Genomic DNA, 121,896 nt, shown 5'->3' with positions numbered 1-121,896 from the left:
AGATACAGAACAGAGACTAGGACCCAGGTGTCTTAGGGGCTCCCATGGTAAGTGTCACCCGCATCCTATACCCTGTGCCCCCAGCACTATCTCAGGAAGAGGAAAAACATCTCATTAGGCAAACAGACTCGGCCTCGCTGGCCCTCAGGAGGCGGGGAGGAGAGAAACTGTAAAGGTTATGCACACTCCTTTGCCAGTGCCCTTTTTAATTTCCTGCTTGGAATGTTAGGCTGCTCTGTGTCTCCTCCTCAGCCAAAACCCTCCCGGTGGGATGCTGGGACTGCCAGGAAGGAGCCAGTGTAGACTCGGGCATCCTCTGACTTTATTTCCCACAGTAAAAAAGTGGAGTTTCCTGGGAGTGAGAATTCAAGGGCAAGAAACTCAAGCGCTAAAAATTAGGTTCAATCCACATGTCTACAAGTGTTTACTGAAAATATAATGCTAGTCCCATAAAGGGGATTATGATTATTATACTAACATAAGGGGCTATTACAAAAATGTGATCATCAAAGCATAATATAAAATATTATCAGACACTCTGCGGTCAGAATGCCTGGGTTAAAATAGGACTCCATCACTCACTAGCATTGGGACCTTGGGCAATTTGCTTAACCCTCTCTGTCTCAATTTCCTCACTGAAAAATGAGTATAATAATACTATCTATCTTGTGGGATTGCAGTGGAGATAAAAGGAGATGATATGTGTAAGGTGCTTTGAATAGTCCCTGATACAGTGATAACTTAGCTAGTATGTTTATTATGACAATCTGATTGCTGGAATAGAAATCAAATTATTCCACATTATTGTTCCTTGATGTCTTTCCCTTGTCTGCTGTGGGGAAGAAGTTTAGGAATAAGGGGACAAGAATTCCAAATCAGCTCAATTTGGCTCATTCCCCGAGGTAATACCCCACTTTTCTTTGCTGAGTATGCTCAGTCATTGTGACCTATCAGCCATACCTAGCCTTTACTGGGAAAGGGTTCTTTTGTTCATATCCTCCAGTAACAGTCTCCTTTCCCATTTCTTAACTCCTGTTAATATGTCCCCTAGAATTGGGCTAAAGTTTTCCAGGAGATCTGTTAAGTTCTACATTCCATAATTGCATCCCCACTCTTGGTAAACTGCCTCAAAGGAGAAGTGAAAAGCCAGGGGGTACCAGGCATGGTGTGACTGCCTGTAATCCTAACAACTCAGAAAGCTGAGGCAGGAGGATCACAAGTTCAAAGCCAGCCTCAGCAATTTATTGAGGCCCTAAGCAACTTAGTGAGACCCTATCTTAAAATAAAAAATAAAAAGGGCTGGGAATGTTACTCAGGGGTTAAACACCTTTTGGTTCCATCCCTGGTCCACCCCCCACACACACACAAAAAAAAAAAAAAAAAAAAAAAGAGAGAGAGAGAGAGAGAAAGAGAGAGAAAGGCCTGGGGGAGCTATGAGAAGGAAGGGGACTTGAGTGTTTGTCATAATTACCAGGTCAACACTGGGGAATCTGTTGTGTCACCCCTGGCATAAGAAGATTCAAGGAAAAATATAGAATGATCATTTCAGCAAGCCCCAAAAAGCATTTGATAAAATTCAACACTCATATCTGCACCCCTAATGGGCAGTAGAGGGTGGGCAACTAAATAAAGAAAAATAGAACATAAAAATAGAACATCACTGTCATTATTTGCAAACTATATTATCATTTAATTGAAAGGCCTAAGAGAATCAATGGCAATCTATTAGAACTAATAAGGGAGTCCAGCATTGTGACCAGACACCTGATCTGCATACTGATCTGAAGCTTTGCCGTAGTCTGGTAAAAAGTGAATTTGAAAATGTAATTTTAAAAGGAGCCTATTCACAATATAACAAAGACTGTGTAATAACCAGTAATAAACCTATCAAGAAATATATATTACTCATGTGAGGAAAATTATAAATTTTTTCTGAAAGATTATAAAATTGTAAATAAATAGGAATAGATACCAGGTCCTAGATGGGAAGACTCGATAACATAAAGGTTTCTTCTCATATTAATCTACAAATTCAAAATAATCCAAATTAAAGTCTCAGCAAGATTTTTCATAGAACTTCAGAACCACCAGTTTGCAGCTACACATGCTTGCAATCCCATCTACTCAGGAGGCCTCAGCAGGAAGATAACAAGTTTGAGGTGAGCCTGGGCAACTTAGTAAGACCCTGCCTCAAAAAGTTCAGTGGCAGAGTGGCCCTAAATTCTATTTCCATAAAAATCTAAATGTAAGAGAAGAAAAAAGCATTAGATTATATGAAAAGTGTTTATTACCTTAGAGAAGGAATGTCTTCTTAAATATGACATAGAAGCCACAAAAGAAAAGACTGGCATATTTGACTATTTAAATATTAAAAGTATCACTTTAGCCCAGGGTAGGGATTTTTTTCCCAGAATATATGGTTGGATTGATATCAGCAATAATGTACCACAAGGACCAAAGACATGTAATGTATCAGTAGATGCCAAAAGAGTATTGAATAAAATTCTAGACTTTCCTAATAATAACTCTATATAAAATAAGAATAAGAGAAATAATTAATATGATAAAGACTCTTTATCCCAAATTCATTTCTAAAGAATGAGGCAATAAGGCCATTTTCTATTAGATCAGAAGCAAAACAGCATGTCTGTTATCATCAGTTATTCAAAATCATTTTTTATAAGTTCTAGAGATTGTAATATATAAGAAATAAAATAGGCATAAATATGGAAAAGAAAAGGTCAAACATTTTTTTATTTACTGGCACATAATTATATACTTGGAGAATAAAAAAAATCCTAATAAGCAAATTGGAATTAAGAAAGTTTGAGGGTGGTAGATATAAGGTGAATATCTAAAAGATCAGTTGTTTCTCCATTTTAGCAATTACCAGCTGGAAACGGGAGAGTTTTCCATTCAAATAAATGTATAAAACACTTAGGAATCATATTTAAAGAATAACAAAATAAATATGTAAATGCAGATGTTTTGAGTGGAGAAGGGGATCTGGTTGTGAGCAGAACTGATAAAGTTTTATGTGTAGGGTTTTTTGTTGGTTTGTTTGTTTGTTTGAGACCAGTCCTTACTAAGTTGCTGAGGCTGGACTTGAACTTTGTGATCCTCTTGCCTTAGTCTCCTGAGTTGGCATTATAAGTGTGCACCATCACTTCTAGCAGTAAAATTTTCTTAAAGACATTAAATACCTGGGAATAGCGAAGACAATTATGAAAAAGACTTGTGAGGGGCTCTTGCCTTACTAGATAAAATCACAGTAAAGTAACATAGTAGGAAGAGTGTGATGTTGGCATGGAGTAGATAAATAGCTCAGTGGAACAAAATAGAAAGTTAATACACCTATGGAAAAAGAGTCATTTAAATATGGCAAAGGCGTATTTCAAGTGAGAAAGAGATATGTATAAATAATTGACACTGGTGCCAACATGGGAAGGGAGAAGGAGGAGGCCCCTGGGTGTTGAAGGGCACCTGGCTAGGTCTGGGTTGGTTTGGTCCTCATCTCCATCATCTCTCTGCTCAGGTGTTGCCATGGTGATGGCTGTGGAGGACAGCATGGTGCAGGTGATGGTGCGGGTGCGACCCCCCACCCCTCGGGAGTTGGAGAGTCAGCGGTGGCCTGTGGTTCAAGTCGTGGATGAGCGGGTGCTGGTGTTTGACCCTGAGGAACCTGATGGGAGCCTCAAATGGGGTGTTACCCATGACGGCCCCAAGAAGAAGGGCAAGGGCCTGACATTTGTCTTTGACCGGGTCTTTGGTGAGAAGGCCACCCAACAGGACGTGTTTCAGCACACCACAAGCAGAATCCTGGACAGCTTCCTCCAGGGCTACAACTGCTCAGGTAAGAACCTGAATCCTGCTTGGTAGCAGCCTTGCTTCCTTCTAAGGGGGGGTTTCCCCTGTCTCCTGACATAGGTCTGCCTGTCCCTCAGCTGGCATGACCTGTTGAGGGGAGCTCTGGCCTTTTCATCCTGTCTGGAGGGGCCCCATTCATTCACTGTACTGTGCGAGGCACTATAAATATAGACACTAGAGCCTAGCATACAGTAGGCAGTCAGACAGACGCAGCTCCTGGACTCTTGATGCTGACAGTCTAAAGAGGAGAAGACACTGATCACAAAAACACAGCTGCATTTGTGTTTATGAACCACAGTGAATGCTAGTGAGGGAAACAGTGGTGGGCCTTTATTGGAGGAAGCTCCCTAGACTGGAGGAGCTGGTGATAACACCCACCCACAGTGCAGCTCCCTGGAGTCCACAGACTTGTGGGAGCCACGACAGATGTGTGGAGGACCAAGAGGCTGAGCATGAGTGCTGGGTAGGGTACAAGAGGTAGGAGCAGTGGAATGGCAGACTGGTGGACATGGATGAAAAAGGAAAGGGGCTTGGGAGAAAGGCAGGGCTGAGCTGGGTGGAATATGCTGGTAGCAACCCTGGGGGAGGCAGGCCTGGCCTTGCTGACACCCTTCTCCCTACTCTGTCCTCTGCAGTGTTTGCCTATGGGGCTACTGGGGCTGGGAAGACACACACCATGCTGGGAAAGGAGGGGGACCCTGGCATCATGTACCTGACCACCATGGAACTATACAGGCGTTTTGAGGCCTTCCAGGAGGAGAAGCAATTCGAGGTGCTCATCAGCTACCTGGAGGTAGGACTGCTGCCTCTCTCCCACCCTCCGCCCTGGGGCTCCATCGCTCATTCATCTTCACCCTGCAAAGTGCCTTGTGTCTGGTGCCTCAAATACACACCTGTTTCTTGCTTCCCTGTCCAGCAACTGTGCCCATTCCAGCCTGCACTGAGTCGAGAGTCCTCTCCCTCTTGTCCTTTCTCCTCAGGTGTACAATGAACAGATCCATGACCTCCTGGAGCCCAAGGGACCCCTAATCATCCGCGAGGACCCTGACAAGGGGGTGATGGTGCAAGGACTTTCTTTCCACCAGGTATAGGATTGGGCACAGGTGGGAACAGCAGCCCCACTTGTTCTCCAGGGTTTCCTCATAAGGCAATTTGGGGATATCCTGGATGTTGGGGTAGTGGCAGTAGCAAGAGAGGGGTGACATTGGCTCTGAAGATCAGCCCTTCCTGTTAGGGGAAAAGCCCTGGTGGGAGACCACAGCCCCCTCCCTGCCGTCTCCTCTGCAGCCGGCCTCAGCTGAGCAGCTACTGAAGATGCTGACCAGGGGGAACCACAACCGCACCCAGCACCCCACAGATGCCAATGCTACTTCCTCCCGCTCCCATGCCATCTTCCAGGTGAGCAGGGTCATGGACTGAGCATGATACCTGGGCTCCTGGTGCCCACGTCCCCCTCACTCCTATCCTTCCCCTCCAGATCTTTGTGAAGCAGCAGGACCGAGTCCCAGGACTAACTCAGGCCCTACAGGTGGCCAAGATGAGCCTGATTGACCTGGCTGGCTCAGAGCGGGCATCCAGCACCCATGCCAAGGGGGAGCGCCTGCGGGAGGGGGCCAACATCAACCGTTCTCTGCTGGCCCTCATCAATGTCCTCAATGCCCTGGTAGATGCAAAGGTAAAACAGTGCAGGCCCAGCACCCAGGACAGCAACTGAGGCCTAAACCCAGTGGTCCTTGTCTTCAGCCCTGGGCGGGAGGCCACCAGACCCTGACCAGGTTAGTCTAATACAGCTGTGTCTCCCCTAATCCACTGACTGCCCCAGGGCCGCAAGTCTCATGTGCCCTACCGAGACAGCAAACTGACCCGCCTGCTGAAGGACTCCATTGGGGGCAACTGCCGCACAGTGATGATTGCTGCCATCAGCCCCTCTAGCCTGTCCTACGAGGACACTTACAACACCCTCAAATATGCTGACCGGGCCAAAGAGATCAAACTCACGGTGTGTACCAGTTAGGGATGGCCAACCTGAGTGTGGAGGGATCTCCTAACCTGGTAGGAGGATGGGACAGGACCAAGACAGCTTCCTCAGATCCCTGTCCAATGTCCCCAAGCAGAGGAAAGAAGTTCCCTGGGCTCTGATAGGAACAACACTGTCCCTGCCTTTGGGAAGATTCCAGTTGGACCAAGGCAGACAGTCTACTCTGAGGGAGACAGGGAACAGGGGGCCCAGTGGGCCAGTAGCCTGGTTCTGACTTGTTTTAAGCAGTAGGACCATAGTTTTAGCAAAATGACATAAACACCCATGTATGTTAACAAAAGCAGAGGTGCTTTGGCCTCCGCCATACTTGCTGGGTCTTCCCTTATGGGCCTCCCCTCCCTACCTCCTCGGGAGCCCTGGCTCACCTGGAACTGCTGCAGATCAGCCCCCATCTAGCAAGAATGTCTTGTCCAGAGAGTCAGGCATCAGATTCATAGGCAGGCACTCCTCTGTCCTTTGCTGTGGTCCCAGGCACATTACTGACCTTCTCTGGTCTGTTTTTCTACCTGTAAGAGGGAGTCCTTGGTACTGTAAGTGAGGTTCCTGTGTGATGCCTGGTCACCAGAGGTGGTTGATAACAACTGCTTTGTATGAACAAACCAATCTTTTCCCTGTGTCTCCGTCTCAGCTGAAGAGCAACGTGATCAGTCTGGACAGTCACATCAGCCAGTATGTCACCATCTGCCAACAGCTCCAGGCTGAGGTGAGGAGCTTACCTGGGGAACAGACTTGGGGCAAGGAGTGAGAGACAGGAGCTGAGGTGCAGCAGGGCTCTCTGCCCATTCCTCACCTCTTGGGCTCAGCTGAGTTTAAGACTGCTGTCATTGCAGGTGGCCTCCCTAAGGAAGAAGCTTCAAGCATATGAGGCAGGAGCTCAGGTCCCACAGCAGGGTCTCCCACAGTCCCCCAAGTTGAGCCCTCAACAGCAACAGTGAGTTCTACTGCCCATATACGTCCCACCCTTCAGCTCAGCTGGGACAGGGAACTGGGCCCCTTCTCTGTCTTTCAGATGTTCCATACTTAGGGTTGGGGATTCCTACCAAGGGCCAGCAACTGATTATCTCCTAGAATGTCTTGTTTTGTCAAATGAGCATATAAGCAAGTGGAATCTACTCATTGAGAGAAAGTGAACTTAGAGTTTGGGTGTTATTGTTTCTTAAAGCAGAAAATCCTAGAAACCTTCTTCTACCCTTAACCATAGCCCATCTGACACTCAAGCATTGTTTCTGGGCTCTGCCACCTGGTGCTGCAGAGGTCCCCCTCCCTGCTCACCCTTTCTGCCCCCACATCATATCTTTCAAACTCTTATTTCCCCCTTAGCCTTCCTAGCTCCCCTTTAGTGTCCCGTCCCCGCAGCCAGCCCTGGACCCCAGAACTCCACGTGAGATCTGGAGATCTTCAAGAGGGGAGCCTGGGGACAGAGGCCCATGAACAGAGGGTCATAGAAGAAAGCTCTTCAGACCAGGAGCAGACCCCAGAGGACAAGGACGAAGACCCTACTGAGGTAGGGCTTAGGGGCAGGAGGCCTGGGCCTCCGGGGGGCTTGGGGCTGGTAGAATATTTGAATAAATGTGTCTCTTTAACTCAGCGTCCCTTTAATCCCAGTTCTCCTCCTGGGTTTCTTACGTCTGTCAGATCCTTGTATGTTTGGAAGTGACTGGGAGAAAGCAAGCTTCTCCCAGGGCATGACCATTCTGCGGGGAGCTGCCATCCTGCCCCTGCGGGAGGGAAGGGTTTTAGAGTTTTAGGAGGTCATCCTGGCTCCTCTACCCCCTTTTTCTTTAGGTTCCAACCCAGACACTGGAGCAGAACCTCAGACCCTCACTGTCAGAGTCTGCTGGTCTGACCCCGCAGCCTAAGCCGGTGGCCAGCCACCTATCACCACAGAACCTGGATGGGGACCGTTCTAAGCAGTGAGTGGCTTTTGCTTCTACTCTGGCCTCCAGGGTGGGAAGTGAGGGGCTTATCCTCCTGGGGGTGGGACCTGGTTCTAATTAAGAGTCAAGTTTCTTTTCATCGACGTCATCCCTTATCTGCTTTCAACTGCTAGATACGATCACCTAACTATTTACTTAGCATCATCTCTATTTATTCCTCCATGTAACTGGCAGCCCAACAGGCGAGAGAAGCAAAACACCAAATTCCATCCGGACAGCCAGCAAGTGCTGAGCTAGGGCAGGCTGCTAGGGCTAGCACTTGGCCTGGCAATTTGAGGGCAGAGCTGCTGTCAGAGTGAGGAGGGTGCAGCTGGGAGGAGCTGGGTGTCAGGCGGAGGAGGGGTCAACCTTCCTGAGTCAGTTGCTTCTCATGCATCTTCATCAACAGATCGACTGTGGCTATTTTTTTCTCAGAAATAAATACAAACTTCCAACTTGAGCCAGAGAGGAAGGGTTTGGGGACCTTCCTTCTGTGCTTCACTGAAGGGCGCTGCTGTATTTTTCCCTTGGCCCCAGGTCCATAAATCCCCTGCCGCTTAGTGGTGCTACTGCCAGCCCTGCTCCCCCCTCCCCAGCATGCTTCACACTAGGCAGTGTATTTAAAGCTTCCGGACAGAAGGGCCTGTTTAATTTTATTTCTTGTTGGGGAGTGTCTGTTCCCGACTCAGCAAAAAATGCTGTGGCCTGAATAATCAGCGGCTCATTATCTGTCTCTTGCTGCCAATTCCCTGGGGCCTGGAGAGGCAGGGATGCACGGGTGGGTTGTCCCGTTGGCCTCCCAGGGAACAACCACAGGTTCCCACAGATGACTCATGGTCTCTCTGCTTGGTGTCCCCTCTTATGAGGAGAGAGGACCAATGTCCTCATTTCTGCTCTGCCTCTGGTTTTGTGGTTTCCGGCAAGTTTTTTCAATCTTGGCTATGATTTGGGGATCATAATCTTTATTCTCCCTAGTTCTTGGAGAATACTAATGCAATATTAATGAAGTACTAATACAATATGATAGGAGACCCCCCCTAGATTAAGGAGTGGCAGAACATTCTAGATCATTTCCATGTTTGGAAACACTCTGACAAGCAGATAATCGAAAATCATTTCTATTTGGCTTTCGAATTGAGAATCTTGGATCATCAGGACATTGAACAGAGCTGAGATTTTCCGGTTCAGTGGTTTCATAGGATTTTTTTTTTTTTTTCAGTTGCAGAGTCCTCTCTTTACATGGAATCTCACGCTGAGTTCTAATAGATATGACAGACAGCAGAGTTGCTTGCTGTCTAATAGGCGTTTGAAACTTAATTTGAAAATTCCTGATTTAGACCAATTCCCCAATTGTTGGCTGGAGGGGGGGGTGGGGGCTGAGGCTTCTGTGCAGGGTCAGACCTGGGTCATCTGACTTCCAGGCCCATTCATTTCCCTCCAAAACCCCCTCTTCTCAGTAGTCTAATAGGCCTCAAAGCTGCTTTACCAAATGAGTGTAAGTTCCCTGAGCACACGTGACCAAGGGCAGTGGGGGTTCAGAGGTATCCAGACAGGTAGTGTTCCCTGAAGGTAAATCACTTGCTGTGAATAATCCTACTGAGGTAATTCTGTTTATTCTTTTATCATAGGTGTGCCTTACAGAAAGAAAATTTGCTTCATGAGAATCTAAATTTACAACATTAATAATCTCAATACCCTCAGAATTTCCTTTAAATAATTCCCAGAGCATGTAAAATATGTGTTGATTCACACATACTTTTTCAGGATCCCATACACTAAATAGAGGACACAGACCAAATGCCTTTTTGAGGGTCTTCTCAGAGCCAAGGTCAATTTAACCTATCTCAGTTTGTCTCCTTTTAACCTAATGAGTAGTAGATGGTATTATTACCATTTTGCATAATATAATAAACTCACAGTGTTTACCATATGTGAGATATTCTTTAAACATTCTGTAAACAAAATAACTTTTTGTTTTTGGTGCTGGTGATTAAAACCAGGGTACTTTACTGTTGAGCTATATCCCTAGCTCTTTTTTCCTTTTTTTTTTTTTTTTTTTTGAATTTTATTTTGAGACAAGAGTCTCACTAAGTTGCTTAGGGCCTCTCTAAGTTGTTGAGACTGACTTCAAACTTGGAATCCTCCTGCTTTAGCTTCCTGAGTCACTGAGATTATAGGTATACACCACCATGCTTGGCTAAAATAACTCAATCTCTCCAACAATCCTGTGAAGTGGGTGCATTTGTTATCCTTTTCTTAAATTTATGGACCGGTGCATCCAAGATCACACAGCTGAGAAGGGTTGAGCTGAGAGTTGAGCAGGTATCTGGCAGTCTGACTTGAGCTGGGTTTTTTTTTTTTTTTTTTTTGTACCTGGGATTGAACTCGGGGGCACTCATCCACTGAGCCGCATCCCCAGCCCTATTTTGTATTTTATGTAGAGACAGGGTCTCACTGAGTTACTTAGTGCCTTGCTTTTTGCTGAGGCTGGCTTTGAACTCATGATCCTCCTGCCTCAGCCTCCCAAGCCACTGGGATTACAGAAGTCCATCCAGTTTAAGCTGGGTTCTTAACAGCTACCTTATATTGCCCGCAAGGTAAATGAGTTTATGATCACAATGCTAATAAGTGGCAGGGCTTAGAGGAAACTAAGACCTTCCAAGTCCAAAGTCACTTAGCATGTTTCCCTACTTTCCATGTCACTGTCCTTGTCATGGGGCAGGTATAATGGGTGATACTTATTACCCTTGCCTATGACCATCTTGGCCTTTTGCAAGGATATGACAGAGTTGGAACCCTGGGTGAGAGGCCAGCCAGCTAGTGTGGGGCAAGGCAGGAGAAAACTAGGGGACCAGCTCAGGTATGTTCCTCAACCACAGCGAGTGATGGGGACAATGCCTGGCATAAAGGACCCTGGTCAGGCTGTATCTAAGTAGAGCTCCCTGTCCTTCTATTCCAGGTTGGCCCTGCAGGTGCTGTGCCTGGCCCAGAAGCAGTATTCCCTGCTCCAGGCAGCCAACCTCCTGACCCCTGACATGATTACTGAGTTCGAGACCCTGCGGCAGCTGGTGCAAGAGGAGAAAGCCGAGCCTGGGAACAAGACCTCCAGGACTCTTGGCCTGGCTGGGAGGGCCCCTCTGACCCAGGAGCTGTGTTCAGCCTCAAGTGAGTTTCACCCCTGCTCTGCCTGCCTATGGGTGCCCAGCTGGTTATACTGAATCATGCTGTGGTTAGGAGGCTGGACCCCAAGGATCGTGTACTTCTGCAAACAAAGAGGCCCCAGGAAACCTGAGGAGTTAAGGGTTCCTTCATGTCCCCAGTGTCTGGCTTCCCAAGTTCTTCACATTCTCTTTCCTCTTGTCTAGTCCCTGGTCTCTCCTCAGCACCCTCCTCTCTCTGCCCAGAATCTCCAGGGTACTGTGGCCCTGTGACCCGAACAATGGCAAGAAGATTGAGTGGCCTCATGCACCCTCTGGGGATCCCATCTGAGCCTGATTGCACCCTAGCCTCAGCATCCCAACAGCCCACAGAGGAGAAGAAGAAGAAGAAGAAGAAGAGAAAGAGCACAAGCCTCACAGAGCCAGACAGTCCCCTGGCCCCAAAGCTGGCGACCAAGCGCCAGCGCCAGTCTTTCCTACCCTGTCTGAGGAGAGGGTCTCTGCCTAAGGCTCAGCCTTCATGTGGGCCCAGCACCCCCAAAGGGGCAAGGGCCTCCTCCCCCTGCCATTCCCCTCGCTTCTGCCCAGCTACAGTCATCAAAAGCCGGGTGCCCCTGGGCCCTTCTGCTATGCAGAACTGCTCCACCCCTCTACCTGCTCGTGACCTGAACACCACTTTTGATCTCTCTGAGGAACCCCCCTCAAAACTCAATTTCCATGAATTTGTTGGCTGGGAGAATGTCCCCCAGGAACTGAACCGGCTGGACCAGCCCTTCATTCCCAGGTGAGTCTCCCTCCCAACCTCCCAGCATAGGTCAGGAGTCAGCAAGGGTGCTGCCAACAAGAATGGAAGACACTGGATTTAGGAGACAGGATATTTGCCATCTTTTTCCCTTTGGTCATGGTCAGCTTTGCCACCCAGTCCCAGGAGAGCAGAGTGCACAGAGGACAGGAGGCATGGCTTAATCAGGGGCCGTCCTGTCACATCGGGGCCTTCATGCTCATATCCACCAGCTCTATGCTGGTTTGTGGCTTGCGCATGCATAGCTAATAGAACCCCCACTTGGGAAGAGTCAGCAGGGAACCAGGAATTAATGAGCCCAGCCCTGTCTGTTCCTCTGCCTTGCTTGGGCACTATGTCCTGATCTGAGTTTTGTCCCACTGAAACAAAAACTATTTCTGCCACTTTCCCCCCCCAGATTTTTCCCCTCCAGCCCAGCATCTGGAATAGAGAAATAAAACTTTCTTCAGTATTTTCCAGTGAGAAGGTCCAGCTGTTACCCTTGCCCTCCACCCACATGTCCAGAGAGAGGAATAACAACCAGCTCAGGACAGTCCAAGGCCAAGAACAAGTGGCAGGCTGACCGGGACCTGTGAGGCAGAGGCCACAGGCTGCCCACCTGCACTCCTGCACCTTCCATGGCCCCTGAACCTGCTCTCGGTAACAAGCTCAGAGCTGGGCAGGTGGAAGGGTGAAATTGTTTGAACTCCAGTTCCCAGAACGCACCAGAAACTGACATCTGGATGTTCTCCCAGAACAGGGCTGTCACTCAGCTGTCAGCCCAGGCCTGGTGAGGCAGGGAGAGAATCCACCTCTTAGCAGGAAGAAACTTCAGGTCATCTTGTCCAACCTCCCCGTCCTCGCAAGCTGGGAGTTAGAGGGAATAAGAGTAGCCACTGTCACTTCTGGTTCCTTCCTTATCTGCTTCTCTCCCTCTGCCCACTCCCCAGTGAACCTGTGCTCCTGCTCACCATGAAAGGCCCCAAACCAACATCTTCCCTCCCTGGAAACTCGGCCTGTAAGAAGAAGCACACTATGAGGTAAGGTCTGGAAGCTGTTGAGGTGAGGGCATGGAGAAAGAGCCCTCATTGGGGTGTTAGGCACCTAGGCTGACCACAGACCCCTTCCTGATGTGTCTCTGGACTCCTTGGAGCAAGCAGCCAAGGTCCTGTGAGCAGAGCCAGCATCTAATTCTCTGATTGGAATTTCTTTGGCCTTTGATTGCTATTATAGGATCATCCCAGAGTGATCATCTAAGGTCCCCTATCCACAGGGAGATATTCAGCATTTATTGGTTAATCCAAATGATTGGACTATCCCCTTCTTTATTCTATGTCCCAAACTCCACAAGCCTCTCCAGCTCCCGCATCTGGCCTTGGAAACTCTTCCTGGTTCTCAGCTCCCCTGCCCTCAAGGCTTGGCGGATAGTGCTGTCTCCCTCCACCTACCCACAGTCAAGGGCATGGCTGTAACCTTCCTTGCTTCCCTTCCTCTCTCAGTTCCTCAGTCTCCCAGGGCCGCAGCCGCATCGCCCGCCTCCCCAGCAGCACCTTGAAGAGGCCAACTGGGCCCCTTGCAATCCCAGGTGACTGATTGAGGGGAGGGGTGACTGGTCCACAGTGATAGTTGAAATAGGATGCAGGAGGGGACAGAGTGGGGTTTGGATCCAGGTGAGAGGAGAGCTCTCAGGGACCATGAAGAAGGAGGTGGAAGATGGGACAAGAGGCAGGGGAGCTGTGGGGCACAGCCTCACCTTCTTCCTGTACCCACCTGCAGAGCCATCCTTGAGTCCCCGCTGCCTCAGTGATCAAAGGACCCAGAAGGAACTGATTGGGACTGGAGGTGTACTGTCAGCTGGAAACTGCATTGCCAAGGTGTCCTGATCTCCAAGCTGTCCAGCTCCTCCAGCCCCTCTAGGCTCAATGCCTTCACTTTGTCCCTGGAGCCTCGGACACCAGGAACCCTGACCTTCTTTCCTTACCTTGGAAAAATTCATGCCGATGCACATTTCCTTTATTTAACACCCGCCCCAACAATTCATTCTGCTACTCGTCCTCTTCATTTTATTTTTTTTTTTAAGACAGAGTCTCACTATGTTGTCCAGGCTGGTCTTGAACTCACAGTCCTGCCTTTAGCCCCCGGCAGCTGGGATTACAGGCATGCGCCACCACGCCCTCCTCCCGTCCTCTTTATTAATCTCTGTAACACTCAGCTTCTCAGCATGTACATATTCATTTGTGAGTGTTAATGTGTTGATATTTAAAGGTTGCTGCCTGTTTCCCCCTCATTTCCAAAGCCCACTATCAGGCCAGGGGCTCTTTTGGGCTCTGTTGGCTACCCATGTCTAACACAGAGCTCTGTGCGGGGATAGCTGTTGCCTCAGTGGAGGGATGAGGCCAGTGGGGGTGTTCGAGGGAGTCACATCTTGGCTCTTCATGTTTTCTGAGAGGGGAATCTAGCCTCACCCTGGCCCCTGTCCTGGTTATGATGAAGCTAATGATGGTGCCTTGATTTACAGAGGAAGCCAACTTTATTAATCTTTACGCATTATACATAGACACACATGAGAATAAGAAGAAAGGAGAATGAATGCAGCCTTAATGTTACCACCCAGGTATAAATTATAAGTGCTAGTGATTCCAGGGTTTACACCCTCCTGCTTCTTGATTTATGCATATATATGTATATATATATGTGTGTGTGTGTGTGTGTGTGTGTGTGTGTATGTATATATATATATATATATATACATATATATATATATACACACACACACACATACCCACATTTACACATATATATGATGTATTTTTTTACTATAATGATTAATAAACCATTTCCATCCTTGGTGTGTGTTTTTCCTCTGTACACCTACGTGGGATGGCAACACTTTCTCTTTCTCACCTTCTCATTCTTCGAAATTTCTGAGTATAGAAAACAACACCCACCCAGCCTCCTGCTGCAGGAGGTCTGGGGCTAGGACTGAGCCCAGCTCCTCACTCCAGTTCCCAGTCCTCCTCCCTAATGGGTCTTTATTTCTGGGGGAGCAGGGGTCAAAAAGCAACCTCATCTGGGGGTCTGGTCCATGCTACCACCTCAGGGGTGGGTTGCCTGGAGTCCTGCAGTCAGGGAGAGGTTGTTTTTTTGTTTTGTTTTTTAAGAGGGAGAGAGAGAGAGAGAGAATTTTTTTAATATCTTTGTTTGTATGAGGTGCTGAGGATCGAACCTGGGCCGTATGCATGCCAGGCGAGTGCGCTGCTGCTTGAACCACATCCCCAGCCCCAGGGAGAGTTTTTTGTTATTGTTTTGGTACTAGGAGTTGAATCCACTGAGCCATATCCCCAGCCCTTTTTTATTTTTGAGACAGGGTCCCACTAAGTTGTCCAGGATGGCCTCAGATTTGCAAATCTGCCTCTGCCTCCTGAATCACTGGGATTTCAGGCACTCTGTGCCACTGTGCCTGACTGGAGAGTTTTTGGTTTTTTTTTTTTTTCAGTGGTTCAAGGTCCCACTGCTGGAACCCAGTGCAAGGGGGCTGGGGGCCTGCCTTCCTTTCCACTCAGTGGATTGTGTAGAACATAGTTATCTCTCTCCTCTCCATGAAGACATGGTTGACTGAATGAATTAATAGTGTAAATAAAATTACAGGAATCTGTTTAACTTGCTTCTGAAAACAAACATGTTAGGGGTATTTAGCACATTGTGAGTAGTGTGTAAATAACACTGCTAAGTTCAAGGCAGTCCTAGCTTCTCTGGGGGACCAGCCTCCCTGTCTACTTGGTGTACCCCTCCTGCTCAGTCCCAGTCCCTTTTTGGAGGTGTGGGGAAGAATACTCCTGCAGCTGCTGGCTTCTTGGAGCTTCACAGCCTTACAAGGTGGATAATGGAAAACGGACCCAAAAAAGGGTTCACCAAACCTGCCCACAGTTAAACAGCATGTGCTTCGGATCCAAGCCTAGGGTCTAGTTCTTAATGTTGGGCTGCTTCCCTTTGGAAGTTAACAGACATCATTTCTTTTCACATGCCTGGGGTTCCCGCCTCTCCAATTAGCCTTAATGAGTTTTTCCCCCTTGTGTACTGTGATTCCCTTGGAATCAGTCAGTTTCACATCTGTAGCCTCTGGCAGCCTGGCATGGTGCCTTGACCTCGGGAGGCCTCACTGAATGTTGGCTGGATTCAAATTGAATAACTTCCCCATTTCCTGGGGCCCTCACATATATTATCTCATTTGATCATCACCGTCACCCTGGAAGGGCAGAGGCAGCAGGCACAGGGCAAGGCGGCTGGTGACTAGGGCCAGGAGGGCAACCTCCAAACAATAGGGTCCTTTCACGAGGCAGAATTTGCCTGGGATGGGGGCAGTCCTAGAGTGGGAGAGGTCACACTTGACAAGGATGTCCGGCAGCCAGCCATCCTCTTGGCAAACATTTGTGGCTCTGTGGTGCAAAATATGCTCTCGGGTGACCCATTAAATGCACAAAGACTGTGCTGATGGAGTTAAGCACGTGCAGCTCCTGCCCTCAATCATGGGAGGTCGGGCTGAGAGCGCTCGCTGTGTGGTGTCCCTCATGCCAGAGGCAGCCTGGCTTTGCAGGGAGCAGGCAGGGACTGAGTGGGGCAGCAAGCTGAGAGCCAGCCCTCAGCTGACCTTAGTGGGCGGTGAGGCTCTGGATTGTTCTCTGGATTGGATTGTTCTTACATAAAGAGAATCGTCCATGAGACATGGCAATCGATGGTTTCCCATTCATTGCAGGCCCAGCTTGGCCTAACACCCCCTCACCTCTGCCTCATTCTAGCTCTCACTCCATTTCCGTGGGTTTAGGAGCCCCTCTCCCCAAGCCCCTCCACTCACCTCCTTTCTCATCCTGAAACTCATGCCTGGCCCTTCCTGGGGTACAAAATTTGCCCAGTTCATAGAACCAGGCTCAGTGCCAAAAGCTGCCAACGCAGAATAAGACATGATCCCGCCATGCAGGGAGTCAGGATGGCACCTGTCCCTGACACTTGAGTGTAAGCCAAATCCTCCAGTGGTGTTGGTACCTGTCAAAGGGAAAGAACCGGGCTTTCTCTTTGAGTCCAGCCTCCACTCAGCTTCCGCTTGGCCCTCACAGGGGACATCACCACCTGGGGAGCCTCCTTGACAGCAGCTAACTCAGGAGTCCTGTCCCAGAGCCCTGCTTGTCAGTCCCCAGATTCCCCCAGGAATGGGCCTCTCCCTCTTGGCTGCATGTAGGGGATCCTGGTTCCCAGCCAGAATCTAGTTTGTAGTTGTCTTCTTCTCCTGCATAGTTCTTCTGTGAAGAGGGGCCCAGGAAGACTTGAGACAAAGGTCATGGGGGAAGAAAGGAACCAGAGTCACCCCAGGGGCTTCTGGCCATGGCTATGCTTTCCAGCACCCCTCCCTCAACTAAGTACTCCCCTCAGTCAGGTGCATCCCTCCTGCCCTGTTCATCTGGTCCATTTGGAGAACTGCTGGTTTGGAAATAAAAGACTACCCACCCCCCACCCCTCTCCTCCCACCAGGGCCACATCTGGTCCCCCGCCTCTTTCCCTCCCAGAAGGACCTAATCAGGCAGGGACAGGAGGGGAGGGGAGCAGGGAGCAGAACAGATCCGAGAAAGCAATTAAAAAGCCTATCTCAGGGTTAGAGGCTGGGGGTGAGGGGCAGGCTGGAGCCAGCCCTTGCTGGGGTGAGGAGAAGCAGGGAGAAAGGGCCTCAGCTTATTAACCCTGGGGTCTGTGAAGGTGAGTGAGCTTATGCCTCTAAGAACATGCTGAGAGGGGCCAGTGAAGAGGAGGGGATGGAGTCTGGGGTTCAGCCTGGAACCGTCCTGTAGCCACAGAGGTCATTTCTAAACAGAAAAGCCTGACTGGGCATGGGCTGAGCAGGGGGAGAAGGAATCGTCCCTGCTCTGAGATTGCCCCCCTTCAAATGAAGGGGGAGACAAACCCTGCCTCCAGGAGCCCCATTGGACATTGAACCATGGGGTCCAGTGGTAGGGAGCTCTGGTCCAAGATGCCTTAGTCTAGGCAGAGGAAGATTCTATATTCTTAGGCAAATCTGGATCTGAGGGTCCCAGGATCAGGAAGTCCCCATCTGTGGGGGGAGACATGGACCCTGTCCTTGGGAGTCCTCAGGCTGAGGTGCAGACAAGATCCACACCCATGAGAAGTGTCAACATATCCAGAGCTTCTGGAACTGAATGGAGTCGTGGGCCTCAAGTCTGGGGATGAGGAAAGGCAGATGTCAGGGAGGAGAGAATGCAAGTTAGGAAACAACTCTGCTAACCTCTGCTCCAAGTTTGCAGAGCTGACAGAAGGAACTTGCATGCATTCCCTGGAGAACCTAAAGCCACCAATGACTGGTTGTTTGAGGGCAAATTGTGCTGATTCCCTCCCTCTTCACTAGCAGCTGCCCCTCTGCTGTCCACCCTGCCAGGGTGGTGCCCACATAGTCCCAATGCAGCCAGTAGGACATGGCCACCCCCACTCAGCTCCCACTTCTCCCAGCCAAACCCATCCCAGATGCACTAGCATTAGACAGGTAAAGCACGCGGTAGGTGTTATTAAACGGAATGGTTTGTCAAAGGCACCTGCCCTGTCCAATTTTCACTGATTTTTTGTTTTGTTTTCTGGGTTTTTTTGGTAACAGAAACTGAACTCAGGGGTACTCCACTTGAGTTCAGTTTCTGTTACCAAAAGAACAGAGCCACATCCCCAGCCCTCTATTGTATTTTATTTAGAGACAGGGTCTCTGAGTTGCTTAGTGCCTCGCAGTTGCTGAGGCTGACTTTGAACTCGCAATTCTCCTGTCTCAGTCTCTCAAGCTGCTGGGATTACAGGTGTGCGCCACCGTGCCCGGCTAATTTTCACTGATTTTATCCTCACAATTATCTTGGAGAAATAGGTATGGCAAATCCCCATTTTACAGATGTGGAAATGGAGACTCAGAGAAGGTTCCTCAAGTCGTCTGACTTTACAGCTATTGAGGAGCAAAGGCTTTGCGCTGTAGAGGACACAATCATAGCAGTCAGAGGCAAGTCTAGAGAATAAAGGGGTTGATCTTTCTTGGTGATACAAACGTGGGTTTTAGAAAACCCACAGCAGGTTTTAGAAACGTGGGTTTTAGAAAACCCACAGCGACTTTTCCCTTCCTGCGCACTGCTGTGGCCAGACGTGGGCAGCTGAGCACTGCCATCTAGTGGCATTGGGACTCAGCTCTCTTCCTCTGGTGGGGACTAAGGGATCAACCAGAGGGACTTTAAGGCTCTTTATCCATCCTACCCAGCTTGTTCACCACATGATGGGCAGGCATTGGGTGAGAGGTGGGGGCACAAGCACAAGCAGAGCCACTAGGAGGCAGCTAAGTGGGAAAATGGTCACTTGAGTAAGAGACTGGCATATTTGGAAATCATCAGAACCTCATGTTGTGTGGGTTGAGGCCTGAGAGGGGTTGATTTGTCTCAGGAGGACTTTGGGCTTTGCCCTTTATGCAGGAGTTCATCTAAAAGATTCTGGTTCAGGGAGAGGAGCACAGAGAGGTCATCTTGTCCCCACATCAGCTTGAGGCAGGGCATAGCTTGGCTGCAGACTCTGTGAAGACACACCTGATTCCAGCAGCTCAGGAGCCTGAGGCAGGAGGATCACAAGTTCAACTTAGTGAGGCCCTAAGTAACTCAGCAAGACCCTGCCTTGAAATAAAATATTTAAAAGGGTTGGGGATGTGGCTCAGTGGTTAAGCATTCCAGGATTCAATCCCCAGTACACGCCCTTCACCAATATATATATATCTCCCCATGCATCTATCTACCAGTCAGCTTAGGCTTTGGCCTGAGGCTTTGGATGTTGGGGCCTTCCTGTTGGAGAAGCACCAGAGGAGGCACCTCAGAGAATGAGCCCTAAACCAGACTGGGAGGATGGGTGTCCCATTAGAGGCTGGGAGGGCTGAGGGCTGCCTTGCTCCCGTGGCTGTGTCTGCCTGGGGCAGATGGGCATGAGGACAGTTTAGGAGAGAGAGAAAGGCAAACGTAACTGTCTAACAACAGGGCTTGGTTAAATGAACACAGATAGTAGAAAACCATGCAGCTGTTAAAATGATGATGTAGATAAATATTTATTGATATGGAAAGATGTTCACAACATATTGTTGAGTAAGAAAAGCAAATTACAAAATAATTTGTGCAGCATGAGCCTATTTTGGAAAATTGAGTTATATGTGTAGAAAAAAGCTGGTATCTATCTCCATGTGGTAAAATTATGGCTAATTAAATTCTTTTGTATTGCTTATCTGTATTTTCCGATTTTTCTACAATAATTATGTCACAAAAAAATAATGGTTATGAAAGTTTGCAAAACAACCATGACTGACTTTTGTCTCTGGTGAGATTCCTGAGAGGGTTTGGGGCTGATTGTGGAAGGGGTCTCAGGATCCTGTGGGAGTTGAGGATGGAACTGGGCTATAACAGGGCACAAGGAGAAGGCCTAGGGTGGGGAGTCTGGGTGACCTTTGTGCTGGTGCTAAAACAAACTCATGTCTGCATGCACAGGAGCAAGTCTCTAAGCTCCAGTGATGAGCATCTTCTGTTCTTATTGTATCTTTTCCCTCCAGGACCTCTTTGCCCATATTTCCCTTCGATTTGCCTTAAAGAAGGCAAGACTACATACTATTTCCTGTTGGGCAGCTAGGAAGGGTAGGCCACCCCAGAGATGAGGCTGGGGACAAAGTCTCCTGCCTTGTCTTGCTCTTTCTTTAAAGTACCTTGTCCTTCTCCAGCCTCCCAACCACATCAGGATGGAAGGTCACCAGGACCCCCTCCTCAGGATTTCCCTCATCATGACACTACTCAGGCCAGGGGCAGATGTCATTGGAGTCCAAGGGCTCTCACCTCCCTCTCTGCACTGGGACTCATTGAGGGAAAACTTAGTAGCCAGCTCATCAGATGTCCAATTGAAAAACATGTCCCCTGGTGTGGAGTTGGGGGTGTTGCTTTTACTGGAGCTTGGGGGCCTAAGCTGGCTTGAGAGTTGGGGCTGGGGCAAGCAGCCAGGCCTTGTCTGCAAGTGGGAGACCTGGCGGTGCTGGGCTGGCTACCCCCAGAGTCTCCTCCTTGGGCCTGCTGAGTGACTCACCTTGGCACAGACACAATAGTCAGGGTGGGCACACAGCCTGCTTCCCGCTGCACCCTAGCCCTTTTCAGATGCTTTCCGAGAAGCCCATTGAGCAAGGGGGCTTGCACTGTACCCCAGCCTGACATCCTGGAATCCTGGGATAAAAGCTGTACAGCCCCCTGGGGACTGCCCTTGCTGTATGGCGCCCATGCTGGCGGTGGAGAACAAAGCTCCATTCAGCAAGTGCCCTGGAGTAGAGATCAGAAGCTCAAGCCTGGGCAGTGAGGGCAGAGTACTGGGGGAACAGCACTATCTGGGCTCAGAAGGCTTTGGCGCCTGGGTGGGACCAGACTGGACAGGATGGATGGACCTAAAGTCTCAAGGGGCAACAGGACCAAGGACCTATGTTCCCAATTAAATCCCGTGGTTCCTGAATTCCCAAACCCACCCATTCCCAGAGGCCTTTCCCATCTCAGCCTGATGTGTGGGAACTTAAAAGACATAAATCTTCAGGGGGAGAGTGAGGGGTGACCAGGGAAACAGGGTGTAACAGGAACAAAGATTCGAGCCGGCACTGCCAGCTCATTCGTAACTGCTTTGTGGAGCTGTCAAGGACCAGGCTCTGGGAGCCTGTGCAGGGAGGCCAGGCAAACACAGGGCTAAAGAGAGGCTCAGGGAGAAGGCCTGTCCCTCCTGCCCTATCAGGATCTCCACGTCTCTTTCCCATAGCTATATAGAAACCTTAGTTGCCCCTCTAGGCATTCCAGGGAATGGGGAGAAAGCAGAAAAGCAGGACCTCTGTGCTTAGAGGGCATGACTCTGGATACCTGTTGGAATAGTGCTCAACAGAAAACTGTAGCATAGGCTGTTCTTTGCAGTATGGCATAGGTTCATTCTTCACCTAATTCCCTGCATTTAGCAGGCACAGGAAGAGGGAATGTGGAGTAAGGGAAGGCCTGGAAGCAGGTCAGAGGTCACCTGGCACAGCTCTTGTGTGCATGTGCGTGCACACATGCATGCATATGTATGGTCCTAAGGATTGAACCCAAGGCCTCCTGCATGCTAGACAGCTCTCTCTGACTGAACTACACCTCCAGTCCAGGCCCAGTCCTTTCTTGACTCCTTCCTAGAGAGAGGGTCTCCTTGCTCATTGATCAGGGCTCCAGCCCCAGCATCCAGCCCTAGGTACCAGGAAATCCTGCCTCTGGGTATAGTGACCTTGGTGGGGTGAGAGAACTCTCCCGTGGCTGGGCTGCAGCCCAGCCCCACCCCCTCAGGCTATGCCAGGGGGCGTCACCAGGGCAGCCCAGGCAGGGCCAGGCTGGTCCACTCTCCCATAAAGCCCTCACATCCCAGGAGTCAGCAGAGGCAAAGCAGGATGGAGCGGCGACGAGTCACTTCTGCTCGCCGGTCCTACACCTCCTCCGAGATGTTGGTTCGGAGCCTGGGTCCCAGCCACCTCCTAGGTCCTGGCTCCCGCTTTACCCTGGCTCGAATGCACCCTCCAATCCCAGCCCGGGTGGACTTCTCCCTGGCTGGGGCACTCAATGCCGGCTTCAAGGAGACCCGGGCCAGTGAGCGGGCAGAGATGATGGAGCTCAACGACCGCTTTGCCAGCTACATCGAGAAGGTTCGCTTCCTGGAACAGCAAAACAAGGCGCTGGCTGCTGAGCTGAACCAGCTTCGGGCCAAGGAGCCCACTAAGCTGGCTGATGTCTACCAAGCTGAGCTTCGGGAGCTGCGGCTGCGGCTTGATCAGCTCACTGCCAACAGCGCACGGCTTGAGGTGGAGAGGGACAATCTGGCACAGGACCTGGGCACCCTGAGGCAGAAGTGAGGAGCGGGGGGTAGGGAAAGGGGGCTGGTGAGCAAAGAGGATGGAGCCTCTGAGAGGGCAAGGCTGCAGGGCTGCAGTCTCGGACAAGAGCTCAGCCTCTTTGCTCCCTGGGTTTCCCCACTTCTGGAAAAGTGGGGGCTATCATGTCCTGGGAGGGACCAGGTAGCAGTCTAAGACCTCAGGAATCTGATTCCCAAAGGACTTCTTCCAGGGAGCCAGACACTCTGGGTACATCCCCACAGGGGAGGCTATGCCAGGCAGCCAAGGGCCCCACTAGACAAAGGTTTTGCATTTGATTCTCTGGGCATTGAGAAGTGTGTGTGTGTGTGTGTGTGTGTGTGTGTGTGTGTGTGTGTGTGTATGTGTGTGATGGGAGGGAGTTGTCACCTATTCTGGGTCTGGGTCTATACAAAGGAGGAGTGACAAGAGGAGAAGGTGAGTGTCCACAAAGAGGGTTGGGCTCCAGGCTAAAGGAAGTAGGGGAAAGAGCAGGCAGGTCTGGGTGCAGAACAGAGGTGACTACATATCACTGGCCTCTGATCATATTCAAATCACTTTGACTTGCATGGCTATCAAGCAGAGATCACAGTAAAATTCATCTCAGAAGGTAGTACCTGGTGTCAGAGGAAACCCCAGAGGCATGGTGATTTGCTGAACAGTGGGCATGTATGTGCACCCTCCAATGCGGGAGGATGTGTGTCAAGCATGCAGCAGCAAGTGCACACTGGTGGATGCGCCTGTGTGAGCAGAATCAGGTGCACCACCCTGACAAGGCATCTTAGTGATGAGTTAAGGCAAAAGCCTTTGTCTGCTCATGATCCCAGTCAAGGCTTCTGTCTAGGACCCCTCTCTGACCCTCACTCCTCCTGCTACTCTACTGGTCCTGTGGGGGGGGGAGGGGCTCTGTGGTAGCCATCTCCTGGGAGATAGGGGCAAGATCCAAGAATCCTACAAGATCCTGGATCCAGGAATTTGTTCCCCATCCTAGGCTCCAGGATGAAACCAACCTGAGGCTGGAGGCTGAGAACAATCTGGCTGCCTATAGACAGGTCAGAAAGGTGGAGGGGAGGGTCAGGGAGGGGGAAGTATTGATGGCAAACACAGCCCCCAAGCCTAGCCCTTCAGAACAGTGTGCTGCTTCCCAACACCCCAGAAGGAGGGGTAAGACAAGGCTGGGGAATGGAGAGGAGGAGCCTGGAGTCAGAGTGGCCCAATGCCCCATCCCCACTCCAGGAGGCAGATGAAGCCACCCTGGCCCGTCTGGATCTGGAGAGGAAGATTGAGTCATTGGAGGAGGAGATCCGGTTCTTGAGGAAGATCCATGAGGAGGTGAGGCCAGGGCAGAGGGAGGGAAGCCCAACACACAGAGAGATACACACACTGAGAGAGACAGAGACAGAGATACTCTGAGACAGAGGAAGCAGATTGGCAGCAGAAAGAAAATGAGAGAGAGAGACAGAGACAGAAAGTGAAGGCAGAGACAGAGAGCATCCCCACCACCTGGTGAAAGGCACAAACATGCCCTCTGAACTGACAAGTGCAAGGCCTTGCTGCCTGGGTTTTTCTTCACATCATCCCTAAGAGATAGGAGCTCTTCCAGCTACCTTCTTTTCACAGAGAAAGACACTGAAGTCTATAAAAGTTAAAAAGTGTCCTAGCCGGGCATGGTGGCACACGCCTGTAATCCCAGGAGTTGGAGAGGCTGAGGCAGGAGGATCGCAAGTTCAAAACTATCCTTAGCAAAAGTGAGGTGCTAAGCAACTCAGTGAGACCCTTTCTCTAAATAAAATACAAAACAGGGCTGGGGACTTGGCTCAGTGGTCAAGTGCCCCCGAGTTCAATCCCCAGTACAAAAAAAAAAAAAAAAAAAAGATCTAAGGCTGAGGGAGCTTGGGTAACTTAGTAAGACCCTGTTTCAAAATTTTTAAAAAAGCTTTTTAAAAGTCCTAAGGTCACATAGTTAGTCTCTGATTCCCCACTTCCCTCTCTCCACTAAAATGAGAGCCATTCTTTTTCTCTCTGTTTTTGTTTTTTGTTTTGCACATGCCAGTTAAATGCTTTACTGCTGAGCTACATCCCCAGCCAAAACGAGAGCCATTCTTAAAAAAAAAAAAACAAAAAAACAAACAAAAAAAAAACCCACTAATCTCTGACCTCCAATTCTGGATTCACAATCCATGGCCCCATGGAACCTGGAAACCCACAGGCACATGCTCAGCACCTGCCTCCTATCTATCCAGCCCAGGAAGGACAATGACGAACTCTCTTTCCTACTTCTCTTAGTCTTGGCCATGCCACTTACTCCAACAAGGGCTGTCTCATCTCCCTTTGCCAATGCTCCTGGCCCAGGGGCAGGTAGAAGAGGGTGTGATGCTGTGAGAACCCCAGCTGAAGCCTACACCTGGAGCCCTGAGCCCTGGTACCCCTTCTCTCACCCTGGCCAGGAGGTGCGGGAACTCCAGGAACAGCTAGCCCGACAGCAGGTCCACGTGGAGATGGACATGGCCAAGCCAGACCTCACAGCAGCCCTGAGGGAGATCCGCACGCAGTACGAGGCAGTGGCGTCCAGCAACATGCAGGAGGCAGAGGAGTGGTACCGGTCCAAGGTAGCCTTGCCTGTGGGGCTCCTCAGTCAGCCCTCCTTGCTCCATACAAGAGGACAGGGGAAGGAGGGAGGAGGAAGCTAGAGGAATATCCTCTCAGTGACCAACCTCCCCAGAGAAGTGAGATAACCTGCCCAGGTCACACCAGCACTACTACTTCCAAAAGGACTCATTAATATTATTCCTGCTATTACTACTATTGTGTTACTAACATTGTTGTAATGCCAGGCCCTGTGCTTTGAGTGGATTATCTTACCATGAAGCACTATTCTTCGAGAGATGCGAGAACTGAAACCCAGAGAGGTTAACCAACTTGCCCAAAGCCACAAAACTCCTATGTGGTAAAGTAGGATTTCCAACCCTATCCCATTTCACTTGGGAGCCTGCATTCTTGATGCCTCTGCCAGTCTGCGTGCTGGGTTATGGAGCATTTACTGCATGCCGGGTTATTTGCTGGGATACAGAGAGGCATCTGAGCAGGGAGATGTGATAATGGACCTAAATAGGGCTGCATAGAGAAACACCACAGGGCAGTTTATTTGCAGCGTTGGAACTAGGGAAGTCCGGTGGGGGCATTTGAGCTAGAAAGAACAGGTGGGTTACCTATATAAAGAGAAGAGGAACAGCAGAGCTTGTTAGGAGGCTAGGAGGTGGAACACAGAGAGTTAGTACTTGGAGGTGCTGATCCAGGATGCCAAGGCTGAGGGGTGTGAGCAGCAAAAGCCTGTGACAGTCTGAGTAGGGTCAAGGCCTGCTGGAATGCTGAGTGCAAGCTGGGGGAAAGGGCTATTAGCACCCAGGGCTTTGCTGGCCAGGACCTATTATCCAAGGTGGGGCGGGTTTCAGGCCCATAGATAGGGCAGCCAGCACAGAGGTTCAAGATCCTTTGGCACTGGTCATTCTTTCCCCGGCTGAACAGGTACTGTGCTAGAGGCTGAGGCACAGCAGAGACTACTGTGCCTCCAATCCAGGGGTCACTGTCACTGGGAATAATCCCTGCCAGGGCCAGTGTCCTGGGGGTGACCTGGGTCATGCCCATCTCCGTGATTTCCCAGCAGTCTCCACGGGCCCACGCGGATCCCCTGGATATATGTGTCGGGGGCCCACCCCTCAGTTAGGGCTCTTTCCCCTTCTAGTTTGCTGACCTCACAGATGCTGCTGCCCGCAATGCCGAGCTGCTCCGCCAAGCCAAGCACGAGGCCAATGACTACCGGCGCCAGCTGCAGGCCTTGACCTGCGACCTGGAGTCCTTGCGTGGAACGGTGAGCAGTGGGGGTCACCACCACGTTAGGAGATGCTAAAAGAAAAGGGCTTGGGTAGGGACCTGGCAGAGGGCGGGGCTCCGATGTTACTCCGGGCTGGAGGCCAGGCTCGAAGCCTCTCAGAGTCGCGCAGAGGTCCCAGCGCTGTGCAGCATGCCGGGGGCCCCCGAGGGACAGGCCGGCTACATCCCACAGAACGAGTCCCTGGAGAGACAGATGCGCGAGCAGGAGGAGCGCCACGCGCGGGAGGCGGCGAGTTACCAGGAGACCCTGGCCCGTCTGGAGGAAGAGGGACAGAGCCTCAAAGACGAGATGGCCCGCCACCTGCAGGAGTACCAGGACCTGCTTAATGTCAAGCTGGCCCTGGACATCGAGATCGCCACCTATAGGAAGTTACTGGAGGGCGAGGAAAACCGGTGAGCCCAGACCACAGCCCTCGGGAAATTCTCCCTGCTGCCTCCCTCTAGAGTCTGCCTTGCTCCCTTCAGGGCCTGAGAGTGATCCATCCTTGGGTCCAGTTATTCTCCCACCCAGTGCCCAGCACATTGCCTGACCAACACACAGTACTATTCAATAGATGTCTGATGAATGGCTCCAACCAATATTGATTAGGTCCCAGGGTGGGGGGTACCTGGGTCACCCTCCAAACTAAGGGTCTCACTCCTCAGCCTCTCAACAAAGACTGGACTTCTGTTCCCCTGACTGATCTCTTCCAATTCTTGGCACTTTCACCATTTTCTCCTCCCTCTCCTCTGCCATGCAAGTCTCCATTCTCCTTAGTGGAACATGTGCCTTGGCAGATAACACCCAAAACTCTGGCACACTTTTGGAGCTACGCAGAGAGCACTGGCTGCTGCAGAAAGCTTGGGAGACTCTCCTGGCATGGCAAATGGCCCTTTAGGTTGTCATGCCAACCCTTGTCCAGAACCTGGCCTGGGATGTCCTAGGGCAGCCTGGTCACCCCATCCCTTTGCTGTCTTTCAGTATCACCATTCCAGTGCAGACCTTCTCCAACCTGCAGATCCGAGGTCAGTAGAGTGGGCCTTGTAGGAAGGGTGTTGGATGCCCACCTCCTCCCCCAAGATCATGGGCGTTCTGGCCTGGGGCCAGAGACCAGGGGAAAGAGGTCTGGGCTCTCCCTGAGGGTCTTCATGATTCACTGCAGAGCTCCTAGCCAGAGCACAGCATCCCTGGGCACTCACAGGTGGGGCTTGCTGCTGCTCCTGTCCTGCTCTGCCTGTGTCCCTTCCTCCCCTCCCTACACCCCATTCCACAGCAGAACTGGATGAGGTCTCTGCCTCTGCCTGCTCTGCATGCCTTGGGCAAGGTCTGCCCTTTTGAGTGTTTCATATTTTTGTTTTTTTTTTCCAACTGCTTGTCACTACAGGGGGCAAAAGCACCAAAGAAGGGGAAGGTCACAAGGTCACAAGACATCTCAAAAGGCTCACAATACAAGTTATACCAATACAGGCTCACCAGATTGTAAATGGAGCCCCGTCGGCTCTCGGTTAGCTGCCTGCCTCTCAAATGAGAGCTTTTCTCAGCTTGACAGGGAGTAAGAAAGTCTCAGCAAGCCCATTTTCCTGGTCCTCTTGGGCTCACTCCTCCCAGGAGTCCTAAAGGACCAGAACTGTGTCACTTTCCCAGGAACCTCAGTGCCCAGCACATAGTAACTGTAGGTTAAACTAGCAGATCTGGCCAGTGTTAAAGGTGGCAAGTCCCTGGGTACTCAGATGAGATGCTCTCAATCAGATACCAGCCTCTGCCTCCCTCCTCTGTCACTGGGAAGTTCCCTTGGGTCTTGCTGTGCCTGGTGGCCAGGTTCTATGCTTGATCCATCTGTCCCCAAGGCTCTGTTGCTCTTCTCAGTGCAATGCAGCCCAGAGGATTATTTCCCTCAGGAGTGCTACTCTTGTAGTGAATGAGATTTTATGTTCTCTGCTCTTAATTTTAAATAATAGTGTGACATGTTATAGTTTTCTCTCTAAGGGGAGACTAAATTACTTTTTTGTTGATATGTGGCCATCAATGATTTGTAGATAAGGAAAGAAAATTCTCTTCTTCTGGGTGAGGATATTTAGGAACACCAGATGTGTTTCCAAGGCTTAATTCAGCATCAGAAAGTTAACCATGCTGACCAGGTAGTGAAAATCTGCTGAGTGCTAGACATTGAGGGATCACATAAGTGACAGACAAGAAAGGGGAAGGGACCTATACGTATCAATCACTAATATGTGCCAGATGCTTTACATACATTATTTTAGTTAATCACCTTTTTACTGCCACCTAGAGACCATCATCCCCATTCTGCAATACAGCTGAGGTCAATTGTTTTGTACATATGGCTGGTTAGTGGCTGAGCTAGGGCTCAAGCTCTGGTCCACCAGAGTTCAAAGCCCACGTGCTTCTTCTCTGATGCAGTACTGGATTGCCAGAAAGCCAGATAGGGATTTAAATGAAGCCAGGTCAGAGATGGCAGAGCACTGGATCATAGTGGGATGTGCCCAGCACCATGGGGACTTGGGAGGTCTCCAGCCCTTTTGGAAGAGCAGGGACTCTCCCTGCCTGGATGGATAGGCACTTGTGCCTGTGATTCGTGTGTGTGTGATGGGGAAGTTGGGTGTAGGAGAGGATGTGTAGTGTCCTGAGGACCCAGGGAGGCCTCTTCTCCCAACACCTGTAGAAACCAGCCTGGACACCAAGTCCGTGTCAGAAGGCCACCTCAAGAGGAACATTGTGGTGAAGACTGTGGAGATGCGTGATGGCGAGGTGAGGAGGGATTCTGGCTGTGTCCAGGGATACTTGGCAAGGCTCTGGAAGAAAGCCTGGGCCAGGCACTCAGGAGGTCCTTGGTGACTCCCAAGAGCTCCTGGAGGGCTATGGACTTTGGGGAGGAGCCTGAACATCACTCCTTTCTTCAGTCTCCATGGGCAGTGAAAGGACCTAGGCCACTGGATTGGGTCCCAACTCAGGCTCTCTCCCTTTCTCACCCTCCAGACTCAGGTGCTTCTGGAAACAGGACTGGGAGAGAGAGGAAGGAAAGCTAGTAGCTTTCACTCCCAACTCTGGCTGGGACAGTTGGGAAGAGGGAGGACTTTCAAATTTTATTCAAAGGAATCTGCCAGAAGGACAGGAGAAGGGATTTGGCATGCTGCTCCCTTGGCATTCCCAGTTGGAGTGGCAGCAGCAGTAAGGCTACTCTTATACCCTAAGCCCTGTGTGCCAGGCATGGTGCTAAGCACTGTACAAGTTCTCTTTTACTACCCACTCCGACCACTGCACAATGAAAGGCGGTCTTAAGAATTAAGAAAGTTCTAGGATGGTTGGGTACTTGCCTTACATAAGTTACATAGCTTAGCGTGGGGGACCTGGAGTCGGTGAGCTCCTAAGCTGTTGCACTGTGCACCTTCCCTGTCCCCTGCAGGTCATTAAGGAATCCAAGCAGGAGCACAAGGATGTGATGTGAGGTGGGCCACCAGGTGGCCCCACAACATGAGGGGCCTGTAGTGGGAGCAGTAGAGTTGCTTCTCCTTGGATAGCTCATTTCTCCAGACCTGATTCCTAACTGCTGCTCCCCTCCCTCCTCCATCTCTACACCAGTCTGCTGCCCTAGGCTCAGTCAGCATTCGGCCTGCCAGATGGCACCCACCCAGCACCTAGCAACTTCAACTAACAGGGAACTCACACTAAAGGGGCGGTCTAGAAATGTGGCCAGTAGCTTGGGTTAAAATTGGGAGCGAAGGAATAAGTTGGATAGGGCAGGGGGCACCTACAAATCACCCTGTTGTTATGGCAACTGTTGCCAAAGCTGGAGGTCTCTGGAGTCTCTGGGAACTGGGCTTTGAGTTTTCTTAGGCTGCTGGAAGGGGAAGTCCTCACAGGCAAGACAGCCCTGGGCAGAGGCTTGTTCTTCTAGAATGACCCTGACCAATGTAGGAGAAGTCCTGCTACCTAGACTACAGAGAAAGGTCCCAGGGGGCCTCCTGAGTGGTAATTCAAATGTCTTAATCCCATTGAGCTGCCATCCAGGGAACCAGTCTATAGGCAGGTAGGAGCTTGGTTCTCAGCTCTCCGGGAATCTATAGTTAAGTGGAGAGGGAAGGAGTATTAGAAGGGCAACGAGGGGGGCTTCCTGGCCCCTAGGTGTGGATACAGAGAGGTCAAACCCAGGACGACTCCCCCATCTGGGGTAGAAGGGACACTGGTAGTGAGGAGGCAGTGGGGATGATGCCAGACATCGGAGTGGGGGTTGTGAGTAACCAGTTACACTTGACCTCTGGGTCATGGGAATCCAGAAAATGACTCATCCTTTTGAAGATGCTGAAACAGGGGAGAGAGGGCTGCTTTCCATGGGGGCAGAGTACCACTGTCTCAGTTCTGAAGGCCTCTTATGTGCTGCAGAACCTTTGACCACCCAGGCCTCAGAGCCCTGTGACTGCTGCCTCCTGACCACAGTGAGGCCACTACCCTCCACCTAACCTTCTCCACCTGTAATGACTAGCTGCTGCTTTTCCCTACATTAAGGGCCCCTTGTGTCCCCTCTTACCTGCGTATAGAATGTACCCCACCTGTATTTTAGGCAGCACCCTATTTTATAGTTTGGGAAACTGAGGCATGAGCAGAGCAAAGATACTGGCTCATTCTCCTGCAGCCTGAAGCAGGAGCACTTGGGCACACTCTTCCACCCCAGAACACCTGCTCTACTCTCCCTGGGCAGGCTGGTGGGCAGGTGAGCTATTTGTGCCAAGAAATGGGGCTGGAAGGGCCCACTCCATGGTCCTACTCCCCTCTGAGGCCAAGAAGGAAGGGGGGTCCCTCAGGGGATCCCTCCCTCTTCCCAAGACTTGGTGCCCTCTCTTCACTCCTTGCTACCATCTGCTGCTGCTGTTGCTGCTAACCTTCAGGGAAGTGCCACCATCTTTACTCACTGAGGAGAAATAAAGATGCATACCATGGCCTTCCCCAGAGTGTACTCTCATCTCTTCATGGCAGGGGTGGGGAAGCTGGGGTCAAGATGTAGCACTGCACAAGACTCAACTTACTCTTTATCTCTTATTGTCTTGGGAGTCCAAGTCCCCATGGCAGTAGCCACATACCAAATCCCATTTCTGATCTGCTCTGCCACAGTAGGCATGGTACCCTGGCCTCTGCTCCCCACTCCATCTTCTCATCCCCAGCCTGAGTGCAGTGGCTCAGGAAAGCCCAGAATTTGATCTCTGCTCCCTTCACCATTCCCCATCCTAGTCTTCATCTTTACTCCCACACCTGCTATTCCTACCTGCCATTCCCAGTACGATGCTGGGGAGAAAGCCAAGGAAGACATATGCTAGCTCCCTTCACTCTTTTCTTCCTTCCTCCTGTGCCACCCACAGCTCAACCAGTGCCCCGTCAGCAATCCTCAAGGGCACCTCAAATGCGATCCAACAGCAACAGGTGATTTGGTGGGTATTAGTTCACTTCCTCCTCTGTCCTAAGTGTGAAGTCAGAAAACATGTGCCCCTGCCTACTTCCCTTCTCCTCAGTCCCCAAGCTATCACCTGCTTTAGGTTTCCCCACTTCCCAGATCAGGCCCCATACCTGCTCATGAAATTGGGAAGCAGATTGTAACTAATAGATTTGTCTGCATCTTCTTGCCACATGTCCCAGCCCAGGACGCCTACCCACAGGCATCTGGTATCATTTAACAAACACATTGAAGCACAACTGGTCTTCAGAGCTTGGGAAGAGAGAGCCTAGGGTGAGAACATGGGACGAAAGCGAAATGAGTAACAGCAGCAACGACAGAGGTGAACGGTGACAAAAATTGCCGTGATGAGAAGATAGCTTATCAGGGTGAGCTCCACAGCAGCACGAGTCTCAGGGTCAGACAGTGAGGCTGGGTAGTGCCCTCGGGATGTCACACTGAGTCGAAACCCAGCGATCTGCACCCCTTGCCGCCAACAATAGTAAATGCCCCGGTCACTTAGCTGGGTGAAGCGAATGTGGAGCTGGTTGCCATGGTCAATGAATACTCTCATGGATCTGTTGACACCTTTTAGGTATTGTGTGCGGTAGAGGTGCTGGTGGTCCTTGTCCCAAGCCACAGCATGCTCTGGCCGGGCCCCAGGACAGGAGATGATGAGTCCATGGCCCAGTCTCTGCTGGTGAAACTGAATGGGCACTTTGGGCACCCAAGGCTTGCTACCCACTTTGGACACGTAGTTATATATAGCCAGTACACTCTCCCGGAACCGGTTTTTCTTTTCGCAGGGCACCAGGCAGCTCTGAACCAGCAACTCAGGCATGTGGTCCCTGACTGTGGTGCGCAGTCTCCTAGGCACAGCCTGTGAACCACAGGACACCACATCAGACTGTGTCCTCAGGTACCGTGGGGAGAGGTCAGGGCTCCGCAGGTAGCAGAGGCCAATGCGCCATTGCTCCCCACGCACCCCACAGCGGTCACAAGGGGTCCACTCCCAGAAGGTGGTGAAGACATGGAGGTTCCCATAGTACTCATCAGCAAAGGGCTTCTGGCCCATGTCCTTGAAGGTCGCCACCATTCCCTCATTGCTCTGGATGTCCACATCGTAGGCATAAAAGTATTCCCCTTTGCGGGTGCCACAGAAGTATAGACCTGAGTCCTCAGGCTGGGCTCGGAAAACCAACAGGCTAAACATGCGGATGCTGAAACGGACTAGCATGTCACTGCCCACACGCACCTGGGCCGCCTCGGTCAGCACACGCCCATCAAAGTCTGTCAGCACTTTGGTGTGGCTGCTACCCACATGCTTTTGATAGTACCAGACTACAGCCGGCACCTCCTCAGGCTTGCAGTGACAGGGAAGCTCAAAGCTCATGTCAGCCAAGTAGGCAGCATTGTCAAACATAAGGAAAGCAGGGCAGGGGGTCTTCAGAAAAATGTTCTCCTTCTCCACTATTTCAAAGGCCTGGAGACTGCCCCAGGCCCATAGGAGCACAGTGGTGTGGGCCAGGCTCATATCTACAGGAGGGAGGGACAGAGGGGCAGGGAAAAAAAACAAGGCACTGAACACCTATGGGGTTTCTAGAAATCACTGCCAAGAAGAGGCCTCTATTTGAGGAAATAACTAAGCAGCCAGGAAAATAAGCAACAGTCTTCACAGGAAGCAGCCAAATGCAAGGCAATTTATTTCCAACTGATGTACTAGATGTCCTTGGAATGTTCCAGGCCTGATCTCAAGGGAAAATCATTCTAGAACTTGGCCTTCACTCACCTTTCTAGAACACTGGCACTCCCCTGCTCCAAGAATGGATCAAGGAAAACCAGATTGAGCCATAAGGCCCTTGTGCTTCACTGATCTAGGCCCTGCCCGACCTGCCCCATATAAAATATCTTCCCTTCCATCAGTCTGGAAGCCTTCCCTCCAATACACCTGGCCATCCAGGACATTGGACCTAAGTTAATGGCTTGGGGCTTCCCCAACCTGCACAAGAACTCAGCCCTTAGAGAAAAATTCTGCGCCTGAAATGAAGTAGCATTTGGTCACTGTTAGTTAAATGTCCATTCACTGACTTCGAGCTACAAATATTCTGATTAAAGAATTATGAGTATCAGTGTTTATTTGCCATGAAAGATTAACAAGTTTGCTTTTTTCTTTTTCTGAGTGGAGGCTGTACCTGGTATCACCCAAATTTGGTTGGAAACACATCCATCTCTCATGGCCAATGGGTTAGACTCAAAAAGGGTGGGAAGCAAAACTGATTTCAACCTCCTGGACCCTTTTCTGTCCTGTGGATTCACACAGTTCAAAAGATAGATACAGTGGCTGGAAAAGTTAGAGAGACTTGATTCAAGTTTTTTCTCTGAAAATTCCAAGCTGAGAAGAGAAGTAGATGTGGGTTTCTCATTATAGTCCTGCAGAAACCCCAAGACAACCACCAAAAAAATGTCTCTGATGATCATTGAAGCTCACATCAGCCAGGGAGGCAGCACTGTCAAACATCAGGAAAGCAGGTCAGGGTGGTCTTCTGAGCGGGACTCTGAGGGCAGCCAGTCCTATCAGTGAATCTGGTACAGCCCTAATAGCTCCTGCAGGAGCCCCTCCTCCTCCTGGAGCCCACCATCTTGCTCCTCCACAGCCTGTTTGTCTGGACAGCCCCCCTCCTGCAAAGATCTGGGGGTAGCCATGGCCTGCAGCTTCTGAAACAAGCCTCGGCAACCCTCTTGCTCAGCATGGCTCAGGAGGCTCAGGTTCAGGGTAAAGCGTCCCGTGCCGGCCAGGCTGCGAAGGACCCCCAGCACTGTCATCTTATCAGCTGGCCTCACATGATCATTCAGTACCATGAGCAGCTCCCCTAGAAGTCCAAACCCCACATCTGTCTGGAAGAGGTGACCCAGTTTGGGACCTCCAAGCTGCAGCAGGGCCTGGTAGCGCTCTGGTCCACTCTGCAAGTGTCGTCGCCAATCTCGGTAGAATTCTGCTGAGGTCTCAGGCTGGAAGGGGACTTTCTCCTAGATCACAAAGGAAGCAAAGGGGGTCCAGAGCTCTTCTGGTTGCTCTGTGACAGTGAGGTTAAGGGGAGCCTGTGGGTTTTCATCTTAACTCTGGGATTGCTCTCTAAGCACTGGGTAGGCTACTGTGCCTATGGGTCTCATTTTCAAAGGAGGGAACTGGGGATGTGAGAGAGAGGGAGGGCCCAAGGAATCCAGGCCATGATTTTGCTGGGATTTTCCTACTGATGAATGGGACGTAGCTCTGGTTTTCAATAGTAGATCAGTATTTATTCTGAGAAGGGTGAAGGATTTAATGGGAAATCTCAGGAAGAGAGAAAGGAACACAAAGTGAGTGTCAAGGACCTGACAGGCTGTGTCTCTCTCCCCAAACTGCCACAGGATTGTTGTGCTATCTATGATCTATCTCAGAAGCTGAGCTATCCAATTCTGATGTAGGAATGAAAGTCAAAAAACTGATGGAAGGAGACCTCCCTACCTTGCTTTCTGACTCATTCTGCTCAGTTCATCTCAGCCCTATCATCTCGTAGTTGCTTTTCTTTCTGTGACTAGAGGCAAAATCCTGTCTCTGTTGTCTTCCATGAGATAAAAGGAAGAAGTATGAGTTGTAAGAAGACACGGTTGGAGCTTTAGGACAGAGCATTCTGCTAGTCTAAAGAGGCTGGGCCTTACCTACCTGGGAGATTTCGGTGGCCACATCTTGGGAAGGCTGCCCTTGAGTAGAGTGACAATTCCAGGGCACAGTTCTCTTTCCTCCCATCTTGTCCTTCCGCTCCAGAGGCTTCAGATGTGATGCAAGGACAATACTCCTATAGATAAAGGACAGAGAATGGGTGGTGAACTTAGTGCTGTGTCTTGGGAGGGAGGCAGCTAGATTTTGCCTGATGTAAGGTTGAACCTGTTGACAGGATAATATGACAACTATGATAGCAGTATAGCTAAAAGTTTTCAAACTCTGCACATGAAGCCAGATACCGTGTTCAGAATCTTACATGCAATAGCTTATTTAATTATAACAAAAGTTATTCTCTTTACAGATGAAAAAATTGAGGCTCAGAGAGATTAAGGAACTTTCAGAAGATTACACCAATAGTAGAGGTTGAGGCCAGGAGCTCAGAATGATCTGATTCCAGAGCGCTTGCTGTTAACTACTGTAGCCCATCATAGCAGGACGGCCTGAGAAAAACGGCAGTGAGCCAACCTGAACTCCTCATAGGAAGGCACCCTCTGTTCCACTGCCCGTAGCTTGGCAGCATTCTCTCGTTTGTACTTCTCATCAGCAGTGAGCGCATCCTGCAGCTCTTTCTCCAAAGCTTTGAAGTCAATAACATCATTCCTTTCCATGGCCTGTTCCTGGGAAGGAAGGCATAGGGAATGAACATTAGTGGAGGGCCAATATTAGGAAAAGGAGGATGCCTCTGGATTATTTTTTCGTATTTATATTTTAGTTGTGGATGGACACAATATCTTTATTTTATTTATTTGTTTTTATGTGGTGCTAAGGATTGAAACCAGGGCCTTGCATGTGCTAAATAAGCACTCTACCAATGAGCCACAAACTCAGCCCCACCTCTGGATTCTTTACCAAAACACAAAATGACCCCAAAACATTATGACACTTATCTTAGCAAGCATTACAAAAACCTGGCTTTCTACTTTATACAAGTTAAGTTGCACAGGGAGGGCTTATATAAGACTTGTCACTGAAAATACAGAATTCTGACTTTCAATTTGGAGCCCTGTCTTGATTTTTTTTTTAAGAGAGAGTGAGAGAGAGAGGGGGACAGAGAGAGAGAGAGAGAGAATTTTAATATTTATTTATTTTTTCTTAGTTCTCGGCGGACACAACATCTTCTTTTGTATGTGGTGCTGAGGATCGAACCCGGGCCACACGCACGCTAGGCGAGCGCGCTACCGCTTGAGCCACATCCCCAGCCCACCCCCCCCCCCGCCCCCGTCTTGATTTTGTTCTGTACTCTAAAAATATTTATAGCTCAGTAGTAAAGCGCTTTCCTAGCATGTGCAAGGCCCTGGGTTTGATCCCCAGGTCCACAAAAATAATAATTTTGGTGCTTTAGCTGAAGAGGCATTTGGATCTCAATTCAGGCCATTCATTCTTCCACATAGGATCACTCCATGGCAATTTGTTCCATTGAGGATATCACACAAAAGCAGGAGTCTTGTTAGCTACCAGAGCCCAGAGATAGCATTGCATCCTTCCTGAAATGTCTTTAATGGGAAAAGATAGTTTTCACCCAAACCAGAAGCAATGAATGAACAGGAAACTGAAGTATTAGAAGAAGGAGCTCAATAATCTCCATCCCCAAATCTCTCTGTCCAACCCAAGGCTGGAGGCACAGATGTCTAAGTACATGGGAAAAGTCTTTAGTTCTGCCGTTGTACTTTTGTAGTCTCAAGGCAGAGTCTAACTGGCCTTTTCTACAAGAGAATCTTCCAGATGGGTTCCAGTCTGGGCTCTGGCATTTACTTGTGAGACCTTCCTGAGCTTCAGATTCCTGGTAAGTTGAGCTAGATTTTGTGGTTCACCCAGGAACAGCACTAGAGCAGGAAAGCAGGAGGTCTACAATCAACCCCATGACCACCCTGACCCCCACCTCGACGTGGAGAAGCTGAATGCTGAGAAGGGAGTTGGGTTGGTCAGCAACTGAATCTAGGTATCCCGTTCCTGTCCAGATTTTTGTTGCTGTTGTTGTTTGTTTTTTATCTTCCTGGTTTAGCCTCCTAAGTAGCTGAGACTATAAGCCCGACACCTTGTGTGGCTTTCTATCTAGTTCTGAGGCCTTTCCTGTCATCGAATGAATAGAACAGCTCTTCCTTTCCTATTACTCAGTCTCCAGTCCCTCACCCTCGCGACCCTGGCGTTGGTCCCCTTGTTTTCTTTGGGGATCCCTGATATGCTAGAACCGGAAGACAGCTCGCGCATTCTTCTCCCCACAACGGTGGTTGCCCGGCAACTACGCCAACCGCCTTCCCACATGACCGGTCCGAAGGCCCCCTTTCAGGGTGGCTCCGAGACGCCTGATCATATTTCTGCGTCCTCAGACCTCACTTTCTTTGGAGCAGCGCAGGCCTTGATTTGGAGACCCACAAGTCCACTTTGCCGGTTCCTGTCTTCGCGGTCAGCAGTCCTTGGAGCAAATTTACAGGCAGAGGTCAGTCCTCCGAGAAACGCAATCGTGGCGTCTGCGAGGTCCTTCCTGGCGGCCGGCGCAGACGTTGTCGCGGCGTGGGACGGAAGCGCGGTGTCCAGGGGCCGACTCGGAGCACTTGGCTGAGCGGGCGGGAGGTGAGCTGCCGCGGGGTAAGCACTCTGGAAGGTTTTTTTTTTTTTTTCTTTCGGGTGGAATGGGAAATTAAAGAATGTCATATCTGGAGAGGTGTTGTATACTCTCTGTCCCTTTCTCTTCACAAATGGGTAAATTGAGGCCTGGAGCGGGATCGACACATGCGCACCGGTTCCGGGCTTTCCTTGTTTCCTCAGTGGGTAACGTCCTGTCCCTGGGCACAGGCTAGGCTCTAACTATCCAGTCCCCTTTCTTCCTCCTCCATCTATGCCGACTTAATCCCTTCTTTGCCAAGTTCCCACCTTTGAGAGCCTGAAGTCTAGCGGACAAATGCAGATTTAGTACACAAGAGATCCGGGTTTGGGGTATCCTTGGGAAAGTCTGTATGTGCAGTGTTGGAGTCATTAATTCACTCAACAGATACTTATTGGGGACTGTTTTGTGCCAGGCACTGTTCAAAGTAAACAAAACAAAGTCCTTGCTTAAATTGTAGTTGGAGAAATGAACAGCAAACAAATGAGTTAGCGGTAAATGTTAACGAGACAGTAGAAGCGGAGGTTGGAAAGCATGTATGGAGGACTTCAAAAAGTGACAGAAAAGGTGACGTTTTAATAAAGTAACAAGGTATAAATATCCAAGGGGCAAAAGAGAATGACAAGTGCAATGGTTCTGAAACAGAAATTAACTTGATTTGTTCCGTAAACAGCCTTCTAGAAAAGTTTCTGCAGGCACTTAATGGGAGTCTTTTTTTTTTTTTTCTGTAATCTTCAAAAGTCATGTAAGTCCAGAAAGACTAAGAAACCGTTCTAGATTGAATGAGAATAAAAACACATCAGCTAAATGCAGTTGGTAATCTTGGATGGGATCCTTGGTTGTGCAGGACATTATTGGAACAATTTGTAAAACTTGAATGGAATATGTGTATTAGGTGGTAATTCTGTGCTAGTATACATTTTTCAATTATGGTGGTTGTGTTGTGATTATATAGGACAATGTTAGTAGTGTGGTAGAACACTTGCCTCACACTGTGAGGCACTGGGTTCAATCCTCAGTACCACATAAAATAAACAAAGGTATTGTGTCCATCTACAACTAAAAAAATATATTTGGAAAAAAAAGAAAGAAATGGAGGAGAGAGTATGGAAGTAGGACAATGAGTAGGGCATAGAGGTGGGGAAGGTACTGGGATTTGGAGGGAATTAGTCAGTAGGTTAATCAGTCATTAGTCACATCTGGAAAAGGGGCATGAGAGATATCTGACCAACCTTAAAAGTCGAAATACAAGTGTTTGCCATGGAGTCTTTGATTATCTTTCCAGAATCTAACTCTTCTCTCTTTGAATTTTAGCATCATGGATACTGACTTGTATGATGAATTTGGAAATTATATTGGACCAGAACTTGATTCTGATGAAGATGATGATGAATTGGGCAGAGAGACCAAAGATCTTGATGAGGTACAACAAACATATTGCTTTTTATCATCTCTCTTTTAAAAAGATCAGTAAAGTTCTGAATCCTCTGTATTTCCATAATGCCCTGTGTATATCTCTTAACATTGCCTTTTTTACAGCCTGACTTATACTGCCCCACAAAAACTCAGCTACTAAAGATCCAAAAGGGAATATAAGACAGTTTCACTGATGAGGTGTTTTTTTTTTTTTTTTTAATACCTTTATTTTATTTATTTATTTTTATGTGGTGTTGAGGATCGAACCTGGGGCCTTACGCGTGCTGGACGAGCGCTCTACTAGGAGCCACAACCCCAGCCCGATGAGGTGGTTTATATTCTGAGCTCTCGTTCATCTGAAAGTAGCTCTTCTTCCATTTGCCTGAAGTATCTTTTGACAATCATGTATAATTCCAGTTTAGAAAAGGTAATCAGCTTTTCTGGGCTGGGCATGTGGCTCAAGCGGTAGCGCGCTCACCTGGCATGCGTGCGGCCCGGGTTCGATCCTCAGCACCACATGCAAACAAAGATGTTGTGTCCTCCGAAAGCTAAAAAAAATAAATAAATAAATTCTCTGTCTCTCTTTAAAAAAGATTTTAAAAAATTTGAAAAAAAAGAAAAGGTAATCAGCTTTTCTAAGAACGTCTATACTGGGACCTCCCTCACAAGCTCAGGTCTCCCCCCCCCCCCCCCCCCCCGCATATTTTTTATTTTTTGTTTTTGGTACTGGAGATTGAACCTTGGGACACTCAACCACTGAGCCACATCCCCAGCCTGTTTTTGTATTTTATTTAGAGACAGGGTCTCAGTGAATTGCTTAGGGCCTTGCCAAGTTGCTGAGGCTGGCATTGAACTTACCATCCTCCTACCTCCGCCTCCCAAGCTGCTGGGATTATAGGCATGCACCACCACACACAGCCTCCCCCATATTTTTTAATTGATGCATTATAGTTGTATTTAATGATGGGATTTGTTACATATTCGTACATGCACACAATATAACAATATAATTTACAAGCTTAGGTTTAAAATATATATATATGGTTGTATTTCACTTATTTATTTTTATGTGGTGCTGAGGATCGAACCCAGGGTCTCACATGCACAAAGTAAGCACTCTACCACTGAGCCACGATCCCAGCCCTTCAAGCTTAGGTTTGTAAAAATGCACAAAAACAATAAAAGGGAGAGTATAGACTTCTTTGATTCCCCTTGAGGAAGGCTGTGGAAAATGTAGTCCATATGATCTGAGGCTTGCAAAAGACACCTAAGGTGGCTTTTTGTGTGTGTAGATGTTGTGACATAATATCTTTATTTATATAATTTTTTTATGTGGTGCTGAGGATCGAGCCCAGTGCCTCACATGTGCGAGGCGAGCATTCTACCACTAAGCTATGACCCCAGCCCACCTAAGGTGGCTTTTTTGTTTTACAATTATTCAGAACGTAATCTAGAGGTAGAAAGGCCTGTTGTTAACAGTGAATTAGTCTGGATTAGCAGTGCTTAGAGAGCTGTGATAGTCATGGGACAGCAAGAAAGTAGAACAGATATTCTGGCTCCATCTATCTTTTCAATTTGGAAAAATATTCATCAAACTAAAAAAGGATAGAATAAACTGGAAGAAAAAGAAAAGTTGAAGCCATATAGGTGATGTGACGTGAAAGGAGAACGTTTTGCAACCTTAGATGTGTGTTCAGATCTGTAGGGCCAGGTGATTTATATTTTGGCTGAGGTGTAGGGAAGACCTTGCAGAGATAAGCTCACTGTGGTCATCTTTAAACTGTAGGGAGTGACTGATGTACCAAAAAGTAAATTATACAGCTCATTCCGATTTTTAAAGATGGAGATAACGTGCCACATTTTAGATTAGTAAGTGTGATAGTGTGATATGCATCCATAATAATAAGTAATTCATGAATACATTCTCATTCAATCCCTGCAGAGAGAAAAGTTTTCTGTCCTCATTCCATTTTACCCCTTTTCCAAATTAAGCACTGTGGCTCATGCTGTCCTTGTGAAAAGATTTTGGCTATGTCAGAGTACAATTAGGGAATGCTGCAGCTGATTGAACAATGGAACCCAGAAAGTATTGCCACCAGAGCTCTTGTGACATGTTTTAGGCATCTGTGCTTGATTTGTCTTTTTCAACCTTATCATTAATGACTTGGGTGAAGATACAAAATGGAAGTTTATAAAACTTATTTGGGACATAAGCTAATATATTTGAATTCAAAGTGATCCCAATAAACCTGAATTCCAGACTAAAGCTCAATAAATTCATTTGTTAAATATTTATGAAGCTGTTTACTATGTTCAAGAAATCATGATGCAGAGAGAGCAGAGATACTGCCCCTGCCCACAGGAAACCTTCTACTAACTGGGGGAGATAAAAATACAAAAATATTTATAATACAAAGCAGGGGAAGAGGAGTATGCTGTTTAAGTTATATTAACTTCATGCTGTAGTAATAGTATGTGAGAAATAATTTCTGACTGGGATGACCAAGAAAGATATCTAAAGAAATAACTTTCATACTGGAGCCAAAGAATGGATAGGTGTCTGTAGAGATGGAAAGTGAACAATTAGTGGTAGTCTGGGTTGGGGATGGAATTGGGAGGTGATAACTTAAGAGTATGGAATTTCTTTTTTTGGGCTAATTAAAGTGATCTAAAATTGATTGTAGATATGGTTGCACAATTCTGTAAAGACACCAAAACCCATTGAATGATGCACTTGAAATGGATGGATTGTGGGCTGAAGATATGGAGTAGTATAGTGTCTGCCTTGCATGCACAGGGCCCTAGGTTGAAACCCCAGCATAAGAAGGAAAAAAAAAAAAAAAAAGGAGTGAAGGAGTGAATTGCATGTAGAAAGTGGGTCTTATCTCACTAAAGCTATTAATAAAAATATAGAGAAAAAAATGTAGAAATGATGATTGTGATGACTAGTGCATTTTAGGATCCATTCGTTTCTGTGAGTACATTTGGTCTGTGACATCTACTCAGTTCTTCCTCGTGTGCATCATTCTCTCAGTGATGGACACCCAGGTTACCTGGACCAAGCCTTTCCTCACTACAGATAACACTGCAGTGACCTTTCTTAGTTGTGTCCCTTAATGCATGATGTGAAAATTTTGAGGAGTGTTATATTCCTTTGAACAGAGTTGCTGATTTTGGAATTATACAAATTAAATGTGTTTCTAGGGGCTGGGGATGTAGCTCAGTGGTAGAGTGCTTGTCAAGCATTCTTGATGTCCTGAATTCAATCCCCAGTACCACCAAAGGAAAAAAAAAGAAATGTTTCTACTTAGGTAATATTTTGATACTAAATACTGTCAGATTACTATTCAGAATGGCTGAGCAAGTCTGTACTCTTCCAGCAGAATTAAGGTCTATAGCCTAATCCGCATGAGATGCATCGAATTATTTTTAAATTTTTTATTGTGTGTGGGGGCTGGGGTTGTGGCTCAGCGGTAGAGTGCTCGCCTAGCATATGTGGGGCCTTGGGTTCAATCCTCAGCACCACATAAAAATAAATAAATAAAATAAAGATATTATGTCCAACTACAACTAAAAAATAAATGTTAAAAAAATTTTATTGTGGTATAGAATTGTAAAGAGATACGTAAGATTTTAATAATGTAAATAGGAAAGAAGGGTGTCCGTTCTAGAGAGGAGTTCAGTGAGCTGGGGCCCAGGGGTAGGTAGTATATAAAGGCAGGACTACTTCTCCACATCACCATAGCACGGTTCCTGAAGGGCAGCTGTGGAAATGAAGCAGAGGACATGAGGCCAGAGGTTGAAGGATTTGAATGGAGAACTGAAAGTGAGAGATGACATGGTTCAAGCAAAATGCTGGACCCTTTTATTATAATTTAGATATTAAGTGTCCCCCCGAAGCTCATGACATGAGCAATGCATGAGAGGTTAGAGGTGAAATGATTGGGTTTTGGGACTCCTAACCTAATCAGTACATTAATCCCCTGATAGGAATTAACTGGTGGTAACTCTAAGCAGGTAGGGTGTGGCTGGAGGAGGTGAGTCCCTGCAGGGCTTATCTTTGGGGGTAGGGATTTTGTCCTTGTTGAGCAGAGCTCTCATATCCTGGTGCAGTGTTCTCAACTGCTTTCCTCTGGCACCATTCCACCATGATGTTCTACCTTATCTCAGACCCTGAGGAATGGAATCAGCCCTCTATAGACTGAAACTTCTGAAACCATGAGCCCCCAAATAAACTTTTTCTCCTCCTATTGTTTTTGCCAGGTCTTTTTGATCATAGTAATGAAAAAGCTACTAAAAGACCTTTCTTTACTGAAAGGAGAGTTGGGAGGACTGGAGATTAGCCAGGAATTCATCACAATAGTCTCAGCAAGCGCATGAAGTTGTGGAGTTGGGCCATTGTTTGCATGCAAGAAGAGAGAATGAGTGAAACTGGAGTGTCTAGAGGAAAACTGGTTATTAACAGACAAAAGGAAATGATAAAAGGATGCTTGTTTAGTTTTATTTTAGACTTGTTAAGTTTGAGCTGCTGTCAAGATCTCAGGTAGAAATGATTACAGGCAGTCAGAAATTATTACATAAAATCCTGCAGTTAGATTTATAATACATTCAGCAGCATGGAACAGGAGAAAACTGGCTTGACTGCTATTTTGGAGTTATTATCAGTAGGATATGTTCGGCTGCCAAAAGAGCTAGGGTAATCTCAGGCTACTTGAGTAGAAGTAGAGTGTGCAGGTGGTAGGAGGTAGCCAGTCAGCTCACCACTGGAGGGTTTTTTGTTCTTTTTAAGAAAGAGGTTGGCATGTAGAATTTGTGTGAAGGAAAACAAGAACCCACCATTATATCTACCTACCTCCCTGGTCTGTACCCATAAAGAATGCCTGCCTGCCTTTCTTGTGGATGATTCATTTATGTTTCTGTCTACTAGAAACTAGACCTGTCCCTTCTCATCACTCAAGACCTTCACTCAGCAATTCTCCCCTGCCTCTCCAGCATCATCAGTTTTCCTTCTCTACTGGATAATTCCTATCAGTATACAGTCATGTCATTTTATCCTAAAATCCTCCCTTGACTCTATAACCCCCTTCAGTTACCTCTCTATTTTTCTGCCTTCCAATACAGCACATTTCAAAAGAATTCTTTTTTTTTTTTAATTTATCATTTTAGTTGTAGGTGGACACAATACTTTTATTTTATTTTATTTTATATGGTGCTGAGGATGAAATCCAGGGCCTCCCACATGCTAGGCAAGCACTCCACCACTGAGCCACAACTGCAGCCCTCAAAAGAGTTGTTGAGGCTGGGCGGGGTGGCACACGCCTATAATCCCAATGGCTCTGTAGGCTGAGGCAGGAGGATTGCGAGTTCAAAGCCAGCCTCAGCAACAGTGAGGCACTTAGCAAATCAGTGAGACCCTGTCTCTAAATAAAATACAAAATAGGGCTGGGGATGTGGCTCAGTGGTTGAGTGCCCCTGAGTTCAAAAAAAAAAAAAAAGAGTTCTTGGTACTGGCTGTCTTTAAATTGATTTATCTTTCCATTTTCTCTCAAGCCCACTTCCTTCCTTTTGCTTCTCTGACTCCTCAGAAACTACTCTTATTGAGGTTACCAGTGATCTCTATCCTGACAGATTCAAAGGTCAGTTTCTAGTCTTCTTATTTGACAAGCCTGAAGCATCTGATTCAGCCAGCCATTCCCTCCTCCTTAAATACTCTCTTCCATTGGCTTCCAGAGAATCCTCTGGGTTTGTACCTCACTAGCTGTTTCTTATGTCTTTGCTACTTATTCTTCTTCATGTCCTTGACCTCCACATGTCAGTAGGATATTTCCTGTTCTCTGCATACACTCACTGTCCTGGTGATCTCATCAAGTCTTATCAGGTAGCTTCTGTGCACTGAGAACTCTCAGATTGATATTTCCAAACTGCATCTTTCTCTTGAACCTTAGGTTTATATATCCAATTTCCAACTTGGCTTCTCAACTTAAACTATAAGAGAATCTCAAACTTAGCATATCTAAAACTTATCTTCTGAGCTTCTGCCCCCAATCTGCTCTTACAGATTTCCTCAGCGTACTAAATACAATATCATCTCCAGTTGTTCAGGCCTCGCCTCTTCTCTTTTTTATCACATCTATTTTTATTCATTAGAAAACATTTTTGGGGGGCTGGGGTTGTGGCTCAGCGGTAGAGCACTTGCCTAGCATATGCGAGGCCCTGGGTTCAATTCTCAGTGCCACATAAAAATAAATAAATAAAATAAAGGTATTGTGTACAACTACAACTAAAGGAAAAAAAAATAGAAAACATTTTTCAGTTTGAGGCCAGCCTGGGCAGCTTAGTGAGACCCTGTCTCAAAATAAATTAAATGGACTGAGTGGTAGAGGTCAGTGGTAGAGCACCCGAGGGTTCAATCTCTGGTACTAAAAAAATAAACCAGCAAATTTAATTTCACAGTTGATGTGGTCAAAGCCACTACCACAATCATCTCTCCTAAATTACTGCAGTAACCTCTAACTAATCGCCTTCTTTCTAGTATATTCTCAGGATAGGGACTAGAGTGGTTCTTTTTTACTGTAGTGAGGATTCATTGAGCTACATGCCTCAGCCCCCAGATGGTTTCTTTTGAAGTAAAAATCAGAGCAAAACCCTTCTTTGCTCAAAACCCCTAGGGAAGGGTTTTTAAACCTCAGCACCATTGACATTGGGACTACTCCTTGGGGCCCGGTTATTTTATTCATGGGGACTGAATGCATTGAAGGCTGTTTAGCAGCATCCCTGGCCTCTCCCTTCCAAATCCCACATGTACATCCAGTCATACCAACCAAAAAATGTCTTTAGACATTGTCAAATGTTCCAAAGAAGGTGCAGTATTGCCCTGATTGAAAACTGCTGTCCAAGAAGCAGTAAAGTTAGAATGGCCAGGGGCTAGGGTTGTGGCTTAGATTTAGAGCGCTCGCCTAGCATGCGTGAGACACTGGGTTCGATCCTCAGCACCACATAAAAATAAAATAAAGGTATTGTGTCCACTTACAACTAAAAAATAAACATTAGGAAAAAAAAAAAAGCGGCCAGACACAGTGTCACACAACTTTATCTAGTTAACTCAGGAGGCTGACAGGAAGATCACAAGTTTGAGTTTTGAGACCCTGTCTAAAAAAAAAAAAAAGAAATGGGTTGGGGTTATAGCTCAATGGTAGAATATTTGCCTTGCATATACAAGGCTCTGGGTTCAATCCCTAGTATTGGCAAAAAAAAAATTGAATTCTTCAAAAGAGAAGACAGGCATAGTGGTGCATGCCTGTAATCCCAGCAAAATAAAAAGAAACTGATGTAGAGCACATTTATGGCATGTATGAGTATTTTATTTTCTTTCATTGCCAAATAATAGTCTCTTGTAGCAAGGCATGGTGGTGCATGCCTGTAATCCCAGCTACTTAGGAGGCTGAGGCAGAAGGATCAGTAAGTTTGAAGCCAACCTCAGCAACTTAGTGAGACTCTGTCTAAAAATAAAAAGGATTGGAGTTGTAGCTCAGTGTTAGAGTTCAATCGCCAGTATTGAAAAAAATATATATAGTATGAAAGCAACAGATTTCTTTTATCCATTCATCAGTTGATCAACATTTGGGTTGCTTCTATTTTATGGCTATTTGCTGCTGTGAGTATCCATGTAGAAATTTTTGTGTATCTATAAGTCTTCATTTGTCTTGGGTATGTACTTAAGAGTAAAATATATTGGGCCATAGTTAACTCTGTGTTTAAGATTTTGAGGAACTACCAAGCTGTTTACCAAAGCAGCTGCACCATTTTCCACTAGCAGTATATGAGGGTTTTCATATACTTGTTATTACCTGTAACCAACTTATTTATTTAAAAAAAAATACTTTTATTGTAGATGGACATGATACCTTTATTTTATGTTTTTATTTGGTGCTGAGGTTCGAACCTCACATGTGCTAGGCAGGCATTCTACCACTGAGCTACAACTCCAGCCCACCAATTTATTTCTTTTAGGTATTTCGGATTGAACCTGGGGATGTTTTACCACTGAGCTCATCCCCAGTCCTTATTTTGAAACTGGGTCTCACTAGCTTGCTTGAGGGCCTTTGTAAGTTGCTGAGGCTGGCCTTGAACTTGGAATCCTCCTGCCTCAGCCTCCTGAGTTGCTGGAATTATAGGCATGAACCACTGTACCTATTACCAACTTATTTTTCAGAACTAATTCTTTTTTTTTGGAGGGCTGGGGATTGAACCCAGGGTCTTGTGCATGCAAGGCAAGCACTCTAACAACTGAGCTATATCTCCAGCCCACTTTTCAGAAATAATTCTGTCTCAGGAGGCTGAGGCAAGAGGATTGCAAGTTTGAGAATAGCCTGAATAACTTAGACTATCTTAAAATAAAAGTTTGGGAGATGTCACTTGGTGGTAGAGCACTTGTGTAGCATGTGCTAAGTCCCGGGTCAATCTCAAATCCCTAATCCCGTAAACAAACAAACAAACAAATAAAAAATAAATAAATCTGTAGGGAATGGGGCTGTAGCTCATTTGTAAAGTGCTTGCCTCGCATGTGTGAGGCACTGGATTCGATCCTCAGCACCACATAAATATAAATAGAGATACTGTGTGTTCATCTACAACTCAATAAATATTACCCCCAAAAAAAATCTGAGTGAAAAATTTAAAGGTGTGGACTTGTTCTCAATTTCTTTATCTAGCTCCTCCTGGTTTTTTGTTTTGTTTTGGTTTGCTTTGGTTTGGGTTTTAATATTTTTTAAGTTGTAGATGGACACAATATCTTTATCTAATTAATTAATTAATTTTTAAATTATTTTGTTGTTAAAGAACTCAAAAAATTAGACAATAAGATAACAAATAACCCAATCAACAAATGGGCCAAGGACCTGAACAGACACTTCTCAGAGGAGGATATACAATCAGTCAACAAGTACATGAAAAAATGCTCACCATCTCTAGCAGTCAGAGAAATGCAAATCAAAACCACCCTAAGATACCATCTCACTCCAGTAAGATTGGCAGCCACTATGAAGTCAAACAACAACAAGTGCTGGCGAGGATGTGGAGAAAAGGGTACTCTTGTACATTGCTGGTGGGACTGCAAATTGGTGCGGCCAATTTGGAAAGCAGTTTGGAGATTCCTGGGAAAGCTGGGAATGGAACCACCATTTGACCCTGCTATTGCCCTTCTCGGACTATTCCCTGAAGACCTTAAAAGAGCATGCTACAGGGATGCTGCCACATCGATGTTCATAGCAGCACAATTCACAATAGCTAGACTGTGGAACCAACCCAGATGCCCTTCAATAGATGAATGGATAAAAAAAATGTGGCATCTATACACAATGGAGTACTATGCAGCAATAAAAAATGACAAAATCATAGAATTTGCAGGGAAATGGATGGCACTAGAGCAGATTATGCTTAGCGAAGCTAGTCAATCCCTAAAAAACAAATACCAAATGTCTTCTTTGATATAATGAGAGCAACTATGAACAGAGAGGGAGGAAGAGCAGGAAGAAAAGATTAACATTAAACAGAGACATGAGATGGGAGGGAAAGGGAGAGAAAAGGGAAATTGCATGGAAATGAAGGGAGACCCTCATTGCTATACAAAATTACATATAAGAGGTTGAGAGGGGAATGGGAAAATAAACAAGGAGAGAAATGAATTACAGTAGATGGGGTAGAGAGAGAAGATGGGAGGGGAGGGGAGGGGGGATAGTAGGGGATAGGAAAGGTAGCAGAATACAACAATCACTAATTGGGCATTATGTAAAATTGTGAATGTGTAACCGACGTGATTCTGCAATCTGCATTTGGGGTAAAATTGGGAGTTCATAACCCACTTCAATCTAATGTATGAAATATGATATGTCAAGAGCTTTGTAATGTTGTGAACAACCAATAAAATAAATAAATAAATAAATAAAATAAATAAATTATTTTGTTGTTGTTGATGGATCTTTATTTTATTTATTTATATGTGGTGCTGAGAATCAAACCTAGTGCCTCACACATGCTAGGCAAGTGTTCTACTACTGAGCCACAACCCCAGTCCTATTTAGTTATTTTTTATGTAGTGCTGAGGATTGAACCCAGTGCCTCATGCATGTGAGGCCAGCACTCAACCACTGAGCTACAACCCTACCCCTCCTCCTGGTTTTTGCTGGAGAAAGTGGAGTTTTTGGTTTTGTTTGTTTGTTTAAAAAGGTATGCTGTGATGAGCCATTTTTTTTTTTCCCTAATCTCAATCCACTTGTGGCCATTGGCCCACATTCAGGAAAGGGCAATTTTGAAACACGAGAGCTGGGCATAACCTTGGCTTATAGTGTTCTCTTTGTGAAAGATCTTGCAGGAGTGGAACCCTCCCCACTGGCAAAGAACTTGAAATAAAAAGATGACCAGCATGTGAAGTCAGTACCTTTATTTATGTGATGCAGTCAGTTTTTGTTTTTGTTTCATAGTGTTGTACATCAAATCCAGGGCCTCACACATGCTAGGCAAGAGGTCTACCTCTGAGCTCCATCCCCAACTGTAGTCAGTCATTGAGCAGGAAAAGATGTGCCTGTTCAATATATCCTCCTTTCCTCTCTTTCAGATGGATGATGACGAGGATGACGATGATATAGGAGAGCATGACGATGATCACCCTGGGATGGAGGTGGTGTTGCATGAGGATAAGAAGTATTACCCCACTGCGGAGGAGGTGTATGGTCCTGAGGTGGAGACCATCGTTCAGGAAGAGGACACCCAGCCTCTCACAGGTACAGCAGAGGGCGCTGGATGTGAGGGGGACATCCAAACATGAACATTTCATTTTGTAACCTTCAACAGATTTTAAAGTTCAGTGAATGAACTGATCAGTTTTTCTTTACTACTTTCAGGTACTGTTTCTGGATTAAGATTCAATTAACACTGAATAGTCATCAAAACTTTTGGCTGATTACTAAGCATATAAGCTTTATTTTTTTGTCTAATTCCTATTCAGATGCTTAAAGGCCATTATTAAGTTCTCCCTGTGGTCTGATAAGTTCTTCTATCTAAGTAGTCCCAACCCCTTTTACTAATCTTCACAGTGCTTATTTGTCCACCTCTTATAAGTTTTGGAAAGTAATTGCATTTATATCTGTAAGGAGAGATTTTGAACAGACATTAACCTTAATCTATACCTTTCTCCCCTTCCTCCCACCAAATAGAGTGCAAACTCTTCAGTTCACAATTTGAGATCCTTCACTGTCACATGCCAAACAGCATTTCCAGAATGTTCTCAACATGAGTGATTCTTAAGAATAAAATAAATTGATGTTCTATATCATACATTCTGAAAGCTCAGTCCCATGAAATAGGGGTCTGTATTTCTATGGTTTATGCCTACTTGCACATCATAACCTTTTTCATTCCCTCTCCCCCTTAGAACCCATTATTAAGCCAGTGAAAACCAAGAAATTCACCCTGATGGAGCAGACATTACCTGTCACGGTATATGAAATGGAGTAAGTTATAAGATCTTTGAACTTCTCTGTAGAAGCAGTGTGGGTTTGTTTTTTCATGGAGACAGAAAGAAGGTTGTATTTGGTTTAAGTAGCTAGTGGATTGTGGCAGCATTTCTTCATAATTTGTCACAGTTTCCCTCAGCTTATTTGGCTACTGGGATGTGTAAGCTCAATCTTAACTTTTCTCTTGGCCCTCATCCAAATCTCTGTTTCCCTCTTCCTCCACACCTTTAATTTGTTCTTGGAAGCCAGCCTTTGAAACAGAGAGGGGTATTATAATTATCAGTATTGTGGCCACCAGAGCTAATTTTGACTCAGTAAGACTGCTTAGTATTTTGGGACCAATTGAATGCTTTTTATTTTGAAAGGGAGGGCACAAAACAGTGGAGTGTGTATAGAAGGGTTTAGCTTTTTGTGTGCACACTGTATTTGGAAACGTTTTAACTGACAAAATCCAATTCTAAGGTCCTCATGTATTGAAGTGCTTGTGACTCACTATTAGGTAATGAAACTATTTTTTATTTGTTTTTAAATAGAATCTCATCCCAAGCACAAAAAATGGGGGGGGGGGGCTTATACTTCTAAAAAAAAGTAGAGAACCTTCTGAAACAATCAGCTTACCTGTCATCATTCAGACATTTTAAAAACAACCCTTCAGAAGCTTTAAGAACTTGCTTCAGGACTGGGGTTGTGGCTCGGAGGTAGAGCACTTGCCTAGTACTTGTGAGGCACTGGGTTCTATCCTTAGCACCACATACATGCATACATACATATATACATGAAATTATATGTTCATCAACAACTAAAAATGTTTAAAAAAACTTGCTTTATATTCCTTTGCATTGTCAGTGATGATTTTTAAAATCTCTGATCTTTGAGCCACATAAAAAGCTATAGTCAGGGGCTGGGGATGTAGCTCAAGTGGTAGCACGCTCGCCTAGCATGTATGAGGCACTGAGTTCGATCCTCAGCACCACATGAAAATAAAATATTGTGTTCACCTAAAACTAAAAAATATTAAAAAAAAAAAAGCCATAGTCATCCCAAAGGCTACTTGCCATAAGTAATATGGGTGATAAATATGAAAGACAGTGCTGGTTATAACCAGAATGGAAGTCCCCTGGGCTCAATATCAGTAATGACGGGTTTTCTTGAATGCTCTGTTAACTGCTCCGGCAGCAATTCCAAAAGAAGCTTCCCAAATTATTTTTTTTTTTAAAGAGAGAGAGAGAGAGAATTTTAATATTTATTTTTTAGTTTTTGACGGACACAATATCTTTGTACGTGGTGCTGAGGATAGAACCCGGGCTGCACGCATGCCAGGCGAGCGCGCTACCGCTTGAGCCACATCCCCAGCCCTTCTCAAATGATTTTAAGTCCTCCTGGCATCAGTGGGCTATCAGTGTAGCCTAAAGCTTTAGTATTCTTTTAGTTGTAGATGGACACAATATCTTTATTTGTTTATTTTTATGTGATGCTGAGGATCGAATTGAACTCAGTGCCTCACTCATGTGAGGCAGGTGCTCTACCACTGAGCTACAGTCACAACCCTAGCCTAAAGCATTTTAAAGGGACAGTTCTCATGGAGCTGTGTTAGTTCAGGTATTTGGTTTTCTTTTTCCTCTATCTTTTTTTAATCTCATTATTTAACTGTTGAAATCCCCAAGATATTTCATTCCCAGATTGTGTCATCTCATGGATAAATCTGTTTCGTTCACAGAGGCAGAACTATATAGATGTAGACATTCTGTCTGAGAATTCTCCAGTTGGTTGGAAAGCTGTTTTTGGCCAAAAATACCCGAAACACCTTTGTACTATTCTCCACTTGAAAACTTATGCCAACGCCCCTTTTCTTGTTTCCTTTCTTCTTTCAGTTTCTTGGCAGATCTTATGGATAACTCGGAGCTCATCAGAAATGTGACCCTTTGTGGCCATCTCCACCATGGCAAGGTGGGAGAACTTTCAGCTTAGAACAGGATTTCTTTTTGTATCTGCTCATCTTTTGAGCCCTCGGAGTCACAGAGGTGGAGATTTGAGTTCATAAACCTGGACATCCTGACTTGGGGACCAGGATGGGGGAAGGGAGACAGGGTCAACATGTGCCTTTTATGAAACTGCTATGAAATTCTAGCTTTTCTGAGTAGCAGGTGGAACCTGTTCCTAAGCTACTTGCATGCCTAAGCCTTGTGTCTACATCTGGACAGAAAAAGGGAAATTGAGCCTTACTTTGATTTTTATAAGTTTTCATTTCCTGGGGGATGCCTGTCCAGGAAAGATTTCATCTTTCATTTAAAAATAATCCTGTGGCTTCTGTGTTAATCATTTGTTGTCCAATAATACTCCTTGTTCCTCTCTTCCTCTCCTCATCCCTAAATTACATGGTGTGTTAGGAGCTCTGGGAGGAGGTCACAGTAGATTTTCATTTTCCTTTGCACTTGGCAGATTATAACTTTCTCTTCCCTTTTAGACATGTTTTGTAGATTGTTTAATAGAGCAGACACACCCGGAAATCAGAAAGCGTTATGACCAGGATGTAAGTAGAACTTCTATTGAGGGTTTAGAATGAATCATTCAAAATACTGAAAGATGTCTCTCCTTCCCCTTCCTCACCCTTCCCACTCTTTATAAATAGTGACACCTACGGAGTACTGCTTTATAATTGTAATCTCTATTAATAGGCTACAAGAAAATGATTTCAATTTTCTCAGGCAAAGAGAATATTAACCTGCAGTATTTTTAGATGATCTGTTCTGCACTTGGGATCCCTCCTCAGTTATGATATATCCTGACTTTTATAGTCTGTTCTTTCCTGTCATAGTATTAATAGCCTGCTCTATAAATATCATACAATTGGACCTTGTTGTTTTCATGGTAAATTTAAATGCCTGTGAATGAGGCCAACTGTGGCAGCAAGTCTCAGTGCAATAAATGTTCAATCTGCCAGATTGACTGTTTTGACATGTGGGGTTCCTTGAAGGCTGGCATGCGTCTCCCTTTACCACTCTTAAGATAGAAGTGTATTTGATAAAATTTAGCTGTCCAGCCATTCCTGGTCCTCAATGACTCCCTCCCAAAAGGCGGGGGGGGGGTGGGGGGAGGACTCCACACATCAAGGAACATTTTCCAGCTGAGTGGGCACTGGTCTCATTGTCTGGAATTGCTGTGGGGACACCCTGCTGTTTTCATCTGTTCTCCTGGGGCAGAAGCCCTAGCTGGGAGGTGGCGAGGAAAAGTGATTGATGGTTGGTATGTGGAAGAGGAGTCTGAATTCAGATGGTAATGACCTTTTTTTTTTTCAGTTATGCTATACTGACATCCTCTTCACAGAGCAAGAGGTAAGTGTACCTTGGGAAATCAGATGGTTACCCATATCAGACCCACCAGTAATAGTTTTGTAGAAAATGTAGAGAGGCCTTTATGGCAGCATTTTGGTCCATAGCCCACCTGCCCCTCAGCTCTGACCAACACCTCTTCTCCCGCTGCTCTTCCATGATGAGAACTAGGGAGGCAAATTGGAGGGCAAGATGGGGCTTTCCTGTCCTTGACTGGATTTAATTTGGCCTAATAAAGCAAATACTAAGAGGTGAGTCTGATTTGTGAAGCTCAACATAGTTTTTAAAATTACATCCATATGATGAGTCCATCCATAGGATGATCTCTTCCAAGGAGTAGCTTCTCTCTGAACAGGTTCATGTATCTTTATGCTTCTTTTTATCTTTCCATCTGGATCTTTATCCCTCCCCTCTGACCTCTTCTGTGTCCTTTTTCCTCTATTTCTATTCCTTTTTTCCTAAATGAACACTTGGAAGACTTATATGTTCATAGATATGGTTAACTAAAGGATCCTGGAACAGAGGTAGAATGTGATAAGTAATCAGTGAATGTTAGCTTTTTTTTTTTAATTATTTTTTTTGTAGTTAGACACAATACCTTTATTTTATTTATTTATGTTTATGTGGTGCTGATGATCGAACCCAGCGCCTCGCATATGTTAGGCAAGCACTCAATCACTGAGTCATAACCCCAGCCTTAATGTTAGCTATTTTTGTTTCTAAATATATTTATAAATTTGTTCGACTGGGCTATTTTTTAAAATATTTATTTCCTATTATATAAGTGTTATAAAAACTTGTATCTGTGTTTGTTTGTTTATTTGTTTTAACAAAAAAAACCAAAACAACAACAAACGAATATGCCCCAGATTATTTCTTTTTTTCCTGCTTTTTGTGGGACTGGGGATTGAACCCCAGAGCATTCTACTCTGAGGTACATCACCAGCCTTCTGTATTTTATTTTGAGACAGGGTCTTGCAAAGTTGCTGAGGCTAGCCTTAAGCTTATGATCTTTCCACCTCAGCCTCCTGAAAAACTGGAATTATAGGTGTGTGCTACTATGTCTTTTTATTTTATTTTTTTTTTAGTTTTAAAATAGTCCGCTGTTATCTTTGTTTCTAGTGTATGAAGAGATAAGATTCTCTGGGCATGGCAACACACGCCTATAATCCCAGGCAATTCACGAGGCTGAGACAGGAGGATTGCAAGTTCAATGCTAGCCTCAGCCACTTTGCCTGACCCTCAGCAACTTAATGAGACCCTGTTTCAAAATAAAAAGGAGGGCTGGGATTGTGGCTCAGCGGTAGAGCGCTTGCTTAGCACGGGCGGGACCCCGGCCGGTTCGATCCTCAGCACCACATTAAAAAAAAAAAAAAAAAAAGGCATTGTGTTGTGTCCATCTACACCTACAAATAAATATTTTTTTAAAAAAAATAAATAAAAAGGATTGGGGATGTGGCTCAGTGGTAAAGCACCCTGGATTAGATCCCTGGTACCAAAAAATATGTTTCATCTTCAAGGTCAATTTGGTTAGAATTAGAAATAAAAATTATACCCACTATAAAGAGAGATATCATTGTAATTTGCTATACTGCTACCCTTCCAGCAAAGCAAGAGGTCTTGACCACTGTCTCTTGTGACTTTCAGAGAGGTGTTGGCATCAAGAGCACTCCTGTGACTGTGGTCCTGCCAGATACCAAAGGAAAATCTTACCTCTTCAATATCATGGACACGCCAGGTGAAATATTCCCTTACTCTTTGTGGTTGAAACCTGTCCTGGTTTGGGCTCCATGCTCCTGCTTCCAGAGCAATGTGAAGTAGCACATTTTTGTTTTTATCTTCCTTTCACACTTTCATTCTTTATTGAGGTAATTTTCATTTTTCAGAATCTTCTTGCTTCTTACTAATTAGCAAACACTGTGCTTTATGCTTGTCTTTACTTTCCTCTAGAATATTTTAATTTTAGGGAACCTTATGTATTTATTCACTTCAGCCTGTATCAGGCCCCAGGCTTGCCCCTGGAGAAGTAAAGGTTTGTTAGACCTTGTCTCTGGCCTCTGGCACTCTCAGTGTTTTGAAGGAGACCAGTGGACATGGAGATAACTGTGGGAGCAGTGCACCTTGCCTTACTTTTGTGGAAAGGACTGACTTGTTGCCATCCCTGGTATTGCCAAAAAAGAAGATAGAGAAGAAAGGACTGACTTGGGGCTGAGTATTTTTGGGGCTGGGGATATAGCTTTAAGGCACCTAACATATGCAAGACCCTAAGTTCAATTCTCAGCACTGCAAAAAAGAGGACAAAAAATTAGAACTTTACATTTTGGTAGATTTGCTTTCATTACACTATCAGGTACCTAGTGCCCTGATACCCTCAGCTTCTACAGAACACTACCTCTCCCCTCAGCAGCATCTTATCAGGAAACTGACTTCTTGAGCAGCACCCCACATCCCTTTGCCCTTTCTCCCTCCTCCAGATTGTCTTAGGTCCCACAGAACTCTGCTTACAGAGTAAGCTGGTATGTCAGGGTAAGCTCACTATGCCCTCCTAGGTAAAACTGTCTATCTCTTATGTATGGGGGCCTCCTGTATAAAATATTAATCCGCCTGGGCGTAGTGGCACACACCTACATAATTCCAGCATCTGGTGGTAGGGGGTTTTGAGGCAGGAGGATCACGAGTTTGAAACCAGCCTCAGCAACTTACTGAAACCCTGCTCAAAGTAAAAAGGGCTACAGTGTAGTTCAGTGGTACAGTGATCCTGGGTTCAATCCCCAGTACTGCAAAATAAACAAATAAATAAATGATGAATCCAAGGATGTGACTAATGGAAGAAATTTGTACACTGCCCAAGGAGTTGTGAGAAGAAGTGAAAGCAGATGTTTGTGAGTTTATAAGCTTCAAAGTGTTCCTTAGATCACACAACAAGTTAATTGTGCCTCCTCACTCACCATTTGGTGACTTACTTAATATTTGCTTTTCAGGACATGTGAATTTTTCTGATGAGGTCACAGCTGGCTTGCGCATCTCAGATGGAGTGGTGCTTTTCATCGATGCTGCTGAGGGGGTGAGTCAGGCTCTGCTCTCCTGTTTGCCCCCACACAGTGCCCAGAGCATTAGGTGTGCTGGGAGCCAGCAAACATGAAAGTCTGGGATTAAGGCTTAGATTTGCTCTAAAATTAGTTCAGCAAATGAAGTTCAAAATTAATTATCAAGATGGGTCTCTTTGCTCAGTGAAGCTCAAAGTGATAAGACCCATTGTCATTCAAGAAATACAAAGATAATGACAGATGTAAATTAAAGGAAGGGAGGAAAGCATATTCATATAAAGGGATTTTTAAAAGTTAATAGGTTTTTCTGAGATTGGAGTTAAAAGGCCAGGGTGTCTTTTATATTTCTAAATTGAAAGATTCGGTACCTTGACTAACCTGCGTTTATATTGTCAGTGGTGAGATAGCCAGCAGAGGAAGAAATTTTGACCATTCTTTTTGTGAGTGAGTTTTTAAAGTTGACTTAATTTTGACTGTGAAATAATTTCAAAGTTAGTGAGAAGTTGCCTGAGTAGTACAAGGAACTCACCTTTATTTTTATTTGCTCTGGAATTCTCTCTCTGAACACAGATAAACACACATGTATATATATTTTCCCTTTATACCGTTTATTTTATTTATTTATTTTTAATTTTCTAGTGTGTGGTGGTGAGGGCCAAACCCAGGATCTCATGCCTTCTAGGCAAGTCCTCTACCACTTGAGCTATACTCCCAGGCCCTTTGAACCATTTAAAAGTACAATATTAGCTGGACACTGTGGCAAAAGCCTGTAATCCCAGCTACTGCAGAGGCTGAGACAGGAGGATTGCAAGTTCAAGTCTGGTCTCAGCAATTTAGGTCCTAAGCAATGTAGTGAGACCCTGTAGCTTAGTAGTAAATAACCCCTGGGTTAAATCTCTGTACCAAAAAAATAAATAACGGTAAAGTATTTCATGATTTCTTTTTTGTTTGTTGTTGTATGATTTTTTTGTTTCTTGGTTCTTATTTTTTTGTGGGGCTGGGGATTGAATCTAGGGCCTCATGGATGCTAGGCAAACGTCCTACCACTGAGCTACAACTTCAGAGCTTTTTATTTTGTTTTGAAGCACAGTCTTGCTAAGTTGCTCAGGCTGGCCTTGAACTTGAGATTTTACTGCCTCAGCCTCCCAAGTAGTTGGCAGAATTTATTTTATAAGGATAAGTACATTCACTTACAGTAACCATAACCTGGAAATTGACATTGATACAACACTCTCATAACTGATATTTTTGTAGACCTTATTCAATTTCACAAATTGGCCCAGTAATGTCCTTGAATTTTATCCCCTAATACAGAATGGTGCATCTCATTTATGTGTTTAGTTCCTTTTAATTGAAACTGTTCTTTAGCTTTCCTTTGTCTCCTATGACATTGGCATTATTTTTCAAGGGAATAGGGCATTTATTTTGTAGAATTATCTCTCAATTTGGGTTTACTTAATGTTTCTTTCCTCATGATTAGTTTCAAGTTACTTTGGGCAAGAGTACTGCATAGTTATGTTCTTATGAGTCCATCACATCAGGAAGTAGATGATGTTACCTTATCCTATAACTGATGATGTTAATTTTGATCACTTGGTTAAAGTAGGTTGGTCAGGTTTCTCTAGTGTAAAGTGAATATTTCCTCCTTTGTAATAAATAATTTATGGGGAGATACTTTGTGTATTCTATTTGTTATCAACCTTTCCCTGATTATTTTATCGTGCATTGATAATTCTTGGCTTTTATTTCTATAATTATTTCAAATGGTGATTTTTTTTCTCTTTTATTTCTTCTGTATTTATTGGTTAGAATTGTGTTGTAAGGAAGAACCCTCCCCCAAATTTGCTTATTTATTATCAGTATGGATATATGGGTTTTTATTTTATTCAGTGGGTTATAATTCCTTGATGTTATTAGTATATATATACTGATGCTGTAGTTGTCCCAAATTTGGCTAGTAAGAATTCCTTCAAGCTGGCTGTTTCATGCTTATGACCCATGCATCTATTTTTTTTTTTTTTAAGAGAGAGTGAGAGACAGAGAGAGAGGGAGAGAGAATTTTTTAAATATTTATTTTTTAGTTTTTTTTGGCGGACACAACATCTTTGTTTGTATGTGGTGCTGAGGATCGAACCCGGGCTGCATGCATGCCAGGCAAGCGCGCTACCGCTTGAGCCACATCCCCAGCCCTCATGCATCTATTTTTGAGCACTTCCTTACTCTCTGGCACAAAAAGATGTATGTTCTAGACTCATCTTATACTTTTCCTGAGATCCTGGAATTATCCAGTTCATCAAGGAACTTGCGCTTCTTTTTTGTGTGTGTGATGTTGGGATTTGAACCCAGGGTCTTTTACTTGCTAACCAAGCACTCTACCAGTGTGCTACACCCCAAGCCCTTTTTATTTTTTTGAAAAATTGTTCCACTAATTTACCCAAATTGCCCTCTAATTTACAATCCTTCTTGCTAAGCCTCCTAAGCAGCTGGGATTGTAGGCATGTCCCACCATGCCAGATGAGCTCTGACTTCTTAGAGTAGGAAATAATATTTAGAAGCAAAGTTCCAGGTGTGCTTGTTGTTCTTGGGATACATCACTTCCTGTCCCTTTCATTGAGCACTGGTAGATAACATACACCTACATCTGTCTTTAATTATTTCTGTACATGTGTATTGATACTCATTCATCCTAATACCCACATTCTATTCTAGCACCATGGGTCTTCCTGTCCTTCCTGGTTTCTTTGTGCTGAGAATCCTGGCTCCCAGCATCCTCAATGTGTTTATTCATATATTTCTCAGATCTACAGAGTGCACTCTTAGAGTTCCTACATCTGCCTTTAGGAAAGTGCATCCTTCCTGGCAATCTTTCCCCTGCCCTTTATTCTCTTGTACTTCTTGTTTTGAAAGTTTGGTACCCTCTCTGACTCGGCTCTAGGCTTTTCTGCCCTCTTTGTTCTTATCAACACCTTCTGAACCCTGTGTTTGTTAGGTGATGCTGAACACTGAGCGGCTGATCAAGCATGCAGTGCAGGAGAGGCTGGCAGTCACCGTGTGTATCAACAAGATTGACAGACTGATCCTGGAGCTGAAGCTGCCTCCAACTGATGCTTACTATAAGCTGCGCCACATTGTGGATGAAGTCAATGGATTAATAAGGTAGTGGATGAAATCAGTGGATTAATAAGGGAGTGGATTTCCTGTCCTTGGAGACTCTGGTTTTTATAAATCTTAATTTTACCCAGGAATACCTCTGGGAGTAACTCATAATTTATTTCTTGGCATGTGTTGATGAGCTAGTTGGGCAGAATTCAAGGCATCTTTCAGGACCCTACAGCGATTGACTCCATAGCCTTGTCTCATTAGCCCTGTGTCTTAACTAGTTGTCCAATTTAAACAGGTAATATTGGGGTCAGTACCTTGGGCTCTAGAAACAGTCTCATCTTCACGAGATAACTGTGAATTGGACAGATTATTTAAGCTTAGTTTTTGCTTCTATAAAAAAAAAGTAATAATATTTGCCTATCGAAATGTAACAACAAATGAAATAGATATTTGGTATAGTATTCTAAACACAGAGCTTACTTATGCCAACTGAGTGCTGAATAATTTTGGCTGCTATTTTATTAACATAGACTAAGTAAATTAAGGAACTGTATTTCTGTGGATATACTTGCTTCTCAACACGGTGGATTTAGGGCTCACTTTAATGAGTATGAGTGATGGGATAGTATACAGTATCTAAGTGGCATTTTGATACTTTTTTCTTTCCTTTATTTTGTTTCATTTTGGTCCTAGGGATTGAAGCCGGGGACCCTTATTAGTAGTTATAGATGGACAGCATGCCTTTATTTTATTTATTTTTTTATGTGGTGCTAGGGATCAGATCCAGTGCCTCACTCATGTTGGGCAAGTGCTCTGCCATAGAGCTGCAGCCCCAGCCCCTAGCCCTTTTTATTCTTTGTTTTGAGACAGGATTCACAAAGGTGATGAGGCTGGCCTTGAACTTGCAATCCTCCTGCTACCTCAACCTCCTGAGTTGCTAAGATTATCAGCATGTGCTACAAAGCCCAGCCTGGGAGCACTGGATAAACAAACCATGTCTCCAGACATGGTTTGATCTTTTTTTTTTTTTTTTTTTTTTAATATTTATTTTTTGGGGCTGGGGATGTGGCTCAGCGGTAGCGCGCTCGCCTGGCATGTGTGCGGCCCGGGTTCGATTCTCAGCACCACATACCAACAAAGATGTTGTGTCCGCCGAGAACTAAAAAAATAAATATTTAAAAAAAAATAATAATAATAATATTTATTTTTTAGTTCTCGGCGGACACAACATCTTTGTTGGTATGTGGTGCTGAGGATTGAACCCGGGCCGCACGCATGCCAGGCGAGCACGCTACCGCTTGAGCCACATCCCCAGCCCCAAACTCAGGATCTTGAATGCTAGGCAAACGTTCTAACAGTGAGCTGTATGCCAACCCTATGAGCAGTTTTTAAAAAGTCAAAAGCAGTTGCTTCTTGAGAGTATAACTTCATGGTAGGTGGAAGCAAGTAGAGAACTATTGTAAGCTGATACTTTTATTTCTAAATTAGAAAATTCTGTACCAGTAAGGCTAAAATTGTGGGATTGATTCATGTATACACTGGTTTTCTTATAAATGCAAATGGGCTTGAGGTGGTTATTATGGCTTCTGCATGACTTTTTTTCCGGGGGGTGGGGGTACTAGAGATTGAACTCAGGGACACTTGACCACTGAGCCACACCCCCAGCCCTATTTTGTGTTTCATTTAGAGATAGGGTCTCACTGAGTTGCTTAGTGCCTCGCTTTTGCTGAATCTGGCTTTGAACTCATTATCCTCCTGCCTCAGCCTCCCAAGCTGCTTGGGATTATAGGTGTGCACCACCATGCCTGGCCTTCTGCATGACTTTTAAGATTGAAAGTTGTACAGGGCATGGTGGTGCACGCTTGAAATTCTGGAGACTTGGGAGGATGAGACAATAGGATTGCAAGTTCAAGGCCAGCCTTAGCAATTTAATGAGCTCTATCTCAAAACTAAAAAGGGCTGGGGATTTAGCTCAGTGGTAAAGTATATCCTGGGTTAGATCTACAATTTAAAAAAATAAATGAATGGGGGAATATAGTTCAGCTATAGAATGCTTACCTGACATACACAATTCCCTGCGTTCAGTCTTCAACACAGCAAAATATAAATAAATAAGTAAAAAATAAAATTTTATCATAAACTTTTAAAACAAAGCTGAACAAAGAAAAACGAAGACAGTAAATTTGGGGAGCAAAGTTGCTTTTTTTCTTTCTTTTCATGAGTGGTACTTGTACGTAAGTCTGTTTGTATTCATGAAATTGGGAATGCTCTCAAATGTGTTCCTCTCTGATCACATTATATTCATTTCTTGTGTTCCAAGGTCTTTGTCTCTGTCCTCCAGGTTTCCCCTTGTCTGTCCTATGTGGTTAGCTTTTCTAAGATTCTGCAGAATGTTCCCAGCTCGGGAAGTCAGCTTGTTACTGGGAGTTAGGGAACAACTCCATCATGTCACTTTCTTGGACCAGGCTGTTGGCAAACTAAGAGTCTTATGCAAGCCCCTCCTCAGGGCTGGAGAGTGGCTGTGACACAGAGTTCCTGCCCTTCCCCCTTGGCAGTGCATCCGGGCTGCTGCACAGCCTGGCACTGGCTCACCACGTTCTCTTTTTCAGCATGTATTCCACTGATGAGAACCTGATCCTTTCCCCGCTCCTGGGCAATGTCTGCTTCTCCAGCTCCCAGTACAGCATCTGCTTCACGTTGGGCTCCTTTGCCAAGATCTATGCTGACACTTTTGGTAAGCTCTGGCTGGCACTGTGTCTCGCCAGCTTCCCCAGAGTCATGTGTGCATTTCCTGCTGAATGGCTCAGACTGGCTTCATATCACAGTACCCTGTTGGAGAGGAAACAGTTCATCACCTATTATTGTCATATTTGCGACTCTTTTTGACCTATCGTTTTCTTTAGGTTTAATAGTTTCTAACAAAAGAAAAACAAAAGCAACTGGGAAGTGAGGCAGAGTTTACAAAGTAGGAATTATCCATGCCTGCAAAGCAATTTCAGACTTCCTTCTTAAAGGTGGAATCTCTGTTAGAGCTTCTGTTTTTCCAGCTGTAACTAAGCACATATAAATTTGATAGGTCTAATTGAGAACCCAAATTAGACTGTACAAGCCTCCACTGCCAGACCCAGTTGCATGAGTCTATGGGTGTCCAGAGCATTGACACCAGATCTCTGAGGTCAGCTTCCCTACCTAAGGGGTTCCCCAGCTTTTCCATTTCTGTTGCCTCACCAGTTACCTCCAATTCCAATAGGAACCATGTATTGATAGTCTTATGTGTGTCAATGAAGTAATTCTTTCATAGGGAGTTGTTACCCTATTTTCAGGGCTGAAGATACAGGCCCTATGAGAGGTCTCACAACAGAGAGGTAGTGGGGGACCACCATTTCTGTACTCACCAGTCACACCAACTCATTCTCAGGGTGGATGACTTTGTTCCTTTGAAAAAACAAGCAAAACTTATTTTTTAAGTTTAGCCAGGCCCAGTGATACATGCCTGTAATCCCAGTGACTTCGGGAGGCTGAGGCAAGAGGATCGCAAGTTCAAAGCCAGCCTCAGCAACTTAACAAAGCCCTAAGCAACTCAGTGAGACTTTGTCTCTAAAAAACTGGGGGCGGGGGGGTGGGAGTGTTAAGGTGGCTGGGGATGTGGCTCGGTGGTTAAGTGCCCCTAAGTTAATCCCTGTAACCACCCCCCCCCAAAAAAAAAACAACCCTAAGATGGTGGTTTTTTTTTTTTCTTTTTTTTTTTTTTTTGTAATGGTGGCAATGGGGATAGAACCCAGGGCTTCATGGATGCCAGGCATTGCCCTATCAATGAGCTAGACCTCCAGCCTATCGTTTTAAAAACACGTGTATATTTAATAGGTGTTTATTATAGGAAAGTGGAAAATACAGTAAAATCTGGTCAAGAAATTAAAATATACCCATGACTTCTTTACCCTTGCCACTGTTAACATTTTCTTTTTGGTTCTCTCTTTTCCTGTTTATTATTTTACATGAATGAGATCATATGTATACTAATTTCCTGGGTTTTCACTCATCATTGGATCATTCATCATTAGATGAATATTTGATTTGTTTCCAGACAGTGCTATTTTAAAAAATGGATAGGTGGACAATGAATGAAATTCATTTGGTGGGCTTCCAGTACAAGTTTGTCCTTTGTATCAACTTGTCCATCTCAATGTCCTTTGTATCAGCATGGAAGCAAAATCAAAGACCCTTTCTGTAATTATAATGTACATATACTTTAGTTTCTCTTTGAAAATGTTCTGAGCTATGGGAAAAACTGTTACTACTCCTTTGGGCCACTTTTCAGTATTATCATCATGAAAAGCCGTACATGCACTTCTAGAAGGTCAGCATTGAAGGGAATATCAGAGATATGTAGTCCTTCCTCTTCATTTTTCATATGCAGTACTTCATTTTATTTTACATACTCACTTTACACAAGTTCACAGAATTTGGTGGAGTTGGTTCTCTCAAATCATTTGCACCATACTGCTGAATCAATTCTGAGCCCTCTTGCTAGGGATACAGTATAACAGTGCATGATAAATAGTCTCTGACTTCTGGGAGTTTATTCCACTAGTCAAAATCACAGAGTGAGGAATGGCAGTGTAAGATGATTGCAGGAGCTGAGTGCCAAGTAGCTGGGGTAGGCAGGTAGAGCTCAGGGAATGGCAGGGAACGTCAGCTTCAGTGGCCTAGCAGCACAGTAGGCTGCACAAAGAAAGGCAGGCTTGAGCAAGTAGAGACTAGGGAGCCAGGCATTCCACACTCAGAGAATTGGAAGAGGGAGTGTGGAGGCAGGCATTGTCGGTCATGGCCTCTGCAGAAAACAGTGGACTAAATTGCCAAGGAGAAAGTTCAAATCAAAATTGCTAGTGAGGGGTCTGGGGTTATGGCTCAGTGGTAGAGCACTTATCTGGCATGTATGAGGCACTGGGTTCCATCCTCAGCACCACATGAAACAAATAAATAAAGGTATTATGTCCATCTACAACTTAAAAAAACTACTAGTGGCTGGTTTCGGACCACATAGAGGAGGACTTGGATTCCAGGTACTTTATACTGTAGGAAATGAGAAACTATCAGAGATTGGAGTGGTATCTGCAAATCTGATGAAAGATAGACCAGAAGGAGGATGGAATGCAAGATATTTTGCCAATGTTCAGATATAGGATTGTGGGTATACAATTAGCATTACCTGTGAAATTTGAAAAGGAAGAAATGGATTGGAGAAGTGCTTATTCATTCTTTCAGTGAACATTTATGAAACCTCTGTTAAATTTTGGGTACCTTCTTATAGGTATTCAAGAAGTTCAGTACAGCCTAGCACAGTGGCACATGGCTGTATCCCAGCTACTTCAGAGGTTGAAGCAAGAAGATTGCAAGCTCAAGGCCAACATAGGCTGCTTAGCCAAATCCTGTCTCAAAATTTTAAAAATGGCTGGGGATAGAGCTCAGCAGTGGAGCACTCCTCGATTCAATCCCCAGTACTGGGAAAAAGAAAAAATACACTCCAAGTCTGGGAGTTCAGTGGTATAGTTCAGTGGTAGAGTGCTTGCCTAGCATGCAAGAGGCCCTGGGTTCCATTTCCAGCACTACATAAGAGGAGAAGTAGTTCAGTCCAGTACTCCAACACAATAAGAGCAACAGTAAGGGGGTCTAAAAGACATTGCAGATCAGAGAAGAATGAACATTTTGGTAACTACTAAAGTGGGACAGAATGGAAGACTTGGTAATTAACATGGGGAAGAAAAAGATTTGGAACTTATTTGAAATGTTGTGGTGCCTCACAAAGAGATTGAAAGGTCTGAAGGGGAATGTGACTTTCCTTTGTGCCGCCTCAGGTGAGAAAAACAGCCTGACATCTGGGAAGAAATATCCAGAAGGTAGTTGTTTTGTCAGTGACCTAATTGAATTTTTTAGGAGGTTTTTATTGTTGTTGCTATTTTTGTGGCACTAGAAATTGAACCGAGGGTCTCACATGCAAGGCAAGTGCTTTATCACTGAATTCCAACAACACCCCCAGCCCTATTCATTCATTTATTCGTTTGTTTGTTTGTTTATTAGAGCCAGGGATTAAACCCAAGAGTGCTTAATCACTGAGCCATATCGCAGCTCCCCCCCCCCACTTTTTTTTTTTTTAGAGAGAGTGAGAGAGGAGGGAGAGAGAGAGAATTTTTAATATTTATGTTTTAGTTCTCGGCAGACACAACATCTTTGTTGGTATGTGGTGCTGAGGATCGAACCCGGGCCGCACGCATGCCAGAGGAACGCGCTACCGCTTGAGCCACATCCCCAGCCCCCCCCCCCTTTTTTTTTTTTTTTTTTTTTTTTTGAGACAGGGTCTCATTAGGTTACCTAGGCTGCCCTTGAACTTGGAATATTCCTGCCTCATCCTCCCAAGTAATTGGGATTTCAAGCATTTGCTTTTGAACTTGGCTTTTCAGGAGCTCATGACACTTGAATTTCAAGTCAGTTGCTTGGTTCAGTCTGATTAGGTTTAGCAGTTGTAGTCAGCCTAAAACTATTAATTGATAAAAGATGAGACAAAGATTGTTTTTGGTGTTTTCTCCCTGGAGGGCTGAATGATTGCCTGTTAGAGTTTTAGGGCTCATTAGAGCCTTATGCAGATGCTTCAGTAATAAGTTGACCCATACTGGAAGCAGAGTAGAGCTTTTAGGTGGATCAAGAAAGATTGAAGGACTGGGGATATGGCTCAATGGCAGAATGTTTGCCTAGCATGCACATGAGACCCTGAGTTCAACCCCCAGCACTGCAAAAAAGAAAGAAGGGAAGAGAAAGGAACCATTAAACTGTGCTTCCTTAGAAAGACCGAGGGTTAGATACAGACAGAAAATGTATATAGGCGGTTGAGCTGTTGTTTCATGCCTTGTCTATAGCTCAGTCCTAGTGCTTGCTGAAAAGGGAGAAAAATACTTGTGTTCTCATTTTGGCTTCAGCTTAGTCTTGTCAACTTTAGGCCAGTCCTGTCCTTCCTGTGCCTGAGTAACTTTGTCTGACTACTTGGCTAGACAGAAGTGTCTGGACCCTGAAAAGGAAATACTAGAATTACTCAACATGGTTGAGGACCACTTGTAGCACCTGAAACAGATTTCAAACAACCCTGTGCTAGGTAGATTATAATTGTGTGACTTTTCTGTAGGTGACATTAATTACCAGGAATTTGCTAAAAGACTCTGGGGTGACATCTACTTCAACCCTAAGACGTAAGTAGAGTGTGGTTCATGACTCTCTGAAAGGGTGGTGGGGTAATTCATTCTCCCCAGTAAGCAAGGACAAATAAAGAATTTCCAAGATAAAACCTACTTGTTTCTTAGACATGAACTGCTGTCCTTGTTCCCCTGGATTGGTGTCTAATATTGCATGAGAGGCTATTTCTACTGAGGTCCTCAGGCATGCAGGAGGGTTGTAATCATGTGTCCTCTCAAAAATATCTCTTTGGAAACTATGATCACAATGCATTCCTCCCCGTGCTCTTTCTCAGACTCAGAACTTAGGCAGTGCAGCCTTGGGGTCAGTGACACTGCCTTCTCCCTCCTGGGTCACTCAGGACTCTTATTTCTCTTTTTAGGCGAAAGTTCACAAAAAAGGCCCCAACCAGCAGCTCCCAGAGGAGCTTCGTGGAGTTTATCTTGGAGCCCCTTTATAAGATCCTTGCTCAGGTGAGTGTCAGGCCACCTGCTTCAGGTCTGCTCTTGTAAGCACAGATGGAAAAACTGATGAAGTCATATTCCCCTCTGCCCTAAACCTACTCACCTGCTCAGTTTTGTTTTACTGAGCATGAGGGAGTGGCCGTCAACATTTTGTTTTTTGTGTAGTACCAGAGATTGAACTCACATCACATCCCAACCTATTTTTTATTTTTTGTTTTTGCATGCACAAAGCCCTTGTTTAGGCTGGCTTTGAACTTGTGTTGCTCCTGCCTCAGCCTCCTGCATTGCAGGGATTATATATCCTAACTCTTTAGAAGAATAATTTTGGTTGTGGGAATTTAATTTACAGGTATAATTGTGACCTCCCGGTTGTTTATATATTAAAGATGTTTGTGTTAAGCTATGGTGGTGTATGCCTGTAATTCCACCTACACAGGAAGCTGAAGAAGGTGGATGACAAGTTGGAGGTCAGCCTTAGCAACTTAGTGAGACCCTACCTCAAAAAATAAAAAAGGGCCTGGTACAGTGGCACATGCCTGTAATCCCAGCAGCTCGGGAGGCTGACAGGAGGATTGCAAGTCTGGTCTCAGCTAAGCAACTCCATGAGACCCTGTCTCTAATAAAATATAAAAATGGGCTGGGGATGTGGCTCAGTGGTTGAGTGCCCCTGTGTTTAATCCCTGGTACCTTAAAAAAAAAATTAAAATTAAAAAATATAAAAAGGAGGCCAGGCGTGGTGGTGCATGCCTGTAATCCCAGCAGCTCAGGAGGCTGACAGGAGGATTGCAAGTTCAAGTCTGGTCTCAGCCACGTTGAGGTGCTAATAAGCAACTCAGTGAGACCCTGTCTGTAAATAAAATGCAAAAATAGGGCTGGGGATGTGGCTCAGTATTGAGTGCCCCTGAGTAAAATCCCTGGTAAATTTTTTTTTTTTTTTTTAAAGAGAGAGAGAGAGAGAATTTTTTAATACTTATTTTTTAGCTTTTGGCAGACACAACATCTTTGTTTTGTATGTGGTGCTGAGGATCGAACCCGGGCCGCACGCATGCCAGAGGAACTCGCTACCGCTTGAGCCACATCCCCAGCCCCATAAATTTTTTTTAAATAAATAAAAAGGGGGGCTGGGATATAGCTCAGTTGGTAGAGTGCTTGCCCTGCTTGAACAAAGCCCTGGGTTCAATCCTCAGCACTACAAATAAATAAATAGATAGATAGATAAATGAATAAATAAATAGGGCTGGGGATGTAATCCAGTGTTGAGGGGGGAGACTTAATATAACATTTTGTTTATATGAATTTGTGCTATCAGAAGTGGAAGTGCAGGACTAAAAGGGTAAAAATGTTACATAGGAATTTTCATACAGACCTTTCTCAGTGATGAAATATGCTTAATAAGCATCTTGCACAAAGGACACACACACACACTCTCTCTCTCTCTTTCTCACATGGAATGTGTGTGGCCATTCCAGCTGATAAAAGAGCAAAACATAGCAACAAGGCAAAATAGCCATTAAAATTTATCAGCACTGAAAAACACTTAGTATCTTTTGTCAAGACTGGAATGGATTAATAAAAGAAATTTATAGAATCTGCCTCAGTGGAGACCTTGAGTCTGCTGAGGATAATTTAGTGTGGCATTGTCCTGACAGAATGAACTGCTAGGTGGCCTTTTTTGGTTCTTCCAGTCCTTTGATCCTCTAAATCTGAACAGTCTCTTGAGTAGGAGGGGTAAGGGATTTCCTGAGTAGAAGTGATGCTGCTTTTCAGACACCAGGGGGCAGCACCAACAGAAATCAAGTTGAGTGCTTCTTTTATTGGCAGATGGGTATTTCACCAAGTTGGCTCTGCCCCACTTTGGGTTGAAGGGTAGGTACGCTAGGCTTCTTCTTTTTTTTTTTTTTTTTTTCAAGAGAGAGAGAATTTTTTAATATTTATTTTTCAGTTTTCGGTGAACACAACATCTTTATTTTTTATTTTTATGTGGTGCTGAGGATTGAACCCAGTGCCCCCGCACATGCCAGGCAAGCGCGATACTGCTTGAGCCACATCCCCAGCCCCCACTAGGCTTCTTGAAACCAAACTATTGTCCTTGAAGAGCTCTCCCTGTGGAAGAGAACCAGTGCAGCAGCTTTTCAGATTGCCCTTTGCCCTCCCTGTCTATAGCACCACACCGGGGCTCTTAACTGCAGTTGACTTGGTAATCTGGTTCTCCCACAGGTGGTGGGTGATGTGGACACCAGCTTGCCGAGGACCCTCGATGAGCTTGGCATCCACCTGACCAAGGAAGAGCTGAAGCTGAACATCCGCCCCCTGCTCAGACTGGTCTGCAAAAAGTTCTTTGGCGAGTTCACAGGTAACAGAGAGGTCACCTTCTTGTGTCCTGTCACAGGTGTCACCAGAACTCTTTTTTACCCTGCAGTAGTGGTCCAAGTGCTGAGGCTCTTTAAACAAACCATAGTTTGGGATACAGAAGCTTTCTATTTTTGCCGAGCTGCTTTCCTTAGTGGATGATAGCAAAACTCCTGACTTGGGAATTTAAAGAAATTAGATCTCCCTAACAGGAGGAGCTTCCAAGTGACAGAGATGAGATAAATTCTGGGTTTTGCTAGGGAATAGTCAGGAAAGCAAACACCTGGAGGAGTGAGATAGTAGGGAGATTTTAGGCTAGGATTCAGGAGACTTGGGTTATAAACCCAGGTTTCCCTTTCCTACAAGGTGCTCTCTTGTGCCTTAGTGACATAGGAGGTCCATAATTGCTGCTCATTTTCCCCTATGAGAATATATAGAAGGAAAAGCACTGGGCTGATTGAAAATAGACCTGAGTTTGTTATTTGGTACTGGGAATTGAACCCAGGGCACTCAACCACTGAGCTACATCTCTAGCCGTTTTTTATATTTTAAAACAATGTCTTGCTAAGTTGCTTAGGGCCTCAGTAAGTTGCTAAGGCTGGCTTTGAACTTGTGATCTTTCTGCCTCAGTCTTCCAAGTAACTGAGATTACAAAAGTGTGCCACCATGCCTGGTTGAGTGCTTTCTCTTATATGGCTTATTATTCTGTTAGGAAAATAGTAATTTATTGAATAGAAATATGGAAAGTTTCTCAGTTCAGGAATTATTTGAGCAAGAAGAGATAGGGTGCTTTTCTAGGTCAGTACAAGCTCTCAGTAAATGTTTATAGTCAATAAAAGCATGGATCTCTGTGGCCATGGATTGCTGTAGAAACTTTAAACTGTTTTGTCAGCTGAGTTCCAAAAAATCTATATCACTGAGACCTGCTTCTTAAACTTCTCTGAAGCAGTACAACTCCAAATCTTTCAGCAAAATTCTTCCCTAAAATCATAGTTCCATTCTGTTTGCAACTAAAAGGCTCAGGGGTTACTCCAGTTGAACTGGGCTAACTGGGCTGCACAAAATAATCACACAAGAGACACAAATACCTTTTTCTTTGGGATCTCTGTGATGGCTCCTCTGACCTTAAGGGTCTGCAGGAAGAGAGAGAGCGAGAGCACACGCTGACCCCTTTTATTGAGGAGAAGCTATTCAAATGAGGCAAGGGGTCAGGTTTCAGGGGGCTGAATATCTTCACAATATCCACTGTCAGCAGGTTGACTGACACCTGGGTAGGCCACACTCAAGGGCACAGTAAGAAAAGGAGACACGCACAAGGTACTTCCATGGAAGATTCTATTCTAAACAGGGTAAGGGGTTATATTACAAAGGAACAGGTGAGCATAGCTTCACCCATGGGGCTGTAGCAAGACACACCCATGCATGAGACACCAACCCTCAAACCCAAGAAGGGTGGGGAAAGCTCTGCCACATTTCTGTGACTGAGCGCCTCAGCACCCAGTCGGAGAGTGTGTCACGAGTAAGGTTGGTCTCCCATAGTTCCATAGTTTTTAGAACCAAAATCATACTCCTTGCATTTTCCTCAGTGTCATAAGAAGGTCCATAATTGCTGCTCATTTCCCCCTATGAGAGTATGTAGTCATGGCTTTCTCTTCTCTCTCCACAGGCTTTGTGGACATGTGTGTACAGCACATCCCTTCTCCAAAGGTGGGTGCCAAGCCTAAGATTGAGCACACGTACACAGGTGGTGTAGACTCTGACCTTGGCGAGGCCATGAGCGACTGTGACCCTGATGTAAGTGAACATGGCCCCCAGTTCCCTTCCTGCATAGGCATACTGATTTTTGGTCTTAGGAGTAATGCTCTCTTTACCATCTTTGCCTCCCACTGAACCCTCCGTGAGCAGAGTCAGGTCTGAATTCACAGCCAGATGTTGCCAGTACTAGTGAACACTCTCATGCTTTCTGACTCTCAGGGTCTTGTTCTGTAATGTGAGGATAATATGTGAGCAGTTGTTACGACAGTTAAACAAGATTAAGGAAGTGTTACAGTTGTGTTTAGCATGGTGCTATAGTAAAGATTACTGGCAGATAGTAAAGATTCAACAAGTGGTATCTGTCTTGTCAGTCTGGGGTTTAAAAACACCTTTTTAGGCCTACAGTGTAGCTCCATGCTAGAGCATATGCTTAGCATGGATATGACCCTGGGTTCAATCCCCAGGCACCAAAAAACAGCAACTACCAAAAAAAAAAAAAATTCTCCAGCCATTCCTTAGGCAATGTAGTGTCTCGTCATAAGCATATGGTTGGTTGAGAATTGTGAGTTACACGTTCAGAGGAAATTTAGGGCAAGTAATTTTGTCAGTATTGCCAATTTGCCATCCCAAACCTGCTTGTCTTCCCGTTACCTTAGCCTGTGTCTCCTGTTAACCCTCCAGAGAGGAAGGGTCAGACCATGGTTTGGAACTTTCTTGAGTGATCACCATATCTTCCTTAGGTCTGGGTTCTCCGGAGTTCGTGTAGTTACTGCCAAGAGGTGAAGACAGTGGTACTTACCCACAAGATGTATGTAGTTGAAGCTGCCCTGTCTCTTCTTCCAGGGTCCCCTGATGTGTCACACTACTAAAATGTACAGCACAGATGATGGAGTTCAGTTTCATGCATTCGGCCGGGTACTGAGTGGCACCATCCATGCTGGGCAGCCTGTGAAGGTGCTGGGGGAGAACTATACTCTGGAGGATGAGGAAGATTCCCAGATATGCACTGTGGGCCGCCTTTGGATCTCTGTGGCCAGGTACTGCCAACCATAGCCTCCCGGGGCATGTCTTGGCCTCTATCCTGGGACTTCCCCTAAAAGCTGGGAGGAGTGATCCTCCTTGGAAGTACAGTGGCTGCCTGGCTCTTTACAGTGGCGGGAGGGTAGGAGGACCCTCCCTCCCTCCCTATCTATCTATCTATCTATCTATCTATTTGAGACACAATCTTACTAAGTTGCCAGGGGTCTCACCAAGTTGCTGAGGCTGACCTTGAACTTGGGATCCACCTGTGTCATCCTCCTGAGTTGCTGGGATTAAAAGCATGCACCATGCCCAATTTACCTCTGCATTTTGAACTTTTATAGGAAGATTTCCATTTTTATTCATCTTAGTTCTCTTCATTTCTTCTGTGATCCTTTAAGTTATAACCTTTCTGTTTCTACCCAAAAGAAATTGTTTCCCAAACTTTATTGTCTGTGCTTTGACCAAGGTAGAAGACTTCACTGGATCCTCAGTCAAATTTACTTCAGCCTCTGGCTGCCTATCAGTTTATGATGTAGGCATCTCAATTGGTAGGGAGAACCAAGGCAGTCCTGTTCCCTAATGTGTCTGCTCTGCCTTAACCAGGGTCCCTTTTCCCTCCTCCAAATCTACCAAATTCTCTAGAAGGCAAAGGAAAATCAGAGAACCAAGAAAGTTGAAGTATCTTTCATCTTTTGATATCCCCTTATGTTGGACACCCCAAGCAGTGACTTTTACCATAAACCTCTGATTGAAATTACATTCTCCTGTTATGTCCTCTTCTGATTCCTTATACTTTTTTTTTTCAAGGCACTCTTTGCATACATGGAATTGTATGATTATATTGTTTGCCCCTCTCCCCTGCAAGAAGTACCTGGTCTGCGTGTCTCTGCTCCTGGCCCAGTGCATTCTTATGCAGTGAATGCTCTTCCTAAGTTCCATGACTGCTTATTGGATGTTGTTCCAGGTACCACATTGAAGTGAACCGTGTTCCTGCAGGCAACTGGGTTCTGATTGAAGGTGTTGATCAACCAATCGTGAAGACAGCAACCATAACGGAACCCCGAGGCAATGAGGAGGTAGCATTTCTGAAGAGGCCAGCTGGAATGGCTTAAGCTAGAGGGTCACGAGGAACCAGGGCACATGTGAACAACAAACAGGAACTCCAAGGGGTCTAATTCAGAATGGTTGCCACCTCCTGGTTACAGGCCCCAGCATAGACTCAGCCTTTTAGTTCTGACCCTGCTGGATTCTCCCTGTACTTAAACTCAGATGTTAGGAATATTTTGTTCTTTTCCACTTCTTTTTGTTCTGCCAAAATATGTGGGAATGATTGGCCTTTTGGGTTGTCCCCAAGCAGCACAGAGGCTCCTGTTTGGGGAATATCTGACTCTCAGCAAGTCCTCAGCTCTCTCATATGCCTGCCTGCATCTTTTTACCCCGTCACTGTGGTGCTGGGGGTGGGATCTGGTCCTCACACACACTAGGCACACTGCTTCCCTGCCCAGCCTACACCTGCACCTTCTGTGCCTTCTCAGACCAGATGCCCTGACTCCTCTGCATTTTGAATCTCAGGCTCAGATTTTCCGGCCCTTGAAGTTCAATACCACATCTGTTATTAAGATTGCTGTGGAGCCAGTCAACCCCTCAGAGCTACCCAAGATGCTCGATGGCCTGCGCAAGGTCAACAAGAGTTATCCGTCCCTCACCACCAAGGTATGTGTGGGACCTGCTGCTGCTGCCACCAAGCCCAATTTGCCCTGGCTGCCTGCTCTGCACCACCTTCTGCTTCACATTCTCAGGTGTTCCTGAACTGTTGCTTTTGGCAAATGATAACAGGAGCAGTCATGCCTATTAATATTACTTGAGGGCAGGATAAAACCTGTGTATGTAGGTTCCCCCAGTGTCTTTACATAGAAAGAATATATTCCTTATTAATACAATTTGAATTGATTCTTCCAGAAAAGTTATTCTTGTCCTTGAACACTTCTAATCCTGTCAACATACCTTTCTGAATAACTGGCCAAGCTAAAGGGCTACTTTGTTGTCCGTGGACATAGGGTAGGGTTTCTCCTAAATGGCTAAGATAGGACTGAAGTCAATGACTTTACACTCAGTAGCACTGTGCTAAGTGCTCCCACCTTCTCAAGGACCAATAGGTAAGGAAGTATGCCTCACTGAGGTGGTTTTGTTGTTGTTCAGTACCAGGGATTGAACTTGGGGTCACTTGGTCACTGAGACACATCCCCAGCCCTATTTTGTATTTTATTTAGAAACAGGGTCTCACTGAGTTGCTTAGAACCTCTCTTTTTGCTGAGGCTGGCTTTGAACTCACATTCCTCCTATTTTAGCCTCCCAAGCCACTGACTGGGATTACAAGCATGTGCCACTGTGCCCGGCCTTACTGAGGTTTTTTGAAGAGGCTGAAACAGTCACTGTTTCTGATAATAACAGGCATCCCCTGTCCGGTCCTGGCCTGGATTCTATTTGCATCTGCAGTTGCTCACACAAGAGAGTCCAGGCTATGACCACCAGGGCTGTTGTGTTTCAGGTGGAAGAGTCTGGCGAGCATGTGATCCTGGGCACTGGAGAGCTCTACCTGGACTGTGTCATGCATGATCTGCGGAAGATGTACTCAGAGATAGACATCAAGGTAAATTAGTGCACCTTTCTTTGGCCCCTGCCTATCCAGCAGCCAGAATCCTTGCTCCAGGCAGATTTCACTGGATGTCCAAGAGAAGAGGGGTGAACTGGAAGAAATCCACTTATAGAAAGCACCTTCTGTTGCTTCTCCTTTGTGAAGGCTTTGGAGAACTTTTTTGTCCCCTCACTGGGTTAGTCTCAGTGTCAAGGTTCCCAGGCCAGTTATTCTTTGTCCTTTTGTTAGAAAAATTATTTCACAATTGTAGTGATGGAGGGCTTGGAGTGGACGGTTTTGAGGTGAGTGGAGGGTGGCTTTTGCAGATTCATCATCACCACTCCTGATGTGGTCCTTTGAACCATGCATCCCTTGGCCTCCATCTCCCAGTTGAGGCACACTTTCTTCAGTGTCCTGTGCTACTTGGGCAGGTACCCTCAGTACCTCTGTTAGACTCATCTGCTGATGTGCATGAGTGAGCATCAGGGAGCAGGTGTTCGCCAGGGTCTCTAGCACTGACTGTTGCACCCCCAGGAATTGTTCAGTGATTGACGGTGGGGGGCCAAGCACATGTTGGAAGCTGTCTTGGAAGACTATGATTAAGGCCCTTACTCTTGGCTCAGGAATAAAATGCCTTTACTGTCTTCTCAGGTTTTTTAGTGATGGCATGGACAGTACTACTGCCTGCATTGTGCCTGTTACCTGTGCTGGTGAAGAAACGGGTTCTCAAAGAGGGAGAGCCAAGGGCACTTCAGAGTTCCCTTAGGTAGAACTTTGTCTTTCCAACAAAAGTAGACTTTACCTCAGCAATTTATTTTGTTCCCAGGTGGCTGACCCAGTGGTCACATTTTGTGAGACGGTGGTGGAAACATCCTCCCTCAAGTGCTTTGCTGAAACACCCAATAAAAAGTAAGCTGGGAGCATAGTGTCCCTGGACTGGCAGCCTCAAGGACACTGTCCCCCTACACTCACCCCAGTTCCACCCCCAGCCCAGCACTGTGGAAGTAGAGACACCCAAGACAGGGAGAGAAGATGCTTGTGCTTAAGATACCTGTGTTTACCCCAGCCCCTTGTCCCTTATGCTTTTGGACAAGATGCTGTGTGAATCCTTTGTCTTAGATATTACCAAGAGGAGTTCCATAGTTGCCACTTCTCCTCTGTCATGTGATAAAATAAAAATTTGCCCCCAAAATAAATTATTGTTATTTATTTTTTTGCTACTAAGGATGGAACCCAGGGCCTTGCATGTGCTAAGCATGTGCTCTACCACTAAACTACATTCCCAGCTGTAGCTCCACTTGTTTAACAAACTAATAGACTGAAATGAAAGAAGACAAGTCCTTTGCTCCACCCTGCCCCGAGGCTTCCTCTGATGTCACTGCCTCAGCTGTCTGCTTTGTTGCCCTTTCCTTAGGAATGCCCCACTAGTCCTGTGAGCCCTCCTCATTGCCTTTGTCTTTCTCACCAGGAACAAGATCACCATGATTGCTGAGCCTCTTGAGAAGGGCCTCGCTGAAGACATAGAGAACGAGGTGGTTCAGATCACATGGAACAGGTGGGTGCATGGCTCTGCCTCTAGGGCAGATGCCGCAGTTTACCTGCCACACATCATCGTTCTGGGAAGGAGTTATGTGTCCCGCCTTTGCTAATGTTCCGAGCACAGCATGGGCTGAATGGGGTGACTCTTCTCCAGAAAGGGAGGGTCCATGGTCCCGAAGCCTTCAACAGAGCCGTCTGATACCTCCATTTTCTCCTTTCCCCAGAAAGAAGCTAGGAGAGTTCTTCCAGACCAAGTATGATTGGGATCTGCTGGCTGCCCGGTCTATCTGGGCTTTTGGCCCTGATGCCACAGGCCCCAACATCCTGGTGGATGATACCTTGCCCTCTGAGGTACTGCAGAACTGATGGGAACCACGTGGCACTCTTTATAGCTTCTGAGTAGAGGAAACTGCAGTGTGTCCTCCTTTTCTCAAAATATTTTGAGTTCTCTGGTGAAGGAGAGGGTCTTCTCGTAGCTGTACCTCTCTTCTCCCCCTCTCAACTTTTCGGTTGGAAGGAGGACTGCTGAGGAACCTTCATGTTTCTCTACAGGTGGACAAGGCTCTTCTTGGCTCAGTGAAGGATAGCATCGTTCAAGGTTTCCAGTGGGGAACCAGGGAGGGGCCCCTGTGTGATGAATGTAAGTCCATAGGGTCTGTCCCATGTCCTGGGCCAACTTCCTCCCCTTTCCTTATCCCATTGCCACCACTTGGCACTTCCTAGAAATGAAGTCACTTCTAGACCAACATTGCTTCTTACTCCTGAATAGGAGCTGTCTTTGGGTGTATGTGACAAGAGATATAGTGAAGACTGAGATTGGAGTGGCTTATTGACCCAGATTGGACTTCATGGGACTAAATGTGAAATTCCTAGAACTTGATTCTGCTTCCAAACAAAAAGGTTTAATATCTGCAGCGGGGAAAAAAAAAAAAAAACCCACAAATTTGTAGAAAAGCTCTTATGGCCTGAATCAAATGTATACTTAACTGCTAACCTCTTTTACCACACACTTTCTTGATCTGATTAGAACACCCATTCTCAGATAGTGTGTATATAAGGTACTGAATCCAGGGGTGCTGTAGCACTGGCTACATCCTCAGCCCTTTTTTAATTTTTATTTTGAGACAGGATCTCGCTAAGTTGCTCAGGTTGGTCTCAAACTTGGTACTCCTGCCTCGTACTCCTGAGTTGCTGGGATTAACAGGTGGTGTCACTGTGCCCAGCTCCAGTGTGATTTTTGTACCACATTTTGTGTGGCTGTGATGTATGTAATATAGCAAGATTCTGTACTTCTCTGATATAGCCCTGTGACTAGCCCCAGAACCAAACCTCACAGAGTTGTCCTCATCTCCTTTTTAGTGATTCGGAATGTCAAGTTTAAGATCCTGGATGCGGTGGTTGCCCAGGAGCCTCTGCACCGGGGTGGAGGCCAGATTATCCCCACAGCCAGGAGAGTTGTCTATTCTGCCTTCCTCATGGTAAGAGCAGGGCTGTAGGGGACCATCCTGTTTCCCTAGACAGGGCCATAAGTAGAGGACCAGGCTTTGGGTGCCTGGAGACATTTTATCCAGGGTCTCCCTTCTCAGCCCTCCCCAAGCTGAGCCCTTCCTCCCTGCTCTGTTGCAGGCCACTCCTCGTCTGATGGAGCCTTACTACTTTGTAGAGGTCCAGGCCCCTGCAGACTGTGTATCTGCCGTTTATACTGTCCTGGCCAGGCGAAGGTGAGCAACCCCAGTATGTTAGGGAGAGTGCTAAGATCAAGAGCAGAACAGGAAATGCCTCAGTGCTGAGGGGGCAGAGTAGAGCTTAGCCTCAAATCTGTCCACTCCAGACCCAGTCAGCTCACTTTCCAGAAGGAAATAGGAGAGGAATGAGGCAATTTCTGGCTTTTATCACAAATTACAACTGAAATTTCTTGGACCCCTACTCATAGTGCTCCTGGGGGAAGTACTGAAGCAAGTCAACCATGTGAATATCTCTAGGACCCTATCCTGTCTGCTTTTTCTGCTCTCTGTAGAGCATTCTTGGTTATTTTTTCTTTGCTGGGAACTCTGGGCTAGGTTGAATCTGGGAGCAGCAAAAGCCAGATTGCTCCTTGGCTTTTGGCCTCTGTATACGTAAGGATTCAACCTTTGCCTTTCTGTCCCAGGGGGCATGTGACTCAGGATGCACCCATCCCAGGCTCCCCTCTCTACACCATCAAAGCTTTCATTCCAGCCATCGACTCTTTTGGCTTTGAGACTGATCTCCGGACTCATACCCAGGGACAGGCCTTTTCTTTGTCTGTCTTCCACCATTGGCAGGTAAGAAAATGGGGCAAACCAGCCAGCCTGGCCTTCCACCTATACAAGCTGATCCCTATCTAACCTATTTCCCCAACCCCCCAAGTGAGGTGTTTAGTATCCTAGTAGTCCTGCTTTGGGCTTGAAGCCTTTGGAATCCAAGTCTGCCTAGAACATTAGAAACCCTTTGCCTTTCAGATTGTACCTGGTGATCCTCTGGACAAGAGCATTGTCATCCGCCCCTTGGAGCCACAGCCAGCTCCTCACCTGGCCCGGGAATTCATGATTAAAACCCGTCGTAGGAAGGTACGTGTTCCTCAGGCCCATTGTAGTCCCTCTACCCCCAGGAGCCTCAGCAGAAGTTTGGTTCCTTTCTTCTTCATGGACCCTTTTCCTGAGGGCCTATAGACTGAGAATAGTTTGCGGCACAGTGTGGAAGGAAGTGATTTGTACATTCCTTAGACAACCAGAACTGGGGCCTTTAGGGAAAAGGGAGCTTGGAGAGGAGTGTCTTCTGGACTGTGACAGTACCCTAAAGGCACAGCTTCTAAATAGTTACCTTCATTCCAGCTCCTGCCAGCCTCCACCTCCAGCCCAGATCTTGGACAGCCCCTAGCTCAGCCAGTCCCCATATGGAGCTCACTCTTGCACTTGCCCCCATTCTCCACAGGGCCTGAGTGAAGATGTGAGCATCAGCAAGTTCTTCGACGATCCTATGTTGCTGGAGCTCGCCAAACAAGATGTTGTGCTCAATTACCCCATGTGAGTGCAGGTGTTCCTGGCAGTTCCTGGACTTGAAGCTGAGACCTGTGTTACTTGGTCTTCGTGTTGTCAAAGAGTGTCTGGAATTGCTGTGGCCATGATGAACAACTCACAAACCTCCAGTCCAGAGTCCCAGTGAAGAAGGGCCATTGGCCTCCTGATTCTTTCTGTGGCCTCTGCCTGGCTCCATTCCCAAGGAAGAGAGAGGAGCTTGGGCCCAGGGAAAGAGAAGAGGATGAATGTTATTTAGTTTGTTAGTTTGTTTGGAAATTTTTTGTGGTACTGGGAATTAAACTCATGGGCACTCGACCACTGAGCCATATGTCCGGCCCAATTTTGTATTTTATTTGAGACAGGGTCTCACTGAGTTGTTTACCACCTCGCTAAATTGCTCGGGCTGGATTGAACTCGCAATCCTCCAGCATGCCCGGCCTGGAGGATGAAAGTTTTTAACCCCAAGAGCCACTGTCTTCAGGATTTACATGGAATTTTATTTTTTACAAGTTCAACCTTAGTTGTGTTTTGTAAATGAACAGAAAATTCTGACCTCTGCCTTGGCCTGCTTCTTTCATCCGCCGCACCCCCATCCCGTCTAGTCCTTGTGCTTACATTCTGGATATATGTCATCTCCCATGAGGCATCATTGCCTCTGCTCCAGCTGCTGCCTCCTTCCTGCCTGGGTCCCCAGGGAAAGCAGTCTGTGGAGGAACGCCTTTCTCTTACTTCAGTGTTCCCATGAGCCTCAAGGCCCCTTCGTTGCCCCTCCATCCCGTGGGCACTCCATGCTGCTTCTGGGCAGACCTGAGGTGGTATGGGAGTTGATGGGATTCTGGGATTTAAGGTCTGCCTACCTTGACCTTAGGAGACCACTGCCCCTTATATGTCTCCCTGTCCCTGGAGTTGGGAACCAAAGCTCTATGATATCCAGCCTTTCTTCTAGGTCCCTTCCTCTGCTCTCTGCTAGTGAAGAAGACACTTGACTTTCCTCAGTACTGGTTTATTAGGCACATACAGAGGCTGAGGAGGGGGTCAGGCCACCCAGCCCCCTCAGGAGCACTACTTCTCCCCAGTGTCCTGTGCCGTCCTCTTGCTGTAATCTCTGTACATCGTGTACACAGCGCCTGTGTGAGGAAGAAGAAGAAATGCCCCTTGCCATCTGAACCCTGTACCCATTCTGTGGCTCCCCCTGGTGTCCCAAAGTTTCCATTCTAGCTGGTCCTTTGAGAGTTCGGCATCCTTGCTTATCAGTCCCAACAGCTGCTCCATGCATCTAACCACACACCTGTGGGAACAGCCCATTCAGCAGTTCACAAAGCACTTTACTGTGTATTCTGTATCTGTCTGAGATACCTCAGCAATCTGTGAAGTGGGCAAGCTGGGGTGACTAGCTGTGTTATACATTAGAAACAGGCTTACTGTCACAGCAAGTAGCTTCCTGCCTTTTTTATCAAGAAAGGAAGAGATCCAACATGTTCTGCTGCATGACATTTCTCATTTCTAGGGCAACCTCATGAAGCAGGCTGCACACCATCCCACAGGCCCAGGGCAGGAGACTGAACAGGGAACCCTGACAATGTCTCAGTTCAGAAGCCTCTTCAAGGGTTTGATGTGCATCCTGTGGGAAGTCAAGGGCCCTTTGATTGTGAGAACTCAGACTTTTACCTCAGCCAATTTGCCCTTCTCCTGTGACCTGCCCCCCACCCCCAAGCTGCTTACCTAGCATGATTGCACCCACAGCACAGGCCTGTGCTACCACTCGGGTGTGAATCAGATGTATGGACATCTTGGTGGAACCACGAGCTTTCAGTCGATAAATTCTGTATGCTGCCACCAGCAGGCAGCCTCCCAAGCCTGTGGGCAGAGAATGTGACCAACCCTTGGCCTTGGCCTTCAAGCTCAATTGTCCTCTGATGAGACAGCCTCTAGACAGGCTGGGAGGCTAGATAAGTGGCTGCTTTTGTGCAGTTTGAGGGGAGCGGATAGCATTAGGTTGAGCTGATTCCCCTTGATGGCATTTTTAAAGTGGCTGTATCCCTTCCCCATATACAAATAGCCCATCCCCATGACCATGCCACCTTGGCGCTGGGGCCCCGTCTCTAACCACAGCTGGCTCCCACATCCTGGTACAGCTGTTTTTCTGCTCTCCCAGGGACTTAAAGGAATCCCTGGGGGATCCTAAATTATAATTCTGACCCTCCCCATCCTGAGGCTGGTGTTGGTGCCCCAAGTTTCCCTTTGTCCCATGCATTCAGTTCCTGACCACTTCCACCCATCCAGACTCCCTTGTCTCATTGTGAGGGTTTGTTCCTGGTGCAGTGCCTAGGACCACTTAATTTCTCTAACCTCTGCCTCTTTTTTTTTTTTTTTTTTTTTTGTGGTGGTGGTGGTGGTGGTCCTGGGGATTGAACCAGGGCCTCATTCTTGCTAACCAAGCACTGTACCACTGAACTAAATCCCCAACCTCTCATTCTCCTTTGGAAAGACCAGAAGTCACTATCTCTTTGAGAGAAGTTCCCCCTTCATGTCCCCATTCTTTTCCCTACTCACCTATGGGTACCAATGGAGAGTCCCTGGTCTTCCTTAGGAACTTCTCAGACACGCTGTCCTCGCCCTCAGGTGGCACCCACCAGCCTTTGTTAGCAGACATGATCCTGGACCCAGTTGTTAACAGCCGGGGGTCTTAGACTTCAGCCCAGTCCTAGAAGGTACCCCACAGTAAGAATTCTGGTTCTCAGTCTGGAGTGGAAAGGAGTTGGTTACCCGCTAGCATCCTCTCACCATGCTAAGCACAGTCTCCTCTTGAAAAGATGTCCCTCCTGGGTATCCTGTCTCAGGTGTTTGGGCCACTAGCAGCCACTTCCTCCATGTCCTTCCTAATGTCTGCCTCTTCCTCCCAACATCTGCTTCTTCCCCAACTCAGACTTTACTGTTTTCTCTGCCACCCCCCTTCCCTCCATTTGCATCACTGGGTAAGATCCTTGGGCCAAGAAAAACAACTGGAAAAATCCACAGAGACTGAGAGGAACAGTCCTTGAATCTTGGGGGCCTCCACTGGTCCTGGTTTTGTGACAGTTACTCCTGAGGGAGCTAAAGAGTAGGGTCTGGCCCTTGGGGAGCCAGAGTCATCCCAGTTACAGTACTGAATACTAAATCACCAGAGGCAGAAGTTCAAACGATGAGACATTGATTTATGTATAATTTAGCATATATTTTGCACATTAATACTAAAACAAATTCCGGTCTCTGAGCTGCTCTTCAAACCACTACCTCCATTTCTAGGGAGAAAACTCCTACTGTTCTAACTTGCCAACCCCTGTAAATATCTGCTCTGCTCACAAACTAGATGTAGTCCTGGTCCTCACAGCGGGATTTCTGCCAGTGGGATGCCTTCTTAAGTCCAACCATAAGACCAATTCTCCCTACTTGAGTCAACTTCTCTTCCTAGTTGCCCCTTCTCTTCTCCTGGAGGAGAAATGACCAGTGGCCCCACAGGTCTCAGCATGCTGGTGCTTACCCTAGGAGATGGTAGAAAGTGGAGCGTGAGCAGCAGGGCCAGGGCTCAGCATCTGCTGTTTTGAACCGTCCAAGAGCTGATGTCGGAGCTATCACTATGGGGTCAGGGAAGCAGTGACTCGAGCTTTGTGCAGACTTTGAAGTCGGGGAAGAGAGGGGTGGAGAAAGGACAGGGCATGGGTCTTAACCCCCCATCCGCTGAGCTCCAGACACTGGAAAAGCATGTTGGACTGTAGCGGCACCCCCTCCTCCACACACACAAAAAAATCTTAGCTAAGCTTCTCCAGAAATTTTCACCATAATTGATTTTAAGACTATAAGCAGGGCCAGGATTGTGGCTCAATGGTAGAGTGCTTGCCTAGCATGTGTGAGACACTGGGTTCAATCCCTGGCACCACATAAAAATAAACAAATAAAGGTATTGTGTCCATCTACAACGAAAAATAATTTTTTAAAGACTGTAAGCAAGGGGTTGGAGTTGTGGCTCAGAGGTAGAGCACTTGCCCAACATGAGTGAGACACTGGGTTCGATCCTCAGCACCACATAAAAATAAAAAATAAAGATTTTGTATCCACCAATAACTAAAAAAAAAATAAATATTTTTTAAAAAGACTAAAAGCAAAGAGTCTCTCTCAAAAAAAAAAAAAAAAGGTCAATGTTTAGTTAAACTTCCTATTTTCCTGTTGCTCTACTTTACTTGACCATTGGCTGGGAAGAAATCAGCACTCCAGGTACTGTACACCCCTTTACTTGTTTTTCACAAACATGTATCCAGTATAGTAGTTTGTAGAAGTGTGTTTGCAAATGTAAAATGTAATAAAAAGGACAAAACCTTTAAACAAGGCCTCTGGCCTTGAGCTGGGGCTTCACGGAGATGTCTACATTTCTAAGATAAGTTACCAATTGGGCTCCCTGGTAACAGGCTGGCAGGGGGAGGAAAGAAAGGTGAGAAGAAGCTCTCCCCTTCTCAGGTGTTGTCCTTGAAGGGTTAACTTGCCGAAATCAAGTAGAAGAAAAAGCTGCTTTTATGTGAACTTCTAGAAACTGTGAACTTCTGAGCCCCTCCCCTTACATGCTGGGTATAAAATTCTGAAACTACCTGCAGGGGTTCAGGGGGTTAATTGATTACAGCAAAAGCTGTGCCTTCTAAACCTGGCTGCAGCCAAATAAAACTGTTTCCTGTTGTCTTGGGTGCCCTGCCTCCTTTGTTCCTACAACAAGACCAGATGGAGAGGATCCTTTAACAGATGTAATCTTCTGGTTCTCAGATGGTGGGATGAGACGTGGTGGTGATATGGAGAACTGAAATGAAGATAAAGAAGCAAAGTTGGCCAGAGTTCCTAGGTTTTCCACCAAGGTACTGGGATTTGAATCTACAAGTGCTTTACAACTGAGTCATATCCCTGTCCTTTTTATTTTGGAGAACAGGGTCTCACCAAATTGACAAGGCTAGCCTTGAACTTGGATTCTCTGTCTCAGCCTCCCACATCACTGAAATTATAACAGGTGTATGCCACCATGCTCAGCTGCTTTCAATACGCTTATAGTCTATATGGAATATAAGTAAAATACCTATTTGTGAGAAACTGACTCTCTGGCCTTGATGTTGGTCTCCTCTCAGGAATGTTTTCTGGACCAAGGAGATTTGTCTGGGGATTTGAAACAACTGGGACTTCTTGTCTCTAGAGCCCTTTGTGCTGCCTGTAGGGTTCTCAGGTTCAGAGATGACAGTGACTGGCATTATTGCCATTGTGTATTAGATACTTATATTTCAGACTTGTCAGAGAGGAAGGAACTGAGCTTCATAGAAACCGAATGATTTATCCAAGGTGCACAACTAATGTTGGTATTATAATCTGAACTCAGGTCTGGCTGCCTCAAATTTTCTGGTCCTATCTGCAATTCTAACCAGAGAGGACCAAACTGAAATCCTCTGGATTGATATTGAGGGTTAGGCATGCAAATCAATTGCAGTACCTTTGACTGAAGAGGGAAAAGCACTTGCTATGCAAATTGGGAAAGATGAGGATACACCTTGGAGGGTCTCACTCCATCCCAGGCCTTTGTTCTTTCTCTAGATTACTTTTGGCCCTGTGTGTGTCCCAAAGGGGCCTTTTCAGCACTGGAAATTTGTCCAGCAGCTGATGTTCCTCTTTTCTCTAACACTCACTGTTCTATGAAGAGACTCAGGGTTATAGCAACTCCCCAGAGCTTTCACATATCCCCGAGCGTCCATGGGAACTCTCTTCCCTGTCTTTCACACACACACACCCCGCGCTGCCTCTTGAACTTTCAAGATATGGATGGTACATATTCTTGCTCATCTAGGCAGGATGAGGGGGATAAAAATGTCTGCATAAGACTCAGGAATCGGGGCTGGGGATGTGGCTCAAGAGGTAGCGCGCTCGCCTGGAATGCATGCAGCCCGGTTTCGATCCTCAGCACCACATACCAACAAAGATGTTGTGTCCGCCGAGAACTAAAAAATAAATAAATAAATATTAAAAATTCTCTCTCTCTCTCTCTCTCTCTCTCTCTCTCCTCACTCTCTCTTTAAAAAAAAAAAAAAGACTACAGGAATCGGGAGTAACTTCAAGTTCTTTGAAAAACGGGGGCCAACCTATGGAAAGCCAAGTTCTGCTTTTCCTTGTTGACTTTATAATGATGCTTCCACAGCATAATTTCAGCCCAGAGCTGAGAAAATGGTAACAGTTGCTGTGATTCACTGGATTTACTGAGCACCTTCTATAGGCCAAGCAGTGTGCTAATTACTTTATGTAGATAACCCCGCATCATGTCCACTCCCTGCAACAGGTCCTGGGGATTGAACCCATTCCCATGTCCCCATACTGGCCTTTAATTTGTGATCCTCCTGCCTCAGCCTCCCTAGTTATAGGCATGCACCACCATGCCCAGCTTCCGCCCAGCAATTTTTTTTTTAATTTCAAATATACAAAGTATTTTTATTTCAAAAAAACTTCTGAGAACATACAGTAACTAAAACTTCAAGGAACAAATTTCTGTAGAGTCTTGCTTTAGTAAACAGATAAGATAAAATTATGATAGCATGATTCTTGTTAACATGCCAAGTCTTTAATAATTGTTTCCGTTTCATCATTTCTACATTAGTAATTTGCTTAGCAAACCTCTTTCCCTTCCAAATCAGGGCACGTTAATAGAAATTTTGATGTGCAGGGGTTGAAATTAAAGATGTAGACAGAATTGGTGTATAGTCCAAAGTCAGATATGGAATCAATTAGCCCATAACTGTAATGATTTGATCTTGCCACTGGACCTCTGAGTCTATGTACTCACCTGAGAAATGCGGGTAGCATCTGCCATAGGATTACTTCAAGGGTTAAATAGGATGGTTGTCAGAACTCCTCTGTTCACTGTCTGTTCCTCTTCCTCCAGAAGGAACAAGTGACAGGGAATGGGTATCAGGCTGGAACACCCCTGACAATAGATTGGGAAAATCTCAAATTTTCCCAAATCTCAAATTGAGCACATCCTTTTTCATCCTGCCCTATCCAACATTGTCGGCACCTTCAAACATGTTCTCTCTGTTGTGTTGAAGGGGCAAGGATGGGGGAGGTAGGGCTGAGTCTCCAAGCTCTGGCCACAATCTAAGGCACAGCTGTGCTATATATAGCCCAAGGGAGCTGAGTGGGCAGATGGGGGAGGGAAGGGACGTGTAGCTTTTGCCTTGAGGGAATGAGAGCCATGAGTGAGGGGATGGATGATGGAGAATGAACTCGACAAGGAACAGAGGATGCTCCCTGTTGGGACTGGAATGGGAAGGAATAGGGCTGAAAGGCTGGGGGAACATAGGGGAGAGAATGTGGAGCTATATAGTAGAATCTGGGGATTTGAAAAGAAAAAGGGGGTATCATGACCAGGCAGGGGACTTGGAAGTTTCTAGACAATGTGGCTAAATTGAAGTAGTCTCTAGGAGGTACTTGGGATGGGGAGGGTATAACACCGGCTCTCCTTTTAAAATCAAGCACTGGGGCTGGGGCTGGAGCTCAGTGGCAGAGCACTTGCCTGGCATGTGTGAAGCCCTGGGTTTGATCTTCAGCACCACATAAAAATAAATAAATAAAATAAAGGCCTGCTGTCCATCTACAACCATATAAAAAAAGGAATTAAAAAAAAAAAGCACTGAAGTTCAAGGACCTTGTAACATTTGTTCAAGGACAGCCTCAAGAGCCACAGGCCTGGTGCCACTAAAATGTCCTGGGTACCCATTAATCTTTCTGTTCACAGATTTTAAGAGGTCATGGATACAACTGGGCTTGGTGGTCCATACCTGTAGTCCCAGCCACTCAGGAGGCTGAGGAATTTGAGACTAGTCTCAGCAACTTAGTGAGACTATCTCAAAAAAAAAGAGGGGGCATGGATAATAGTGAATGAAAGACTGGACCTGGCTGTAGTGATGGTGATATAAGAGGATCCTATCTTGTGAGGAATAATTCTGAGATGCAGAAGACCTAGTAATTAAAAGGTCTTCCTTGAGGGCTTCTTTTTTTGTGGGGGCTGGTACTGGGGATTGAACTCAGGGGCACTCAGTCTCTGAGCCACATCCCCAGCCCTATTTTGTATTTTATTTAGAGACAGGGTCTCACTGAGTTGCTTAGCGCCTCACTTTTGCTGAGGCTGACTTTGAACTCATGATCCTCCTGCCTTAGCCTCCCTAGCTGCTGGGATTACAGGCATGCAAGCATCCAGAATGTTGAGGGCTTTTGAATTCACAAATTATCCAGCTTTCTCTAAAACAGCCTCTAGGAAGGACTAATGTCATGAGAACCTGCAGGGTTTGGGGACTTTACATATTTTATTTGACCCTTACAGCTGCTGTAACAGGTAAATCTTGTTATTCCCATTTCACAGTTGAAGAAACCAAAAGTCAGATCACAGAGCAAGTGAATGGGCTGAGCCTTCCAACCAACAATGATGACCACTGTCAATCATTTCAAAATGGACAATTCACATATAGCAATTTATAATGTGATTTTTATATATGTTTCGATATCTTGTTCTCACAACCATCTTTTTAAAAATGAGCAAAAAAAGTATGCAAACAGCTGGACAGAGTGATTTTTTTTTTTTTTTGGTACTGAGGATTTAACCCAGGGGTGCTTTATTATTTTAATTTTTAAATATTTCATTTATTTATTTTTACGGGGTGCTAAAAAATTGAACCCAGTGCCTCACACATCCTAGGCAAGCTCTCGGCCACTGAGCTAAAAGCTCCAGCCCCTTTTTTTTTATTTGGAGATGGGGTCTCACTAACTTGCTAAGTTGCTGAAACTGGCCTTGAACTTGTGATCCTCCTGCCTCAGCCTCCCTAGTCATTGGGATTATAGGCCTATGCCACAGCATCTGGCTAGAGTGAACTTTTGAACCCAGGGTTTCCAGACAATTCAGGGTCTACACACTAGCCTCCCATTGCCTCTTACCAAGGAAAGTTCAGTCAAAGCCAGCACATTGTGTTCTGAGCTTGCCCAGAAGTCCTTGTCATGTGGAGAAGACCAGGGCAGAAATCCTTAAGTTTCCCCACCCCTAGCTCCAACACACACTACACCTAACCCTCACTCTCCCAAGAAAGTTGACCTTAATTCAAAATCCAGCACTAATACACAATAACCCTGCTAACAGGGTTCTAGAGACACCTGGTAGGGGTTCATCTTGCTGTTCCTTTTATACTATTTAAATTACCTATTCAAAAAAGGTGTTTTTTTTGGGGGGGGAGGGGTGGTACTGGGAATTGAACCCAGAGCACTTAACCATGGAGCCACATCCCCAGCCCCTTTATGTATTTTATTAGAGACAGGATCTTGCCGAGTTGCTTAGGGCCTAACTAAGTTGCTGAGGCTGGCTTTGAACTCGTGATCTTCCTGAGCAGCTGGATTACAGTTGAGAACTACCATGCCTGGCTTAAAAAGTTTTGACGACCAAAAAAAAATCTGCTTCAGCTAACTTCCAGCAAAGACAGGAAGAAAGAGCATGTGTCCCACAGGTTTACCGAAACTGCTAGGGATTAGAGGGGAGGGAGAGAGGTTTGTGCTATTAATACCATGCTCCCAAGGGAAAAAAAAAAGAAAAACTTCCTCACAATTCTTTCTTCCTATCCAGACAGGCGACTGCTTGTTGCCAACAGGCAGTGTTCCCAAATCCTACCTCTCTGGGCCTTGGCGCCCATCCTCCAAGACAGAGGAATCAGATCTGAGTTTACTAGCCAAGTAGGGACCCTGAAAAATGTGTAATGGAAACAGTGACACACTGCAGGCTTCAAGTTGACCTTACTGTTCCCAAACCACAGAGCCCCAGGGTGACTCTCGGAGTTCTCAAATTGGGTTTTGATCCTTCCCTCCCTGGGCCCCATGTGGATAAAAGGTGATGTGGTTCTCACAGCACTAGGCTCAGCCACTCCCTGCCAGAGGCTGGAATCCAGACTCATTTCCCAGTTTGAAACTTGGGGCTCCCCTCCCCATTCCTTCCAGCAACCTGTTTTGTTCTAGGAATGGCAAGCCTTCATACATTCATTCAGCTCATACTTCCTAAGCACCTACTACGCACCAGCTTGTGTTCTAGAATCTGGGACTCAGCACTCCTACTCAGGGAGCTCACATTCTAGCAGAGACCCTGGTGTGCTCCAGACCCTGAGGAATACCTGCGCCTAAGAGCCTCCAGCCTTGGTGTTTTTGTTTTTGTTTTTTTGGTACCAGGGATTGAACCTAGGAGTGCTGCACCACTAAGCCACATCCTCAGCCCTTTTTATGTTTTATTTTGAGACAGGATCTTTCTTAAGTTGCTAAGGACCTCACTAAGTTGCTAAGGCTGGCTTTGAACTTGTGGTCCTCCTGCCTTAACCTCCTGAGTTGCTGGGATTTCAGGCGTGTGCCATCACACTTAGCTTAAATGTTTTTATGGAAGTATTCATATGCTCAGAGTGCATGCTCGTAATCCCAGCAACTTGGGAGACTCGGTGATTTGGCAAGACCTTTATCTGAAAATAAAAAGGGCTGGGAATGTATCTCAGTAGTAGAGCCTCTCTGGTTCAGTCCCCATCACCAGGAACAAAAAAGCTACAGAAAACTGTATTATCAAAAGTATTGATAATACTTTTGTCTCGCATGCATGAGGACCTGGGTTCAATTGCCAGCATGACACACACACACAAAAAAAAGTATACAGTTAAGGGCGAGGGTATAGCTCAGTTGTAGAGCATATGGCTGGGCACTGGGTTTGAGCTCAAACAAAACAAAACAAAACAAAAAAACATAGTCTACAGTACAATGTACCAACTGAGTATACCTGTGTATTTAGCATCCAGATCAAGCACAGAACAGTTCCAGCATCCCAAAAGCCTCCTCATCCTTCCCTCCAGTTAACTATCGTGCCAATTAGGTAACTACTTTCCTTACTTCTTAGCAGCACAGACAAGGTTTTGCTTATTTTTGTTCTGTTTTGTGTTTTTGGTACTGGGGATTGAACCCAGGATGTTCATCCGCTGGACTACATTCCCAGCCCTTTTAAAAATTTTTTTTTTAATTTATTTTTTGGTTTCTGGCAGACACAACATCTTTGTTTGTATGTGGTGCTGAGGATCGAACCCGGGCCGCACGCATGCCAGGCGAGCGCGCTACCACTTGAGCCACATCCCCAGCCCCTTTTTAAGATTTTTTTGAGACAGGGTCTTGCTAAGTTGCTTAGGGTCCAATAAATTGCCAAGGGTGAGGGTGGGTTTGAACTTGCTGCAGTCCTCCTGCCTCAGCCTCACAAATTGCTGAGATTACAGGCCTGCACCACTGCACCTGCCTAGTGTGTGTGTGTGTGTGTGTGTGTGTGTGTGTGTGTGTGATGTGCTCAGTGGTTGAGTGTCCCTGGGGATTGAACCCAGGGACACTCAACCACTGAGCACATCCCCACCTCTTTTTATATTTTATTTAGAGACAGGGTCTCATTTAATTGCTTAGGGCCTCGCTAAGTTGCTGAGGCTGGCTTTGAACTTGCAATCCTCCTGCCTCAGCTTCCTGAACCACTGGGATTATAGGCGGGCGACACTGTGCCTAGCTTTTTTTTTTTTTTTTTTTTTTTTGGTAGTTGTAGATGGGCAGCATGCCTTTATTTTATTTTTTAATTTTTGTGTGATTCTTTTTTTTTTAAGAGAGAGGGAGAGAGAGAGGAGAGAGAGAGAATTTTAATATTTATTTTTTAGTTTTTGGTGGACACAACATCTTTGTATGTGGTGCTGAGGATCGAACCCTGGCCTGAGCCACATCCCCAGCCCCCTAATTTTTGTGTGATTCTAAGGATCAAACCCAATGCCTCACATGAGCTAGGCAGCACTCTGCCACTGAGCTACAATTCCAGCCCAGAAACTTTTGTGAGATCCATTTCTCTAGTGTGTAATTACAGACTCTCATTGCTGCACAATATACTATTATGTGATTATAACATATTTATCTACCCATTCTGTGGTTCATGGGCATTTTCAGTAGTTCCCAGTTTTTTGGCTATTGCAAATAGTGCTATGAATACTCTAGGACAAGTATTTTGGTACACGTTTCTGTAGACTTTCCGTGGAATTGCAGTCATAGTGTATTCCTAAGTTTGGCTTTAGTAGATATTGTCAGCTCTCCAGAGAGATTTGAACCAATATACTAGCAGACTTAGAGTTTTAATATTTTAAAATCAAGATGTCCAATGATGGGTTTTGTGTTATTTTATTTTTGAGTACCAGTGCTTGACCACTGAGCCACATCCCCAGTCCTATTTTGTATTTTAGAGACAGAGTCTCACTGAATTGCTTATCAGCACCTCGCTTTTGCTGAGACTGGCTTTGAACTTGTGCTCCTCCTGCCTCAGCCTCCCACTCCTCTGGGATTACAGATTTTTGTCACTGAGATCAGCATGTTTTGTGTTGTTTTAGTCAACCTTTTTGTTGTTGTTGTTGTTGTTGCAGTGTTGGAGATGGAACCCGGGGCCTCACCAATGCTAGGCAAAAGCTCTATCACTGAGCAACATCCCAGCCTTATTGCCTTTATTAATATTTTCATCTCACTTGTCATTTCAAATACCTCTGTAGAGAGGTAATGTGGTGAGGGAGGCAGACTGGGGCATGACAAGTATAGAGAGAAGTTCAATTCTGGGAGGGCAGGCAAGTAATGCCTTAGAAGTAGGTACCACTTGAAAAAGAGGCTAAAAGTGAGAATTTTTTTTGATTCTTTAGAGAGAAGTCAGCAATCTGGATTTTAAAATTTTGCAATTAATAGTTTTGGAAAATACCATACTGGCCGAATAAAACTTGTCAGCAAGCCAGCTGCCCAGCCCTCAAGTTATGAACCCCTGAACTAGCCCTTAGGGATTAGTTTCCAGTGCAGGAGTTGGACCTGCAGCAAGTCACCTAGCTATTTAGAGTTTAATTTCTTCTCTAGTCACAAGGGCAAAATGAAAACCTATCCATTTGTACTGTAATGCTCAAATAAACTAATTCCGGAGCATAGGAATTGTGAGACACTGCGCTGTATAAAGTCGTCCTCCATCTCTTTACCAATCAATCCTTCCTTTGTCACGTAGTCTCACTCTGCTTAAAGCATTCCGGGGAATTCTCCGTTTCTCGATAGGCAGTTTTAAACTGGAGAATTCCTACGCATGCAAATTTTAAAACGTACTTCGAATGGGATCCCTGCTGGGATGTAAGGAGTTAAGAGGAAATGGCTTATTAGGGTCTTGCTAATCCAAGAAATCTAGGACCTCAAAAGTCTCTAGATTGCCTCCCAAATCCACGATTCCAAGAAGCTAGGGTGGTTGACTGACCGAGGGCCTGTAAGACCCTCCAGTAACTGTATTGCAGAACTTAGAACGGCCATCAGCATCCCATGGTACGCTGGACCAAGGCCCTGGCAAGGCGCACACAAGACAACTCCGGAGCTCCGTGAACCAACCCGGGATACCCAGGTGAGGCGTGTCCTTACGGTGCCGTTAGTGGCCCTCTCACACTGGAGGCACTGCCGGCTGGGGACCCCCGTCCGCAAATCAAGCTAGAAGACTGAACTGTGGGGGAACGAAGTGTGCTCCCACGCCGGGTCCAGACTCCACACGGGCGGGTCCTACCCGCGCAGTGCCCCCGGTGGGTCCGGGACCGCCCAGGAGCGTGCGCGGACCCAGGAGCGGAAAGTTGGCGCTCGCGCCGCACCCTGTGCGCTCCGGGGCGCCCCCTCCTACTCCAGCGCCACGAGCAGCTCGACCCCCGCTCCCAGGCCGCTGCGGGACGCCCCCGCCCCCACCGCGGCGTGTAGTGCGCAGGCGCTTCCCCGCGGGTCCCGGCGGCGGGAGCGGGAGGCGGCGGCGGCGAGAGCGGCTTCAGCCTCGGTTGGAGACTGAGGCGAAGGCGGCGGCGACAGCGGAGGAGGAGAGGCGAGGGTGGCGGCGAAGGCGATGGCGACGCGGGGCACATGAGGCGGCGGCCGGCGGGACGGGCCGAGGCCCGGCGGAGGAGGCGGCTCCGGGGGATCCCGCCGCCGGGTGAGGGGCGGCCGCAGGGCCGGCTGAGGGGAAGCGGGCCGGGGCGGGGTCCGGGGGAGGCGGGAGAACTCGTGGGGAGCTCGGAGAGGGCCCGAGAAGATCGGGGGCCCGGGGAAGAGCGCGGCCGGAGCCGGGGGGGTGGGGGCGGGAGAGGTGCGTCGCCGAGGGGTTCTTGCCGAGCCGGGAGGGGCGTCGCCGCCCGCGTCCTGCCGCTGCCCCGGGCGCGCCCTCCCTCTTTGTCCACAGGCGCGAGGTTCCCAAATTGGGAGGGAAACGGCCCGGGGACCGGCCCGGAGCCGGGGCGGCGTTGGAGCGCACTTGCGCGGCGCCCGGGCGTGCTCGCAACTCCTCCGAGCGGTTAGGGGCGCAGGGCGGCGCCGGGGCGGTCGGCCACCGCCCGGCGCTTCGCGGGCTGCTCTTTGTCTGCCCGACCGCGGCCCCTGCCATCGCGGCGTGCGGCTTGCGGGTTCGTTTGGCTCCTTGTCTAACATCTCCCCGCACGTCTCCCGCCTCCCTCGGAGGGTTTAGAGGAGGTTTAGCTCGAGGGCTGGAAGCGGGAGAGAGGCGGGCGGGAGGGCTGGGCTAGTCGCCTCTTGATGGATGCGTTTTCTTTACTTAAAAGGACTTTCCCCCACTTCGTGAAACTTTGGAGCATTGCTTTTCGTTGTTTTTTTTTTTTTTTTTTTTTTCTTGAGTCTCCAGATTCAGAATTGAGAGAAGGCGCTAACGCTGTGATTGTGGGCTGGTGGCTGCGCTTGGAGCTTTGAAAGATTTACATGGACTGTGTGGTTTAGAATTTGATTTCTCCCGCTCTTTTTTGGGGGGGAGGGTGGCGTTTGATTGGGATTGTTTTACCTTTGCGAAATAGGAAGGTGTTTTTGTTCGTTGAGAACTGGCAGTGGTACTGATTTCTTTGTGCTTATGCTTCATTTTGTTAGCATCAAGACTAGGTGAAATTGAGCTAACAGGTTAGAATAAGTTCTGGGAAAGTGTTGTCTTGTATGCCTATTAAGTCTGAAAGTATTGTTTATGTTGTGTAACACGTGCATGTGAGTATATATGAAAGTGCTGTAAAACCCAAAAACTATGTTAATAAAGGACTTTTAATTCTCTGATAAACAGAAAACATCTCGAGTACATTAATAGCTGTAGAATAAAAGGATTAATAAATGTAAATTTGGAGTCAAATCCTTTTTCCCCTAAAGAGATTTTGGATGTTATTCAGAATAGAATGCAGAAATAAAAAAAAACCTAATTTCAGAGCTCCTGGCTAAAAATATTTTGAACTGTGATTAAGTTTGCCGATTTGTTTTGGGGAGAGGGAATTTATATTACATTTGCTTTGAATTTCTTAAGCGTTGTATAGTGGCAGAATGAAAGAAACAACGAACTAACTCTTCTGTGCAAAAGGTAAAAAGCTCTGGTAAACAAATCTGTGTCTTGGTTTACTTTGTGCTCTCAGTGCTGTACGCAAAGTACTTTACAAAGAGAATTACTTAGAAATTATGTGGAAGTTTTGTAAATATGTGACCTGATTTGTAGTGGCTTGATATTATTTACTACTTGTCTTAGACTGTTGTGCATTTTTCCAAAGCATTTTAAAAAATTAGCACTTTAACTTAAGCATGTTGTATAATTTGAGAATTGGTTTTCTACTTGTTTAGCTAACCCTCCATGATTATATATTTTTTTCAATTCATGGAGTTTGAATTGATTTTAGCCTTTAATCCAAAGGATTTAATAAATTAACATCTCAAGCACAACAACTGCTCTTATCTTTTGTTAATTAATTTTATATTTGTATAATTTGGCCAAAGGGAAGGAATGCAAGGTTCTGTCTTTGATTATCTACAGCCCCTTGCCTCTCAGCTCCAGGCTTACCCATCAAATCAGTAGTTGGGATCTTAGAATATAAGATATGTAATGAAAATCCAGAGCATCATTCTCTCAATAAATACATAGTGTTTGTTTCTTGCTTAATTCAGTGCAGAGTGATGTGTTCTAAAAAAACTGTTGCTTTATTTGAAGTTCTTATTTCCCTTTTCTTTTTGTGATACTGTGATTTGAACCCAGGAAGATGCTACCACTGAGCTACATCCCCAGCCTTTTTTTGTTTTGTGACAGGGTCTTGCTAAGTTACTGTGGCTAGACTTAAATTCATAATCCTCCTGCCTCAGCTAAGCATGTGCTGTTGTGCCCAGTCCAATGCATCCTATTGGGGGGAGGGTAGTTCTCAGTTTTATTGACTTTTTCTGCTTATGAAAATATTGCATGCTCTTCATTCAGAAAACTTACAAGCTGGGTATGGTGGTGCTCTCCTGTAATCACAGCTGACTTCCAGCTCAGTGGAAGAGAACCCATGTGTTAAATCTTCAGTATTGAACCCCACCCCCAAGAAAAAATTAAATGAGAAAAATGATTTAGAAATAGTTGTTATAGTTAGAAAAGGGTGACCTGAACTAGGATGGGGATAAGAGTCTGACCTTGGTAAATTGTAGAAATGAAACATTGAAGTTCTAGGATTAGAGCCAAGAGAGAGTTCAGTTTGTAAAACTCAATTTAAATTACTTCTGACTATCTCAGTGGAAACCCTGAACAGGTAGCCAGTATTAAAAAAAAAAAAATTCCAGGATCCTGGTGTCTCAGCCTCCCAAGTTTCTGGGATTATAGGCATGTGATACTCAGCCTAGCTCCTTATTCAGTCACATTCAAACTCACGTCCTTCCTCCCTCTCTCCCTCTCTCTCTCTCTCCCTCTCTCCCTCTCTCCCTCTCTCCCTCTCTCCCTCTCTCTCTTTTGTACTCGGGTTGAACCCAGCAGGTCTTTACCACTGAGCTACACTCTCCAACCCTTTTATTTTTTATTTTGAGACGGAGTCTTGCTAGATTGCTGAGGATAGCCTCAAATTTATGATCCTCCTGCCTCAGCCTTCAGAGTCACTGGGATTATAGGTGTGTGGCACCACTCCCAATCCTTATTCACTTTTATTATTATTGTTTAAAGTACTATGAGATATTTGAGACAGGAAAAGTTGTAACGAACACCTGTGAAGAAAACCTGTGAATAGACGAATAAATGAACAGACACAGACATGGTAGAAGCGGACGGACAAGTTGGAGCAGAGCGAAGAAGAGTAGAAGTGAACTCTAAGTTCTGCTCCTGCTTGAGTTTTTTGTATTTAACTCAAAAAAAGTTAAATACCACCATTACCATGACTACATTCTAATTAGTATTTTTTTAACCCTGAGTGCTGGCTGAGGACATTGCTAAGGAGACCAGATAGTGCACCTGCATAGTTATCCTAGTAGCTTCAAGGAGGGGAAACTGCTGGGCATTCCAAGCCTGGGAAACAGGATAAACTTGTGAAGAACATTGCTATGGCAGCTGGGCATCCTGTGATTTTTGCACAGGAGTTTCCTAGTAACCAGGTATATCCTAGTAGCTGGGCATTCTGTGTCTTTGCACAGAAACTTCCTAGTTACCAAGTATGTCACGATCACCAAGTTTGTCAAAGATCCCAATCCCAAACACAGAACTCCTCCAAAAAGTAATGAATTATACTATGATGAATATTTGTGTGTCTACCTTATTCAAGAAAGATGTTATCATTATAGTTGAAGTCCTGTTTTTCTACCTGATTGGGTCTTCTCTCCCATACCCCATTATAGGTCTCCTTATTGAGCTAATCATCAACTTGATTTATTATTCCTTTGCATTTCTTTATATTTTTGTTATATATTTTGCATTTCTTTATATTTGTGTGTATATATATATGTGTGTATAAGCAATATACCATCACCTACTTTTTTATTTTTATTTTTTTTTATAGTACTGGGGATCCAACCCAGGATACTTAACCACTGAGCTACTACCTTTTTATTTTTTTTGTACTGGGATTGAATCCAGGGATGCCCTTCCACTGAGCTACATCCCTCACCCCTGCTCTTTTGAGACAGGCTAAGTTGAATTTGCAATCCTGCTTCATTCAGTCTCCCTGGTCACTGAGATTATAGGTGTATGCCACTGTTCCCAGCTAGAATTGTCCTTTTAAAGTAAATCTAATCAAGCACTTTATCAGAAAACTTACATTGCTTTTCCTTTAAAGCACTGAATCTTTATTTAATGAGGTGTGATTTGACCTTGCCTATTTTTTCCAGCATCATTTATTTTTACATTTTTTCTTACTCTGTGATCTAGCTGTACTGATTTTTATTTTTTTCAATTCCTGTTCCTTGAAAGTTCAAAACTCACCCAAGGGCCCTTGCACATACTATAGCTAATTCCTCTTCTCCTTATTCTTCAGAACCTCCTAAATATCACTTCTGCAGAGAAACCTTTCTCCTCTTCCTAGAGTAGTTTAGAGACCCCTAAAAGATAACTTTTTCTTAAATATTTATTTTTTAGTTGTAGTTGGACACAATACCTTTATTTATTTATTTATTATGTTGTACTGAGGATCAAACCCAGGGTTTTGCATGTGCTAGGTGAGCTGTCTACCACTGAGCCACAACCCCAGCCCTAAAAGATAACTTTTTGTCAGTGCTGGGGATTGAACCCAGGGCCTTGTGCATACAAGGCAAGAACTCTACCAACTGAGCTATACCCCAGCCTTAAAAGATAACTCTTATAGTAACTTTTACTTATTTTTTGTAGGCTTTATCACCACTTAAATTTAATAGCTGGGCACCGTTGTGCATGCCTGTTATCCCAGTTAGTTAGGAGGCTGAGGTAGGAGGATGGCAAGTTTGAGGCCATCCTGGGCAATTTAGTGAGATCCTGTTTCAAAATAAAAAAGCCTGGGGATAGAGCCCAGTGGTAGAACTCAATCCCAGTACATCCCTTGTCAAAAGACTTTAATTATTCCTATAATGTCTATTTCACCATTTCAATTGTCAGTATGTTCTGTAAAGTCAAGAGTAATATCTGTCTAATAGCCAAGTGTCCCTAAGCACCCAGTTTATGTATTCAACAGTTATTTTGGTAGTGCACGCTTATAATCCCAGCAACTCAGGAGGCTGAGGCAGGAGGATCACAGGTTTTAAAGCCAGCCTCAGCAACTTAGCAAGGCCCTAAGCAATTCAGTGAGACCCTGTCTCTAATAAAACCTAAAAAAGGGCTGGGGATGTGGCTCAATGGTTAAGTGCCCCTGAATTCAGTCTCTGGTACCAAAAACTAAAAAAGTGCTGGGAATGAGGCTCAATCCCTGATACCAAACAGTGGGGCTGGGGTTGTGTCAGTAGTAGAGTGCTCGCCTAGAATGTGAAAGGCTCTGGGTTCAATACTCAGTACCACATAAAAAGTAAATGAACAAAATAAAGATATTGTGCCCAACTGCAATTAAAAAATAAATATAAAAATTATTTGAGTGCCTGCTAATATTTTATTTGTAATTATTAGGTGTACTGAAGTACTTTTTTTTTTCCTGAAGTACTTCTTTTTTTTTTAATATATATTTTTTTTAGTTGTAGATGGACATAATACCTTTATTTTGTTTATGTGGTACTGGGGATCAAACCCAGTGCCTCACTGCATGCTAGCCAAGCACTCTACCACTGAACCACAACCTCAGCCCCCTGAAATACTTTTGATAAAGTTTTTTTTTTTGTTGTTTTATTTTGTTTTTGTGGTGTTGGGGATTGAACCCAAGGCTTCATGTATGCTAGGCAAGTTCTCTACCATTGAGCTACACCCTAGCCCCTTATGTTTTTCTGTTACTAGTCTTACATACAAATACAGAGCTGGTTTATTAGTAAATACTTACTGATATAAACTTATTAATAGCCATGACTTGATCGGTTACCATTAATTAATTATTTTGGGATACTGGGGATTTAACCCAGGGGCCTGTGCTACCACACTGCTTGATGTGATGTTTTTAAAAGACCTGATGGAGTGGCTGGGATTGTAGCTCAGTGATAGAGCGCTCAGCGGGGCCCTGGGTTCAGTCCTCAGCACCACATAAAAATAAATAAATGGAATAAAGGTATTATGTCCAACTAAAAAAATTAATATTAAAAAAAAAGAAAACCTGGTTGAGTAGGACATGTTGAAGCATTCCTGTAATCCCAGTGGCTCTGGAGGCTGAGGCAGGAGGATGACAAGATCTAGGCCAGCCTCAACAACTAAGTGAGGCCCTGAGCAACTTAGTGAGACTGTCTCAAAATAAAATAATTTTTTTAAAGGGCTAGGGATGTGGCTCAGTTTTTAAGTGCCCCTGAGTTCAGTCTCTAATGCCAAAAATAAAAAATAAATAAAAAATTGAAAGATCTGATTGACTATCCTATCTAGATTTGTATTAAAAATGCTTTAGTGAGATCTGAAAGGGTCTTTGTTATTGGTGCGTCTAACTTGAATAGTTTGCTTTGACCTCCCATTCCAGTTCAGTTGTAGGTGTTCATGTTTTTTAGAGTGAAAACTTAGTATTCATATAGACTGAGCAGTTCAAGCAGATGTGTACTCTTCACATTCACAGAAGGGAAAGCTTTCCATCTCTCCTGCTTCCTTCTGCTGGGGATCAAACCCAGGTTCTTGTGTATGCTAGGCAAGTACTATACCATTTAGCTATACCATGTGGCCTGCTTGCTTTTGTGTTGAGAAAAATTATTAGGATTGGGGGGGTCTCAATTTTTAAAAAATGGAATTGCATACGTGGCCTTGGATTCCATTTTAGCTATCTTCAAAGCTAAAGTAACAGCTTATTTTGGATTTAAAAAAAAAGCCCATTTTCTGCTATCTATTTAGTATTGCTCTAGGTCTGTTGAGTTTGTACATGGACAATTGTTATCCCAACAGAATAATCCGTGATATGAAGGAGAAAACAGGAAACAATGATTAAGATAGGAAGAATGATTTTGTAATATTTTCACATCAAGTAAACATTTAATAGAACTCACTTGTAAAGGAGACTGGGAAGTTTTTGGTGGCTGTTTTGTTGTGGTGTGGTACTTAACCACTGCCCAGCCCTTTATGTTTTTTATTTTGATACAGGATCTTGCTAAGTTGCCTATGGCCTCAGTAAATTGCTGAGACTGGCCTTGAATTTGAAATCCTGAGTTGCTGAGATTACAGGCATACACCGATGCACCAAGCTTTGGTGGCTGTTTTTTTTTTTTTTTTTGGTATTAGGGATTGAATTCAGGGACACTTGACCACTGAGCCACACCCCCAGCCCTATTTTATATTTTATTTAGAGACAGGGTCTCACTGAGTTGTTTAGCATCTCCCTTTTGTTGAGGCTGGCTTTGAACTTAGTCTTCCTGCCTTAGCCTCCCTAGCTGCTGGGATTCATGCCCCACCACATCTGGCTAGTGGCTATTTTAATAAACAATTTCTCAAAATAAGGCTAACTTCTTCAATGCCAAATGATAATCATCAGGGAATAATGGTAAAAGTGTGTGTTCCAAGGGAATGTTGCATTTGTTAATTTTCTTTGTTGATTCTGTACTATTTTATATTGGGTAGCTAAAGAAATAAGAAGAGCAGCATTGTGAAACTAAGCTGCTATAAGATTATGTCAGAGTACTATCATCTTTCACATATCCTTCCAAATTAAAAATTACCCTCTGGGCTCACCATACTATATTTTACTCCAGAGTGGAATTTTATTTAAGTTCTGTCTTGGATCTCTATATCCATGGGGGTTTAGTAATTATACCAAAGATTCTGTGATGAAGTTGGCATAATATAAATACCAAGATGTGATCTCTAGCAAGATTTGGGTATTATATCTATACTCTTTTGTAGTTTATTACTTAATTAAATCTTTATTAGTGTATGCAAATATTATGAAATTTGTACCTTATCCTACTTTTAAAATTTCTCAAAGGGCTTTTGTTATGAAGTAAAGCTTTGCTGATTTCATCATTGCATGTTTATTGTAGAAGATATTAAAAAACATAAAGATCAAGAAGGTAGATCATCCATAGGCTGCTGTTGATGTTGATGTATTTCTATTCAGACATTAGAGTAATTGACAAAAGAAGGAGAGCAAGGGAGGGGGCTAGAGAGCTAGTAAGAAACAGGCAGATAGGAGTCTAAGTTGATATAACCCTTTTGGAAAATGACTAATCTAAAGTTCACACACCTATGCCTTATGATTGCAGTTCTACTTCTAGATAATCAGTAGAAATGCATACATATGTTTATCAGAAAACATGTGTACAGTGTTTATAGCAGTATTATTTGTACTAACCCCAAACTGCCTGTAAACAGAATTAATAACTTGTGATATGTTTATACAATGGCAATATAATAAAGCAAAGAGAATGAATAGACTAGAGCTAAATGTTCTTTATGTTAGCTACACAAGAGGATCTATTTGTGAATCCTTTTATGTAAAGTTCAAGTGGAAGACAGTCTTTCCTTCTCAGAGGCATTTGGCAATTTCTGGAGACATTTTTGGTTGTCACAAGTGGAAGAGGCCAGGGATGCTACAAAGCATCCTAATTATCCATAATGTCAGTGTCAAGTCTGGCCATGGATTAAACTAATCTACGTTGTTAGAAGTCAGGTTGGTGTTTGCCTTGAATAATAAGGGACATATGGTGGCTCTGGGTAGCTGCTAATGTTCTTTATTTTCTTTTTTTTTGAGAGAGAGAGAATTTTTCAATATTTATTTTTTTGTTTTTGGCGGACGCAACATCTTTGTATGTGGTGCTGAGGATCGAACCCGGGCCGCACGCAAGCCAGGCGAGCGCGCTACCGCTTGAGCCACATCCCCAGCCCATGTTCTTTATTTTCATGCTGGTTACAGGGGTATGCATACTTCATAAAAATTAATTGACCAGTACTCATATTTGTGCATCTTTCTGTGTTTTAGTCTTCAATTGAAAAAAAAATCAGATTGCACATAGAAATCCAGGTTAAAAGAGTCTTTGTTTTATTTATTATTTATTTATTTTTGTAATGCTAGGGATTGAGCTCAGGGCCTTGCACAGGTTAGCAAGTACTCTTCCACTGTGCTATAAAGTCCTAGCACTTTCTTTAATTTTTATTTTATTTTGATACAGGGTCTCATTAAGTTCCCCAGGCTGGCCTGGGACTTGATTCTCCTGCCTCAGCCTCCTGAGTCCCTGGGATTACAGATGAGCAACAACGCTGCCAGTTTAAAGAATTCTTTTGAAAGATAAGATAATGTCAAGCTGATAAAGCCTCACAGCTGGAGCTAATAAACAGCCCCTTTCAGATAGATATTTGTATTGCTTTACCTGGTATGGAGACATTAACATTTTTTAAAAAATTAATTTTATTTAAAGATATAATTCAGACACCATATGTCTTGCTGATTTAAATTGCACAGTTCAGGCCTCAGCAACCTTAGTGAGACTTAGAGAACTTAATGAGAACAACTTAATGAGAATTTAATGAGAATCTGTTTCTAAATAAATTTAAAAAACTGGTACTTAGTGATAAAGTACCCCCTGGTTTCAATCCCCAGTACCAAAAAATAAAATAAATAAATAGCACACTTCGATCTTTTTTTTTTTTAATGTTTATTTTTTAGTTGTAGGTGGACACAATACCTTTATTTAATTTTTATGTAGTGCTGAGGATCCAACCCAGTGCCCCACGCATGCTAGGCAAGCACTCTACCTCTGAGCCATAACCCCTAGTCCTCAACGTTTTTTAATATGTTCACAAAGTTATATAGTCATCACCAAAATTAATTTTAGAATATTTTGGTTCCTCCAAAAAAAAAAACTTCATACCCATTAGCAGTCACTTCCCATTCTTCTTCATCCTACCCAGGTCTAAGCAACCACTAATCTACTTTTTTTCTATAATCATACACATTTGAATTTTATGTACTCTGTTATTAAAAAAATTTTAAAAATGTGTAATGATTGTATATTTGATTATAGAGGTTATGCCATAAATCTTAGAGTAAATACACTATGTTTATTTAGGATAAATTACTAGATGTGACATTACTGATTAAAGAATAACTTTTTTTTTTTTTTTTTTTTTGGTACCAGGGATTGAATCCAGGAGTGCTTAACTGAGCCACATCCTCAGCCCTTTTTTGTATTTTATTTAGAGACTGGGTCTCACTAAATTGCTTAGGGCCTCACTAAGTTGCTGAGGCTGGCTTTGAACTTGCAATCCTCCTGCCTCAGGCTCTGGAGCTACTAGGATTGCAAATGTACACCACTTTGCCTGGCAGAATATATACATTTTAAGTTATCCTGCCCCACACCAGGTAGTGGTGACTGAACCCAGGGCACTGTATCCCTGAGCTACATCCCCAGCCCTTTTTATTTATTTTTTATTTTTTTTAATATTTATTTTTTAGGTGTAGATGGACACAACACAATGCCTTTTATTTTTATGTGGTGCTGAGGATGGAACCTGGGTCCCACCCATGCAAGGCCAGCGCTCTACTGCTGAGCCACAATCCCAGCCCCCCTTTTTATTTTTTATTTTGGGATAGGGTCTCACTAAGTTGTGTAGGCTGGCTTTGAATTTGCCATCTTCCTGCCTCAACCTCTAGGGTTACAGTAGTGTCCACCATGCCTGGCTTAAAGTTATTGATAATCAATATTATCAAGATATCTTCCAGTAAGGTTGGAATAGGTTGCATTCAACACTCCCATATTATGGCGGGGTTTTTTTTTTTTTTTTAAGAACTTTTGTATTGTAAACCTAGTCATATTAGAAATATACATTTATTCTTATCTTAGACATGTCTAGTTTCCTAGACTGAGCATTATTCAGATCATTTGGTTAGACTTCAGCTTAGGCTGTTTTGGACATGTGAGTCAATACTGTCCTTTTTACGTGAAGACAGTTCCACTTTTGAGACATTATGAATGAATACATTATTCCAGATTCCCCATACTTCTCCAGCTGGTTCCTGAATGTTCTTAAATTCAAGTAGAATGGCTTTTTGCCAGTACAGATTGGCACTTCAACCCACAATGGTGTTTTATTTCCTTGTTGGTTGATAGAGCCAAGATTTCAAACTACTCTAGGAGGTTTTATAATTTCATTCACTATAAATTATATTTTTGTGTTTCTCAGATATTGTCCATAACCAGAAGCTCTTTTGAAAACAAGTGTATTCATGTTTATAATACATAGATTACTGTTTGCTGGTTAGCTGCCACAATGCTTTTGCATAGAAATGTCACCAGCTAGTTATTAAACATCTATTATCATTCATGTGGAATTAACTTCTACTTAAAATGTTCCAGTTAAACAAAACTTCATTGTAAACCCTTTAATTGATTTCATTTCTGCGCATAAAGCAGACTCATTCAGGGATGTGAGTCACTAGTGTGATTCTTAGTGGATTGCTCAGCTCACAATCTGAGATACACAGTTAATACTTAACTTTAGAATCATGTTTCAGTCCATATTAAAATTTTTAGTTTAATCTCATTACAGATTTTGGGATGATTGTTTAGAAAATATCTTTTTGAACATTTGACATCTTGCTGAGTACAGTGATGCATGCCTATAATCAACGGTTCCGGAGGCTGAAACAGGAAGATTGCAAGTTCAAAGCCAGCCTCCACGATTTAGTGAGGCCCTGGACAACTCAGCAAGACTCTGTCTCAAAAATAAAAAGATAGAGATGTGCCCAGTGGTTGAGTGCCCCTGGGTTCAATCCCTGGTACCAAACAGAAAGAAGATTTGACATCTTATTATTGTTTAATTTCACTCTTTGCTTCCTTCCTGCCCCTAGGGAGCAGAATTCCACATAATAGTTCAGTTTTATGAATTTTACTGTGCTGGAAATAATTTCATCAAATTTTTACTCAAGGACCTTTAAAATCCTCTAATTTGATATTCTCCATTCATTTCACAAATGAAAATATGGAAAGGAAGAATTTGCTCCTGCAGTACCTGAATCACATTCCAGAATTAAAATATTTGTGGTTTAGTGTAAAATTTGCTCTCAGTGTTATAAAATTTAAGATTAAGAATCATGGGCTGGGGATGTGGCTCAAGCGGTAGCGCGCTCGCCTGGCTTGCATGCAGCCCGGGTTCGATCCTCAGCACCACATACAAACAAAGATGTTGTGTCCACCGAAAACGAAAAAAATAAATATTAAAATTCTCTCTCTCTCTCTCTCTCTCTCTCTCTCTCTCTCTCTCTCTCTCTCCTCCCTCCCTCCCTCCCTCCCTCCCTCCCTCCCTCTCCTAGGACTGGGGATATAGCTCAGTCAGTAGAGTGCTTGCCTTGTATGCACAAGGCCCTGGGTTCAATCCCTAGCACCATAAATAATAATAATAAGAAGAATCACTCTAATATATGGGCTAGGATTGTGGCTCTGTGGTAGAGTGCTTGCCTTGCACACGTGAGGCACTGGGTTTCATCTCAGCACCACATAAAATAAATAAATTATAAAACAAAGGTATTGTGCCCATCTACAAAATTTTTTTTAAAAAAAGAAAATATAAACAAAAAAAAGAAATCCCACTCCTAATAGGAAGCTACATTTTTGAGATTTTAAAATGTAGCTACCTATCATGGGGTTTTGGGTGGGATTTTTTTTTGTTTTTATTTTATTTTTTCTGTTGTAGATGGGCACAATACCTTTATCTTATTTATTTGTTATTTTTATGTGGTGCTGAAGATTGAACCCAGTGCCTCACATCTGTTAGACAAGTACTCTATCACTGAGCTACAACTCCAGCCCACATTTTGGGTTTTTAATTATAAGATTAAATTTGACTGTCATCCATTTGCATTTGGTTGTTACACTTTTACAAAACATATGGAACACCACTACAAGTTTTAAACCTGGTGCTGAGGATTGAACTCAGGGCTGCATATGCACTAAATAAGTGCTCTACCTCTGAGCTACATCCCTAGTCCCACTTTAAACATTTTTATTTCCTGATTTTTATAGTTAAGTGACCATTAAAACTTGATGTTCATTTAACTATAAGGCAGAATAGGAAGCACCAGGAATTGTGTCTGCCTACCTAGGTAGCAGTTACTCTTGCAGAACCTAGCTGATTTAACTGTTTTGGAACTCTGGGGTGTGTGTGTGTGTGTGTGTGTGTGTGTGTGTGTGTGTGTGTGAGTGTGTGTGTGTGATGTCTTTGCTTGTACACATGCACACATGTTTTACTGAGGATTAAATCCAGAGCCTTGGAACATGCTAGATAAGTGCTCTACCATTGTTTCATATCCTCAGCCTCTCTGTCTGTTGAAAGCTTTTGTCTTCCAGGAAAGGTTTGGGAGTTAATTTTTATCAATGTAAGCTCTTAGCACACTGATAGCTATCCATCCTCTACTGTTGTGTCTGGCTGCATGTGCTTGTGTTCCTGAAGTAACCCACTGATCAGAAGAGCACCCTGGACAAGCATGCCTTAATCCCAGGGACTCAGGAGGCTGAGTCAGGAGGAGCGCAAGTTCAAAGTCAGCCTCCTCACCTTAGTGAGACCCTGTCACAAAATGAAAAATAAAAAGGGCTGGTAGTGTAGTTCAATAGTAAACCATCTCTGAGTTCAATCCCAAGATCCCCAGTTAAATACCCACACTCCATGCCCCTGCAAAAAAATTGAAGAGAAATTAAAGCATTCCCAGATATACAAGTTGAGGGAGTTTGTTCGTGCTAGGTCTGTCCTGCATGAAATGCTCAAGGGAGTTTTGGAAGGTGAAATGAAATGACGATAAACAGTAATATGAAGCTATATGAAGAAGTAAAGATCTTAATAAAGGTGAGAACATGGGCAATTATAAGAGCTAATATTATAACAGTTGTTTATAACTCCACTTTTGGCAGGGGTGAGTACTGGGGATTGAACTTAGAAGCATTTGGCAACTGAGCCACATCCCCAGCCCTATTTTGTATTTTATTTAGAGGCAGGGTCTCACTGAGTTACTTAGCACCTTGCTTTTGCTAAGGCTGGCTTTGAACTTGTGATTCTTCTATCTCAGCCACCTGAGCCACTGGGATTACAGGCATGCACCATCATACCTGGCCACTTTTTTTTTCATTCATATATATATATATATATATATATATATATATATATATATATATTTAAAGAGAGAGTGAGAGACAGAGAGAGAATTTTTTTAATATTTATTTTTAGTTTTCAGCAGACACAACATCTTTGTTTTTTGTATGTGGTGCTGAGGATCAAACCCAGGCTGCACGCATGCCAGGCGAGTGCATGCGTGCAGTTACCGCTTGAGCCACATCCCCAGCCCTCTATATAATTTTTTAAGACTTCCCCCACCCCCAAATTTCAGCACAAGACAGTCAGACTTCAAATAACTGAATGATCTGTGCAAATTATATAAACTTTCAGAAGCTTAATTCCTTATCCTTTTTAAAAATTTTTTTTTGGTAGTTGTAGATGGACAGCATACCTTCATTTTATTCATTTTTATGTGGTGTGGAGGATTGAACCCAGTGCCTCAAGATATTCTAGGCAAGCACCCTGCCACTGAGCTGTAGTCCCAGCCTGACTTACTTATCTTTATAATGGTTCTAATAATAGAATCTACCAGCACCACCACCACACAGACATACACACACACACACACACACACAAAGTGATGATGCTACCATTCATTAAAGAAATCAGTGGTTCTTTATTTCAGAAGGAAAATTACCCTTCCTCCATTTTATGAGATGCTAGGGTTAAATTATTATACACATTTATACAAAAAGAATATGTATAGTGATTAGTCAGTTTTCTGTTACTGTAACAAGATACCTGAGGCAGCCTACTTTTAAAGAAAACAGGTTTATTTAGCTCACAGTTTTGGAGTTCAGGGACATGGCATCAGCTTCTGCTTGTCTCCACTGAAGCCTTATGGTGGAAGGTATAATGGCAAGAGCCCACATGGGATCAGGAGATATCATTGCCAAACAGGAAACCAGAGAGATTCAGGAGTTAGGCTCAGTCTTTTATAATTCTCCCCTTCCCAAGAATGTGGGAGACCAACATTCTCTTCTGCGAGCAGTGCCCCCAAAGAATTCCCAATAGGCTACACTAAGGAAAGCCTCCAATATGTGAAGGTTAGGGGGTACACTGGAACCAAAATAAATAGTAAGTATAAGCCAGTTTTACCAATAAACTCCTTTGTAAGTTAGTAACATTTTACACTTGGAAAAACTATTCATATAGTCAGGAAATAATGAATAAACAAACCTTTTTTTTTTTTTTTTAAACTGGGACTTGAATCCAGGGGTGCTTAACCACTGAGCCACATACCCAGCCCTTTTTATTTATTTATTTTTTATTTGGAGATAGGGTCTTGCTAAGTTGTTAGAGCCTCACTAAATTGATGAGGCTAGCCTCGAACTTCCTCCTGATTCAGCCTCAAAGTCACTGTGATTACAGGTGTGCCTCATCATGCCTAGTTAACCAAAACACTTTTTTTTTTAGTTGTAGGTGGACACAATACCTTTGTTTATTTTTATATGGTGCTGAGGATTGAACCCAGTGACTCATATGTGCTAGGCAAGCTCTCTACCACTGAGCTATGACTCCAGCCCCTAACCAAAACATTTTTAAAGGGCTGTGATTGGGGTTTATATTAGTTTCCTTTAATGTTATTGCCCCCCACCAAGAATTGTATTAAGGCCGGGCATGGTGGCACATGCCTGTAAATCCCAGCAGCTCTGGAGGCTGAGACTGGATAATTTCGAATTCAAAGCCAGCTTGAACAATGTCAAGGTGCTAAGCAACTCAGTGAGATTCTGTCTCTAAATAAAATACAAACTAGGGCTGAGGATGTGGCTCAGTGGCTGAGTGCCCCTGAGTTCAGTCCCCAGTACCCCCACCCCCCAAATAAAAGTATTAATAAAAATAAAAGGAGGGCTGGGGTCATGGCTTGGCAGGGTGCTTGCCTCACATATATGAGGCACTTGGTTCGATCCTCAGCACCACATGAAAATGAATCAATAAAATAAAAATATTATGTTTATGTATAACTAAAAAATATTTTAAAGAAAGAAAATGAAATTAACCTTTTATATCCCATATATCAGAAGACCTGATATACAGATTACCCGCTTCCCTGGGACATTTTGTAGTCAACAACATGAACTGCAGGAAAACTACTCCACAGACATTTCAGGGTGTGTGTATCTGATGCTGTGCCTCTTAGGAAAGCCCATGGAAAACCAGGCTACAAAGGTTCCACATTTTTGTAAGCTTACAGTTTAACCAACGTGTAATCCTTACCTCTGGGTGTGTTAAAATAGCTGCCTTAAAAATTATGTAACTTTCAGAAAAATTTTTCATCAATTCTTCTCAACAAAAGTTGAATTATTATATGAGATGCTGAATTGTTGAATAAAATTTTCGGCAGCAGTATTTATTGGAAAAGGTCCTCATTGGTTTGAGGATGTGGCTTAGTGGCAGAGCACCTGCTTGCCTAGCATACATAAGGGCCTGGGTTTAATCCCCAACATACACACACACACACACACACACACACACACACACACAAATTAATTTGTCAATGTGGTTGCATGTATAAAGGATGAGTTTTTAACTATTGTATTTTTTAATTTTTGTCTTATTTGGTATTAAATTGAATTTTAGGCTAGAGGGGAAAATGCTTTATGAATGGTATTTGGGGATCTGGACTTGTAGGGAGTTTGTGGATGTGAATCATTATGGAGTTCTGTTATAAACCTGGTTTACATTACCATTTAAAGATTGCACATTATTCAAACCCAGGCAAGCACTCCACCATTGAGCTACAACCCTAGCCCGTATTATTCAAATTTTAAAACTGTTTAATTGTTGACATACAAATGATAATTTTTTGGTATGGTTCCAAATGTATGTTGAAGAAATAGTAAGACAATTGTATTATAAATGGTGGAAGGTAAAGAGATGTAAAAGGAAATAACTTCTATGTTGCACTTGAAATATAAAAATGATGACACCAACAATAAACTAAAATAAAGATTGCATATTATTAAGCCAACGTGGTAGCGCACACTCCTATAATCCCAGGGTTTGGGAGGCTGAGACCGGAGGATTGTGAGTTTAAAGCCAACTTCAGCAAAATTGAGGCACTCAGCATCTCAGTGAGACCCTGTCTCTAAATAAAATACAAGGGCTGGGGATGTGGCTCAAGCGGTAGCGCGCTCGCCTGGCATGCGTGCTGCCCGGATTGATCCTCAGCACCACACACAGAACAAAGATGTTGCATCTGCCGGTGACTAAAAAATAAATATTTAAAAAATTCTCTCACTCTCTCACTCTCTCTTTAAATAAATAAATAAAATACAAAATAGGGCTGGGGATGAGGCTCAGTGGGTGAGTGCTCCTGAGTTCAATCCCCAGTACCCCACCCCCACCCCCACCCCCTGCAGAAAAAGATTGCACATTATTTACTTCTTGTTTTGTGGTTTTATAACTTTATGTATTCAGTAAGAGGAGAAGTGGGCTCAGTTGAAGATCAGGGGTAGAGATGGGAGCTGTACTTGAGTTATGTGGTAAGTTCATTTTTGTGTCAGATTATATATTTGTTTGTTTATTTATTTATTCGGGTATTGAATTCAGGGATATTTTACTACCGAGCTATATCCCCAGCATTTTTTAAAAAGTTTTTTAGAACTTTATTTTATGTACAAAGAACTAGCATGTTCTCTTTCATTGGGTGGCTGACTTGGGCAATCCATTCGAGGAAGGTCACTTGGTCCAACTTAATGGAGCCTACATCCTTTGACCAAAACACTGTCGGCACATGCTGAGTCAGGATTTCTGGATCAGACCATGCCTGTTTGAGCATATGCAACAAGAGCAAGAACCCTGGCTGAATTTTCACCGGTGGCTCTGAGAATTTTTTAATATTTATTTTTTAGTTTTCGGTGGACACAGCATCTTTATTTTACTTTTATGTGGTGCTGAGGATCGAACCTAGCACCCCGCACATCCCAGGTAAACGCGCTACCGCTTGAGCCACATCCCTAGCCAGTGTATGTAAATCTTGAGTATGCATTCTATATAGATGCCTTCACTTTCTCTTTTTTATTGATGTTTTGGAAATTGTTCTAGGATTTGTTTGTTTCCTGTATTTCAAAAAAAGAATAACTTTTGCTGGGGATGTGGCTCAGTGGTAGAGCTCTTGCTGGCCTGTGTGAGGCCCTTGGGTTTGATCTCTAGCCAGAAAAAAAAGAAAAGAAAGGCAAAACAAGTCTTACAAACAAACAAGAAAAAAATCAACTCTATTCCTACGAATATATGACACTCAGGGATTGTTTTTAATTTGTTAAATTAAGCAACAGTAATGAACAGTTATGGACGACTTGACCATAGCTGTTAAGAGTTAGCAGAACTTGATAATGACCAATAATTCATCCTGGAGTTTTGTGGAGGTTTTTTGTTTTGTTTTTTAATTTTCTTTATGCTTTTATTTTATTTATTTATTTTTTTCTGTGATGCTGAGGGTCTAACCCAGGGCCTTGCACTTGGTAGGGGAGTGCTCTACTGCTGAGCCACAACCCCAGCCCCGCCCCCTTTTTGTTGTTGTTTTGGTTTTTTTTTTAGCAAAATATTTCTATTTAAGTATAGGTGTGTGGTTTTAATTGATTTATTTGTTCAGTGTTGTTGAGTTCTACATGTTTGCTGAAATAGATTCCATTATGTATAGCAAAATAAACGTTTTGTTTTTTAATCACTGTACAGATTGCAGGTGTTTTCTTTCTCTTTGTGAGCAGTTGAATCTGTAAATCACCTCCTGTGGAGACCAGTGTCCCAGTGACTGATCCAGCTGTTGGGTGTTATAGATGAACAATTTGCTCCTACTTGGCTGCTTCAGGGAATAGGGCACGCAGGGTGAAGAATTTTGCTAGGCCCTTAGGAACCGGTTTCAGTTTGCTTGGATTCTTTTTTGGCTTTTTGTTATAGGTGCCAGAGTTTTCACAAATGACTCATCTTCCTCTCAGATATTCTTAGGCTGCAGTGATTTAAGAATCTTTGGGTCACTGTTACATAGTTTCTCCTACCACATGGATTGTGGGGGATAAAGTAGTCATATTGAAAGTCAAACCTGTTTCCATCTCATTCTGAGTGATTCCTGTGGTACATAGAAAACTTTGTTTCTTCCTGAAAAATGGTGTTTTAGTGATTCATTGTTTTCTGTGGGCGGAAGTTTATCACCTACTCTTCTTTTTCCCTTCCAGAGGGAATTTGGGAAAGTTGCAAGCAAAACATCATTTCTCAAAGAAGATTTTGGGTAACAGAAGTTCTGCATAACAGGTAAAGTGCATTTAAACTTCTTTGGTGGTGCTGACAAATCACCTATAATCTGCAGAAGTAAACTGAAAGAGCAGGGAGAGAAAGTTGAAAAGTTAAATCTACTTTGTGTCAGGAGTTGTCAGGGACTTGTTACATATATTTCACCTATATGTTTTTAACCTAGATTTCCCCCCATCCCCTCCCTTGGTACTGGGGATTGAACCCAGGGGCATTTAACTACTAAGTCACATCCCCTGCCCTTTATTATTTATTTTGAGACAGAGTCTCACTGAGTTGCTGAGGGCCTTACTAAGTTGTTGAGGCTGGTTGAACCTCACACTCCTCCCAAGCAAGTGGCTCTGGAGGATGAGGCAGGAGATTCACAAGTTCAGAGCCAGCCTCAGCAAAGTAGTAAGGCTACTCGCAATTCAGTGAGACCCTGTCTCTAAATAAAATACAAAAAGGGCTGGGAATCTGGCTCAGTGGTTAAATGCCCCCTAGGTTCAATCCCAGGCATTTAAAAAATCTTAGAATAAAACTATCCTTTAAAATGTGTTTTAAATGGATTTATTAATTGGTTTATTATACCAGGGATACTGAGCCAAATCCCCAGCATTCCCCTCCTTTTAAATTTTTGAGACAGTTAAGTTATTGAGGCTGGCCTTGAAATTGTGATCCTCCTGCCTCAGCCTCTCAAGTGGCTGGGATTAGAGGTGTGTACCACCACGCCCAGCAGCAAACTTGTTTTTATATCTTTCATTTAAAAAATACAGATATAGGGCTGGGGATGTGGCTCAAGTGGTAGCGCGCTTGCCTGGCATGCGTGCGGCCCGGGTTCGATCCTCAGCACCACATACCAACAAAGATGTTGTGTCCGCCAAGAACTAAAAAATAAATATCAAAATTCTCTCTCTCTCTCTCTCTCTCTCCTCTCTCACTCTCTCTTTAAAAAAAAATTAAAAAAAAATAAAAAATACAGATATAATAAAGGGGTTATAAAATTTGTTGCAGAGTATTCATTGTGGTCTTTTAATTAAAATTAGAATCTGTTCTGCTGTTCCATCCAGCTAGGGAATGTCTTTCTAGTTCCTTTCTCTCTGTTGTTTTAGTCCATGATCATTTCCAGTTGTTTGCAGCTGTACCATCTCCTTAATTCCTTTCAACACTTGTCAGCTGGTCCAAAATTTAAGCTTCCTAATAAGCTCCCTGTTAACTAGAAGTCCAGCCCAAAGGTCTCCTTTATGTTCTGAGAGATATTCCCTTGTGATTGGATTGGAATAGCTGTATGCACTTTTTTTTTTTCCTTTTTGTGGTGTTGGGCATTGGACCCAGGGCTGCTCTACCACTGAGCTAGATATCCAACCCTTATTTATTCATTTATTTTTTTATCATGATTATTATTTTTTTGGTACCAGGGATTGAACTTAGGGGCACTTAAACGCTGAATCACATCCCTGACCCTTTTTATTTGTATTTTATTTAGAGACAGGATCTCACTTAGTGGCTTAGCACCTCATTAAGTTGCTGAGGCTGGCTTTGCACTCGAGATCTTTCTGCCTCAGGCTTCCTAGCCACCAGGATTATAGGTTTGCGCCACTGCACCTAACTAATCCTTTTTATTTTCTTGACTCACTAAGTTGCTCAGGCTGACCTCAAACTTGCCAGCCCTCCTACCTCAGCCTCCCAAGTCGCTGGGATTATAGGTGTCCACCACTGCATCTGCTGCATCTGGCTGCATTCTTTTTTTTTTTTTTTTTTTTTTGTCCACACTTTTTATTGGTGTGTTCTAATTGTACATGATGATGGGACTTGTTGTTACATTTTTATACATGCACACACTATAACAATATAATTTGTCTAATATCACTCCCTAGCATGTCCCCCCCCATCACCTTTCACTCCTTTGTATTATTTCTTATCTGTATCTCAGAAAGTTCTGAAGGTCTCATGAAATAATAATACATGTCAAAAACCCAATGTGCTACGTCTGAGAAATATATCTCAGTTAATGAGACCTACAATCATAATTATTATTTGTGGGGTTTTTTTGTATTTTTAAAAATGTCTCAGTTGTTGATGGACCTTTATTTTATTCATTTATTTATATGTGGTACTGAGAATCGAACCCAGTGCCTCACACATGCTAGGCAAGTGAGCCACAACCCTAGCCACTTTACTGCATTTTTATTGTTGTTTGTTGTTGTTATTATTATTTGTGCTGTGGATCAAACCCAGAGCTTTTTGCATGCAAGGCAAGTGTTCCATCACTTAAGTATATCCCAGCCCCACAATTTTATTTTATAAACCGAGGAAGACGTGAAAGTCCAAAAGTTCTTTTGGACTGAGGTGAATAAATTATCCTGTCTAAAGGTGGTAAGAATGAGGTGTTTTAAATGGATTTGCCTGCTGCTTGGATATAATGTTATTTACTACAACATTTGTTCTAGTATTAGCCTTGTAGTTAGATTTTGAGTATGTACAGAAGTGGTATCTAGCAATATCATGAATTGAAATTTACATTGTCAGTATTTTAATAGTCGTTGGGGTTTGGGTGTAACTCAGTGGTAGAGTGTGAGCTTAACATGAGCATAACCCTGGGTTTAATCCCCCACACCAATAAGGGGAATAAAAATATTTTAATATTTGTTGTTTTTTTTTCCCATGATATTTTCCACTTTATCAGGACAAACCAAGTTTATCACCATGAGTTGGAGCTTCCTGACTCGCCTGCTAGAGGAGATTCACAACCATTCCACATTTGTAGGGAAGATCTGGCTCACTGTATTGATTGTGTTTCGGATTGTCCTAACAGCTGTAGGAGGAGAGTCCATCTATTATGATGAGCAAAGCAAATTTGTGTGCAACACAGAACAGCCAGGCTGTGAGAATGTCTGCTATGATGCCTTTGCACCACTCTCCCATGTGCGGTTCTGGGTGTTCCAGATCATTCTGGTGGCCACTCCCTCGGTGATGTACCTGGGCTACGCTATTCATAAGATTGCCAAAATGGAGCATGGTGAGGCGGACAAGAAGGCGGCTCGGAGCAAACCCTATGCTATGCGTTGGAAACAGCACCGGGCCCTGGAAGAAACAGAAGAGGACCATGAAGAGGATCCCATGATGTATCCAGAAATGGAATTAGAAAGTGAAAAAGAAAATAAAGAGCAGAGCCAACCGAAACCCAAGCATGATGGCCGACGACGGATTCGGGAGGATGGGCTCATGAAAATCTATGTACTACAGTTGCTGGCAAGGACCGTGTTTGAGGTGGGTTTTCTGATAGGGCAATATTTCCTGTATGGCTTCCAAGTCCATCCATTTTATGTGTGCAGCAGACTTCCTTGCCCTCATAAAATAGACTGCTTTATTTCTAGACCCACTGAAAAGACCATCTTCCTTCTGATAATGTATGGTGTTACAGGCCTCTGCCTATTGCTTAACATTTGGGAAATGCTTCATTTAGGGTTTGGGACCATTCGAGACTCACTAAACAGTAAAAGAAGGGAACTTGAAGATCCGGGTGCTTATAATTATCCTTTCACTTGGAATACACCATCTGCTCCCCCTGGCTATAACATTGCTGTCAAACCAGATCAAATCCAGTACACCGAATTGTCCAATGCTAAGATCGCCTATAAGCAAAACAAAGCCAACATCGCCCAGGAGCAGCAGTATGGCAGCCACGAGGAGCACCTCCCAGCTGATCTGGAGACTCTGCAGCGGGAGATCAGAATGGCTCAGGAACGCTTGGATCTAGCAATCCAGGCTTATAATCACCAAAACAACCCCCATGGTCCTCGCGAAAAAAAGGCCAAAGTGGGGTCCAAAGCTGGGTCCAACAAAAGCAGTGCTAGTAGCAAATCAGGGGATGGGAAGACCTCCGTCTGGATTTAATCTTTGCTGGGCTTAAAACTTGGGCTTTTCATAGTTTATGGTAAGCAACGGCTCACTGAATAATGACTTCCATTGAGTAAACATTTGGCTCTGGTTATCTTCAGGGATGCTGTTGGCTCATGATCCAAACTCAGGGGACTCTGAAGGTGGGGCTGGGATGAGTGGGGAAAGGGAAACACAGTGTTCCAGGGCACATGTTCTCAGCAATAATACAGTTGCAGAACTTTGCATTTGTGTCTTCCAGATCCAGAGAAGAACAGATATATTTAAATCATTCTTGTTGAACAGTTTTTGTATGTACAGTATTATGGTACATTTTTTTCTTTTTTTTTTTTTTTTAGTATGAGAACTTTTTTGTATTTGTACATTGAACTGCTGTAGTTATACTTTTTTATATTAAAGGAAAAAAAATCCTTGTAAGTAATGCCTATTAGGCTAGTGTTATTACTTTGTTTAGCAAAATCTACCCTGGGTTTAGAGTTTTAATAGATGCTACATTCAATACAAGTGCCTCTCATGTTGCAGGGAACATTTCAATGGAGACTGAGGAGGAGATACCAGTTTTCTGTCTTAGAAAGGAAGACTACATTAGAAAGAGATTGAGATCTTCTCTCTTCTACCTGAGAAATCTGGGAATCTCAACTTTTATAACCAGAGCTGTAGCCATTCTTTGAAAACATGTTTCCAAAGGAAGTAAATAATTAGCTGCAGGATTTCTTCAAATTCCAAGCATTGCCAATATGTGCTTTGATGTTATATACATAAGTTCTTTCAAAAGACTGATATGCAGTGGTGTCCCCCATCTAGTAGCTACATTCAGTATAAGTGCCCAGGAGCAGTATGAAGCGCCTGGCTAGATTTTGGTGCTAAGCTGCTTGTCTCAGAGAGCTCAGTTGCGCCTGGGAAATGAGGCCTAATAGGATATTTAGCTGTGAACCCTTTTGATTGGCTTTAAGCCTCAATCCAGAAATCTGCCCATCTCTCTGGTTTCTTAAGCCAATAATGAATATTTTCCATACTTGTTAACATTAGAAATATAAAAATTCCCTTATAGACTAAGAATATTCAAAACTTCCTATACTGCAAATGGCAGAAGGCTTAAATCCAGATTTTTAAATTTCTTTTTATAATGGAATTTATGATTGACTTATTTCTGCCAATGTAGGTATCTGCCTAAGTGGCCATTCTCACTTGGGATTTATCTGTAAATAAACCAAAATAGGTGTTCAGTATTTATTCCCTGTTGGTATATGTTATTTGTTAATGACAAGCATTATTGTTTATGAAACTAGTGTTTCATAAACAGTATTTATTGCCATCCTTTTTTTTTTCCAACCTGTTTATTGAACCCAGTGCCTCACACATGCTAGGTAACTGCTACATCACCACACTTGTTTTTTTTGTTTTTTGTTTTTTGTTTTTTGTTTTAATAGGATCTCCCTGAGTTGCCCAGGCTGGTCTTGAACTTGCCTCCGCCTCCCTAATAGTGGGATTACAGATGTATACCACCATTCCCAGTACCATCTTTACATTTTGTTGGAGAGCTGTGTTCTCCCATCCCATTTTTGTGGTTTGTCTTAGTGGTGAAACTTGGTAAAGGTGTCAGGGGGTCTTTGCTTTACCAGGGAGCATTTCACTTGGGTGTCTTCCTCTTTTCTAACAAAACTACTGCAAACCACTTCTGACTTTGAAATTCCAAAGGTGTTACGCTTTGTGTCTTCATTTTAAAATGCCATTTCCAGGCTATTTAGAAGAATATGAGAATAGCACCTTTTGTGCATTTGTTTTTTCTTTGTTGTTTCTCCATTTGCATTCCCCCTCCCCCCACGCGTACCCAAAAAAACTTAGAAAATTTAACCTTATCTTCTAGCCATTCATTGACTTATGTATGTGTATATATATTTTCTAATCTTTAAATTTTAGCTTGGAAAAACTCCTCAGGATCTCTCAAAATTTTAAGCAGAAAATAAGCTCAGTGAGACTGAGGGGGAAATTTTAGAAAATGACATACATTTATATCATGAATAATCAATGGGCATTGGCAGTTTCCCTCAAACCAAATGGTTAATAAGGAAATTCATATAATTGCTAGAAAAAAGGCAGGATTTTTACTAGTTAAACCTCATTGAGATACAAAACTACCGATTCTTATGTTGCTGGAGCTTCCAGCAGATTTCTTAATTGAAGGACAGAAAATTCACATCCACTCAATGCCATTTGTTCAGAGCCCGGAGAAAAAGAGAGTGGCTTTGCCAGCAGAAAGGTTGGGAATTTGAGTGGTGGAGAGGGAAGGAGTTGAGCAGAAACGCCAGGAAGAACCAGGCAAAGGCATTTGGTGCCAGGAGCATCCACTTAGTTCTACAGCAGCCCTGGTGTTTCATCTTGGCTTATGCTGCTGAGAATGTTAGCTTTTGTGTCTGGCTAATTCTTCAACTTTTTAAAGTATATAGAAAGATGTCACTTCACATGCATACACTTTAAAATCTAAATTTATTCTCTTGCTAAAGTTTTTTTTTTTAGTACTGGGGATTGAACCCAGGGGCGCTTAAACACTGAGCCACAACCCCAGCCCTTTTTAATATTTTATTTAGAGACAGGGTCTTGCTGAGTTGCTTGGGGACTCACTAAATTGCTGAGGGTGGCTTTGAACTCACAATCCTCTTGCCTCAGCTACCTGAGCTGCTAAAGTTTTCATTATGACAGGAATTTCCCTACTTGCTGCCTCCATAACACATTTCTTTTATTCAGCTTTTGAATATAAGAGTTTGCCATAACTGTTTTCCACTCATAACATGGTATAAACCTGCATAAAGAGAGTGACTCCTCTTTGTCAAATTTATTAACACATTGATTCTACATTGAATCTGTGAAAATATTGTTCTGGAAAGTACAAGTATTTGTATCAAAAGTCTGCTAATAGTTTTGTTTTTTTCTATCAAAATCATATTGTGGGCTGGGGTTATGGCTTAGTGGTAGTGCACTCGTCTGGCATGCGTGAGGCACTGGGTTCAATCCTCGGCACCACATAAAAATAAATAAATAATCATATTATTTTAAATTGCTGGATAGGACATGCTATGTCGTGATATTTCTCCTCTAAATGGAAGTTAAGTACTCAGTCCTTCACATTGTTAGAATCGGGATAGGAACAATAACATGTTTATATTCCTTAATGTACTGGTGCATTTATTCAGATGTTATGTGTCCACACCTGACATTTTGTTAAAATCTTTTATTCAGAAGAGATTTGCAAAAGGAACAGGCATCTTAGTTCAAATTTGAAGGGAGAATTAGATAACATTTTCCCCTGAAGAAATATTAATGTTCACTTTGTGGCTTTGTCTTTGCTTATGACTTCATTTTGCCTGTTTCCATATTTGTTCATTTAAAACCACAAGCGTATTATTTCAGTTGAAGTCAGTTTTTCTGGTAATTTTCCTTAACCAATTTGCTCTTGATAACAATGAACTTTGCCATTCTAAAATGGCACTCACAGTTCAGGTCTTTTGCATATCTGTGTCTTTTAGAGGGCCACCTATATCTTTAAAGGGAGAAAAATCAGTATTAGTAAACTTAACTGTCAGTTCTTCACAGTTTGAAATCAGGCAGATCACTTTTCCAAGTTCAGGAGTCACTTGCCTCTGAGTGTTAGCCAGTAGTAACCTCTGGTAAAAAGTGTTCAAAAAATCAACTATCAGGTCTTGGGTGTAGCTCAGGAGGGTAGAACACTTGCCTAGCATGCATGAGGTCCTGGTTTTGATCCCTAGTACCACAAAAAAAAAAAAAAAAAAAAACCCTCTTATTATTGGTCATTTGACTGAGCTTGGAGCTTCAGAACAATAGTGAACTGTGTAATGGTGATAAGGCATGCTGGAGTGCCCTTTATTGTGGGCCTCAGTGATGGTTTACAACACTTGATCCAAGCAGTTTATACCAAGAATGGACTTTTAAATATTCTTCTTCTTAGTCATACCTA

The 121,896-nt window shown here is 44.5% G+C and overlaps 7 protein-coding genes across 9 annotated transcripts; 4 read left to right on the top strand and 3 right to left on the bottom strand.

Annotated features, from left to right (window-relative positions):
• Positions 1-3,549: 3,549 nt before the first annotated feature.
• On the top strand, positions 3,550-13,643 carry Kif18b (kinesin family member 18B). 2 transcript variants are annotated; one of them, XM_026408279.2, is made up of 16 exons: positions 3,550-3,853; positions 4,503-4,660; positions 4,848-4,952; positions 5,155-5,265; positions 5,345-5,542; positions 5,690-5,866; positions 6,534-6,608; positions 6,736-6,836; positions 7,262-7,409; positions 7,654-7,656; positions 7,691-7,818; positions 10,781-10,986; positions 11,187-11,763; positions 12,711-12,800; positions 13,260-13,345; positions 13,537-13,643. In XM_026408279.2, the coding sequence occupies exons 1-16, from the start codon at positions 3,550-3,552 to the stop codon at positions 13,641-13,643; spliced, it is 2,574 nt and encodes an 857-aa protein (XP_026264064.2). The 2 variants fall into 2 exon arrangements, with proteins under 2 accessions (XP_026264064.2, XP_026264065.2); XM_026408280.2 differs by lacking the exon at positions 13,537-13,643 and having other exon boundaries at positions 7,226-7,409; positions 13,260-13,353.
• An 8,603-nt stretch (positions 13,644-22,246) lies between these two features.
• Positions 22,247-30,036, top strand: Gfap (glial fibrillary acidic protein). The gene is made up of 9 exons (XM_026408259.2): positions 22,247-22,701; positions 23,694-23,754; positions 23,939-24,034; positions 25,150-25,311; positions 26,445-26,570; positions 26,766-26,986; positions 27,555-27,598; positions 29,254-29,339; positions 29,995-30,036. Exons 1-9 carry the CDS (start codon positions 22,247-22,249, stop codon positions 30,034-30,036), a joined length of 1,293 nt encoding a protein of 430 aa, XP_026264044.1.
• Positions 30,037-32,302: 2,266 nt separating this feature from the next.
• Fam187a (family with sequence similarity 187 member A) lies at positions 32,303-33,547 on the bottom strand. Its single transcript, XM_026408204.1, has one exon. It carries the CDS (start codon positions 33,545-33,547, stop codon positions 32,303-32,305), a length of 1,245 nt encoding a protein of 414 aa, XP_026263989.1.
• A 1,040-nt stretch (positions 33,548-34,587) lies between these two features.
• Positions 34,588-37,983, bottom strand: Dnaaf19 (dynein axonemal assembly factor 19). The gene is made up of 4 exons (XM_026408286.2): positions 37,907-37,983; positions 36,242-36,393; positions 35,717-35,849; positions 34,588-35,040 (listed from the first exon to the last, which is right to left on the bottom strand). The coding sequence occupies exons 2-4, from the start codon at positions 36,382-36,384 to the stop codon at positions 34,588-34,590; spliced, it is 729 nt and encodes a 242-aa protein (XP_026264071.2). The 5' UTR covers positions 36,385-36,393; positions 37,907-37,983.
• A 274-nt stretch (positions 37,984-38,257) lies between these two features.
• Eftud2 (elongation factor Tu GTP binding domain containing 2) lies at positions 38,258-81,121 on the top strand. Of its 2 annotated transcripts, none has more exons than XM_026408243.2 (28): positions 38,258-38,362; positions 39,693-39,801; positions 50,407-50,572; positions 51,223-51,301; positions 53,176-53,251; positions 53,769-53,834; positions 54,601-54,636; positions 56,281-56,371; positions 57,615-57,697; positions 60,670-60,836; positions 63,392-63,516; positions 67,957-68,020; positions 68,386-68,476; positions 70,685-70,820; positions 72,483-72,610; positions 73,415-73,608; positions 74,559-74,670; positions 75,167-75,307; positions 76,143-76,244; positions 77,056-77,138; positions 77,698-77,784; positions 77,993-78,119; positions 78,321-78,408; positions 79,128-79,246; positions 79,395-79,489; positions 79,918-80,071; positions 80,249-80,356; positions 80,721-81,121. In XM_026408243.2, exons 2-28 carry the CDS (start codon positions 39,697-39,699, stop codon positions 80,814-80,816), a joined length of 2,919 nt encoding a protein of 972 aa, XP_026264028.1. In that variant the 5' UTR covers positions 38,258-38,362; positions 39,693-39,696; the 3' UTR covers positions 80,817-81,121. The 2 variants fall into 2 exon arrangements, with proteins under 2 accessions (XP_026264028.1, XP_026264029.1); XM_026408244.2 differs by having other exon boundaries at positions 38,295-38,347.
• A 366-nt stretch (positions 81,122-81,487) lies between these two features.
• Positions 81,488-83,710, bottom strand: Higd1b (HIG1 hypoxia inducible domain family member 1B). Its single transcript, XM_026408278.2, has 4 exons — positions 83,591-83,710; positions 83,360-83,510; positions 82,529-82,663; positions 81,488-81,933 (listed from the first exon to the last, which is right to left on the bottom strand). Exons 2-4 carry the CDS (start codon positions 83,457-83,459, stop codon positions 81,869-81,871), a joined length of 300 nt encoding a protein of 99 aa, XP_026264063.2. The 5' UTR covers positions 83,460-83,510; positions 83,591-83,710; the 3' UTR covers positions 81,488-81,868.
• Positions 83,711-94,143: 10,433 nt separating this feature from the next.
• On the top strand, positions 94,144-118,208 carry Gjc1 (gap junction protein gamma 1). The gene is made up of 3 exons (XM_026408283.2): positions 94,144-94,289; positions 113,972-114,047; positions 116,710-118,208. Exon 3 carries the CDS (start codon positions 116,730-116,732, stop codon positions 117,918-117,920), a length of 1,191 nt encoding a protein of 396 aa, XP_026264068.1. The 5' UTR covers positions 94,144-94,289; positions 113,972-114,047; positions 116,710-116,729; the 3' UTR covers positions 117,921-118,208.
• The last annotated feature ends 3,688 nt before the right edge of the window (positions 118,209-121,896 follow it).

Source organism: Urocitellus parryii, chromosome 7, assembly GCF_045843805.1.
Source record: "Urocitellus parryii isolate mUroPar1 chromosome 7, mUroPar1.hap1, whole genome shotgun sequence".
Taxonomy (NCBI): domain Eukaryota; kingdom Metazoa; phylum Chordata; class Mammalia; order Rodentia; family Sciuridae; genus Urocitellus; species Urocitellus parryii.
This window is presented reverse-complemented; position numbering and strand designations above follow the sequence as displayed.

Bases quoted from the DNA above. Each gene is read 5' to 3' on its own strand.
- Gjc1 (XM_026408283.2), top strand. From the start codon at position 116,730: ATGAGTTGGAGCTTCCTGACTCGCCTGCTAGAGGAGATTCACAACCAT.
- Dnaaf19 (XM_026408286.2), bottom strand. From the start codon at position 36,384: ATGGAAAGGAATGATGTTATTGACTTCAAAGCTTTGGAGAAAGAGCTG. The intron at 35,850-36,241 runs GTTGGCTCACTG...CTTTATCTATAG, and splicing joins CCTTCCTATGAGGAGTTCAG to GAGTATTGTCCTTGCATCAC. The intron at 35,041-35,716 runs GTAGGTAAGGCC...TTTGTGATCTAG, and splicing joins TGGCCACCGAAATCTCCCAG to GAGAAAGTCCCCTTCCAGCC.
- Eftud2 (XM_026408243.2), top strand. From the start codon at position 39,697: ATGGATACTGACTTGTATGATGAATTTGGAAATTATATTGGACCAGAA. The intron at 54,637-56,280 runs GTAAGTGTACCT...TGTGACTTTCAG, and splicing joins TCCTCTTCACAGAGCAAGAG to AGAGGTGTTGGCATCAAGAG. The intron at 60,837-63,391 runs GTAGTGGATGAA...TCTCTTTTTCAG, and splicing joins GAAGTCAATGGATTAATAAG to CATGTATTCCACTGATGAGA.
- Fam187a (XM_026408204.1), bottom strand. From the start codon at position 33,547: ATGAGCCTGGCCCACACCACTGTGCTCCTATGGGCCTGGGGCAGTCTC.
- Kif18b (XM_026408279.2), top strand. From the start codon at position 3,550: ATGGCTGTGGAGGACAGCATGGTGCAGGTGATGGTGCGGGTGCGACCC. The intron at 11,764-12,710 runs GTGAGTCTCCCT...CCCACTCCCCAG, and splicing joins GACCAGCCCTTCATTCCCAG to TGAACCTGTGCTCCTGCTCA. The intron at 12,801-13,259 runs GTAAGGTCTGGA...TTCCTCTCTCAG, and splicing joins AAGAAGAAGCACACTATGAG to TTCCTCAGTCTCCCAGGGCC.
- Higd1b (XM_026408278.2), bottom strand. From the start codon at position 83,459: ATGTCTGCTAACAAAGGCTGGTGGGTGCCACCTGAGGGCGAGGACAGC. The intron at 82,664-83,359 runs GTGAGTAGGGAA...CTCTGCCCACAG, and splicing joins CTCTCCATTGGTACCCATAG to GCTTGGGAGGCTGCCTGCTG. The intron at 81,934-82,528 runs GTAAGCAGCTTG...TTCCTCACACAG, and splicing joins TGTGGGTGCAATCATGCTAG to GCGCTGTGTACACGATGTAC.
- Gfap (XM_026408259.2), top strand. From the start codon at position 22,247: ATGGAGCGGCGACGAGTCACTTCTGCTCGCCGGTCCTACACCTCCTCC. The intron at 22,702-23,693 runs GTGAGGAGCGGG...TCCCCATCCTAG, and splicing joins CTGGGCACCCTGAGGCAGAA to GCTCCAGGATGAAACCAACC. The intron at 26,571-26,765 runs GTGAGCAGTGGG...TACATCCCACAG, and splicing joins TGGAGTCCTTGCGTGGAACG to AACGAGTCCCTGGAGAGACA.